This window comes from Trachypithecus francoisi, unplaced genomic scaffold (assembly GCF_009764315.1).
Source record: "Trachypithecus francoisi isolate TF-2019V2 unplaced genomic scaffold, Tfra_2.0 Lachesis_group21, whole genome shotgun sequence".
NCBI lineage: Eukaryota > Metazoa > Chordata > Mammalia > Primates > Cercopithecidae > Trachypithecus > Trachypithecus francoisi.
In genome coordinates this window covers 4,872,595-4,994,490 of record NW_022681467.1, presented here as the reverse complement: position 1 = coordinate 4,994,490, position 121,896 = coordinate 4,872,595, and the positions used below count along the sequence as shown (strand labels likewise).

Below are 121,896 nucleotides of genomic sequence, written 5' to 3'. Positions count from 1 at the left end.
ACCAATGTCTTGTTCATTTGTACCTGTGAATTACACTTGGTGATAATCACTGCAGACTGTTTTAGGTAACAAGGAACATTTGAGACAAGATCTGAATATAACAAAATCCTGGAAATGTGAAAAATTAGCTTTGGATGGGTTCTAGGAGGAGAAACTGGTACATTCCACTTCCAGTTTTACATTCTAAGACAGAGGTTCTCAAATTTTTGGTCTCAGGACTCGTTTACACTCAAAATCCCAAGGAGCTTTTGTTTAAGTGGATTATATCTATTAACTTTTATTGTGTTAGAAATCAAACCTGAGAAAATTTAAAAATACAAATTTATTCCCTTAAAAATAAGAAACCCATAAGATCTTACCATAAGCAACATTTTTGTGAAAATAGCTATATTTTCGCAAAAAGATCAGTGAGAATATCGGCATTGTTCTACATTTTTGGAAATCTTTTCAATGTCTGGTTTGATAGAATAAAACTGGATTGTCACATCTGCTCCTGATTCAATTTGCTGATATTGTATGTCACAGAGTCTCTGAAAAATTTCACTGTTACACTTAAGAATGGGAACAAAGAGGGTAAATAACATCCTAATATTATTATGAAAATAGTTTCGACCTCACAGACCCTCTGAGAGAGTCTCTGAGGCCCTTGGGGTCTCTGAAACACACTTTGAGAACTACTGCTCTAATAATTCCATTCAATAAAAGTATTATATTTATTGAGAACCTACTGGATGCCTACCACAAGATAAATACAAAGACACGTCCTCGCCTCCAAGGAACCTGCAGTGTCCCCTTCCACACCTCCTTATTTCCAACCAAATCTTAATATTCCAAGACTCAGTGTCATTCCATAATACTCCCTCCTTGTCATTTTTTTTATCCCATTAGATGACAAGAGCTCTACTTTTTTCCTAAGTGTCTGTAGCAATTATTATCTGTGCAATTCATTTGGGATTTTAATCATACACCACAGAGGGAGACTTGTTTATTATTGATCAAACTACGCTTATTAATAGTTCATATTTCGTGGTTATATTTTGTCCTTGCTACTGATGGTAGACTCTTTCAGAGCAATAACTTATTTTACTTATGGTGCTCAAGGTAAGTAGTGAAGACTGTGGATCTTATACCGGTTATTTAGTAGTTTCATTTGCAACTACTGAGTGTGGCAGAGACAAAGCTATGTGCTCACCAATCCTATTTCCTTTTCCTGTTTTTGAGCACTCAGACTCTTTCCCAGTCTCTCCTGCAATTGGGTTAGGGCCATGTGACTGGGTTTGGGCCAGCAGAATATAAGTCACCACGAAGCCTGGCCCTTAAAAACACCCAGTGTGGCCCTCCTGCCCTGTCTTCCCTTTCGGTAGTGACTGTGGTGGCCATGTTGAGGTGGCACAATCCCAGGAGGAAAGCAGCAGGATGCCTGAGTCACCACACGGAGGACAGCTCTGGAGAGTAGCCTGATATCACATAAACTAAGCTAATGAGGTTTCAGGCATTACTTGTTACGACAGCAAAGCCTACCTTATCCTGGAATATTAGTGGAAAAAGAATGTTCATAAATGAAATAGGAAATAATGTAAGACACAACACTATGTATGAAAAGAGTCAGGAGTGATGTGGAAGATGAGAGTAGGCAAGAGCCAGTTTGGGCTCATGTGCTGGGACAGACTTTCTGGAGAAGAGGGGAAGAGATAATTTGAATGAGTAGAATTTGAACTGCAAAAAAGGTGGTGGGAAGACTAGGAGTGTAAACTTAGCAAAGTGGGAATAAGCAGGAAATATAAGTGAGGGAAAATGAAGACAGTCAATATTAGAAAGTTAACACCATAGCAGTGTGGTGGCAAGCTGTAGTCCAAGCTACTTGGGAGGCTGAGGTGGGAGGATTGTTTGAGTCTGGGAGATAGAGGCTGTGTTGCACCACTACACTTTCACCTGAGTTACAGAGAAAGATCCTGTCTGAAAAAGAAGAAAGAATGAACGAACGAAAGAAAAAGAAAGAAAGAAGGAAATATAGAAAGAGGGAGAAAAAGAAGAGAGGAAGGAAGGAACGAAGGAAAGGAAGGAAGGAAAGAAGGAAGGAAGGAAAGTTAATACTAGCTGGGGAGTGGCAAAATGAGGCTCTGTTAGATTATTAAATTGTCCAAAATAAGTGAAACATGCTAATAAAATAGTGAGGCTTCTTCAAAGCAAACAGTGTGGAGCACAACAGATAGCCATACAATGGCTATCACTTCGTGGTTCTAGATCACAGCCCAGTTTGCGCTGTGCACTGGGCATGGTATCACTCAATTTCCACAGAAAACCTATGAGGTCTATGATCCTCATTTTACAGATGAAGAAACTGAAGCTTAGAGAGGTGAAGCATCTTGAAAATGCATTAGTCAGAATTCTCCTGAAAAACAGGACCAACAGGATGTGAGAAAGTTTTATTTGAAGAAATTGGCTCACACGATTGTGGGAGCTTGATGAGTCCAAAATCTGATGGGGTAGGCCAGCAGGCTGGAGACCCAGGGAAGAGGTGCTGCTGGCAGAATCCATTCTTGCTTAGGGAAGGTCAGTCTCAGGGGCTGTAATGCCGCAGTATCCACTTTCAGGTGGTGCCTGCACATCACGCAGAACTACCTGTAAACCAGCCCTGAGCTTTCTCTTCTCTACATTAAACCCAAGTAGGCCTGGCATTTCTCACTTACTTACTGTGGTCCACCTTTTCTCCATGTTTCAGTCAACCAACCCATCAGTTATAGTACTAACTCCCTGAGTTGCAACATTAAATGCAGAAATCCTGCTCAATTGGCCCCTATCAATAAATTCAGCCTGATTCCATTTTATGTTTCTTCTTTCTTTATCCCACACCTTTAATTTCCATTCTCATACATATTCCCTGAATTTCTGACTAAATTAGAAAACTCAAGTAGTTCTTTTGGCGTGTAGTATGCCTCGTGGATCACATTTTGTGCCTCACTTTTTGGGACTGCTAGGACTTGAGTCTAGCTGTAGTTCTAGAAGCCAAGCGGGGTAATGGGGGTGTGTCCTGAGGAGAATCAGCATTGTCTTGTGAGACAACTGCATCAGGGGAGGTCACGATAGATTCCTTAAGCAATGAAAGGTTAGTTCCCTCAGGTGGGGGTGGAGAGGATATATCTACTGGGATGGAGAAAATGCTTTTACGGGCAAAGATGACTCATTGGAATTTAGGAACTCAGTGTCCCCAGTGCCATCAAGGTCTTTCCATATGCCCCCATTCCAACTTTCAGGATCCTATTAGTTCCCAATCAATGCCCTCAATTTAGAAGTAGACAACCTGCAAAGTCGAGAATTCAATCTGCATTTTAACTCAGCCACTTACAGGATGTGATTTGGAGTTGATTTTTAACAATCTTGGCTCTGCAGCTACCGGAGATAAGGGTCTCTTTCAGGGCAGAAATAGAAAGTTTCAGGTCAGTTATGTTACACTTGAGCGGGAATTTGAATTCCTGAGCTCATCCTTTTCTTTTCCCACTTTGTCCAGCAACATTAGGGGCAACTAATCTCATTATACTTGTTATTTTGGCAAATATGTTATAAAGTATCATACGCATGGTCACCCAGATCCTGCTTCTTTTTAGTTTTGGTAATATTTTGTGCAATTCTATTACTTCATCATGCCATAGACTATCAGTGTTTTATTTACTATTAGAAAGTTATTCCTGTTTTTAATCTAATCAGACTAGAGAACCACTTCCAGAAACCTCAGAACCAATTGTGAAAATGCATTCCTAAGATTGTTTCATTTGAGCCACTTCTAGTACCAGAATCTGTAGCTGTCAGCATTCTCTAGAGACATGGAATCAACAGGTGGGTATATACAAAGACATTTATTATAAGGGATTTGGCTCACATAACTATACAGACTGGCAAATCCAAATCTGCAGTGTAGGCCAGCAGATTCAGGACTCAGGAGGCAGATAACATCTCAAGGCAGTTGGCTAGAGAATTCCCTCTTGCTTGGGAGCCAGACTTTTTGTTCTATTCAGGCCTTCAACTGATAAAATGAGGTCCACCCACATTATGGAGGGCAATCTGCTTTACTCTACAGATTAAAAATGTTTATCTCAACCCAAAACGGCCACAATTTCTGTTTTAAAAACATCAGGTTATTCACAATGAATTTTTCAAGGATAAAGAGGGAAAGGAAGCACTGGATAGAGGGACCAACAGTAAGCAAAAAAAACTGAGATTTTTTTTTCTACGATAATCACAATGTTAATGGGGCTTAAAAATGAATTGATGAATATTTAAAAAATCCTAGTTTCTATATACTATATATTTGTCATATTGCTTTTCACATTAATGTTATCCAGATACTAGCTGTGGCCTTCCTCTCTCCCTTGGAGATCTAGGCAAAAATGTTTCAAAACCTCTGGGTTCTCTGCCTGCATAAGTCCGAAGTCTGGTTCAGTATTTCTGCTAATTTCTTTTTTTTTTTTTGAGATGGGAGTCTCGCTTTGTCACCCAGGCTGGAGTGCAGTGGTGGGCAATCTCGGCTCACTGCAAGCTCTGCCTCTCGGGTTCATGCCATTCTCCCGCCTCAGCCTCCTGAGTAACTGGGACTACAGGCACCCGCCACAGCGCCCGGCTAATTTTTTGTATTTTTAGTAGAGATGCGGTTTCACCGTGATCTCGATCTCCTGACCTTGTGATCCGCCCGCCTCGGCCTCCCAAAGTGCTGGGATTACAGGCGTGAGCCACCATGCCCAGCCTTCTTTTTTCTAAGATAGCATCTCACTCTGTCACCCAGGCTGGAGTGCAGTGGTGCAATCATAGCTCACTGCAGCCTTAAACTCTTGGGCTCAAGTGATCCTCCTGTCTTAGTCTCCCAATTTGCTAGGATTATAGATGTGAACCACCACACCTGGCCTCCCTGCTAATTTCTAACACTAATAAATTCTCACCTCTCCTGTTTCTAGAGCTCTGTGTTGTCCAACCCGTGGTGGTTCCAGACCACAGTGGCCCCAACTGGAGACTTTTAATTTGACTTCTACAAGAAAAACCCATATCAAGCCTGAGTCTGACAGGCTTTACCGGACACATTGGGCCAGGGAAAGTGTTACAATACTTAGTCCATATCCTCCTGCCACCTTTCAAGTTTCTTCTCTCTTTTACCCACCCCTTCTCTGAGTGCCAAAACTCCAATTTTTGTACTTCTACGCAAACCAATTTCACCACCCAGGTGAATTAGCTTGCACTCTCTAAATTTTGTTACTAGACTCTTTCCTTTGCAAGGGATAAGAATTTAGTCTAAACCAGCTTAGGGCAAAAGGAAACTTTTGGCCGGGAGCGGTGGCTCAAACCTGGAATCCCAGCACTTTGGGAGGCCAAGGCGGGTGCATCACGAGGTCAAGAGATTGAGACCATACAGGCCAACATGGTAAAATCCTGTCTCTACTAAAAATACAAAAATTAGCCAGGTGTGGTGGCACACATTGGTCATCCCTGTTACTCGGGAGGCTGAGGCGCTACTCAAAGGCTGAGGTGTGAGAATCGCTTGAACCCGATAGGTGGAGGTTGCAGAGAACCGAGATGGCGCCACTGCACTCTAGCCTGGCAACAGAGAGAGACTCTGTCTAAAAAAAAAAAAAGAAAAGAAACTTTTTTGGCTCACAGAATCAAAGGACAGACTTAATCAAACTGCAGGAAGAGAGGGATTTAACTGGAACCAGGGAATTAACCCTGCTTCTCTCATTGTCTACTGGCAACAAGTCCCAATTCTTATCTTTTAGCGTTCACGCACTGGAAAGATGCAGTCTTAAATTTCTTACGGTTCAAAGCTCAAAAATGCTGGTAAGGCTGGGCGCAGTGACTCACACCTATAATCCCAGCACTTTGGAAGGCCGAAGTGGGCAGATCACCTGAGGTTAGGAGTTCGAGACCAGCCTGGCCAACATGGTGAATCCCCGTCTCTACTAAAAACACAAAAACCATCGGGCTGTCAGGGCAGGCGCCTGTAATCCCAGCTACTCGGGAAGCTGAGGCAAGAGAATCGCTTGAACCCGGTAGGTGGAGGTTGCCGTGAGCCAAGATCTTGCCACTGCACTCCAGCCTGGGTGACAGAGCGAGACTCCGTCTGAAAAAACAAAAACAAAACAATAACCACCCCCGCCACACACACACACGCCAACATGCTGGTTGAGGATTCTAAATAGCTCAACTTGGCCAGCTATCCCTGAACTGCCTATGGTGTACATGTTCCTATAACGCACCTCCCAGAAAAACCAGAGGGGCTGTTTCCAGGTAAAAGGAGGCATTTCACCACAGACATAATACTTTGGAATAGTTTTGACTATCCTTAAGGAAAACACGGGATGACAATTTCTCTAATTTCCACACTAGTAGTTTAAACAAAGTAGTCATCAGACCACAGAGGAGGGGCAATAAATACTGCCTGCGAGGTAACTCGGAGAAATACTTTCACAGAGGCCTCTTGAGGTGAGCATTTAGCACTGTGTGTGCTGTGTGTCAAACCAAGAGGGGATTCAGGGAGACTTCCAGGTTTGAGCAAACGGACAAATAAACCTCCTCTTCCAGACCTCTTCTTACATATGAAAAAAATTCGTTTGAGACCACCAGAAAACAAAAGATAAAAGTATCGTGTTAGAACAAGGACGGATTAAGAATGACCTTTGCTTGAACTGAAACAGAAGCTATGTGCATAAGTGACTTAACCCTTCTATAACTTGGCTTTCTTGTAATTTACACGAGGGTGCTAACAGTACCCTCACAAGGCTCAAGTGATGATTACATAGGGCAATCCCTTAGTCAATGTCTTGGTACACTGCAAACGCTCAGAAAATGCTGGAAAATCATATCAGCAATTAGTTTATACCCATAACTGTAGCTAGAAGGTTGTATTGGATGCTAAATGCCGGCTAGATTCCATTCGGTAACTATTATAATTATTTACTTGCATAAATAACAAGCAAATTGTTGGTGCAAACCAGCCATTATTACTGTAAAATACTTTAAAATGCTCCTTTCGATAGTCCAGGTACGTACTGTGGCACAAAACCAGGAGAAACCAGGAAATGGAAATAACGAGTGAGTTTTGATGCTTCGATTCTATCCTAGATAGAGATGCGTGAGAATGGAGGCAAAAGAAGACATGTTCTTCCAAACAAGAGGTAACCAAACGGGCAAGGGAGACCTCCCCCCGGGCAGGCAGAGTGCAGATTCTGTGCCCAGGGAGCCGGAGGGCTTGGGGCTGGGAGACCCCGGCGGAGCCGCGGCAGAGTAGTCGCCCATGAGCCCCCGCGACTCAGACGCGCTCAGCTTCGCGCTCCGTGGCTGGGACCACCGAGGGCGAGCTGCAGCCTTCGCCACCCAGTCCGCTGCCGGACACCGCCTCCGACAAGCAGCCCGGCCAGGCCCTTTTCCGCCGCTCCCTCGCCCAGCCGAGCCTCCTTCCCACAGCGGCGGCGCCGTGACGTCACCTCCGGTCTCAGGGGCGCACGTGGGAGGAAGTGCTGGTGCCCTCAGCCGCCGCTCCCGTCTCTTTGGTTACGCTCGTCAGCCCGCCGGCCGCCGCCTCCAGCCGTGTGCAGCTATGGGAGTCCCGGCGTTCTTCCGCTGGCTCAGCCGCAAGTACCCGTCCATCATAGTCAACTGCGTGGAAGAGAAGGTGAGGAGGCTCCAGGCGGCCGCCACACTCGAGCCGGGGGTCCTGGCACGTCTAGGCCGCGGCCCTCGGGCTCCGCCGCCTGCCCCCCGGGAGCCTTGCCGGAGCTCGCGCCCTGCTGCCAGCCTCGCGAGCAGTCGCAGCCCCACACGCGGTGGGACGCGGGCTGTGGGATTCAGGACCCCGGGGGCTAGGGATTCGGGACCCTCGGCTGGGCAAGGGCCTATCCGGTTCTGAACTCGCTGGAGGGCCGCTCCTCCCCTACCCGCTTTTTCCCGGCACCGGAAGACCCCGCCCACTGCTTTGTTTCCTCTCGAGACCGCGCATTTTGGGTCTAGGAAGAGCTCTTGTTCAGAGGCTGTTGAGCAATGCATGCCAGGTCGGCTGAGCTAGCGGGTTGTGGATGCACGAATTCGGAGGCCTGCTTTTTGACAGTCTTTTAAAGGAATCCCTGGCGGCGAGCTTTTCGTTATCAGTCGTGCCTGAAAGGTTTTCTCCTAGTGTTCAGGACCATTTGTTGTTCTGGTTAGATTGGACGCTGAAAGCAGTATGTCAGGTCCAGGACGAGCGCTATAGAATTCTGAGAAGTTACCCTTCTCTGTGTGCCCCGACTACTGGACAGGGTGGATGCTTGTTGAAAATTTCAAGATTACTGGATATACTTGAGCAGTACAATTTTTGTTCTTAATATGTAAGTAGATTTTTGGCCATTATTGAGTTTTGTTTTTATTGTTTTCGTCATTCCGTGCGAATTCGGTTTTGTACTCTTAATTAGAATTTCTGGATTGGAAATGTTCGGAGGCACATCATGCGTACCTCACTCATTGGTTTTTGAAGGCAGTGCTTGCCTGTCAGTGTGAACTTATTTCTGCTTTTTTTTTTTTTTAACTTTCTTGGCTTCTATCCAAGGAGGAACCAAAAGCCTTGTTTTAGTGACATTCCCACTATTTCTTGTGTCTTTTTTTCAAAAAGCAACTGCTGAATTGAATGCTTGCTTCCTTTGTAAAATTTTAATCGAACTTTATTGAACTTTCACGTGGGTTAAACAAAAAGCAACAGTTCTTGCTCTACCCCTTCTCATACCATTTCTCCACTTTTGAAAACTGTTTTGGTTCTAAGTATACTTATACTTTATCGCTTTTAGATCTGTTGAATTCTAGCTGGATAGGAGAGGATTTAGTCACTTATTCAGCCTCCCTCTATACTCTTAATGGAGTAAATCACTATATATATTTTATTGGTAAGCTTTGTAAAGAAGTAATTTGCCTTTTTCATTCCATCACCTGTGTAAAGTATCCCTTGACTTAATGCTTTCTAAGGTCGATCTTAGCTTTTCTTCCCTTTCACCTCAAGTTTGTCAGCTATACTTTGCGTTGTGAGCATCCAAAATTAAATGATCAGGGCTTTGACTATACAGATTTAAAAAGCTGAAAAATCAAATCGGATAGTTGAGTGTTGACACTGTGTGGATTCAAGTTATGTACTGCGATTTTGTTTTTTGTACTGCTTTTGTCTTTTTCCCTGGGGGTGCCTTTCTTTTTCCACTTTACATCTTTCTGCGCCCAAACTCTGTTTTACCAGGTAGTCTATCAAGAGTCATCTTTCTTCTTGAAGAGTCCTCCTTGGGGTCTTCTTTATTTTTGTTGCTGTCACACCTGGCTATTCTGTAGGCTTGCTGGAAAGCTGCATCTGGGATTTTGTTATTATTATTGCTGTCATATCTTTCTTCAGTGGGAGGTACTGTTTTCTGGATCAGCATCTTTCTTCATTTGTTTTAGAAACGGAGTCTTCCTCTGTCTCTTAGGCTGGAGTACAGTGGCGTGATAGTGGCTCACTGCAACCTCCGGCCTCCTGGGTTCAAGCCATTCTCCTGTCTCAGCCTCCGGAGCAGCTCGGACTACAGGTGTGCACCACCACGCCAGCTAATTTTTTTTTTTTTTTTTTAGTAGAGACAGGGTTTTGCCATGTTGGTCAGGCTGGTCTCGAACTCCTGACCTCAGGTGATCCACCTGCCTCAGCCTCCCACATTGCTGAGATTACAGGCATGAGCCAACACACCTGGCTTTTTTTTTTTTTTTTTTTTTTGTATTTTTAGTAGAGACGAGATTTGCCATGTTGGCTATGCTGTTCTCTGTCCTGACTTCATGTGATCCGCCTGCCTGGGCCCCCTTGTGCTGGGATTACAGGCGTGAGCTATGGCACCTGGCCCATCTTTCTTCCTTTAAATCTTTTCTTAGTTTTTATTCTTAATTCTTAAGAAATGCTGTGTGGGATGTGAGATTTCCGAGTCATTGTAGGCCTCAAAATAGCTCCATTCTACCCTTATACACGTGAATGATCACTAGCTAGGCATGGATTTCGAGGTTTTTTTTTTCTTTGAGACGGCATCTAGCTCTGTCACCCAGGCTGGAGTGCAGTGGTGTGATCTTGGCTCACTGCAACCTCCGCCTCCCAGGTTCAAGCCGTTCTCCTGCCTCAGCCTCCCAAGTAGCTGGGACTACAGGTGCGCCACAATGCCCAGCTAATTTTTGTATTTTTAGTAGAGACGGGGTTTCACCATGTTGGGCAAGCTGATGTTGAACTCCTGACCTCAGGTGATCCACCAGCCTCTGCCTCCCAAAGTGCTGGGATTACAGGCATGAACCACTGCACCTGGCCAGGAATTCGAGTTTTAGTATTAGGTTCCCTCAAAACTTTGAAAGAAATTGTTCTTTTGTACTCTCTCATCTAGTGGTGTTGATGACAAGTTCGGTGTTAATGTGATACATTTATTTAACCAGCAGTTATATAGCATTTACTGTTGTTTTAAGAACTTTATTAACTTGTTTGATCCTTATAACCACGACTCCTACTGTTGTAATTATTTTTATTATGTACAAATAATAGAAGCATGATATTTAGAGACAACCAATATTGTTATTATGTTATGGTGGCTCACACCTGTAATCCCAGCACTTTGGGAGGCTGAGGTGGGTGGATCACGAGGTCAAGAGATCCAGACCCTCCTGGCTAACATGGTGAAACCTGTCTCTACTAAAAATACAAAAATTAGCTGCGTGTGGTGGCGGGCCAGTAGTCTCAGCTACTTGGGAGGCTGAGGTAGGAGAATCCCTTGAACCCGGGAGGCAGAGGTTGCAGTGAGCTGTGATCGGGCCACTGCACTCCAGCCTGGTGACAGTGCGAGACTCCATCTCAGAAAAAGAATGATTATTATTGTTTATTATTATTACAGATGAGAAAATGGAAACACAGCAGGGTAGAGTATCATGACCAAGGTCACTCAGCTGATAAATGTCAGAGCTAGTGTGGAAACCAGAAGGACTTAATTTCTGTGCTTGTATGCTTTCATTCTTTTGTGATCAGTTTTCCTTTCTAGATTTTAAAAAGATCTTTTTCTTCATAGTGTAAACTTTCATTATTAGGTACCTAGGTATAGATGTTATTTTAAATTCAAATTCATTTTGATCAGTACGTGGCTCACTCTTTGAGTCTGGGGTCTTAGGTTCTTCGGTTTTAGGGAATGCTGTTTAATGATTTCTTGACATTTTTCTCTTCCCTTTCCAGACTCAGGATACTGGTCCTCCTAGGCTCATGTGTTCTTATTTTTATTTTCTCTGTCATTCTCTGGCTTCCCTTGAAACCTCCACTAGCCTTTGGCCTTTTTGCAGCTTTGTTGAGGTATACTTGACATAGAATCAACTGCAGGTAATTAAAGTGTACAATTTTTTTTTTTTTTTTACTTTCTTTAAAGATGAGATCTTGCTCTGTCACCAGGCTGGAATGTAGTATGCAATCACGGCTCACTGCAGCCTCAAACTCCTGGGCTTGAAGTGTATAATTTAGTACAGTGCATACATCTGTGAAACCAGCACAACCAAGACAGTGAACGTGACCTCCAAAACATTCCTTCTGCCCTTTTGTAGTTCCTCTCTACCATCCCTCCCTGCCACCTGTCTTGTCAACCACTGACTGATTTGCTTTCTGACCCTATCGATAAGTTTTCATTTTCTATAATTTTTTATAAATGAGATTATATAGTATATACTCATTTTTTGCCTCAGTTACTTTCATTCGTCTTATTTACTTTGAAGTTCATCCATTATTGTATGTGTAAGTAGTTTCTTTTTTTTTTTTTAACTTGTTTTTTGAGACGGAGTCTCACTCTGTTGCCCAGGCTGGACTGCAGTGGTGCGATCTGGGCTCACTGCAACCTCCACCTTCCGGGTTCAAGCAATTCTCCTGCCTCAGCCTCCCGAGCATCTGGGATTACAGGCGCATGCCACCACACCTGGCTAATTTTTGTATTTTTAGTTGAGACGGAGTTTCACCATGTTGGCCAGGCTGGTCTTGAACTCCTAACCTCAAGTGGTCTGCCTGCCTCATCTTTTAATTTTTGGATAGTATTCTGTGTGTAGATACACCACATTTTATTTATTCAGATGATTGATGAACATTGGGATTGTTTCCAGTTTTTGACTTTCAGAAAAAGAAACCTATGAACATCTGTGTACAAGTCTTTGTAGGGACATACACTTTCATTTATTTGGGGGAAAAAAGATTAGGAGTGAAATGGTTGGTTTGTATAGTAGGTGTGTGGTTACTTAAGTAGAAAAACCTGCCAGACTTTTTTTTTTTCATACTGGTTGTGCCATTTTGCATTGGCATCAGCAGCATATCAGGGTTCCAGTTGCTCAACTTCCTCACCAACACTTGATATGGTTAGCCCTTTTAGTTTTAGGTATTCCAGTGTACTGTTACCTTATTGTGGTTTTAAGTTGCATTTCCCTGAGATGCTTGTTTGCTTTCTGTATATTATCACGGGTGAGGTGAGGCATCTCTTCAGATCTTTTGCCCATTTTTACCTTCGGTTGTCTTACTTAAATGTAGAGTTTGTTACATATTCTGGATGGAAATCTTTAGTTTGATATATCTTTTGCTAATATTTTCTTTTAATCTGTAGCTTGTCTTTTTACTTCTTAACAATGTCTTGGGAGCAAACATTTAAAAATTTTAATGAAGTCTGATTAATTTTTTCCCTTTATATTTCTGCTTTTTGTATTTAAGAAATCCTTTGTCAAAGCCACGGTCTCTTGTGTTTTCTTAGAGAAGTTTTATAGTTTTAGTTCATTCTGTGGTTTCCATTTTTTGGTCTAATTATATGGTGAATTATCGGTCTTTAAATCCTAAAGCCACCTTGCATTCCTTGGATAAACCCCACTTGATCATGTTGTATTATTTTTATATACTGTTGAATTCAGTTTGCTAAAGTTTTCTTGAGAATTTTTATGTCTCTGGTCACAAAAGATATTTGTAGCACTCTTAATGTCTATTTATAGATGTCAGAATAATGTTGACCTTAAATTGAGTTCCTTCAGTTTTTTGGAAGAGTTTGTATAGAGTTAATGTTGTTTCTTCCTAAAATATTTGATAGAATTTACCAGCGAAGCCATCTGGACTTGGAGTTTTGTGGGAAGGCTTTAAGCTGCAAATTAAGTTTCTTTAGTAGATCTAGAACTATTGAGATTACCTATTTATTTATTTTTGGATGAGCTTTTTTAGTTTGTATCTTTCACAGATTTTGCCCATTTCACCTAAGTCAAGCTTGTCCAACCTGTGGCCTGCGAGCTGCATGTGGCCCAGGATGCTTTGAATCCTGCCCAGCACAAATTCTTAAACTTTCTTAAAACATCATGAGATTTATGCACAGACCTTTTCTCTTTTTTCAGCTCATCAGCTATCGTTAGTATTAGTGGCCCAAGACAGTTCTTCTTCCAAAGTGGCCCAGGGAGGCCAAAAGATTGGACACCCCTAATCTAAGTAGTTGAATTGGCTGACATAAAGTTGTTCATAGTATTTTCTTACTATCCTTTTTTTTGTTATTAAAATGTTTTCACTCCGTTTGTTTTTGCTTCTCTTTTGTTTTTTCTTCCTATTAACTTATTATTATCCTTTTAATATTGTTAGAATCTGTAGTGATGTTACCTCTTTCATTCCTGATACTTTTAATTCTACTTTCTTTGTTTTGTCCCATTATCAGTCTGGCTATACTGTTCTCAGATAACTAGCTTTTGGTTTCATTGATTTTCTTTATCGTTTTTCTGTTTTCTGTTTCTTTGATTCTGCTCTTATATTTATTTCTTTGTTAGTTTACTTTGGGTTTAACTTGTTTTTTCTCCTCCTTGTTTATTAAGGTAGAAGCTGAGGTCATTGTTTTGAGACATTTCTTCTTTGATACAGATCTTGAGTGCCATAAGTTGCCTTCTAGATATTGTTTAAACAGTGTGCCACAAATATTGACATGTTGTATTTTCATTTTCATCCACTTAGAAATATATTCTAGAACTCCCTTTGGCCCATTGGTTATTTAAGAGTGTTACTTAATTTTCACACACGGGAGATTTTCCAGGTATTTTTTCCTGATAGTGATTTTTAATTTAATTCACTTATCAGAGATCATACTTAATTTGAGTTCTGCTGAAGTTTATCAGACTGGTTCAGAATATGGTCTCTATAAACGTTTTATGTGCATTTGAAAAGGATACATTTTCTGCTGCTGTGAAATTTTGACTATAACTTTTGGATTTTCCTGTTTCTCCTTTCAGTTCTATTGGTTTTTGCTCCGTGTATTTTGAAGCTCTTTTATTAGGTACATAAGTGCTTAACATTGTTCTAGTTTTTTGATGAATAATACGCTTATGAAATGACCTTCACTATTTTTGGTTAATATTTGCTCAGAAATCTATTTTATTCATCATTAATACAGCCAGTTATTCTGATTAGTGTTAGCATAGTGTATTTTTTTCCATCCTTTTATTTTAGTCTGTTTGCATCTTTATGTTTACAGTGGACATTTTTGTAGGTAACATAACAGTTGGGTCTGGCTTTTTAATACAATTTGAGAATCTCTGCCCCCTCTTTTTATTGGGATAAAACATACATAACATAAAATTACCTTTTTGACTGTTTTTAAGTGTATAATTCAATGGAACAAAGTATGTTCACGTTGTTGTGCAATTGTCACCAATGTCTATTTCCAGAACAATTTTATCATCCCAAACAGAAATTCTACCCGTTAAACAGTAACTCTTTGTCCCCCTCCCCACTTTCTGTCTTTATAAATTTGCCTATTCTAGCTACCTTATGTAAATGTAATCATAATATTTTTCCTTTTGTGTCTGGCTTATATCTCTTAGCATAGTGTTTTCAAGGTTTGTCCATGTTGTTGCATGTCTCAGAATTTTATTCCTTTTTAAAGCTGAATGATACTCCCGTTGTATGTGGGAGTATATGGGAGTATATGTCACACTCTGGACACTTTTGACTGGTTCTACCTTTAGGCTATTATGAATAACACTGCTGTGCACATTGGTGTACAAGTATCTTTTTTAGTCCCTGCTTTCAATTCTTTTGAGTATGTACCTATGAGTGGAATCATTGGATCATGTAATTCTGTGTTTAGCATTTTGAGGAACCACCAAATTGTTTTTCTTTTTTTTTTTTGAGACGGAGTCTTGCTCTGTCGCCCAGGCTGGAGTGCAGTGGCCGGATCTCAGCTCACTGCAAGCTCCGCCTCCCAGGTTTACGCCATTCTCCTGCCTCAGCCTCCCGAGTAGCTGGGACCACAGATGCCCGTCACCTCGCCCGGCTAGTTTTTTTGTATTTTTTTTTTTTTAGTAGAGACGGGGTTTCACCGTGTTAGCCAGGATGGTCTCGATCTCCTGACCTCGTGATCCGCCCGTCTCGGCCTCCCAAAGTGCTGGGATTACAGGCTTGAGCCACCGCGCCCGGCCTGTTTTTGTAGTCTGCTTTGTAATTGGGCCATTTAGAACATTTATATTTAAAATGATTATTGATGGCCAGGCACGTTGGCTCACGCCTGCAATCCCAGCACTTTGAGAAGCCAAGGAAGATGGATCATTTGAGGCCAGGAGTTTGAGAGCAGCCTGGACAACATAGTGAAACCCTGTCTCTGCTAAAAAAGTGACAAAAAAAAAATTAGCCGGGCATAGTGGTACGACACCTGTAAACCCAGCTACTCAGGAGGCTGAGGCACAAGAATCACCTGAACCCGGGAGACTGAGGTTGTAGTGAGCTGAGATCGGGCCACTGTACTCCAGCCTGGGTGACAGAGCGAGACTCCGCTTCCTGGGTTCACGCCATTCTCCTGCCTCAGTAGCTGGTACTACAGGCGCCCGCCACCACACCCAGCTAATTTTTTGTATTTTTTTTTTTTTTTTTAGTAGAGACAGGGTTTCACCGCGTTAGCCAGGATGGTCTTGATCTCCTGACTTCCTGGGATTACAGGTGTGAGCCACTGCGCCCGACTTTAGGTTGTGTTTTTATGATTTCATTTTATTCTCTTTGCTCACTTACTAAGTACTCATTACTGATTCAGTCATCAGCTTCTTCACTTCATGTACTTTAACTGCTTGGTTCATGCAGTCTTCCATTTATCAGCTTTCTGACCATCGGAAAATGACTTTTTAAATGCCTAAACTCTGGAGAGCTGGAGCTTCTTGTTAAAACCAAAGCCCAAGATAATTTTTTTTTTTTTTGAAGATGGAGTCTTGCTCTGTTGCCCAGGCTGGAGTGCAGTGGTGCAATCTCTGCTCACTGCAACCTCCGCCTCCTGGGTTCAAGATATTCTCCTTCCTCAGCCTCCCAAGTAGCTGGGACTACCAGTGTGCACCATGGCGCCCGGCTAATTTTTGTGTTTTTAGTAGAGGTTTCACCACGTTGGCTAAGCTGATCTTGAACTCCTGACCTCAGGCGATCTGCCTGCCTCAGCCTCCCAAAGTGCTGGGATTACAGGCGTGAGCCACCATGCCTGGGCCCTAGGTAAATTAAATAACACAGTTTAATTGAGCAGTGAACAGTTTGCTAATTGAGTGGCCCTCAGAACCAGAAGAGGTTTAGGGAGCTCTCGAAAACAGAAGTGAGATACAGAAACAGTTTGATCTTTGGCTTATTTGAATATGGCCAGGTAAGTGGGCAACCTGTGATTGACTGAAGCTCAACTGCTGTGATTGGCCGAGACTCTGCTTTCTGTTACAAAAGCATACTCCTAAGTTAGGCTTTTCCTTAATGGACTTTATATAAGTAATGTTGCAGTTCTTCAAGTGAAGAATCAGGAAGGAGCCATTCTCAGGCCAAAGTTGGTGTAAGTTATCACACTACGCTACACTGTGCTGCTCCCTACAGTTTTCCCCTCTGGTGATCTCTGTGCAAGGGCTGAAACCAGAAGGCTGTGTGTCCTCATTTTTATCAGCTGGGAATGTGTGTGTTGGGTGACTCAATTTTTTGCTGCTCTGTGCATGTCCACAAATGACTGCGAAAGTACGATGATTATTAATTTTGGGGTTAAAAATAAATTTCAGTGAGTAGACATATTTGCAAATATGGGATTCATGAATGGTGAAAGTTGGCTATGTGTGCATCACAGAGGGTGGTTGTGTGGATTAGATGTATTAATACCAGCTATACATTCCTAGTACAGAAGCATTTGCTAAATGGCAACTATTTGGGAAATCTGATTTCAGAATTTTATTTGGTGAATTAATTTTTAGTACTTTATGTATCCAAGTAAAGGCAGAGATGTTTTTGAGTCAAACTCTTGGTGATACTGCGTTGTAGTGTACAGTGTGGTCTTACTGTGTTCATGTAATAAAATCCAGGTTTCCTCCCCTGCCTCTTTTCTCTCTTCCATTTCATTGAGTACTACTTTTGTGATAGGCATCACTCTGAGGGAAGGGAGAAAAATAATAAGACGGACATTTATCCTTACCCTACGTTCTATTTTCTCCAATATGATTTTTTTTTGGAGCTGGTTACCACATTCTTTAAACAGCTTTGTTGAGATAGGATTTGTATACAATAAAATTCACCCATTTAAAGTGTACAACTCAATGATTTTTAGTATTTTCACAAAGGTGCACATCCATCGCCACAGTCAATTTTAGAACATCTTAATCACCTTGAAAAGAAACTTGTACTCTTTAGCTATTGTCCCTCTATCTGCTGTCACCTTTTCTCCCAACCTTAAGCAACCACTAATCTACTTTATGTCTGTATAGATTTTTCCTAGTCTGGACTTTCACATGAGAGGAATCTATAGAATATGGTCGTTTCTGGCTGGCTTCTTTCACTTAACATTATGTTTTCAAAGTTCACCCATGTTGTAGCAAGTTTCAGTACTTTATTATTTGCTTATGGCCAAATACTGTGCCATTGTATGGATATACCACATTTTGTTCATCCATTTATCTGTTGATAAACATTTGAACAGTTTCTATCTTTTGGCTATTATGAATAATGCTGTTTTAAACATTCATGTTACGTTTCTATGTATATATGTTTTCATTTTTCTTGGGTGTATACCTAGGGATAGAGTTGCTGGATTACATAGTTTAATCATTTGAAGAACTGCCAGCCGCTTTCCCAGGTTCTCGCTCTGTTGCCCAGGCTGGAGTACAATGGCATGATCATAGCTCACTGTAGCCTTGAACTCCTGGGCTCAAGCGATTCTCCTGCCTCAGTCTCCCAAATATCTTGGACTAGAGGCGTGTGTCACTATGCTTGGCTCTTTTTTTTTTTTTTTTTAAAAAGATGGAGTTTGCCTGTGTTGACTGGTCTTGAACTCCTAGCCTCAAGTGATTGCACTATTTTATATTCCCACCAGTAATGTATGAGGGTTCCAGTTTTTCCACATTTTTGATGTGAAGCATGTTTACTGTGTGCTGCTTACCAGCTTGTCTGAGTCTGATGAGATAAGGACATCCATGTACAATGTTACAACAAGAGGGTTTATTATTTACAAATAGACACTAAAGGACAACAGAAGCCTAGGATTCATTCTGTTTTTTTTTTTTTTTTTTTTTTGAGACGGAGTCTCGCTCTGTTGCCCGGGCTGGAGTGCAGTGGCCGGATATCAGCTCACTGCAAGCTCCGCCTCCCGGGTTTACGCCATTCTCCTGCCTCAGCCTCCTGAGTAGCTGGGACTACAGGCGCCCGCCACCTCGCCCGGCTAGTTTTTCGTGTTTTTTAGTAGAGACGGGGTTTCACAGTGTTAGCCAGGATGGTCTCGATCTCCTGACCTCAGGATCCGCCCGTCTTGGCCTCCCAAAGTGCTGGGATTACAGGCTTGAGCCACCGTGCCCGGCTAGGATTCATTCTGAGTGGGTCCCCCATGGCTCAGGAAATGGGCCCAGGGCAGATAGAATCTTGACTGCAGGGGCCACACTTGCATGGCGGCAGAGGAACCACGAAAGGCTGCCCACTCTGGGTTATACACCTCAGGGTTCATGTGACACACTGAGCTAATGCTTTGGAAAACGTCCTGCTTCCAGGGGTGAAAGGTACAAAGCCCACCTTGTGCCAGGCAGTAGTGCCATCACTCAAGATGTTACATTCCTGGGAGGGACAGGAGCAAGGCTGGACATTTTCAGGCAGTTCTTCCCTTTTTCAGGATATTGCATTCCCATCACATTCTACAGTCACTTTTGAGAACTATGAGCAAGAAAAGGAACTGAGTTGGTCCAAGGCCAGCCAAAGAAGTATCCCACACTTGCCAACACTTGTTACCTGACTTGGCTTTAGCCATTCTAGTGGGTGTGTGACGTGGTATCTCCTGTGGTTTTGATTTGCATTTTCCTGATGACTAGTGGTATTGAGCATCTTTTCATGTGCTTACTGGCCGTCTGTGTATCTTTTGGAGAAATGTCTATTTAGGTTCTTTGTCTCCTGTTCCCCCTTTTTCTTTGAGACAGGGTCTCACTCTTGTTACCCAGGCTGGAGGGTAGTGGCACAATCTCAGCACACTGTAACCTCCATCTCCTAGGGTCAAGTCATCCTCCCACCTCAGCCTCCTGAGTAGCTGGGACTACAGACAGGCACTACCACGCCCGGCTAACTTTTTGTATTTTGGGTTGAGACAGAGTTTTGCCATATTGCCCAGGCTGGTCTGAACTCCTGAGCTCAGATGATCCACCTGCCTCAGCCTCCCAAAGTGTTGGGATTACAGGCGTGAGCCACCATACCCGGACTCTTTGCCCTTTTGAAATTGGGTTGTCCTGTTATTGAATTGTAAGAGTTTTAAAGAATATATTCCGAATATAAACCCCTTATGAGATAAATGATTTGCAAATATTTTCCCACATTCTGTGGATTGTCTTTCCACTTTCTTGATGGTGTCCTTTGAAGAATAAAAGTTTAAAATTTTGTCCGGGTGTAATCCCAGCACTTTGGGAGGCTGTAATCCCAGCACTTTGGGAGGCTGAGGTGGGCGGATCACTAGAGGACAGGAGTTTGAGACTAGCCTGGCCAACATGGTGAAACCCTGTCTCTACTGAAAATACAGAAAAATAGCTGGGCGTGGTGGCGGGCGCCCGTAATCCCAGTTACTCGGGAGATTGAGGCAGCAGAATGGCTTGAACCCAGGAGGCAGAGGTTGCAGTGAGCCAAGATTGCGCCATTGCACTCCAGCCTGGGCAACAAGAGCACAACTCAGTCTCGAAAAATAAACAAAAAAGTTTAAAATTTTGATGATGAAGTGCAGTTCATCTGCTTTTTTCTTTTATCGTTTGTGCTTTTGGTGGCATATCTAAGAATTCCGCTGCCGAATTCAAGGTCACAAAGATTTACACCTGTTTTTTGGAAGAGTTTTATAGTTTTAGCTCTTAAATGTAGGTTCATGATCCATTTTGAGTTGTTTGAGTTGAGTTGAGTTAAGGTGTGAAGTAATAGTCCAGCTTCACTTTCTTGCATTGGCTCTCCAGTTGTCCTATGCCATTTGTTGAAGACTGTTCTTTTCTCCATTAAATGATCTTGACACCATGTAAAAATCAGCTAATAATAGCTATGTGCATTTATTTCTGGACTCAGTTCCATTCCGTTGATCTAAATGTTTATCCTTGTCCCAGGACCACACTGTCTTGATTACTGTTGCTTTGTAGTAAGCTTTGAAATCAGGAAATAGAGTATGATTCCTACTTTATTCTTTTCCAGGATTATTTTGGCTATTATGGCTGCCTTGCAATTTTATATGAAATTTTATAGGCAACTTGTCAGGTTCTACAAATAAATCAGCTAGGATTCTGGTATAGATCACATTGAATTTGTCAATCAGTTTGAGGAGTATTGTCATCTTAATGTTGAGTCTTCTGTTCCATAAATATGGGATGTTTTCTATTTATTTAGAACTATTTTGATTTCTGTCAACAATGTTTTGTAGTTTTCAAAATATAAATTTTGCATTTCTTTGTTAGATTTAGCCCTAGTTTTTTGATACTATTGTGAGAATGTTTTAATTTTATTTTTGGAATACTCATTGAAGGTGTATAGAAATGTAATTTATTTTTATATATTGATTTTGTATCCTATAACCTTGCCGAAGTCGTATATCCTAATAATTTTCTAGTAGATTCCTTAGGATTTTCTATATAGAAAATCATGTCATGTGCAAATGAAGTTTAATTTCTTTTTTTCTAATACTAATACGTTTTCTTTTTCCTGCCTAATTGCCCTGGCTGGAACCTCCAGAATAGAAGTGGCAAGAGCAGGCATCTTTTGTCTTGTTCCTGATTTTAGAGGGAAAGCATTTAGGCTTTGACCACCAAGTGTGATGTTAACTGTTGGATTTTTTGTTTTGTTTTGTTTTGTTTTGCAGATGCCCTTTATGTTAAGAATTTCCATTCTATTTCTAGTTGAGTATTTTTTTAATCATGAAAGTGTTAGATTTTTCTAATGCTTTTTCTGTATAAAGATGATCATGTGATTTTGCTTTGCAATCTGTTCATATGATGTGTTTCATTGATTGGTTTTTGGATGTTCAACCAACTTTGCATTTATAGGATAAATCCTACTTGGTTGTGGTGTATAATATTTTAATATATTGCTGACTTCTGTTTGCTAGTCCAGTCATCTTGCAGTATCTGTGAGGGATTGGTTCCAGGACCTCCTTGGATGCCAAAATCAATAGAGGCCCAAATTTCTGATATATAATGGTTTAGTATTTGCATATAATCTATGCACATCTTCTCGTATATTCTAAATAATCTCTAGGTTACTTAAATACCTGGTACAATGTAAATGCTGTAGTTGTTGTATCGTTTAGGGAATAATGACAAGAAAAGGTCTGCACATGTTTAGTACCAACACAACTGTCCATTTTTTTTCCTGAATATTTTCGATCCGTGATTGGCCTATTCCACAGAGTAGAATCAGCAGATATGGAGGGCTGACTGTATTCTGTTGAGGATTTTTGCATCCATGCTCATAAGAGACGCTGGTCTGCAGTTTTTTCTTTCATGTTTTTGTGTGGTCTTGGTATTGGTCATATTGGCCCAATAAAATGTGTTTAGAATTGTTCGGAAGAATTCATGAAGAATTCGTACTAATTCTTCTTTTGAATGTCTAATGTAATTCAGCCGTGAAGCCATTTAGGCTTGGTCTTTTCTTTGTGAATAGTTTGTGGATTACTGATTTAATCTCTTTAACTTGTTATGGGTTTGTTCGGATTATCTCTTTTTTGAATCATTTTTGGTAGTTTGTATCTTTCTAGTAATTTGTCCATTTCATCTAAGTTATCTAATTTGTTGATGTATGACTATTTATAGTGTTTTTTTATTATCCTTTTTTTGTTTTTATAAGGTTAACTGTAATGTCCTCTCTCGTCTCTGATTCTAGTAATTTGAGTCTTCCTCCTTTTTTCCTTAATCAAACTAGCAGAAGGTTTGTCATTTTTGGTTGATCTTTTTAAAGAACTAGCTTTGTTGGTTTCACTGATTTTTCTCTATTTTAAAATTTTCTTTTCATTAATTTCTGCTCTAATCTTTTATTCTTTCTGCTTGCTTTAGGTTTAGTTTACTCTCTTTTGGTATCTTAGGTGGAAAGTTAGGTAATTGATTTGAGATTTTTTTTTTAATTAACTTTTTCAGAGCCAAATACTTCTGAAGAAATATTTCTTAATCTAAGCATTTACAACTATAAATTTCCATCTGAACACTGCTTTATATGTATTCTGTAACATTTTGTATATTGTGTCTTCATTTGTATTGATCCCAAAGTATTTCCTGTTTGATTTCTTCCTAGACCCCTTGGTTATTTAGGACTGTGTTGTTTAATTTCCACATATTTGTGAATTTGCCATTTTTTTTTCTCTTAATGGTTTCTAATTTCATTGTGGTCAGAGGATATACTTTGTATTATTTCTATGCTTTTAATTTTTTCAAGAGCGTATTTCATGTACACCTGCGAATATGTATTCTGTTGTTAGGTGTAATGTGCTATAAACATCTGTTAGGTCTCTGTTGATAGTGTTGTTAAAGTTATCTGTTTTTATGTTGATCTTCTGTTTTGTTCTATTATTGAAGGTGGAGTATTGAAGTCTCCAACTATCATTGTTGAATTGCCGTATGTCTTGTTTTGTATATTTTGGTGCTGTTATTAGGTGCACCTGTATTTTTAATTGTTACATCTTTTTCTTGATGGATTTACTTTTTATCATTATAAAATGACCTTCTACCTCCAGTAACATTTTTTTATTTGTTTTAGTCTATTTTGTCTGATATCAGTATAGCCACTCTAGTTTTCTTGTGGTTGCTGTCTGCATGATTATCTTTTCTCATCGATTTACTTTTACTCTTTTGGGTCTTTGAATCTCAAGTATATCTCCTGTAAATAACACATAGTTGGATCATGTTTTAAAATCCGCTTTGACAAGCTACTTTTTCTTTGGATTGTTTGATCCATTCACATTTTAATGTAATTATTGATAGAGCTACGTTTTACTTTTTGTTTTTTGTATGTCTCATGTCTTTTTTCTCTATTTCTCCTTCGTGCTTTCTTTTGCAATGAGAGGCTATTTTCTAATATAGCATTCTAAGTTTTTTCTTTTCTTATTCAGCGGCCTGTTATTAGAAGGATTCTAATTTCATTAGTAATTTTTTCCCACTATATGTATTTTTCAAAGTCATTGTTCTAGAGATTACCCTATGTTTCTTATCAGAATCAGATTCAGATTTATACTAGCTTAATTTCAGTAATATATGCTAAAATTTATTGAACTTTACTGCTATATAGTTCAATTCCCATCCCCCCTTTGTATATTATTGTTATTTGACATAACCCAACAATACTTTTATTTTTTTTTAATTTTTTTTTTTTTAGGCGGAGTCTCGCTCTGTCGCCCGGACTGGAGTGCAGTGGCCGGATCTCAGCTCACTGCAAGCTCCGCCTCCCGGGTTTACGCCGTTCTCCTGCCTCAGCCTCCCGAGTAGCTGGGACTACAGGCGCCCGCCACCTCGCCCGGCTAGTTTTTGTATTTTTAGTAGAGACGGGGTTTCACCATGTTAGCCAGGGTGGTCTCGATCTCCTGACCTCGTGATCCGCCCGTCTCGGCCTCCCAAAGTGCTGGGATTACAGGCTTGAGCCACCGCGCCTGGCCCCAACAATACTTTTTTTAAGTGTTACTTTACCATCTGCAGCCATTTCCTTAGCCCACTGCAACTTTGTTTCCATCCACCCCTTTTGTGCTATTAGGGCAAATATGTTACACATATATTACATTCTACCTTATAAGCTCAACATTATACTATATAATATTTACACATTTGCTTTTTAGTTCAGTTAATAAAGGAGGGGAAAATATACTTGTGCTTATTGTTTGCATGGACTTGCATTACCATCTGGAGTCACTTGCCTTAGTAACTTTAGTAAACTTTTTGTAACTTTATAGCTGGAATAACTTGGTTTAGTAGTTTTTGAAAGTGTGGTCTGTTAGCAACAATTCTGTCAGCTTTTTATTCATCTGAGTCTTTATGTCACCCCGGTTTTGAACCATAGCTTTCTTGGACTGAGAATTCTTGGTTGACAGGGTTCTTTTATTGTTGTTTGTTTGTTTCCACTTCTTCACTGCTTTTTATGTTATCCCACTACCTATTGGCCTTCGTTTGTTTGTTTGTTTGTTTGTTTGTTTATTTATTTATTTATTTTGAGATGGAGTCTCACTCTGTCATCCAGGCTGGAGTGCAGTGGCGCGATCTTGGCTCACTGCAACCTCCATCTCCTGGGTTCAAGTGATTCTCCTGCCTCAGCCTCCCTAGTAGCTGGGGCTACAGGCATGCACCACCACACTTGGCTAATTTTTTATATTTTTAGTAGAGATGGGGTTCCACCATGTTGGCCAGGCTGAACTCGAACTCCTAAGTTGTAGATCTTTCCGGGGATTAGTTTCTGAGGTCAGTGTTTGGTATTTGTGCCAACCCCAGGAGGGCTCCTCCCAGCCATTTTAATGCCTAGTTTTCTTCTGCAAACTAGCTTGTAGTCCAGGCCTGTATCTTCATTAGATCCATTAGTCTCCTCCCAATTGCTTTTCACCTGATAGCTTGCACTGTTTTGGTTTGTTTGTTTGTATTTGAGACAGGGTCTCACTCTGTTGCCCAGCCTGGAGTGCAGTGGTAGTGGTGTGATCTTGGCCTACTGCATCCTCGACTTCCTGGACTCAGGTGATTTTCCCACTTCAGTCTCCTGAGTAGCTGGGATTACAGATGTGCCACCACACCTGGCTAATTTTTTGTAGAGATGAGGTTTCACCATATTGCCTAGGCTGGTCTCAAACTCCTGGGCTCAAGTGCGCTGTCTGTCTTGGTTTCCCAAAGTGCTCCGAGTATAGTTGTGAGCAACTGTGCCCGGCTTTGTGTGTGTGTGTGTGTGTGTGTGTGTGTGTGTGTGTGTGTGGAGGGTCTCACTTTGTCACCTAGGCTATGGTTCTGTAGTGGCGCAGTCAGCTCACTGTATCTGCCAACTCCTGGGCTCATGCAGCCTTCTGCCTTAATCTCCTAGGTAGCTGGGACTACAGGTACATGCCACTGCACCTGCCTGATTCTTGGTGGGGCTCTGGGACTCTCTATATTCCCCAGGCTGGCCTTAAACTCCTGGTTGCAAGTGATTCCCCCACTTTAGCCTCCCAAAATGCTGATGACCGACCTGAGCCACTGGGCCTCACTCTACTTTCACTGTTTTTGAGAACAGCTGTTTTTTTTTTTTCCAAACTTTACTGTGCACTTTTGCAAATGAATTTCGTTCTAAAATTTTTACAGGTTTTCTTGAGTTGCTTGCTGTTTGCCCTCAGGATCATTTCCAAAGGCTTTGAATGTTTTTGTTTTAAAAGTAATATTTACCAGTTTCACTGGGGAGCAGGTCATTGAAGCTCTTCATGCTGTCATGTTGGAATAAAATCTTCTGATAAGACTTTATGTAGGGAATGATGATCAATGTCACACACCTTGCCTATTTTGTATCCTGTGTAGTACTTGATATAGACCTCGGCCCACATCACTTTGAATCTAGTGAAATTACAATTAATTAGTCTAACATACTGGTTAAGGTACCATCTCTTAGTCATGGTTTTAAATCCTAGTTCCTGAACCTGGCAGTAGTGTGACTTTGGAAAAGCCACTTAACCTCTCTAAGCATTTGTGTTCTTAATTGTAAGTGGAATACTCCACACCTCACAAGGTTGTTGTGAGTATAGAATGGAATAATCCATGAGTAAAAGCCCTTGTAACAGTGCTTATCACATGTTAAGTGCTCCATAAATGCTAGTGGTAATTATTAGTCCTCATTCACTAACATCGTATAAAAATGAAGATCTAACACACGTACAACTTGAAAAAATACTAATCATGCACAAGTGTCAAAATGTCTTATTATAGGTTGAATTTTTAAGCCAAAATACTGTAATTTAAAGTTTTCATTAGCCCTTTGGCCATTTCTCTCTAAAGTGTCACCCATGTTTTGAATTTCTTTTCCTAGTTCAAGCTTCTTTAAGGGAAATCTAAATCTGAATTGTATGGTTTGGCATGACTTCCCTCAGTGGGATACTCCTATGGCCCTGGAATCTCAGACATGATTCGTGGTTTTTCTAATGTTGCTTTTAAATCCTTTGTAGGTTTAAACAAAAATAGTGCATCTACTGAGCTATTGGTGGTGGTTTATCTTCATAAGGTTGACTGGGACTGTAGGTTGGCATGAAATTCATTTTAGGACTTCAAAACCTATGTAATGTATTTTATACAAACATCATTATTTGTATATTTACTTCTTTAAATACCTTCTTTATCTTGCTTTCTTGGCATTTTCATGCACAATAGAATGATATCCCAGCTGCCTATTTGGAATAAATATATCCCCTGCTTTATTATCTATGAAGTCACGAAGGAGCAGGCTTCCTACTAGGCAGAGCTATCTTGACTGCCAGCCTTCTGGTAGGGGTGCTCTCTGTTCCTTCCTGGGAATTACTACTCAGCCAGGGCATTGCACTGCCTTTCTAACCTAAGCCTTCACGTTCTCTGGGAGCTCCTTTCTCAAGTTGCCTGGCTCACATGGGACCTGGCTGGGTGAAGGGAGAGGAGAGGGCAGGAGTTGACCCACCTGGCTGTTCCTGTGACTGGCGCTGATGAACCATCCAGAAGCTGTTCCTTGAGTCTCCTCTCTGGGCCTGGAGCCCACTTGTGTTAGCCCACCTTTGGCAGCATATCTCTTCTCACATGTTGGAGGTACTGCGCTCCATCTTCAGTTAGGGCTATTGGTTCCCCATATTTTAGGTATCCCTCATCATTTCTCAGCCACAGAAATTCTGGTTTTCTGCTGTAGTTATACAATAGATTTGTTTTTTTGGTCTTTCATGCGTTCTTGGGGTAGAAAGGGAAGACTGCAGTGTGTGCTCAGTCCGTCATCTGGGGAATCCAAAAAATAATTAAAAGTCATTACTTGAAATACATTGGTTTTAGGGTTCAGAGTGGCTCTCCTTTTAGCTGCCCTTTGATTAAGGATCTCTCTTTAACTGAACAGGAAATGTGTTGGTATAGCATTGGACAAGGTTCATTTTTTTTTTTTTTTTTGAGGTGGAGTCTTGCTCTGTCGCCCAGGCTGGAGTGCAGTGGCGCGATCTCAGCTCACTGCAAGCTCTGCCTCCCGGGTTTACGCCATTCTCCTGCCTCAGTCTCCCGAGTAGCTGGGACTACAGGCGCCCGCCGCCTCGCCCGGCTAGTTTTTTGTATTTTTTTAGTAGGGACGGGGTTTCAGTGTGTTAGCCAGGATGGTCTTGATCTTCTGACCTCATGATCCGCCCGTCTCGGCCTCCCAAAGTGCTGGGATTACAGGCTTGAGCCACCGCGCCCGGCCGGACAAGGTTCTTGAGGAGTCAGTTCTTTGTTGAGCATCAAAGTCTTCTCTTGATGAAAGGAATTATAAAGTTACATAGTAAGTGTGTTGGACATGTCTACAGTACTCTTGAGGGGAAAACATACTCAGTTTTCTTATTGGGAATAGCCGGAGCTCTTTTCTCAAAATTAGGACCCACCTACTCCATACTTTATTTTTTTCCTAGATAGTAGAAGTAGAAATTCTCATGTAGCTCCACTCCATATGAAGAGCTGTGCCTTTTCTTGTGCTAGGCACTAGGGCAGGGATTAGCCAGCTAGTGACTTCCTGTTTTTGTGAGTCAGGTTTTATTGGAATACAGCCATACCCGTTCATGTTGTGTTGTTTATGGTTGCTTTCACTCTTCAAAGGCAGATATTCGTTGTTGCAGCTGAGATCGTATGGCCAGCAGGTCTGAAATATTTACCGATTGCTCTCCTGGGGGACACAAAGAATGAGTTTTGATTTTCCTGAGTGTGGTGGGCCCTTGGACAGGATGAAGGTAGATGTGGACTTTGCAGTATGGAAGTTAGCCTCTTGCCATCATAGAGTTTGTTTTAATTTTGGGGTCATCAAATTATCTTTTTCTACAGACTCCACCCCCGCCCCAAGAATTGACCTGCTTTTTTCTTTACCACTTATTCCACTCACTGTTCCTGATCAAGCCTTTTTTTCTTGATTCACAGCATGGGTGTACAGAAGATTATCTAATGGCTTCTTCTCTGTTCTGCCTTAAATCCCTTTTATTATTCTTTCCCTTCAGTTCTGAATGCAACTTGAAGTTCCATTCCTGTGATTCCTTCTCAGAGATAGTCAATATCCTGAAGTTGGTGTTTTATCATTCCTTTGCTTTTCACCATGCTTTTATTGCGTATGTATTCGTCCCTGAGCAATATTGAATGCTGTTTTATTTATTCATAACTTTCTGTAAATGGTATACTGTATATGTTCTTTTTTTTTTTTTTTTTTGGTCTTGGCAGTATATTTGTGACCATCTAGCTCTAGCTTTTCCAATCTCACTTGCATCTCACAGGTATATGGATGTTATATGAGTGGTGTGATCATAGCTCACGGCAGCCTTGAACTCCTGGCCTCAAGCAGTCCTCCCACCTCAGCCTCCGAAGTAGCTGAGACTACAGGCACATACCACCATACCTGATTTTAAATTTCTGTTTCTTTTTCTAATAGCTTTATTGAAATATAATTTGTATATCATGAAATTGACCTGCTGAAAGTATATGATTTAGTGGTTTTTAGTATATTTACAGAGCTGTGCAGTCATCACTATTATCTGATTTTAGAGGGTCTTCATTCTCAAAAGTAATTATCAGTTGCTACCCATCTCCCTCCCCTGTCTCCACCCTCACATGAAGCAACCATTAATCTACTTTTTATATTTGCAAACATGTCTATTTTAGTCTTTTCATATAAATGGGATTGTATAGTACTTGGTACTTTATGACTGGCTTCTTTCACCTAACATAATGTTTTTGAGCTTCATCCATGATGTAGTATGTACATGATGGGCTTTTAAATTGCTTATAGTTTTTGCTGTTACAAGTGATGCTTTATATGTGTTTGAGGAACTGTTATTTTAAGTGACTTTTATTGTTAATAGTAAAAATGAGATCTCATAGTCTTAATCTTTCGCTGAGGCTCTGGGAGAGAAAAACAAAGGTAATAACATTTACAAAAACATAATTGAGTATCTCTGGCAATGAGTAAGCCCTTGCCTTTTGAAGAACTCTGTAGCTGGGGTAGATTGACTAATTGTAAAACAGTGTAAGTGCCACAAGTGAATAAGCAAAATTATGAGGAAATTCAGAAGGAACAATTAATTTCTTGGGAGATACGTACAAGATGTTATAAAGTGAGTGACATTTGATTTGAGTCTAGACCCTGGAAATTAGTAACATTTCAGGAAGTGGGTATTGGCAAGGGAGGAAGAAGGTGTTCTGAAAGAAGCATCATGTGACCACGTTGAGCGATTAAAAGGCATTTTCCGGGAACTTACAAGAGAGTGAGTGGGCCTCAACAATAGTATGGCAGGATAGGAGACTAGGAAGGGTCCAGGCTCATTGGTAAATGCCTGCTGTGAGAATCATTAGAAAAATTAGGTAAGATTAAGACGTACACTTTTATGTTTTAGAAAGAGAACTCTGACAATGCAGAGAGTGAGCTGGAGACCAGAGAGTCTAGAGGTTGGGCAGACTAGATGAAGGTTGTGCTCTTTTAGGTTAGAGATGGTAACTTCTTGTTGTTCATAGTGGTGGGAATGAAAGGAGATGAAGTAGGTAAGCATTTTTTACGTTACTTTGACAGGACTTACTGATGTGAGTGGTGAGGGGAATGAATTTTAAGATGACTCCCATGATCTCTCACTTGAACAACCTGAATGATTTGGGAATTTTCTATACATCTCCTACATTGTCAAAAATAGCTGTGTTAGAAGCCATCCACTTCCTACAGATAAAATACCTGCTTTAGTTTGCTTTAAGGAATAAAATAACTTCTTATAATTTAAAGGTTACTTGAAGTGTTTTATTTCCAGTTCAGAAATGAAACACAAGTTCATACTGAGCCTAGGATCTGTCATTTTTAGACTTGAACAATCAAACTACTATTAATTATCACTTCCTCATAGCCAAAAGAATGCAATGGTGTAAAGATTCCAGTTGATGCCAGTAAACCTAATCCAAATGATGTGGAGTTTGATAATCTGTATTTGGATATGAATGGAATCATCCATCCCTGTACTCATCCTGAAGACAAGTACGTAACCCGTTTTTGTCACTGATATAGCAAATCACAGAGGAAACACTATATTATATTACATTGTTTGGTTGTCATTATAGACCAGCACCAAAAAATGAAGATGAAATGATGGTTGCAATTTTTGAGTACATTGACAGACTTTTCAGTATTGTAAGACCAAGACGACTTCTCTACATGGCAATAGATGGAGTGGTAAGTGCTAAAATAATTAACTTAGAAGCCTCCATTTTGGTTTTTGCTGTGTTACCAGTGTCTAGAATGAAAGTCCACTAAATAATGAAAAATGTTGACAGTGATGAACTTGAGAAAGAAAGCCTCATCCTTCAGTCATTCGTTCAGATTTTTTATGTGTGTTTTGTGCTTATTTTGTGCTCAGTACTGTGAAATACTGGGGATGTTGGTGACTGTCCTTGCTTTTGAACTTTTGGCTTACCGTCAAAGGGAAGGAGGCATAGATAAATGAGTGAGCTTAGTTATTTATAGCCATTATAAGCACAATACATGCAGGGTATTGAGGGAAGAGGAAGTCAGTGCTGCTAGGGAAGTTAGGATATAGAGAAGAGGTGACTTTTTTTCCATTTCTTTAACAATGAAGAATAATTGGAAGATTGGTGGGTAGTGGTGGGAGATGGATGGGACAGGATTTGGGGAGGGAGGACCTTCCAGATTTCTCAAATGTGGCAGGTAAACACAGTTTCCATGCCTTTGACCACACTGACATGTTTTGGCAATTACCGGTGGTTTGAATTGAGAAGCGAAGTATAGCAAAAGCTTGAGAAAGCCTTACCATCTGGAGTTTGGATTGTATCCTCTAGGCAGTGAGTAGTGATGAAAATGATTTGAGAGGAGTAAGTTACTGACCTATGATAATAATACCAAGTAGTTCATTTTATAAATGACCAGCAAACTGTATCGAGGTGTAAGGTAAGATATAACTCTAAATTTATTTAGCTATGTGCAAGTAGATTCTTTCTTTTAATTTTAGCGCATCCTAGCGGCTAATGTAATGATTTTGGAAATCCAGAGAACTTTGAATCCAAGAAGATTAACTTTTCTGTGAGATTCATCTTACTCAGTGAAAAATCTTAGCTATCTGATAACTTGCTAAGTTGCAGTTAGAATTGAGTAAAGAGCAAAAAGAAAAGGAATATGTCTTGTTTAGAGCACATTTCAGTTTATATTCAGCTAATTTTTTTTGAATAAATCTTTAGCTTTACTCCAGTGTGTTTTTTCTGCTGCATCAAGTATGTACACGTTTATATGCATATGTGTGTGTACATGTTTATACATACTTTTTTTGTTAATATATAAATGTAGATAAAGAACTTTGTACTTGAGAGGGGTACATTAGATGGTCTTGTTCTACAGAAAAGGAAATTGTTTAAAGAGAATATTAAATAACTTATATTTAGGTGTAAACAGGATGTTTCACAGTTTCTTCCCACCCCAAAACTCAGTTCAGTAACTTCCAAAATCTTACAATCTCGTTCACTTTATTTGGACTTTTCCAGTGAAATTGCATTTGGTTAGAGTGATTTAAAAGTACTTTTGGTTAAAACATTATTTCTTTTCTAACTGCTATGCTGTATTGAAAAGACAGACTAATAATTATAAACCTTATTATGGGAAAAAGAAGTGCACCGAGATTCTGCAGATAAAGAAATAGTTTTCTGTTGCTTTTTTATGAGACATTGTGGATTCCATCTGGAGACCATTCTTCCTTTTAGATGTGGACATAGAGAAGGTCTTCCTGATCTTAGTTCAGTAGTAACTACTCATCAAATGCTGGCTGGGCCTTTTGAGTAAAGTGAGCTTTCTTTCTTGGGTGCCTTGAATCAAGCACCCTAACTGAGGGGAGCTGGTGTTAGACTGGGAGGACTTGCAGTATAAGTGCTAGGGCTTCATAGGATGTTTGTCCATTTGACATGGCACTCATTCACCTGATTGAGCTCAGCTTTTAGGTTCTTGGTCCAAATTTGAGTTCTCACGATCTGGTATCTGTCATGAAAGGATTATTCGACACACTACTTACCTTTCTTCCATTTTAGTATACTACTTTTAAAAGAACACCTGATTCAAAATAATGTACAGATTTATTTGTGAATATTTTGATTAGTATTATGGAATATGAAATTTTCAGGCACCACGTGCCAAAATGAACCAGCAGCGTTCAAGGAGGTTCAGAGCATCAAAAGAAGGAATGGAAGCAGCAGTCGAGAAGCAGCGAGTCAGGGAAGAAATATTGGCAAAAGGTAAAGAATATGTATCTTGAAGTTGGATTTTTTATAAGGTGTATGCACAATGAGGGTGTGGTGGCAACTTTTTCTTACAAATAGGCAAGCTTTTAATTTAATAAGGATCCCAGAATATCCAGTGTTCACTGTTGAGGAAAAGTAGTTCATGAAATCCTACCAGTAGGCTTGATAGGCTTGTTTTTATTTTCAAACTCTCCTGTAAAAGGAAGCCTTGGGAATAGGGAATTCTGGTGGAGAGTGCAGATTGTCAACCCCTCTCAGGGCCAGTGCAGCTCTTTAACAAACTTTTATGTCTCTGTAAAATAGAAATACAGTACTTTTTACTACTTTTCTCTGTGGCAGCTGTCAGAAAGCTATAGTTCTGTAAACATTTTCTTCAAATCAGCTTTGGTTTGCTTGCTTTTTGAAACTCAGGTCTATCTGAGGAAGCCAGAGGTGATTCGATCCACATTTACAGGTTGTTGCCAAGTCATTGCATACTTTCAGCATAGGTTGATGGAGCAGGCACAGCACTTATGGTTCCTTCAAGTTTGGAGGGGTTGGGGTGGGATGTCTTCATTTTTGCAGTTCCCCAAAGCCTTACAATTCCTGGTGGCAGTTGGGCGCGGTGGCTCACGCCTATAATCCCAGCACTTTGGGAGACCGAGGCGGGCGGATCACGAGATCAGGAGATCGAGACCATCCTGGCTAACACGGTGAAACCCCGTCTCTACTAAAAAAAGCACAAAAAATTAGCCGGGCATGGTGGCACACGCCTGTAGTCCCAGCTACTTGGGAGGCTGAGGCAGAAGAATTGCTTGAACTCAGGAGGCGGAGGTTGCAGTGAGCTGAGATCGCGCCACTGCACTCCAGCCTGGGTGACAGAGCGAGACCCCATCTCAAAAAAAAAAAAAAAAAAAAAAAAATCCTGGTGGCTACACGAGTAGGAACTGACTAAGCCTCAGAGAAAAGGAAGATCAGGGAGTGTTGATGCCAATTGGGACAATTCTTTCCTACCACACCTGTGTGTGAGGTAGGGTATGGTTGTAGCAGAGTAGTTTGTTTGGTGTTCTGCTACTTACCGGGTTATAATAGACCAGAAAAGCCACAATGTCTTGGCTCCAGATAATTGCACTCTGCAGTTGAGAAAGGATGCCATAGTATAGTCATCTCAGGGCTCTAATTACAATACATTTTATATTACTTTAATTTTGCTGGAAGTGTACAAGTATATAGCTCCTTTAGCTGCAACTTGTAATTAAGACTCTAAAACCAGTTTGTATTTATAACAGTGTTTCTGATTTTAAGAATGTCTTTTTTTTGAAGATGTGATGAAATATATTTGTTTCTTGAGAAGCAGCTAATAGTGATATAGAGGAAAAAATAGGATTTTTATATTCCTCTGTCTGATAATTGTATTTCTTATCCTGTAAAGCTGTGATGAACTTGGCCTTTAAAATTTCATTTCTCTTAGGCACCTTTATTTTAGGAACTGTTAACAACAATATGGCCCCTAACTGGTATATATGTATATATGTGTGTATGTGTGTGTGTGTATATATTCTCTTGCAGAGTGAATAACTTCATAATTTTTATGTAACAGTATAATATATTTTGTGTACCATATATTGTTTTACAATTTTGTTAAAACATAATTTAGAAGGCTGAGCACGATGGCTCACCCCTGTAATCCCGGCATTTTGGGAGGCTGAGGAGGGCGGATGACTGGAGGTCAGGAGTTCAAGACCAGCCTGGCCAACACAATGAAAGCCCGTCTCTACTAAAAATACAAAAATTAGCCAGGCGTGGTGGCAGGCGCCTGTAATCCCAGCTTCTCAGGAGGCTGAGACAGACAAAGGAGAATAGCTTGAACCCTGGAAGGCGGAGGTTGCAGTGAGCCGAAATTGCACCACTGCACTCCATCCTGGGTGACAGAATGATACTCTGTCTCAAAAAAAAAAAAAAAAAAATAATAATAATAATAATTTAAATTTGAGGGATGGAAATCTTATTTTCTTCCCAGTGAGGGAACATTGTTCCTCAGATGACAAGACTTCACTTCCTTTTGTATTTGAACTTTTTGTTTTTGTTGTTCTGGCTTAATATTGAGTAATGTATCTCACTTTTTATGGGGAGAACAAAATGTTGCCTCTTTTCTCTAGGTGGCTTTCTTCCTCCAGAAGAAATAAAAGAAAGATTCGACAGCAACTGTATTACACCAGTAAGTAGTCTCATACTTTGCTAGCTATTGCTAACTCATAAATGATAGGTTAATTTGTTTCTTTCTATCGTTTTAGGGAACTGAATTCATGGACAATCTTGCTAAATGCCTTCGCTATTACATAGCTGATCGTTTAAATAATGACCCTGGGTGGAAAAATTTGACAGTAAGTTTCACATTTTGATACTTCAGAAAGATTAGGGTGATCATTCAAGGCTGTACTTTGATATGACTGACATTATTTATCCTTCTGTCCTGCCCCATAAAATGCTAGTTGATCTCTTAAAGCCATTTTTGTCATCTTGCCATCACTATGAAGCCATAAAATGGGATTCATGATTTAAAAAATATATATAGGAAAGTAATTTTTTAAATGGAAATTTCCATCATTACATATCAAAATACAGCAAGATTAGTAAGTTGTGGGGCTGCCTTAAATGGCTGTGTTCCCAAATATTTAAATAATATTTAAATGAACTTGTTTGTAATTTTAGGTTCATAAGCTGGCTTCCCTAATAATGAAAAGTGATAAATTATATTTAATAGATATCTGTTATTGATTATTCTTGGGGCATATATGGTCCAGCACTATATCCTTGCATGGCAGTGAAAATAGGAACTTGTGAATGATGAATTTTTCTGATGGCTAGGTCTGACCCAGACATTTCATTCCTTTCCATTCCATGTAGTAAGTTAATCAGTGAAATAGTTTTGGTGTCTCACACACACACACACACACAGACACACACACCCCTACTTTACTCAGAAAATTTTCAGTGAAGTAGTTTTGGTGTTACACACACACACACACACACACACACACACACATACTACTTTATTCAGAAAATTTTCAATGAAGTAGTTTTGGTGTTTCACACACACCCCCACCTACCCAGCCACCTTATTCAGAAAATTTTCCTGTAACACTTTTCTCAGTTTTTCTTGAGACATATAATTCATTTGATATTTGTGCCTGTAGAAAATTGGGGATAAGCTGAAAGTGTTAATTTTTTTATAGGTTATTTTATCTGATGCTAGTGCTCCTGGTGAAGGAGAACATAAAATCATGGATTACATTAGAAGGCAAAGAGGTAAAGCTTACTTAATATTTGATTGTATGTTCTATTTTTAAAAAGCCATTGAATAGAAAATATTTGGTATGAAGTGATATTCTTGTGGAATATAATATATTAATATAAATATTTGTTTCTCTCTTGTTTAGCCCAGCCTAACCATGACCCAAATACTCATCATTGTTTATGTGGAGCAGATGGTAGGTTTCTTCTTTGGGATTTGCTTCTCTTGGATTAAACCATAGCAAGTCTATGGGTTGGTGTGCAGTAATGGATTATTCATGGTTACCTGGAAGTTCCAAAATGCCTTGGTTATTTTATGTTCGACAAGGAACTAGTATTGAGTTGCTGTTTAATCTGTGATCAATGATCTTTAATTTCTTTTCTTCTTTTTTACGTTTTTCGACCTTTTAACTCCCCATACCTTTAACATGGAAAATTTCCCAAGTGTTTAATCCTTAGTGGCAGTCTATGTTGTAGGTCCACATATCTGGAGGACTTCCTGTTAACTGGGAACTGCCAGGAAGTGTCAGGCTTTGGGGCTTTGCTGCTCATTTGGGTGTTCATTTGGACTTTTCTTTGTGTTGGCATCTCATAGTAGTTTATGGTAAGAATCCTCTCAGAATACTCACTGTTCAGTGTTTTTCTCATTGTCGATTGATAGCTGATCTCATTATGCTTGGCCTTGCCACACATGAACCCAACTTTACCATTATTAGAGAAGAATTCAAACCAAACAAGCCCAAACCGTGTGGTCTTTGTAATCAGTTTGGACATGAGGTCAAAGATTGTGAAGGTTTGCCAAGAGAAAAGAAGGGAAAGGTAAGAACTTTGAGATGGTAGTTGCCTCATTAAAAAAAAAAAAAAATCTATTGTAGTAAAGTGTACATGACATAAAATATTTCAAGCATTTTAAAATATACAATTAAATAGCATTAAATATTTGAGTTACCTTGTTTTTAAAATGAAGAGAAGATTGTGGTTGATTAGTTTTTTATGTGCTTGTTCTGTTACCCTTCACAGAGATGTTTTTTCTTTTCTTTTTTTTCCTTTTGAGTCTGAGTCTCGATAGAGATGTATCTTTTAAAGTACTTTAAAATATACCTGCATTCAAAAACATGCACACATTCATCCTTTCTACTTAGCACTTTTTCTGACATCACCTATATCTACACGGGCTTAATTCTCATAGATAGTAATGCCCATAGCTTGTATTTTGTTTGTGGAAGTTACTTGTTTGAAATACTCTTAAAAGGAACTACAACTTCTTGAGACTTTTAAGTTACTCCCACTTTTTATGTATTTTAGGTTCACTTGGTTATATGCAGTCCCCTTTAAAGGGGCTTCTGTTTCAATAATACGGTGCCTCTTGAGTCATATACTTTATGGGGGGGAAAAGACGACGGTGCCTCTTTCAAAGACATTGTTAAGTCAAAAAAGAGATAAATAAAATATAGTGTATTATTTCAGATATGTAATACAATAAAGACAGTATACATGTGTCTGTGTACGTATTTCAGATAAGTAATACAATAAAGACAGTATACATGTTATCTATGCACGTTTGTTCACAAGGAAGGGGTAATGGTTGGTTGGGTATAGCTCATCAGTTGGCAAACTTCAGTCCTCCAGGTTTGGCCTGTGAGCTATGTTTTTTACATTTTTAAAGTCTTGTTAAAAACAAAATAAAACATGAAAGACTGTTCAACAGAGATCATATATGTCTCCCAATAGCCAAAATAATTTACTGTCTGGCCTTTTGCAAAAAATGTTTGCTGACCCCTGGTCTAGATGTGGTTAATTTTATGGGTAATTTTTGTTTTAAAATGGATTGGTGAGCTTTTGAAAATTTAATACTTGTGATGTTAAAATGGATCTTGTGTTAGAAAAAGCCTTAAAATTTGCTTGGTTGGAAAAAATTACTGAACGTAGAGTAGACTTGTTTCATCTTCATTCCTGTTCTTGCAGCATGATGAACTTGCCGATAGTCTTCCTTGTGCAGAAGGAGAGTTTATCTTCCTTCGGCTTAATGTTCTTCGTGAGGTATGTAGCAATAATCATTGAAATCAGCACTCAAAGCAGGGTGCCTTTGATAGCTGTAATGGTAGCATTCCTTTTTGGTTGCAGTATTTGGAAAGAGAACTCACCATGGCCAGCCTACCGTTCACATTTGATGTTGAGAGGAGCATTGATGACTGGGTTTTCATGTGCTTCTTTGTGGGAAATGACTTCCTCCCTCATTTGCCGTCGTTAGAGATTAGGTATGTGCATTTGTGTAGCTTTTCAAACTACTGTTTTAGGCTTCTTGACTTTACTGTGCTTAAAGCATAATGGTCCTAATGTATAATGTTTATCTCTTGCTGACAGGGAAAATGCAATTGACCGTTTGGTTAACATATACAAAAATGTGGTACACAAAACTGGGGTAAGTTCATTCTTGAATGATTTCAAAACAGAAGTATTTGCTTTTATAAGAAGATCATTTTACATATATTTTATCACTTACAGGGTTACCTTACAGAAAGTGGTTATGTCAATCTGCAAAGAGTACAGATGATCATGTTAGCAGTTGGTGAAGTTGAGGATAGCATTTTTAAAAAGAGAAAGGATGATGAGGTAAAGTGTTTCTATTGCAGTAGCTAAAATTGCTCCTGTCTCTAATAGGCTATGATGATCCTGTGATTACTTTTAATCTCTTTGAGTGTGTTTTTATATCATTATGGTGTGTCAAGACTAATGTAATCGTCAGTGGTCAGTGCTTTGATTATTTTATAAAGGTTGTGCTGCTTCCTCTGTAAAACTGTGTATTGTATCCTGTTTGAGTTGCATTGTAATGTTTTTTTCTGTCTTCATAATCTGAATATAAATCCAAACACATTTCTAATCAATAGGATTTGAAATGCCGGTACCAAGGCTGGAAGACTACTGGGATCAAACTAGTGACTGTCATGTTTTGAAGGCAGGAAGACAGGTCAAGAAGAATTGATAGTGTAGGGAGTGTGGGTTGGATTATATCAGCCAGGGCAGAGGGTTGGGAGAATGTAGAATCTGTGGAGAGCTGCATCTCTGAAGTAAGAAATTGAAACACAAGAAGGAAATAAAGTAACAAAGCATTTGAAAATTGATTGCTTATTATGGATGAGTGCTTACATGAAAAGTCCAGGTTCTGGCTTGGGCAGTTAGGATTTTGCTGGTGCCATTTACTAAGATAGCAAGCACTAGGGGTGGAATGGGTTGGGGTGGGGACAAAGTAGAAATTGAGTTTCATTTTGGAGATGTTTAATGAGACGGGCTATAGGACACCTGAGAGGAGAAAAGTCCATTAAGCAGTTGTTAAATGTGTGTAAAACTCAGGGCAGAAGTCTTGAAAAGAGATTTGAGAACCATTAACTAATGGAAGGTACTTGAAACTATGAGTGTGACCCTGGGAGCTTGTGTGGAGTAAAAGTACCCTTAACAGCAGTCTAGGGAACCATGGACATTTAAGGAGAAAGAGGAGCCAGTTCTAGAGAGGTAGAAGGAAATTCCTGAAGAGATGAGAAGTCATGCTCAAGGGGTCACAGTGAGATGGACAGGCACTTTGTCTGTGGACAGGGTTTGGGAGCCCCTGGTGAGCTGATAGGATTGGAGGGGCAGCAACCTGGAGGCAAAGTGGTTGGAGGGTGATTGCAGGGTGTAGCAAGGGAGACCAGCAGTGGTCAAAATAAGCAGATAATAGCTTCTTAGAAACAGTAAGGAAATCCTTTCAGAAACTGGTTTTATAAAAGTCACATGGCTATTTTAAGCAGATAACGACATACATTACTGCTACATTGCTTCACGATCTCCCAACACATTAAAATGTGTCATTGAATCATATTTTCTGTTTTCATCAACTTTGTATACTGTAGCTAGTGATCTCTTATTTTTAGAACTTTGGCCATCATTTTATGTAACATAGTGAGTTGACTGTAAGCATTCTTTCCAAAAGCCTTCAGTACTTGGTAATGTTTTTATGTGATGTCAAGAGTTTTTTTGCATATAGAATTCAAATTACAGAACTAGCTTTGTCGGGATGATCAGATGACAGCTGCAACAGACATTTTTAACTACTTTTTCAACAATTAGAGTGGCATCCCTTGATCTGCTGCTACATGCTTTGTACCACTTGGTTTGAAAACCTCAAGTTACATTAGCCTTCTACTTTCTCGTTAGCAGACTCTGCACCATAAGTTGGCATTAGAGGAGGAAGTATGGGATTTGGTAGATACTGTAGTGTTACAGATTTAATTAATACTATTTTTCAGCTGACCTGGCAGGAGAGGGCATTTTAAAGCTTTGGATCTTTGTTGGTGTCCCTGAAGTCATGAAATGTCCTTCAGCATGATTGGACACCAGGGGAAACCCTCAAAAATGCAGTAGGAAAGTTTCCAGATGTATGTATTTTTCCGGGAAGTGTGTCCCTGGCATTTGACAGATTTCCAAAGGAGTTCATAGCACAAAAAAGGGAGAGATCCATGAGGTCCACCCAGGTGGTCTTCTGTTTGTGTGTGACTACCACCCTTAGAGATAGGCATTTAACAGACCAGCAGAACAAATGGTAGAAAAGGAATAAATTAATATTAGTTATTGGCTAAGCATGGTGGCTCATGCCTCTAATCCTAGCACTTTGGGAGGCTGAGGAGGGCAGATCACCTGGAGTTAGGTGTTTGAGACCAGCCTGGCCAACTTGGTGAAACCCCATCTCTACTAAAAATACAAAAATTTAAAATGGGCTTGGTGGTAGGCACCTGTAATCCCAGCTGCTTGGGAGGCTGAGGCAGGAGAATTGCTTGAACCCAGGAGATGGAGGCTGCAGTGAGCTGGTATCATGCCACTGCACTCCAGCCAGGGCGACAGAGCGATACTCTTGTCTCCAAAGGAAAAATAAATTGCTTATTAAAGTTGAGCATTTAGGCAAGAAATGTGTTGCTTTTTATTATATGAGCTTTGATGTTTGCCTTTTATCTTGGGAATGTTGTTCATTTATTAAGCAAATACTTAAGTATTTACCATGTGCCAGACAGTGTTCTGAGTGCTAGTGATACAGCAAAAAACAAAAAAGCAGACAGAAATCCCTGCCCTCATGGAGTTTACATTCTCTTGGGTAAGCTGAAAGATAAACACAATAACTAAGTAAACCTCATTAAATGTTAGAGAATAAGTGCCACAAAGAAAACTAAAGCAGGCGAGGAAGCATCTGGGAAGGGAGAGGTTGGGCATTACAATTCTAGAAAAAGTGGCGAGAGAAGGCCTCACTGACAGCTGACCTTGATTAAAGATGTAAAGGATGTGAGGGAGCACACCGTGCAGATGTTTGCAGGAAGCACTTTACAGACAGAGGGAATCACCAGTGCCAAGGCCCTGGGGCGGGAGCATACTCAGGATTTCACGGAACACCAAGCAGCCACTGTGGAAGGAGCAGAGGAGGCAAAGGAAGAGCAGTAGGAGATGAAGTCAGAAGGGAGATGGAGAGCCCAGTCTGGTAGGACCCAACAGGTCATCATAGGACTTTTAACTTCATTGTGCATCAGTGTAAGGTTTTGAGTAGAAAAGTGACAAGATTTGACACATACTATAAAAGGATCACTTTAGCTGCCATGTTGGAAGTACTGTGTGGAGGGAAAGGTCAAAGCGGTGAGCCCAGCCCAGTGAGGAACCTTTTTTACAGTAATCTAAGGGAGCCTGGATGGTAGCAGTGGAGATGATCAGAGGCAGTTGGATTATGAACATATTTTGAAGGTAGAACCAGTGGGATTGGCAAATGGATTCAATATAGAGTGTAAGAGAAGGAAAGGTGACAAGACTGAAAGATGTTTTGAGCAACCCTCATGAAAAGACTGGGAGGTGCAAAGGTGGGGTGGGGATTCTATTTCAGACATGTGAAGTTTGAGATAGCCAAATGGAGATGCTAAGTATGAAGAGGCCCTGGTTGGGGAGCCATCAGCATGTAGATGGTGTTTAAAGCCATGAGACCAGGTGATGACTCCCATGGGAGGAGAGAAGTGGAGGTACTTGGCCCAGGGGAGCACCAACATTAACCCATTTGTGCCCAGTATTACATTATTGGAATGATAAGCTTGTGGGAGTTATTTATATCCTACTGCTCAAGGTCATCCCCAAGGTCTGATTTTTCACACAAAAAACTTGCAGCCTCCAGCATAAATGGGTTAAGAAGTTGGGGAGTTGAGGAGGTAAGACATAGCAAGAGGGAAGGAGATCAGGTGAGTGTAGCTTCCTGGAAGCCAAGTGAAGACTGTGATCCAAGGAGGAAAGAATCCTGGTCAGATAAGGACTGAAGTTTTACTAATGGATTTCATAGTCTGCGGATCATTGGTGACCTACACATGAGAAGTTTCATTGAAGATGGGACAGAAGCTTGATTAAATAAATCAGTGGTTTCTACATCAGAGGAGATTTTAGGGTAGTTGATCTCCTGGGCTCCACTTCAGAGCAGGAGACTTAAGTATCCAGCATTCAGCTTTTTGCCTGGCAGAAAGCACCAATTTCCAATTTCCTTAAGGCCTTATATTGCAGTTGGTAGGACTGACTTGGAAGTGTACCTACTAGGATGACCGTCAGTATAGGATCCACTGACCCGTTTCAGGCTACAACAGCAGCTGTGGCCACCCTAGCTGTCATTTCAGTTCCTTGATACTCAGGGAAACTTGGGCATGGGCATGGGAGGCCCACAAATGACCCAGGGTTAGTAGGGAACAAGGTGAACACAAAATTCTGTCCAGTTGAAACCATGGCTGCAATTTGGAAATGAGTAGGGGGAAAGAATCAACGTGGGCTAGACCCTCGCCTGTGAATTAAATTGGCCCAGAGTAGTAAGCTGTGCATACATCTGAATTTCTTTCCTTTTTTTCATTGGATTGATGGAATCTGGCCGGGGTGGGGGATAATATTTGCATAGAGTCCCACTTCTCTCTTTTCTCTATTGTGCCATGCATGCTAACAGAGTAAGAGCCCTTTTTAGGTAACAGAGTCTAATTAAATTTCTTGCTGATTTTTTAAAAAATGGATACCTTAGTTATTAACTACATTCAACTAAACCTTAAGAATTGTTGAGTTTTTTTTTTTTTTTTAAACTTACTTGTGTCTTCTCCATATTGACAGCCTGTTTGCTCCAGGATAAAACCAAGGGTCTTTGTAATGGCTTTGCATTTTCCTGAAATGATTCAAAAGCTTTCTGAACAGAATTACCAAGAACAATTAAATTGTATCTAAATTCAGTCTTCTATTGTTAAGTTCTGATAAGCAGCGTTTTGAACATATAGTCTTGTTGCCTGGTTTAATCATATACCTAGATTTCTGGTGTCGTCCTTTAAAACTTAAGTTGTCTCCCAAATCATTCCTGGTAATGCTTAACTCTGACATTTTTGTGTAATTATTTGACAGAATATGTGGATTTTATACTTTTAGGACAGTTTTAGAAGACGACAGAAAGAAAAAAGAAAGAGAATGAAGGTGAGTTTTAATTATTTCATGAGATTGGCAATAGCGTAATTTTACAATTTATGAGGAAGATGTTCATTACAGTAGCTTTATTCTTTGTCCAGTAGGACTTGGTCAGGGACGTAAGTGTCCACCCAATTGCCTTTTTACCTGTAGAAAGAACACTGGTGTCAATTTTAAAGAAGGTCCTCTAGGCTCTGGTGTCTGAAGGGATACACTTGGGAGGTGAGAGGTGGGTGGCATTTAGCTATTTGAATGGTTTACAGCAATCAAGTATTGTTTTTTAAGTAAAAATGGTCAATCTTTTGTATCCCCTTGAAAGTTACTATACTCTTGTTTCTACATCTTTGTCAGGTTAATCTTTCTAGAACATAACACTCTAAACTTGTTTCTCTGCTCTAAAAGCACCACTGACTCCTTAATCCCCTCAGAATCCAATTCTATCTTAGTTTGGTGTTCAGAGCACACTGTCATCTCGTTGAATTCCAGCTGTCCAGCATATCCCCTGTTGTCTGCTAAATACACTATGTCCCTGCTAAGAGTGTTGTGTTCATTTGTAACATCTGAATGGATTTCTGACTTCGCAGCTCACTGACATCTTACCTTTTCTACAAGGCCTCCCTTCTTGGTTATGCTCATAGTACAGATTGAGCAATCCTTTCTTTTAACTCTGGTGCTTCCTACCTCTTGATACATGATTTCTTACCTAATTGCATAATGCTTTATAGACATTTAACTTCTTTAGTTCTTGTTTTCTTATCTTCCCTACTAGATTTTCAAGCTTGTGGAGTTTAAGGGCTGATTTTTACTACGTTTTGTTAGAATTAAGCAGTTTCAGGAAACAAGAAGGGAGAAAAGTAGAGTTATTTATTGTTGCAGTGGGTTCAAAATCATTTAGATTGGGAGGGGCTTGTTTGGTTTCTACTTATATATTACTATTTTAGTCAGTATCTTTTATCAGTCAGCCAAGATTATCACCTATGTTAGCTATAATTATATCTAATTAATTGGAAATAAAGAGTTAAATTCTAGCAAGGTGAAGGGTAAATAAAAGTTGTATTTCCACAAAAATTAGCCGGGTGTGGTGATGTGCACCTGTAATCCCAGCTACTCGGGAGGCTGAGGTGAGAGGATCGCTTGAATTTGGGAGGCAGAGGTTACAGTGAGCTGAGATCGCATCACTGCACTCCCGGCTGCGCAACAGAGTGAGACTCCGCCTCAAAAATAAATAAATAAATTTAAAAAGTTGTATTTCCTAAGTATAACCCAAACTCAACTTTTTTTTTAACCTAAATTATATTGTTTTTATTTGCCTGAAATTGTGTCTTGAATGTTTTCTGTAATTGTAAAAAGCAGTGGATTAGCATAATGAGACTTGAAAGATTTTCTCTATGTTTCAGGACAATGTATTATATGTACTTTAGGGCAGAGTTATTAAGTATTATACGCTATCGTTTGGAAGGTATAAGTTACCATCAAATCAAAGTGTAGACAACCTTGTAATTAAAACGAAGATCATTTGGTCTTTTAGTGGGTTTTGTAAAGTGCTTACAGTTTGGACTTTATTCCATTGCCTTCTTTGTGTCATCTGTGTTGTGATTTAATTTTAATTTCTGCATTCATTTCCATTTATGTTAGAGAGATCAACCAGCTTTCACTCCTAGTGGAATATTAACTCCTCATGCCTTGGGTTCAAGAAATTCACCAGGTTCTCAAGTAGCCAGTAATCCGAGACAAGCAGCCTATGAAATGAGGATGCAGAATAACTCTGTAAGTGGCTTACTTTTATGTGGTATTTAAGAGGGGTGAATATCACATGCCTCTTGCAGGGGGATGTGTGTGTGAAATTTATCACAGCCTGGAGTTTTGTTTTATAATTTTTCTTAATTGCTTTGCCTTGAGATATTTTTAGTTCTGTTAAGTCCATCTTTATCAATATGAAAATATCCAAATGATGTGAAAGAAAAGCATGTAGGATTGTTGATAACATGCGAATATAAAGAGATAGCTAATTCCAGTTTGGGTGACAGAGTGAGACCCTGTCTCAAAAATAAGCCAAGTGGCTGCAGTGTTTTTGTGATGCAGATGAACCACACGCTACTTCCCCCTTCTCCAAAGAATAGGGTGGTGAATGGTACTAGAAGCTTGTCAAGGGACATCCATATGTCTCAAAGCTGGGGCAAGAGGAGGAGGATGGGTTTTATTCCCTTATTTCCCCTTTCGTTCAGTGGGCAGTTGTGAGCATTTTGCAAAATAGTATTCCTTAGGTGTAAGCTCTGGCTCTCCAATTCAGCATGAAATAGATCTGAATAAATATCTTAAGGTAGCCCTTACTATTCAAACTCTGGTTGCTCCCTGTTTGTGAACTCAGCAACTGCATGCATTTATTTGCCTTGTATTCTTACATATTTGAACTTGGTAATCCAAACTCCGGAAGCAAATCAACCTATCCTGCAAGGCTGTACTTTGTCCACCACCTTCCTATTGTAGTGGAAATAAACCATGAGCTCTCAGAATACCCAGTGGGACAGCAGCAGGGCTGAGGGAACAGACCCTGATCTAACAGTAGAGGAAGGAACATACTATGTTGCTATGATATCTCCAAGGAAATTGAATAAGCTTGGATATTTAATTTTTGTTATTCTGTTAGTTATCCTATTGATGATCATATGGAACGGAAATAGCCGATGCCCATCATTCAAGATTTTAGTGACTACCATACCTGCAGAGCAGAACTGAGAGTGACTGGTGGTGTCATATGCCCTGTTGGGGGTAGAGTACTTTTCTTTTTGACCTTGGGAGGCAGGCAGGTTTAAAATTTGCCAGCTGTGGTTGCTTCAAGAAGGATTCCAGTGTTATCTTCAGGCTCGTAGGATTACGCTGCAGGACCAGACTGTAGATCGATAACATCTGCCACAGGAGTAGTAATGGGGAGATTGGTGATGAGGTTGCTTCTTTGATTCTGTCTTAATTAACGCCCCTTGCCACAATTATTTCTATATAGAGGAGGTATGGAATTCGAATCTTTGCAGAGTGGGATTTTCACCTAGAATGTAATGTTCTAAATTTAAGGAAATTTTGAAGCCAAATTACCAGTTTATTTAAAGGGAGCCATTTAAGTCACAGATTTCTGTTGTTTTATTTTTCTGAGCTGTTGGGTTGTAGTCTCTAGTACTTGTCTACTGATGATTAACATTCTTAGTGTTTTATTAAATAGCTTCCATTTCCTTATACATGTGGTTTTATATTTAGCATTCTTCAGTGTGGTTTCATTATATCTAATTTGATTAAAAAACAGCTTAAGAAGAAATCTGAATTTATATGAATCTGCTTATGTTGAGAAAGGAATATTTTTGTTGGTAGAGGCAGAGCAGTGGAGATTTAGCATTAAATGGTGAACAGCATTTTTTTCTAGAAAGTATATTATTATTTTTGTTTTCTAAAGGTAGAGTTTACATCTTGTTAGTCAATAATTAATTTTGTTAAAGTTTGCGTTTTACACAACTTCTCTGTAGACAATTAATGGGAATGTCGCTCTCATAATTTAATCGAAATGGATTAGTGTAGTGTTGAAAAAACAATGGTGATTACTTACTGAATGATTAACCACCATGTACCAGGTAGGCAGCATGCCAGTTATCTTTCACATGTATTGATGCCTTTAATCCTTGCAATAACTTGTAAGGAAACAGAACATTATCATCCCCATTTTAAGATGAGGCCCACAGAGGTTAAGTAATAAATTGTTCAAGGCCACACAGCCAGTAAAGGTTGAATTTGGTATTTCAGACTCAGATCTGTATAACTAAAATACAGTAATACCTGCCTTGTTTTCCAAGTACAACAGTGCCTTCCTGTATTTATTTTTATTGGGGTTTTTTTTTTTGACAGTATTGTCTGTACCTTTTCATTAATAACATTGACATTATATGTTTTTAAAAGAGAAGTGCTCTAAGTTCTATGTGAAATATGATTTCGTATTTTGTTAACTTTTCTTGACCCGTGGTATGAACTGTGTTTATGCTGTGGATACTGTAATTGTTATATCATTTAAATGGCCTTCTGTGCTCTCAGTTTAAAAAAAATTCAATTTACTTGAAATAGCTAATACACTGTGAGTAACAGAAGAAAAATTTGACTGGAAATGTTTCTGCCCCTTATGTTTTTGGTGATGTGGTCCTTTAGCCTGAGTAACTAAAGTTGCAGAAGAGTATCTTTTAATTTTTAGATTAAATATTAAAATATGTTAGGGTTATATTAAAATATGTTAATTAAAATTAAACTATTATGTTAATTGAGTTAGGTACAATGGGAAGATAATACTGAATTTAAAGTGACAGCTAAGTCTTTGAGATACTAATAAAATCTGCATTTTTCTAGGATGACTAATAGGTTTGTATTTATAGATTGACTTTTAAAACAGAACATATAAAGTAATTTAAGTTTTCTTTTTTTTTTTTTTTTTGAGACGGAGTCTCACTCTTGTCACCCAGGCTGGAGTGCAGTGGCCGGATCTCAGCTCACTGCGAGCTCCGCCTCCCGGGTTCACGCCATTCTCCTGCCTCAGCCTCCCGAGTAGCTGGGACTACAGGCGCCTGCCACCTCGTCCGGCTAGTTTTTTGTATTTTTAGTAGAGATGGGGTTTCACCGTGTTAGCCAGGATGGTCTCGAACTCCTGACCTCGCGATCCACCCGTCTCGGCCTCCCAAAGTGCTGGGATTACAGGCTTGAGCCACTGCGCCCGGCCAGTAATTTAAGTTTTCTAACACAGTCTCGTTAAACTTGCTTTTCAGAGTGGTTGTACTAGGTTGAAGACTTAAGTAAACATTTAACTGCATTCTCACCAGCATTGACTATTTGATATATTATTACATCTATTTTATTGTATATTATATGCTATATATGTAATACATCTTATATATAACATAGAACTATACATATATATAAAATATATGTATGTTTTTTCCCCTCATAGCTTTGCCATTTGGTAGGTGGCAAATGATTGTGAATTCCTAGCAGGAATTGTTACAATGGATTGTCACAAATGAGTGTGAACCATCAAGGGAAAATAAAATTCGAGTACTATAATTTTTAAAAATCTATAAAATTAAAACTTTTTTTTTTTTGCTTCAGAAACATTTTTTTTTTTTGGCCCTAATAGTGTTAATTCATTTCAGTTTAAGCATGGGAAGTTTTGGTATTACATTACTTCTTTTGAGGGGAAGTGAAATGGAGCAAGATCAGTCTCTGTACTTTCTAAATATATTTACCATCTCTACATAGTAGCTTTAAAAATGTTACTTGAAACACGGTAAGTAGTGATGGTTGGATGTACCTTCTTATGTAAAATGAATAATGAAATCCTTCTTCTGTAATGTCATCATTATCTGCAGAGTCCTTCAATATCTCCTAATACAAGTTTCACATCTGATGGCTCCCCGTCTCCAATAGGAGGAATTAAGCGAAAAGCAGAAGACAGTGACAGTGAACCTGAGCCAGAGGATAACGTCAGGTGAAGCCATTTTTTGGTAGCACTTTGTTAGCAAATTGCTGAAATAGATGCAGTCTAATTAATGCTATTTAGCTTAGAGCAGCAGTGCCTTCAGATGCTTGCCTGTGATCTTTTTATCCATCAGTAATTAATGTGGAGAGTTAGAATAGTCAGTAAATTCCAGTGAGATGTGTAAGCTATAGCTGTTAAACCTAAGTGTCTAGATTAGTATGCGTGCAGGCTTTCGTCCTCCAATCCACTTTTCCCTCTGAGACCAGGCACAAGATCGGCTAGACATGAGGTGTTTAGCTCTGACTATGTGATCTGAATGTTGCTGTTTGGAGACTGATTAAATTTTCAAGCTGCTTAACCTAGAAAGTTCAGTTATACTTAGACACTTAATATAGGTTGCCTTAGTCTTCTCAATTGAAAGAGTTCTTCCTCAAAATGAAATATGCAGAAATCATTCTGTTAAGAGATCAATATGTATGTTTTTTAAAAACTACAAACTTGCATATGCACAATTATATTTCATGAGAGGAGTTTCCCTTTAACTGTATACTTCAAATTTAAAATAGGAAGCTGATTCTTTAATTCATCCTGAAGTTTGAGATCATTATATAATAAGATTAACAACCTCTCATGTAATTAAATCCAGATTTGAACCGTGGGCTCCAAGTGCAAAAGGCCAACAATCTCAATAATTGTAGCTCATTAAGAATTTAGGAAAACGATCTATTTCAAAGGTAAACAAGACAGTAGTCACCTACAGCTCATGCTTCTTTTGCAGGACATGGAAAGTGTGTGATTTGTGTTTATGATTAGAAACTTTGCAAGGGTCATGTGTGGTTCTGCATTTTTCTAACATCCTTTGATTTCAAATCCATGTCTACTTGTGATTGAACATTTACTTACTCTGTATATCTTTAGTTTCTATCCTCTACTTTCTGTACTTTGGATTTTCCTCTCACAGCATGTCTTTGGTTTTGTTTACTATGTAGCCATCATGATCAATACTAGTTTAATAGGTAACTTGATTTGTTTAGTATTTTATTGTTTAATCCTAGATGATAATTAAGGGTGAAAATGCCTCTACCAAGAAATGCTTGGGGCTTTTAGCATTTTTTCATTAATATTTTCTGTAAAATAGTGATAATCCACCTTATGGATAGGGTATTTCTAATTGTTATTCTATGAATCGTTTGTGTTGTGGGAGGGGTAGTTAAAACTGATATGGTATATTCTGAAACATGACTGCAATTAATATGTGAAATCTGGCACGTGGAAAAGAGGCCTAAATGGAGAATCATCTTGATGTTCTTGATCTGTTCTGATGTTTTTAAAAGTGTTCTTTGGCTTCTTCATTGTCCTTAAATGTTAAATCTTAGAGAATAAGAAATGGATTCTTAAAAAAAAAAAAATACATTGGGTGAAAATGTGGTTGGTCACATTGTATTCTCAGTGATGAATGATAATTTAGTGGATTCATTGACCTGCTTCTAGATTTTACCATAACATACATGTTTGTGTGTGTGTATGTATACATAGATATATAGAGATATAGAATGTGTATGTCTCTCTATATATATCTCTATCTCCTTTCCTTAAGCCATCAACAGCTCTTAGCTGAAAGAGGGATAAGGCCCAAGCAAGGATAGAGAGAGTAGGTATACACATAATTTCTGCCTAATGTCTAGATTATTCTTTTATAAATTTATTTTTTACATTTAAAAAAGTTACCTGTGTGAGTCTTAAGTAATTTAGTTGACTTTCTTTGTATGGTTTAAATATATTTTAACAAACTAAGGAACTTGAACTATATAAAATATCTTCAATGTTTGAATCTTAACATGTAGCTTTAGAATTGTACAAAGAAACATGTAAAGTAGTAGTAAAATTTGAGCAAACGTGTTCTATATCTTTTTCAATAACATTTTTAAAATGTGGTTTTATAATGGTCTTACCAGAATCAGTGATTGGGGTGTGTTTAACTGTCTTTAAGTTGATAATAAATCCTATGAAATTAGACTTTTTAGAAGTAATTAAATGAATCTGTGTTAGCATGACTGTTTAACTCTTTCACATTTCCCCTGGATATTAAATATAAATTGATTTGGGGTATAAATTGGTAGACAGCCTGTTACTGAAGGTGTGTTAATTCAGCATACATGAGCTGTGCCTGGTTTTAGGTTATGGGAAGCTGGCTGGAAGCAGCGGTACTACAAGAACAAATTTGATGTGGATGCAGCTGATGAGAAATTCCGTCGGAAAGTTGTGCAGTCGTACGTTGAAGGACTTTGCTGGGTTCTTAGATATTATTACCAGGTACAAAAAGAATATTTTCCTCTGAATTTGTAGTTAATCATTTAAGAAAAATAGTGATTTTTTTTTTTTTTTTTTTTTGAGACGGAGTCTTGCTCTGTCGCCCAGGCTGGAGTGCAATGGCGTGATCTCGGCTCACTGCAACCTCCGCCTCCCGGGTTCAAGCGATTCTCCTGCCTCAGCCTCATGAGTAGCTGGGATTACAAAGCGCACCACCACGCCCGGCTAATTTTTGTATATTTAGTAGAGATGGGGTTTCACCATGTTGGTCAGGCTGGTCTCAAACTCCTGACCTCGTGATCCGCCTGCCTCGGCCTTCTAAAGTACTGGGGTTACAGGCATGAGCCACTACGCCCAGCCAGGTAATTTCTGTACTAATAGTATTATTGAGCTGGATCCTGAAAACAAACCCAGGCTCATTTTTTAAAGCTCACTATTCAGAAGTCCATAATTGTAAATACTTATTTGTGAAGACTTGGAAGCTTCTTAGGTATTAATATAGAAACAAAGCTAGTTTTTGTTAAAAGTATTTTCAGCATCAAGAATGTGGTTGACTGCACTTTGTCTTTAAGATGGTGAAAGGTTAGTGCTTTTTAAATTGGAGTAAAAAATAACTGAGTAATGAATTGATAGTCACTAAATGACTGAGCAGAGGACAAAGCCTGGAAAATACCAGTAAGAATTCTAAAGGAATTTGAATGCTACCCTTTTCATAATATAGTGATGATACATGAAGCATATTCTAATTGGAATAACCTGTATCCTACGTTTTGATAATTGGTGAGAGATTAGGTAGACATATTGAGGATTGTAACACTGATAGTTAATATCTGGTTTTGTGCTTAGAGAGCAAACCAAGTTAAATTTGGTGTGACCTGGGAATAGATGAAGTTTGTTGACAAGTAGACAGTAACACAGTGCACTGAGTATTGACTATTAAGTATTCTGTTTGCATGTTTTACTCCTATTGTCAAGATTTAAATTCACTAGACACTGTCAGAACACATCTTAGATATCTTTCCTATGAGTATAACTTGCTTTTGTTTTCTTGTTGGTGTGTTTACTCACGTGTTTTTATAGTCAAAAGAAACTTGTCAGGTGAAAATATAATGGTGAATTTTAAAATGAAACTCATGGCTATTTTACTGTCAACCGCTGTTCCAATAATGTCTCGTACCACCTTACATGCTCAGTAAATGTCAGCTGTGACTGCTTTTGGTTTTACTTGATGATGACAGCTCTAGAGATGGAAAGAAATGTCACCAAATGTATTTTAAGGATAGAAATTTTCACCAAATTGTGTTTGTGAATATGAAGTTTGGCAGTAACTATTGATTTTTCAAAGATGCTTTGTAGTATTTTTAAAGTCAAAGAGCCATTGATATGAATTAGAAACTTCAAACTTAAACAATTTTTAGGAGTCATGGAAAAGATCAGTATTTGGAATATATACCAAAAGTCATGTGTTTTATGAATAGAGTATTATAGGTTAACAGTCTAATTTTTGTTTTTTTAATTGTGTTCATCATTAACATAGGTTTTTTATTTTGTTGTTACTTTTTAATGATTCTAGGGCTGTGCTTCCTGGAAGTGGTATTATCCATTTCATTATGCACCATTTGCTTCAGACTTTGAAGGCATTGCAGACATGCCATCTGATTTTGAGAAGGGTACAAAACCGGTAAGCTTAATTACTTAAAGTCATAAAATTTATAGAATTTTGGATTAGGTAATAATCTTGGGTCTTTTAACATTTTTTTTTTTTTTCAGTTTAAACCACTGGAACAACTTATGGGAGTTTTTCCAGCTGCAAGTGGTAATTTTCTACCTCCATCATGGCGGAAGCTCATGAGTGATCCTGTGAGTCTCAGTATTTTGAATGTGTGGGTGACAGGATTTTTGTCATACATTTTATTACTATTAGTTACAATTGCTTTTGCAGCTGATAGTTAAAACAGTAAAGTACAGAAAGAAAGTATTTTTTTTACTCCAAACACACATATATTTCCTGCTTTCTTTGGCCCTACACAGTAGATCGGTTTGTTTTGGGGAGAAATTTTTTGTTTGTTTGTTTGTTTTGTTTTTCCAGATGGAGTCTCGCTGTGTCGCCCAGGCTGGAGTGCAGTGGCACTATCTTGGTTCACTGCAAAGCTCCGCCTCCTGGATTCACACTATTTTCCTGCCTCAGCCTCCTGAGTAGCTGGGACTACAGGCGCATATCACCATGCCTGACTAATTTTTTATATTTTTAGTAGAGATGGGGTTTCACTGTGTTAGCCAGGATGGTCTCGATCTCCTGACTTCATGATCTGCTCACCTCGGCCTCCCAAAGTGCTGGAATTACAGGCGTGAGCCACTGTGCCTGGCTGGGGAGAAATTTTTATAACAGTCATTTTGTTCTCTAGCTACCTGTAAGTCTTTAATTTTATTTGTTCCAGACATATATGGTAGCCACCAGAGATGAGGAGACTGTCTACCCAAAATCACCTGTGAACTTGTTTTGTATGCTAGCTAGAAAGAGTGAGACCCAGCCAGGAAGTAGGAAGTGTTAGAGTACGTAAACCCTTTACTTTCTGCCTGCCTGAGGCCCATAGTTGTCAATTCTAAAATTCTTCTACAATAATGCTTTTTCTTTTCATCTTTTAAAATAACATTGTTCATTTTGTTTTACTCTACTTGGGATTAATGACCTAATATCTCCTAACATTTTTTTAAAAGGAATGCACTTTATTTTCTCATCAGACCTTATACTTGAATGAAAGTCATATCAAATTCTTTATAACAGAGATGTGTGACTTCTGTTTTGATTCTTTACTTTTCTCCCTGATACAGGATTCTAGTATAATTGACTTCTATCCTGAAGATTTTGCTATTGATTTGAATGGGAAGAAATATGCATGGCAAGGTAAAATTTAGATGTTCTTTTCTGGTAAAACTATGAGCAAACATAATTTTTGAAATGAAAGAATTCTGTAAAAGATAAATATTTTAGCCTGGGCAACGTGGTGAAATCTCATCTCTACAAAAAATACAAAAATTAGCCTGGCGTGGTGGCTTGCACCTGTAGTCCCATCTACTTGGGAGGCTGAGGTGGGAGGATTGCTTGAGTCTAGGAGGTCTGGGTTACAGGCAGCCATGATTGCGCCACCACATTGCAGCCTGGGGGACAGAGTGAGGCCCTGTCTCATAAATAAATAAATAAATAAATAAATACTTTAAAAGGTAAATATTTTAAGAGTTATATGTGAAATATTGATATTTCTCCATCCAACTTGGGATTAGCAATGATTAATAGTAAATTTAATTATAACATTCTTAGAAGCAGTAAATTGGGTTGAAATAGGTTGATAATTACATCTTTTGTTTCCTTTGTGATTAATTAATGGAGCTTGTTACATTCAGTGGTCAGTAGCTCATTATCATCTTTTGAGGTTGCTGAGAAATACAGAAACACAGGAGTGTCCATATGTAGATTTACGTATACTCCATGGAACCTTTTGAAAAATATGCCAGAAACTTTTATTTAGTTTAAATACTTGATGTTGATCATTACTTTTCCTGCTACTTTTTCATTCCATTAACAGATTTTGTAGGAATGGCTATATAAAATTAGTACTAACTTTAAGGTGCTGTTTACCACTCAACCAATATGTGATGATTGAATGTAAAATACAATAAAGAAATATCTCTTACACTGTAAACCAGCTGTTGTTTCACACTAAAGCCATCCTGCAGCAAATTATTTAACCCTTTCTTCCACCAAACATTTTCCTAGGGTAATAAACACATTTGGTAAAATCATATTTTCGTTTTTTTCTTATTGTTCCCTGTGGTTGGAATGGCCAATGAAATGGCTTACAGAGAGTCTTGAGACAAAGGGGAATAAATAATATAATTTACGAATTGAAAAATCATGAGGCTTTGGAGTTGGCTTAATTTATGTAGTAGCGGAAGTCTCATATCACTTCAGTGGAATGATCATGGAAATGCACCCATTGGGGTTATATAAGTGTTGTGTGCTTCATGATCATGTATTATTCCATGTTAAATGGATTGGAGATTCGGGTGTTTCAAGATGCTTTGTGGAGAATGTCTTGATTAAAGCAGAGACAGAAGATGCATAGGACAGTGAGAGATATAAAAGTACTAAGTAAATTAATTAAGCAAATATATATTTGTGTGTGTTAAATAAGTAAATTATTAAATCATTGGGTTTATTAAGTAGATAATTAAGTATATAAACATGCAGGTGACTTGTCAACTCTGTCATTGTGGTATGTATTATTTCTTTCACTGACGGGATATTTTCAATATAACTTAACTCTAGGGGAAAAGTAAGATAATGTACAAGAGTTTAGATTTCTTCACATCCTGTCCAACATTTGTTATTTTGTTTTCATTAGTAATAACCATGGTAATGGGTGTGAATGGTATTTCACTGTGGTGGTGATATGCATTCCCTAATGATGAGTGATACTGAACATCATTTCATTTGCTTTTTGGCCATTTCTAAATCTTTGGAGAAATGTCTTTTCAGGTCCTTTGCCCAATTTTGAATTGGGATTGATTTTGTTTTTTGCATTATAGAAGTTTTTTTATATATTCTAGACATTAATCTTTTATTGAATATATGATTTGCATATATTTTCTCTCATTCTGTGGATTATCTTTTCACCCTGCGATGATGTCCTTTGATGCACACAAGTTTTAAATTTTGATGAAATCAAATTTATCTTTTTTGTTGCTTCCTGTGCTTTTGGTGTCATATCCAAGAAATCTTTACCAAATCCAACATCATGAATCTTTCTTCCTATGTGTACTTCTAAAAGTTATACAGTTTTAGCTCTTACATTTAAGTCTGTGATCCATTTTGAGTTAATTTTTGTATATGGTGTAAGGTAATGGTCCAGCTTCATTCTTTTGCGTGTGCATATCCAGTTTTCCTGGCACCACTTACTGAAAAGACCATTCTTTCCCCCATTGAATAAGTTGGCACTCTTGTTGAAAATTAATTGACCATATATGTAAAGGTTTATTTCTGGGCTTTCTATTCTAGTCCATTGAGCTATGTGTTCTTATGCCAATGCTATACTGTTATAATTACTGTAGCTTTGTAGTGAGTTTTAAAGTCAGAAATTGTGTTTTCCAACTTTAATCTTTTTTTTTTTTTCTTTGAGACGGAGTCTCGCTCTGTCCCCCAGGCTGGAGTGCAGTGGCCGGATCTCAGCTCACTGCAAGCTCCGCCTCCCAAGTTTACGCCATTCTCCTACCTCAGCCTCCCGAGTAGCTGGGACTACAGGCGCCCACCACCACACCCGGCTAGCTTTTTTTGTATTTTTTAGTAGAGACAGGGTTTCACGGGGTTAGCCAGGATGGTCTCGATCTGACCACGTGATCCGCCCGTCTCGGCCTCCCAAAGTGCTGGGATTACAGGCTTGAGCCACCGCGCCCGGCCTCCAACTTTATTCTTATTCAAGGTCCCTTGAGATTTCACATGAATTTTTAGGATGGGTTTAAATTTTGACCTCAAATATTTTTGTATTTTATACAATGTTTTATATAAATATTTTTACTTAGCTCAGTAGTGAGAACACACTTTTCTTGAGGTAAAATTTAGTACTGTTGGGAAATATAGTTTCTTCCTCATACATGTTTTTAAAACTTAGTGAAAGTAATGATAATACTTAAACTCTTACCTGGATAAGTACATCTTAATAGAAGATAAAATATATCTGGATACTTCAACATTTTTAAACTTGTGCTTATCAACATTATATGTAATTTTTTTTTTTTTTTAAAGACAGAGTCTCACTTTGTCGCCCAGACTGGAGTGCAGTGACGTGATGTTGGCTCACTGTAACCTCTCTCTTGCAGGTCCAAGCAATTCTCCTGCCTCAGCCTCCTGAGTAGCTGGGATTACAGGTGTGTGCCATCACACCCGGCTCATTTTTTTGTATTTTTTGTAGAGGTGGGGTTTTGCCATGTTGACCAGGCTGGTCCTGAACTCCTGACCTCAGGTAATCCGCCTGCCCTGGCCTCCCAAAGTGTTGGGATTACAAGTGTGAGCCACTGCACTGGGCCCAACATACGTTATTTAAAGGCAAGATCGTTTTGGTCCATTTGCCTAGTACTGTATATATAGCATAGTAGTTTTGATTGCTGTATATTTTATATATGAATAGAAAACTTAAGTAAGTCCATCAAGTCACACAGTGGCAGAGTTAAGACCTGAACTCAGAAAGTCTGATACTGAGCTCATGTTTGAAGTGACTGTGTAATACCTAAGTTATTACCACTACTTGGGCTCCCTCTGGGTATTGAAAGAATTCAGTGAGATAATGCATGTCATATAAGAAGTGTTCAAAAACAATAGCTGCTATTCTCATGTTTACTATCAGCTCACTCCAGCTCTGTCATATCTGGATGTAAGGCATTCCTTTCTATGCTGGTCAGTAGGGCTAATTTATTGCTTAGTAACTTCCTTGCTGTTGAGTAGCACTTCACATTGTTAACTGATTGGATTTAGCTTCTGGAATTGATACTGTAGAAAAGTCTTATTATATATATGTATAATATATATATATAAATATATAGCATGGTTTTATATATATATGTACTGGGTAGGACATATATATATCTTAAATGTAGTGGGTAGAAAACAAGCTACATGATGCTGTAGTTTCCCCTTGAAATATTTCTCTTAAGTGTATGACTAAATAATATTTTAGCAATTTCCTAGGTTTTCTTCATGTGTTTACCAGTAATTGAAATAACCTGACTCACATGTTAAATATTAAGATCCTTAAAATCACTCTTTTAGGCCATTCAAAATTCATACTAGAACTTAGTTTCTTTTTAACTTAAAAAAAAAAAAAAAAGATCAGGTGCAGTGGCTCACGCCTGTAATCTGAGGACTTTGGGAGGCCAAGTTGGAAGGATTGCTTGAAACGAGGAATTTGAGACCAGCCTGGGTAACACAAGGAGACCTCATCTCTACAAAAATTTTAAAAATTAGCTGGGTGTGGTGGTGGCATGTGCCTGTAGTCCCAGCTACTCAGGAGGCTGAAGTGGGAGGATTGCTTGAGGCTGCGAGTCTGAGACTGAGGCTGCGAGTTTGAGACTGCAATGAGAAATGATCATGCCACTGCACTCCAGCCTGGGTGACAGAGTGAGACCTTATCTTAAAAATTAAAAAAATATATCTTACTAGGTAGTAAAATTGAACACGTTTCCTAACTTTGAAAATGCAGTAGCTGAATAATTAAGACTTGGAAACCTTTTCATTTCTCATAATTTTAAAGGGAATAGTCACAAATAACAGTGGTTTTGAGTAGCAGTAGTTTCAGAATTATTTAACACTAGCATTTGTCTTTGCTATGTATCTTAAAATTTTTATTTAGCCAAAATACTACTTATACTGTGTATAGCAGAAAATACATATGCTTCAATAACTTTGTATATTTTTCTTATAGCATTGTATTAGTGATGTGCTTCTTCAAAAATTATGCATCTGGGTCCAAATAAGTGCCCTTAATTTCAGCATACTCCAGAGGATCATTTTAAGCCCCAAATGAATAGCCTCTGTTCTATCCCCTGCCCCCAAGTTATTTAAGCAAGTCTTGAAAAATTTTTTGTATATAATTAGTAGGCTTTAAAATGTAAAAAGAATACTATGGAATTTTAGAGCAGGAGGAGATCCTTGAATTCTGGTTGAACAGAATTGAGTATTTTAGTTGAAATGCTCTCATTTTACAAAAGATGAAACCAAGTACTAGAAAGATGAAAGGACATGCTTAAGCCCTAGGGAGAGTAACTGGCTTGCTTGGGGGCATCTTAGTAACTAAAGTGAGAACATATACTGGTATCTAGGTAGCCATTTGTTCATTTATTTAAAATTTTTATCACCATGGAGTTAAGATTCAGAAAACATGATTTTCCATATAAGCCATTAAAGAATAGAAAATACGTAGAATTTTTTCTTCTGCCACTACATGGAAAATATTAGCATCTGAGTTTTGGCTTAATGAGACAATAAGAGTTCAATTCCAAAATGTTTTTGTATCAGCAAGGAAACTCTACTAGAAAGGTTGATTTCGACCAATGATAAATTGGAATTTGGGTGATCCTGGTAGCAGGGGTGGTTCATTTGCACTTGTTTTCCCAGGTGTTGCTCTCCTGCCATTCGTGGATGAGCGAAGGTTACGAGCTGCCCTAGAAGAGGTATACCCAGACCTCACTCCAGAAGAGAGTAAGAATTATACTTCTTAGTTAACATTGATCTGTGTAATATACACTTTATATTTCTGTATAAAATTAGACCTTCCATTTGTCAAATTTCCCATAAAGGGGGGCATAAATCATTGATTTTATTTTCTTATTACAGACGTTGACTTTGCTTCTTAATTCATTATCTGTAAGTTGAGTAGTAGTTAAATAAAATGTTTTAACTTACAAGTATTTGTTAAATTTTTAGAAAAGCAATACTTCAACAATATCCTTTGGCATTTTGATTCTTATATGATATGCACGCACGAAAGTATCTTTTGCCTGTTGGGAAGATATTATTCATTTTCTTCATCTGCCTTCTCCCCTACTCCTCCTTCCCCCCCAATAATAACTACTTTGTTTAAAAGGTTAGGGTGAAACAAAAGCATATACTCTTAGAGTGCTAACTTGAAATATGACATAAAAGGAGGTATTTTGTAAGGAATACTGACAATAAAATGTATTCATATTCAGAAATTGCAAAGCTGGGCTCTATTGAAAAATTTAATACCATTATAATAAGCCTCTAGAAACAATTTCTGTATCAAAAAGATTGTCTTTTAGAACAATCTTTTCATCAGATGACACTGTTTATGTTTCCTCAGGGAATGATTATGTATTATACTAAGAAATTGAGTTTATTATAAATAAAACATTGTCCTTTATCTTGCAGTATATTTATATATATTTCAGTGGGTTTTTTAATGATAATTATTGATCTTTTTGAAACTTTTTTGTTAAAATATTTTTTTTCCCATAGAGGCACATCACACATTTAGATTATCACTATAATTAAAAAATTGGTTTTTAATTGATATGTAATAAGTTACATATTTTTGGGGTCCGTGTGGTATTTTGATAACTATATACAATATGTGCTGATCAAAATAGGGTAATTGGGATATCCATAACCTCACATTTATCTTTTCTTTGTGTTGGGAACATTACAGTTTTTTTCTTCTATTTTGAAATATGTAATAAATTACTAACTTCCTCACAGTACTATCAAATACTAGAACTTACTGTTGTCTAACTTATCACTTTAAAATTATTTTTCATAAATTTTATAATTAAGTTCTTAACATTTAGATGCTTTCCCTTGTTTTATGCTCATAAAAATTGGTCTTGCAGTTTTTAAGGGGAAGGTCTTATTCTTTTCTTTTCCCCTAGCCAGAAGAAACAGCCTTGGAGGTGATGTCTTATTTGTGGGGAAACATCACCCACTCCATGACTTCATTTTAGAGCTGTACCAGACAGGTTCCACAGAGGTATGTTATGCAATTTAGTTAATTAGAAATGCACTTTTTAAAATTGTGGTAAAATATGCATAACATAAAATTTACCATTGTAACAATTTTTAAGTGGTTATAATTCTGTGGCATTAAGTATATTTACAGTGTTGTATAACCATCAACACTTTTTCAGAACTTTTTCATCTTCCCAAATATGATTTCTGTACCTTTTAAATAATATTAAATAATATCTCCTCATTCTGCCCTTCTCATTCTCTAGTAACTTCTACTTTCTACCTCTGTGAATTTGATACCTGTGTTCTTGATACTTCATATAAGTGAAATGATACAGTATTTTGTATTGGCTTTGTGTCTGGCTTATTTCATTTAGCATAATGTTTTCAAGGTTCATTGATATTGTAGCATGTATCAGAATTTCATACCTTCTTATGGCTGAATAATACTCTATTTGTATGTGTACTTTTTAATCCACTTATCTATTGGTAAATATTTGGGTTTGTTTCTGCCTTTCGGCTCTTACGAATGATGCTGCTATGAACACTCAAGAATCTGCTTGAGTCCCAGTTTTCCATTCTTTGCATATGAGATCAGAAATGCATTTTTCCACAGCCAGTGGATGTACCCCCTGAACTATGTCATGGGATTCAAGGAAAGTTTTCTTTGGATGAAGAAGCCATTCTTCCAGATCAGTAAGTTTCATTTTGTATATAATTGAGGTGATTGGAAGGAAGTTTAGTTAGGATTTTTTTCCTTGTTGTCTAAATGTTTATTTTCTAATAATAGTGAGAAAATTGTGTTTAAAATAAGACAAAACCTTGCTGACTGAAAAAGGCTTGCGTCCAAAGCCCAGCTTTTCATAGTAGCTGTGTCACCTTGTGCAGGGAGATCTGGGAGTCCCTTGCAGGATATCCTGAGAGTCAAAGCTCTTTTCATAATGATACTAAGATGTTATGGTGTTACTTGCTTTTCTTATACTTCCTCTCTTGAGTGCACAGTGGAGTTTTTCAGAGGCCTCTCAAGAGATAGGAGCAGAGGAAAGTAGCTATTAAACAGATACTAACCAGATATTAATGAGATTTTTGAAAGTGTACAACAGTGACATTGTTTTGCTTTGTAAAAAATAGCTTTTCATAAGAATTATTTATGTTAACATGTAGGGTTATCTTTAATTATTTTAAAATTTCTTAGTCATAATTTTTAATGGGTAAATGTTCATAAATATAACCACTATAAACAAAAGCCCTTTGAGATTTAAGAATGTAAAAGGGTTCTGAGACCAGAGTTTGTGAACCACGTCTCAAGGGTACATTTCCAGGAATGGAACTGCTGGCCTTAGAGTATGTGTATCTTCATTTTTTTTCTAGGTAATATTTCTAGATGGGTTTTCAAAGTGGTTGCACTGTGTTGTAATCCCAGTGGCAGTTGTGAGAGATCTTGTTTCTCTACATTTTGGCAAACCCTTGTCACAACTTTAATTTCTGTCAGTCTGGTGGATGCTTATTGACATCTTGTGGTTTATAGTTGCAGTTCTCTGAGTGTTAATGAGATTGAATGCCTTATAGTTAATAGTTAGCCATTTCATTTATGTGGTACTGTTTTTTTAAAGATATAAATGGTTTTATTGTTTGTGTTAGTGCATTCTAATGATTTATCTTTTCTGAAGACTAACAAACGTAGCAACATCTTATTTTCACTTACCTAAAAGGTTATAGTTTACAGATAGATGTTTCTTCTCTTGTTTCCTTCTAGAATAGTATGTTCTCCTGTTCCTATGTTAAGGGATCTGACACAGAACACTGTAGTCAGGTAAGTTTTCCAAAATTCATGGCATTCACTGAGAACACAGCTCTGAACTTGCAAATCCATTTTAAAAGACCTCTGATTCACAAGGAAATGGCAGCTGTTAATCCACCAGTGCTTTGAGATTGGAGAGTCCCTGTGTTGCAGACCTTAGAGCAGAGCCTCTTGACTCTAAATTATGTATATTGTTAAGGTTACTGATTTAACATGCTTGCTTATCTGTTTTCTGGTTTCCCATGACAACCTGTAATTCTTCCTGGATTAGGCAAGTGGGAAGTAAAGAGTAGGAGTATCTAGCAGTTTGTTATATAGGAACAAACAGAACTCTACACCCCAGAGGTTCACACAGCTTCCCTGCATTACAACAGACTATTTTACTTATGTTTATAATCGAGGCCCTGCAGGGTTTGAAAACAAAAATATTCTGTAGTATATTTTAGTTAAGATGACATAGAACAGAATATATTTGTGAAAATTTTTATTAGCAATTATAAACTTAAAGGGCTAATTTCTTCTCTCTGGAAAACTCATTTATATCTCAGTTCTTTGGTGCCGACAGCATATTCTATTGAGTAAAAATAATTTAAAATGTAATATGACCGTTTGGACTAAAATCCAACAAATTGACTACTCTTTTGTATTACATAATGACAAATTTTGATGGCAGAATTTAGTTGTCATTTTCACCAATCTTTAGGTACGACTAAAGCAAACACATCTCAGGTATTCAAGAATTTGATAAAAGCCTGCTAATCCTGAATCCTCCTTTTCCATCCATTTTTGTTTATCTCCCCCTCAGGAAATATTTTAGATTTTTTTTTTAGATTTGCCTTTGTGAAGTATAAACATGTTTATTTCCTATCTTTAATGGATTCAGGTAGTAAATGATTGCCATTCTGGAAAGGCTTTTATTTAAAGAAAACTATTGTGAATTCGGAAAATCTTTCTGGATGAGTTGCTTACGTATATCTTTAGGTATAAGTTTTTGTTTATCTTTACACCTAATTTGTCCTGGCTCTTTGTCTTTGTGCTCTTTTGTTAAGGGTGGGGTACAGAATTGAAAGCCATGCTCCTAAACCCATCACAAACAATCTGGCTCTGACAAATTCATTGTGAACACTGTATTAACCCTTGAGGTCTCTGGCTTGCATTAAAGCATTGGCGCTTCAGGCAAATTAATTCCACAGTTCTCTCTTTGGATTGTCACGTTTGCTTGTGCTTCTCAATTTTTCTGCATATATTCAAGGGCCTTCCTGCCTAACCCTCTAGAAATAGTTAATTCTACTTAACTATCTAATTAGGATAGAGAGGCTTGCCTAGAGGAGAGTTACAGAATTAATGGACACATTTTGGAATTTTGTTTGGACGATGATGTTGTTGGTTGTTTCTGAGCCTAAAGGGGCCTTTGGTATTTAGTATACACTGTGTTCACAAGATTATTAAATTTATAAAACAGGCCAGGCACTGTGGCTCACACCTGTAATCCCAGCACTTTGGGAGGCCAGAATGGGTGGATCATCTGAGATCAGGAGTTCAAGACTAGCCTGGCCAACATGGTGAAACCCTATCTCTACTAAAACTACAGAAAATTAGCTGGGCGTGGTGGTGGTACACACCTGTAGTCCCAGCTACTCGGGAGGCTGAGGTGAGAGAACTGCTTGAACCTGGGAGGCCAAGGCCTCAGTGAGCCAAGATCACGCCACTTGGGCAACAGAGCAAGACTCCATCTCAAAAAAAAAAAAAAAAAGTATAAAACAAATCCCAGATCTAAATGCATATTCAGGTATATGTTGAAAATAACTTTATAATAAAATCAATTAAATTAGGTTAATTTGCTGAAGATTTGTGGGAGACTGAAGTTAACTTCCCTTAAGTAAAAGTAATTTTCAGTGCTGTCTTTGAAGGGTGGCAACATTAGGCTGAGATCCAGTTTTTAGAGCAGATTTTTGTGTGTTTGTTTTAGGGCTCATTGTAGATTCCAGTGTTAAATTTGCTGTATAACTTTAAATTATAATTTTCAGATTTAAAAAAATCTCAAAATATACTCACCAGTCATTTGCCAGTTATTTCTCTTTTGACTCCTGGCATTTTTTCCTCTTCCTTATTTAAAAACATCTAGTATCCCATTTGATATTTGAGAAATTGTTTCCTCAAGTTGAGTTTAGGTAAGTTCTTCCCATTGTATTCATTCTTATCTGTAGTGCTCAGAAAGTATGTTATACAGGCTGTTGAAGTCCCTTAAATTCGTAGACAGACCCTTAGAGAATATGGTCAACTCTAACCTAGGAGATTATATTTTTTTCCCATTTCTAATTCCATAAATTACTCAACATATTAGCTTCTGCATGTGACTTTAAAATCATAGAAGAGTTTTCCTCCCAATCTGTCATCTGAAGGGTAAGTGCATATGTGTGCTTTTACTTTTTCAAGGCCTGACGTAGCTTGGCAGGGCCCTGGCTCTGTGCCTGAACCCCCAAGTCCTCAGGATGCTTCCTTCCTGCCCAGGCTGATCCCTTCAGTACCCTTTGACCTCTGCCCCTCTCTCCTGTTGTTTGAAGTGCTCTTCCTTTCTTTTCTCCACCTGCCCCATAGCCTGCCGTTTATTGGTTTTCTTTTCTTCTAAAGCATAATTTATACAGTTTTTATGTATGTTGTTTCCAGCAGTAGTGTCGTTAGGTTTTTTTTTCCTCATAGCACCCAGCAGCATAGTTCTAAACCCATATTTAAAAAGCTCAGTTGTTCATAATGTTGCAACAAGTGTTTTCCAAAGTCTTTGAAGAGCCTAAACTTTTTTCTTCAGAGGAGTGTTTCTCAGACTTTTTGTATTCATTTTTGGATGAATCAGACAAGGTATAGAATGTTTTGTCTCTTCAAGGAGATTTTTTGTTTTAATGTGGATGTGTATGAAGATGGATTTTTAAAGTAACTATTTCTGTAGCATTTGCAAGGCTTGTGCTTGGCAAGCAGATAATTCGAAATCCAAAGCCTGAAGGAAGTGGAGTACATGTAGTCAGCAGTGGATTTGATGGTGGAAAACAGTTGGGAAAGTTTCACTTTCACTGCCTGCAGTACTTTATAGGATGCTGAACTGGTTAACCTCTTCTGATAGAATGTCACAATTCTATAAACTCTTTAAGTGTTTTAAAATGTCAAGTATATGAATCATGAAATTTCCCTGCAAGAACAGTTTGCCTTTGTATGCCAATTTAGCATTAATTATGGAATGTATCAGGGAAAGGTTGTGCAAAAATGAAACTTGATATTTGGAGTTTTCTGCTTTCTTTGTGAAGTGTGCTAACACTCTCTAACAGTAATACTTAAAATAGCATTTCTAAGGATAATTCTTAAAGCGAATCAGAAAAAGGCGTTCTATATTCCATTCCTTTTCTGCTGAGACTTTGCTACAATATTTTCTTAACAGCAGTGCTGAAAGTGCTACTTGTGATATAAACAAAAGCAGTGTTCAGTTTTCTTATTTTCAACCATGCTTAGGTTTTAAATTTTTATTTACTTTTCCCTTGGTGTGTTTATGAAGACAATCAAGCGATTAAAATAGGTTACCTGTCAAGGAAAGGATCTGTTATGCTGCTTGGGGAAAAGCTGGTCTGGTACATAAAAGCTTGATGCATCAACAGTGTTTCACCTGCATTTGGAAAAAGTGGATAAAAATACTATTGTTTAAAAATACTTCAGTTTACAGAATTAGATGAAGTAATACAAATCTAAACACAAGTCTCTTACCTCAGCTGGGCAGACTGTTGAGTCTATAGGCTGTGTTAACTCATTTCCTTCCTCTGCTTTTCAGAGCTTGTGTGAGGGTGCTTCTCACTTTACCTCAGTGTTACTTACTACTTCCCTAGATAAGCTCTCCACAAGTAAACCCTTTTGCGTCTGATGATGGAATTTAAATGACATAGACATGAAAAAAATAAAAGACCTTCAAAAGTTTGGATCCATATAAAAAGTTACCTTTTGAGTGTGTGCCTAATGGGTTCCTGCTTAGTCTGTGTGACTTTTAGGAAGTTTGTTTGAGTCTGAGTCATGGCTGTTATCACATTGGAAAAATACATTTCTAAAAACATAATAGATCTTAGCATACATTTTTGGGAACAAATTAAAATACTAAAAATTGTTCAACCCTTGGAAGCTTAATCCATTTTGGGAGAGAGTGTGTCTTCAAATTGTTCTCAGAGATCCAAGGAAAAATGGTATTAATACTTTGTTGTCATTAGTGTCCTTGTCTTTGAATGGAAACTTCCAAACTTATTTTTAGATACTCCTTTTCTATCTCCTAATGGTTTGTATTGTATTAAGTGTGTAGATCTTTTTGTTGAGTGTGGTTCTGAGGGGAAGTAGGGATGATCTTGGAGACTGTCCTATTGACTTGGAAAGTTTTTCCCTTTCAGAGCAGGAGCATGAATAATGGAATTTTAAAAACAATTTTGTTAAGGAACAATTGGGAAATAAGTGGATCTGTTTTCTCAAACTTGAGTTTCAGCTATCTTATTAAATCTCTTGTTATAAACATTCTCCTGCAGAAGTGATTATCTCTGTGACCCTGGGATTTTCCCTTCTCCCTGGGAGCTTACTACCTTGGCTATTTCCTTCATTTTCTTAGTTTCGGGTCTTTCTGTGCATGACTTGGAGATCTTCTTCTGAGCTCCATCTCCATCCTAGTTCCAGCCTTACTATTTTATTTACTTTCCCAACATTCCCATCCCAGATGTGTGTCGAAGACTGTTGCTTAGGCTCTGTTGGTGACCACTTTGTGGGTGTCCCTCTGCTCTCGCACACTGCTGTTGAGTTGTTCTTTCTGAAATGATCTTTGATGATTTTTACGTCCTTATTGACTACTTGCAAAGGCATCACATTATACTCACACAAACCCTCCATGACCATAACCCGCTTCAGTTACCTTTCTTCCTGCCCCACTTCTGCCCAAAGGCGTTTTTACTCTAATCTAGCCCTTCTCAACTGGAGTTCCATGGGAGAATTCTGCCTTGCGATCTTAAAGCATCTGTTGTACGTATCAGATTGTAGGTAGCAGTTTGTGTCCTGTATCTCTAGAATGATACTAGCTATGTTTTTTCCTTGGGAGAATTGAGAATGTACTCACTCATCATTTTTTGTAGGGCTTAATTCCCTCCCACGTCCCCACTGAGAAGGGCTGCTCCAGTAAAACTGTGCTGTTCCTTGGTCCTGGGACCCCTTTCCATATCTTTATTCCATTTGTTTCCCTTGCCACCCTGTAACCAATCCTGTCTCATCTTTTTTTTTTTTTTTGAGGCAGAGTCTCGCTCTGTCGCGGGGGCTGGAGTGCAGTGGCCGGATCTCAGCTCACTGCAAGCTCCGCCTCCCGGGTTTACGCCATTCTCCTGCCTCAGCCTCCCAAGTAGCTGGGACTACAGGCGCCCGCCACTTCGCCCGGCTAGTTTTTTTTTTGTATTTTTAGTAGAGACGGGGTTTCACCGTGTTAGCCAGGATGGTCTCGATCTCCTGACCTCGTGATCCGCCCGTCTCGGCCTCCCAAAGTGCTGGGATTACAGGCTTGAGCCACCGCGCCCGGCCCCTGTCTCATCTTAAACTGCAGCCTCTTGGATGATGTTTTCCTTGGTCCTCGGGTGAAATAATTCCCATCCTCCCCCTTCCCTCCCCCCAGTACACACATACCTTTAGCCTACACTGACAAAGATGTTTGTATGGAAGGTGTATACACACACATGCTTTGACTCAGCATATTTTCTGTGCCTGTTGTTGCATTTTTCCACTTTCTTCCTTATTTCTCTTATTAGAAGGGAAGGCAGGCTTGATGCCTGGCGGTGTGCATAACCCCCCTCCCACCATGAACCATACAATGCAATAGATATTCTAACAGTTTGGCAAACTGCTAAAAAAAAGCCCTGCTGAAACACAGATACCTGCTTCAAAACACTATTTGCAAGTCTTGCTTTGTTACTTGACTTTTTATCTGCAAAGCCCTAACCAGCCCAAATACTTAAGTACCATTTTCTGTTATCCTCTCAGTTTATCGCTGTCTGTCCTACCTTGCCCTGCCCCATGCCATCTTGCCAGTAGAAAAAAATCTGAGCTAAAGACAGTTGCCAGTGAAGAGTGAGTTGTAAGAAGAACTAGTTGAGTAATAAGTATTGTTCAGCTGTTCTTGAACTCATGGTACATTTATTGTAAGTGAATCCATTTTTGTGTACTTAAATTTAAAATGAAAATTTCTGTAAAGCGGGTGGACTCTAGTTAAAGTGGCAGTATTCAAAAAGAAAATAGCTAACTAAAAATGTCAACCAGGTTAATAAAACTTTTTTTAAAAACCTTTTTAACTGACTGTAAGTGTAAGTGTAATCATTGGAGGAATTTTGAAAAATATAAAAAAAAGGAAACAAGTTACTAACTTATAGAGAAAAATCACTGATCGATTGATGAATATGTCTAGTCTGTTGTATATATGTTTCCCATGTCATTAAGGTTATTCAGTATTCTGTTACAAAATTTTTGGGGTTTTTTTGTTTTTGTTTTTGAGACAGAGTCTCTTTCTGTTGCCCAGGCTGGAGTGCAGTGGCATGGTCTTGGCTCACTGCAGCCTGCACCTCCTGGGTTCACGCCATTCACCTGCCTCGGCCTCCCGAGTAGCTGGGACTACAGGTGCCCGCCACCACACCTGGCCAACTTTTTGTATTTTTAGTAGAGACGGGGTTTCACTGTGTTAGCCAGGATGGTCTCAATCTCCTGACCTTGTGAGCCACCGCGCCCGGCCTTCTGTTATTAAATTATAAAACATTATCTGAGTTCTTCCTTTTTAGGAAGTTTTTTAACCAGTCCACTATTATTCATACCCTTGGGTTTTACAGTCTTTGAAACATTATGAATAATAGTGTTATAAGCATCCTTAAGTATAAATCTGGTGTATAACCAGAGTCCTGGAAGAAGCATTGCTGTGTCAGAAGACAGACTTAGGTACTTACCAACCTTTGGGATAGGTACACACACACATATACCGCTACCACTGCCATCACCACCAGAAAAGAAGTTCAGGCCATCTTATACTCAAAGCCTGAGTGTATATCTTTTAAAAATTGTCATATTGGCTGGGCGCAGTGGCTCGTGTCTGTAATTCCATTGCTTTGGGAAGCTGAGGTGGGTGGGTCTTATGAGTCCAGGAGTTCAAGACCAGCCTGGGCAATGTGGGGAAACCCTGTCTCTACAAAAATTTTAAAAATTAGCTGGGCGTGGTGTTGCGTACTTGTAGTCTCACCAGTGACGGGGGCTGAGGTGAGAGGATCTCTGAGGTTGAGACTGCAGTGAGCTGTGAGTTGCCACTGCACTCCAGCCTAGGCAAGAGAGTGAGACCTTTCTCAAAAAAAAAAAAAAAAAAGCATATTTGTGTAGTCGTCAAATGGTGAAAATTATTAAAATCACACATTAGGAGAGAAGGATACAAGGGTCCAACTGTGAAGTTCAATTTTTTTTTTGGAATTCCGCTCCCCGCCCCCCATAGATTTCTTAGCTATTTGTGTGCATTTTTTGATTTTGCAAATATTTCTATTGGTATATCAATTATTAAAATAGGGGCTAATCTGCCTCAAGATGCTTAGGGGTTTTTGCCATGGACTGAACAAAATTAAAGGTTATTTTATTTTTATTTTTTGTTGTTATAAACCTCTTCGATCTGTCTACAATATCATATTGAAATTTGAGTTGGGGCAATGTCTGTTACTTCTCTGTCATCACCAATAGTTAGCTAGAGCATGACTTTTCCCACAGAGAAAGTTACATGAAGGTTATATGTACCAGGAATTAGAGACAGTTTGGTGAGGAAGATATTTAGCCATTTGGCAAACCCATTTATTAACTAAGATAATTTTTGGAGAGGACTTAAACATGAAAAATACCTCAGTCGACATGATAATTAAGACAGGCTAATATAATCAGATCATTGAATTGTTTCTTGTTCTTTTCCAGTATTAATTTTAAAGACCCACAGTTTGCTGAAGATTACATTTTTAAAGCTGTAATGCTTCCAGGAGCAAGGTAACAACAGTAAATTACCTAGGTTTATTTTGTACAAATGGTTTTCATCCCTATTACTAAGGGTTGTCTTTTTAAATGGTCAGAAAACCAGCAGCAGTACTGAAACCTAGTGACTGGGAAAAATCCAGCAATGGACGGCAGTGGAAGCCTCAGCTTGGCTTTAACCGTGACCGGAGGCCTGTGCACCTGGATCAGGCAGCCTTCAGGACTTTGGGGTGAGTTGTCAGTTTCTAGCCCTTGTATATTTTGCGTTTTCTGAATCATCTCTCAAGACAAGTCAGTATTTATGCCATAATTTTTTTTTTTTAAACTTTATGGAAATACGGGGTTTGGGCCGGGTGCGGTGGCTCGCTCCTGTAATCCCAGCACTTTGGGAGGCCGAGGCAGGCAGATCATGAACTCAGGAGATCGAGACCATCCTGGCTAACATGGTGAAACCCCATCTCTACTAAACAAAATACAAAAAATTAGCCGGGTGTGGTGGCGGGCACCAGTAGTCCCAGCTACTCGGGAGGCTGAGGCAAGGGAATGACGTGAACCCAGGAGGTGGAGCCTGCAGTGAGCCGAGATTGCGCCACTGCACTCCAGCCTGGGCAACAGAGCGAGACTCCTCTCAACAGAAAAGGAAAAAAAAGAAATACTCAGTTTGTTTCACACATACATTTTTGTCTCACCACCATGGCTGACCACCACTACTATTATGTCCTCTCGTAACATTGCTTATATACTTAAAACCAAGCAAAGAGTGGAGCTCCATCTTTAAAACTTAAACAGGCATTTTGGACAATACATTATTGTATGCCACAAATATATAACAGACCATAAAATACAACTGTTTTGTAGATATTTTAATAACTTTGATACTGCTTTGCTTTTCTTCATTTTTAAAAATTCAATTCTCCATTTATGTATTGCTATATGTGTTGCATGAGAATTCTATTGCTTTGTCTAAGATGTTTTACTATTTTTCTGACTGTTACTTCAAGGGAATAAAACCTCCTCTTTACCCGCAAGAAAGTTTTAGCTGAATTAATTAATGTATGATAGAGACTCTTTTTCAAGTATTGACCAATACAGTGGTATGGAAGCCTCCAGTGTCTTAAATTTTTGTTTGCCCAGTGCTTGAACAGTGGTATCTCATAGTTGCTTGAATTGGCATTTCCCTGCCTACTGAAATTATCTTTTAATATGTTTATTAGTCATTTGTATTTCCTCTTCTATGAATTTTTGATTTTTATCCTTTGCCCTTATTAGTTACTGAATTGTCTTTTTCCTAGCTGTAGAAGATACTATAGAGAGGGAGGACTTGTAAACAATAGTAGATAAAGCTGGTATAGAAAGAGCAACAGGCTTGCCATAATATTAATGAGTTAGGATTCATGCATTAATAATGATAACTTATAAATAGGTATTTCCAATTAGTGGGGAAACCTTAAGATTCAAAAAATTATTTATGCAGAAGGTCACCATCAGCATGTAATTTATACAACAAATATTAAGAGGGATAGTGTGGCAGAGTGATTAAGAGCGTGGGCTTTAGATCTTTTTTTTTTTTGAGACGGAGTCTCGCTGTGTCGCCCAGGCTGGAGTGCAGTGGCCGGATCTCAGCTCACTGCAAGCTCCACCTCCCGGGTTTATGCCATTCTCCTGTCTCAGCCTCCCGAGTAGCTGGGACTACAGGCGCCCGCCACCTCGCCCGGGTAGTTTTTTGTATTTTTTAGTAGAGACGGGGTTTCACCGTGTTAGCCAGGATGGTCTCGATCTCCTGACCTCGTGATCTGCCCGTCTCGGCCTCCCAAAGTGCTGGGATTACAGGCTTGAGCCACCGCACCCGGCCTAGGCTTTAGATCTTAAATGTCTGGATTCAGATACCTTTTTTTTTTTTTTTAAACCACTTAATATATTTGTGAACTTTACTGAACCACTCTATGCCTCCATTTCTTTATGCCTGAAGTGGAGACGGTAATTATACCTACATATTCTTAAAATTATGAAGTTGTAAGAATTAAGTGAGTCTAATGTCTGTCACGCACTTAGGGTAGTTCCTAAACACTATGTAAATATTAGCTGTTATTGTCATTGTTTTGGAAAGTCTTCATTCTTAGTAGTAAAAGAAATGCAGATTTAAAATAGTCCTAAGATAACTTTTTGCGTTATTTCAGCTATTTTGGAAAGCAACATAGCATTTCCTCTGCATAGAGCGGCGAGTTCAGAAGATAGTCTTAACCTTTGGTCCAAATTCCTACCTCTTGGATTTGTAAGGAGGAAGTAATTTTAGATGAGCATAATTATATGCCCAAATATTTCTATTGTATTGTAATCTATACTACTAGTACAAAATGAGAGAAATGGTTTAGTAAAGTGTAAGACATCAACATAGTATTCTATAGGTTTATGTGTTAGAATTACAAAGATGAGCTGGGCGCAGTGGCTCATGCCTGTAATCCCAGCACTTTGGGAGGCCAAGGCGGGCGGATCACAGGGTCAGGAGATCGAGACCATCCTGGCAAACACGGTGAAACCCCGTCTCTACTAAAAAATACCAAAAAAAAAATTAGCCGGGCATGGTGGCGGGCATCTGTAGTCCCAGCTTCTCGGGAGGCTGAGGCAGGAGAATGGCGTGAACCCGGAAGGCGGCGGAGCTTGCAGTGAGCGGAGATCCGTGCCACTGCACTCCAGCCTGGGTGACAGAGCGAGACTCCGTCTCAAAAAAAAAAAAAAAAAAAAAAGAATTACAAAGATGAAGAAAAGATATAGGCAAGTATTTGATATAGTAAATTAAAAATAGCAAGATGTAGAGTAGTCATGTATACAGTGATAGCAAGAACATGGATCCTGAAACATAATGCAAAAAAAGAAAAAACATTCAAATTATTTTTTGTATGATGTAAGTTGTAAATATTTAAGTGGTTATCAATTAAGAGTCTTGGTGTGGCAGATGAACATTTGCTCTCACTATTACCATTATGTAGTTTTGAGCTTTAATTATAAACCACCTTTTTGTTTGTATTATCTTAATCAGATCTGTTAGTGAAGACATGGCTGTGAGCATTTGTTTTATTTGTGTCAGCTGTGTTATGATGGGTATATCACTATACAATTTTTTTTTTCTTGTGTTGGGTCCTTTTATAGCCATGTTATGCCAAGAGGCTCAGGAACTGGCATTTACAGCAATGCTGCACCACCACCTGCGACTTACCAGGGAAACGTATACAGGCCGCTTTTGAGAGGACAAGCCCAGATTCCAAAACTTATGTCAAGTAAGCTTTTACAAATCGGTTATTTTACATTTTGAATTAAATATCATAGCAAAGGTTGGTTTCTAATCTTTGTTGCTGAAAAAGATTTGTTGTATCAGTGCAGACAGTGAAGTTTAAAAACATGTTAGTTAGAAGAGTCGTAAGAGAATACCTTATGCAAAATCTTTCATATATTTTTTATCTTTATTTTTGTGGGTACATTGTAGCTGTATATATTTATGGCATATATGAGATATTTTGACACAGGCATACAATGAGTAATAATCACGTCAGGGTAGATGGGGTATCCATCACCTCTAGCATTTATCCTTTGTGTTAGAAACAGTCCAATTATACTTTTAGTTATTTTGAAATGTACAATTAAATTATTGACTATAGTCATCCTGCTATGCTATCAAATACTAGATCTTATTCATTATTTCTAACTATTTTTTGATAGCCATTAACCATCCTCCCCTCCCTAACCATTCCCCTACTACCCTTCTCAGCCTCTGGTAGCCATCTTTCTACTCTCTGTCTCTGTGAGTTCAATTGTTTTAATTTATAGCTCCCACAAATAGTGGGAACATGCGAAGTTTGTCTTTCTGTGCCTGACTTGTTTCACTTAACGACCTCCATTTCCATCCACGTTGTTACAGGTGACAAGATCTCATTCTTCTTTGTGACTGAACGGTACTCCATTGTGTATATGTGCCACATTTTCTTTATCCAATCATCTGTTGATGCACACTTAGGTTGCTTCCAAATCTTGGCTACTGTGAATAGTGCTGCAGTGAATGTGGGAGTGCAGATGTCTCCTTAATGTACTGATTTCCCTTTTTTGGGGTGTATACCTAGCATTAGGGATTGCTGGATCATATGGTAGCTCTATACTAATTTACATTCCCACCAGTGGTCTGTGAGGGTTCCCTTTTCTCCACATCCTTACTGGCATTTGTTATTGCCTGTCTTTTGGATAAAAGCCATTTTAACTGGGGCAAGATGATACCTCATTGTAGTTTTGATTTTCATTTCTCTGGTGATCAATGATGTTGAGCAACTTTTTATGTACCTGTTTGCCATTTGTATGTCTTCTTTTGTGAAATTCTGTTCAGATCTTTTGCCCACTTTAAAATTAGGTTACGTTTTTTTCCTATCAAGTTGTTTGAACTCCTTACATATTCTGGTTATTAAACTCTTGTCAAATGGATAGTTTGCAGATATTTTCTCCCATTCCATGGGTTGTCTCTTCACTTTGCTGATTGTTTCCTTTGCTGTGCAGAAGCTTTTTAACTTGATATGATCACATTGGTTCATTTTTGCTTTGGTTGCCTGTGCTTGTGGGGTATTGCTCAAGAAATGTTTGCCCAAACCAATATCCTAGAGATTTTCCCCAAAGTTTTGTTGTAGTAGTTTTGTAGATTTAAGTCTTTAAACTATTTTTATTTGATTTTTGTATATGATAAGAGATAAAGTTATAGTTTTATTCTTCTGCATATGGATATCCAGTTTTCCCAGCACCATTTATTGAAGAGACTGTCCTTTCCTCAGTGTATGTGCTTGGTTCCTTTATTGAAAATGAGTTCACTGTAGATATATGGATTTATTTCTGGGTTCTCTATTGTGTTCCATTGATGTGGGTTATCTGTTTTTATGCCAGTACCATACTGTTGTGGTTACTATTGCTCTGTAGTATAATTTGAAGTCAGGTAATGTGATTATTCCAGCTTTTTTCTTTTTGCTCAGAATAACTGATTATTCTTGGTCTGTTTTTTATCTTGACTATATATGGTTAAATGAATAAGATAATTTGGATTTCTTCCTTAATCTTCACTTACAAATCTGTTTCTCAGTTAACAGGCAAAAAAAAATGTGGAAATGATTGCAATTTATTTCATTAATACAAGTGTGATAGATATGGGTTGTCATCACTTAGTTGCCTGAAAGACAAAGGTGTCCCTTTCTTGATTCAAATTGTATCTCAGTATTACCTACAGTATAGCCAGGCATTGCTCTAGGTGGACTATACCTTTAACCCTATAGTTCTGGAAGACCTTAGTCTTTCCTTAACCCCTCATAATCTGTTCTGTGGACAGGTCAGAAATGTTGACCACAAAAATAATTAACATGGCATTTGGATTGCAGTGGGAAAGAGAAAAGATAGTTGAATGTTAGACTTTGTAGATTTTACATTAGTTTTAAATTGTATCCCCATTTAATGTTATTTTTGAGCTCCATTGTCATGCCCATTTATCAAAAAAGTATAAGTCATGTGCCAGTGTCTCAAAACAAATGTCTTCATGAAGGCTTTGTTTCTCCATTCCTGGTTGTCTGGTTGCTACAAGGGCAGCATAGGGGAGAAGGAACAGTGTGGCAGGATGCTCAAGTTTGTTAAATCTGAGTGTCATATCATTAAAACATTTTTTTCTGATTGTTTGAAATATTTCATAAAAATTTGATTTCCGAAAAACAGAGTGATACTTTGTTATAGACACCCCTCAGAGCTGTTTTTAAACCGAAGCTGTACTTATTAAAGAATGTGCCAGGTTAAAAACGGATAATTGATGGGAAATATTTGTACTATGCACCTAGCACTGTTGTAATGCCAGTTAATTTACACACCAGAAGTCCAGATTTCCTGGATGTAGTACCCAAGAAGAAATTGGTTCTATAGATCTTACTCTTTCAGGGCCCTCTGTTTTTAAGGGCCCTCTGTTTTTAGTGTATTCACTCTCTATCTCTGTCCCTCTCTCTGGCGGTATAGCTTTGCTATATGGCTTAATGACATTGAGTGGAGCTTTGTGAGACTCTATCATGAAAACTATGGGCTTCTATTCAGTGAAGCACAGAAGGGGTACAGAAGTACAGAGTCAGTGGTCCTGTGCGAATCTGCTTGGTGCAGTGGTTAACAGCTGCTTCCCATAAGATTTAGCAAATAACATTTCTAGGTATTTCCGTATATGCAGTATCAAGTCATACCATGTACAACAGGAGAGTCTAATCATTTTGAATGAACTATCTTTGCCGTAAGATTTTACCAGTAAATGGTGAAAGCATATCCAACATATTTTTAAAGCCAGCTGTTATTGACACATTCCTATCCGTTTCTTTTTTCTTGTTACTCTTTACTATTTACATGGATACCGTAGCCTTCTGCTTCTGGCAGAAGGATCCTGTTCCAATAATAGGGAAAGAAAGAAGCCAGGTTCTTTTATTTATTAGCTTTACACCAAAGGAGAGAATTTCATGCCCTTAGGGGCCTACAGTCCTATAGTTCTTGGTCTGCCTTCTTTGGAAACAGACAACTCTTGTTTGCATCTGTGCATTTTATTTCAAATAGTGGAGTCCCCTCTCTACTTTTATTAATATTACTTTGGTTAAGTAACTCCTTATTTGCCATTGTTGTGGCTGTTATTAGATTTAATGTGTACTTACAAAGTACAAAATACTTACAAACAGCCTTTAATTAGAATCTATTCCAGTTAGAATATCTTTATTTCAGTTATGTCATGAAAAAATTGGGAGATATGTTTTGTAAAGTAGGGATTGATTTAGAGCAAGAAACAAGTACCCTCTGCCTGGTGACTTGTAAACACTGACTCAGCTGAGGATTAGTGCTGGGACTCTAATGACATTTAACATCTTTTCAAAGGGCGTAGGAATGGGAGGAGTGAAAAAGTTTATGGACAAAAAATTGGCAATTATGTGGTATTTAAATTGAGCCCAAAAGTAGGGAATTTGGGCTACTCTAGGCTGAGAGAAAACAATGAGCTTTGAAGTACATGGCAAGTAGTTGGGTGGTATTAAGCATAGCATAACTGATACAAAATTAGACTGGGAGCATACTTGGAACAGATTACGAGGGGAAGAAAACTAATTTTAAAAATGTTTTTAAAATGCATTTTTAACTACAGTACATGTTAATTGAATAAAATGTGGCAGGTAGCAGTAAAACATATAAAACACCAATAATTCCATAGCCCTGAAATAAGCAGTGTTTCTTTTTATTATTTCATGTGTCCAGGTTTTGAAAATTAGATTATTGTATATGTATTTTTACATATACTTTTTTATTGAAATGTAACATATATAAAGTGCCAAATTGAACTGTACAGTTTGGTTTTTATGAAATGGATATATTCATGTATCCACCATTCAGATTCAGTAGAAATGCATCAGTCCTTAGAAGCCCCCCATTGTGTCCTTTCCTGGCACTACCCCCATTAAAGGGAACCGCTATCCTGACTGCAGTATCATAGTATCATACATTACCTTTTTGTTTTTCTAACTTTACCTAATAGTTTAAAAAGCTACTACATGACTACCCTTTTAAAAGCTTGCCTTTTTTTCAATCTTTGTCTCTGAGATTTATATTGCTTGTAGCAGTAGTTCATCCATTTTCTTTTTCTTTTTTCTTTTTTTTTTTTTTGTCTCTCTGAGATGGGAGTCTTGCTCGGTCGCCCAGGCTGGAGTGCAGTGGCACGATCTTGGCTCGCTACAGCCTCCACCTTCTAGGTTCAAGCAGTTCTGCCTCGGCCTCCCGAGTAGCTGGGATTACAGGCTTATGCCACCATACCCGGCTAAGTTTTGTATTTTTAGTAGAGATGGGGTTTCATCGTGTTGGTCAGGCTGGTCTCCAACTCCTGACCTCGTGATCCACGTGCCTCGTCCTCTCAAAGTGTTGAGATTACAGGCATGAGTTCATCCATTTTCATTGCTTATAGTGTTGAATCACAGGACTATATCACCATGTATTTACCTATCCAGTAGGAATAACATTTGGGTTGGTTTCTGGTTTAAGGTTGCTGGATTGGACTGCTGTGAAACCTGTGCGTCCTTCGATGCACATATGTAAACACTCATGATAGGTATGTACTCCATAGGAGTGGAATTGCAAGATTGTAGGATTGTGTGTATGTTCAGCTTTAGTGAATGAAAGTGTCAGGCACATTTCCCAAATGACATTCAGTTTGTATGAATTTACACTCCTCCAGCAGTGGAGGAGAGTTCTGGTTGCTTCATATTGTTGCCAACCCTTGATGTCATCAGTCTTTGCACTTTTAGCCATTTGACTAAGCAGGGAGTGGGTATCTCACCGAACTTTTAGTTAGCATCTTCCTGGTGACTAATTAGAGCAGTTTAAAAAATGTTTATTAACCATTTGGATATTTTTGGTTGTGTGATGTAGTGTTCAAGGTTTGTGTGGTTTTTTACATTGGGTTGTCTGTCTTTTTGTTTTGTAGACGTTCTTATATTCTGGTTATGAGAGTAGTTTTATATTGGAAATATCTTTTTCCACTTGGCAATTTGCTTTTTCGCTTTTTTATTGGTGTCATATGATGAATAGAGGTTTATGCCAGCATTTATGGAATGTGGGTGAAGGGGATGTGGGAATTCTTTATACTCATCTTGTAACTTTTAAGTCTGAAATCATCACAGTAAAAAATTCAGGACAAAAATAATCAATACTATATAATTGATGTGTTTTGATGTTTTAAGTAACAGTATCTTAAATATCATTTTGTAATTGCTTGTTTGTATATAGAGATAAAGTTGATTTTTTTCAACTTTGTTGAAAATTTGTTTTCAGTATTTGTTTCTGACATCCTTACTAGATTCATTTCTTCCAATAGTTTGTATGTTCTTTTTTTTTTTTTTTTTGTTCAGACAGTCTCGCTCTGTCGCCCAGGCTGGAGTGCAGTGGCCAGATCTCAGCTCACTGCAAGCTCCGCCTCCCGGGTTTACGCCATTCTCCTGCCTCAGCCTCCCGAGTAGCTGGGACTACAGGCCCCCGCCACCTCGCCCGGCTAGTTTTTTGTATTTTTTAGTAGAGACGGGGTTTCACCATGTTCGCCAGGATGGTCTCGATCTCCTGACCTCGTGATCCACCCGTCTCGGCCTCCCAAAGTGCTGGGATTACAGGCTTTAGTTTGTATGTTCTTTTGAATTTTTTTGTGTACACAATTACATCATCTCCAAGTAGTGACCATTTTATTTATTTATTTTCTAATCTTAATGCCTTTTTTGTTTGGTTTGTTTTGCTTTATTGCACGAGCTAGGACCTCTCATAATTAATAGAAGTGATGATGGTAGATATACTCATTTCATTCCCAGTTTCAAGGGGGAAACTTTTACTATTTCATCATTAAATATGATGTTTGCTGCAGTTTTTTTCTTTGTAGATAACCTTTATCAGATTGAGGAAGTTCTTCTATTCTTTGTTTCTAGTGGGTATTGAATTTTATCAGATGCTTTTTTTTTTCTCTAAAACCTGGGGGTTTTGTTTGTTGTTGTTTCTTTGTTGTGTTAATATGGTAAATTACACTGATTGATTTTCAAGTAGTAAACCAACATGGCATTTCTGGAGTAAACCTAATTTCTGGAATATATCATCATTTTTTATATGTCACTGCATTCTGTATGTCACTGTATGGTGGGATTTTTAAAATCTGTGTGTTATGAGAGAGATTAGTTTTATTACTTTCCCTTTTTTGGATGTTCTGGGGTAGAGTTTTTTTTGGCGTTATAAAACAAGTTAGAAAATATTTTCTACATTTTTGTTCTCTGGGTTATCGTAAGAATGTTATCATTTCTTAATTTTTAGAAGAATTCAGTGGTCAAGCCAGTTGGGCTTAGAGATTCCTTTATGAAAAGGTTTTCAATTATAGATTCAAATTTTTTAGTACTGGCTTTTCAGATTTTTCAGTAATTCTTATGTTGGTTTTGGTAAGTTCTTTGTTGTTGTTGGGAGTGTGCCCATTCTAAAATTTCAAATTTATTGCCAGAAATTGTTCGTAATATTTTAAAATATATTTTTATAGCAGCATGATTTATAATCCTTTGGGTATATACCCAGTAATGGGATGGCTGGGTCAAATGGTATTTCTAGTTCTAGATCCTTAAGGAATCGCCACACTGTTTTCCACAATGGTTGAACTAGTTTACAGTCCCACCAACAGTGTAAAAGTGTTTCTATTTCTCCACATCCTCTCCAGCACCTGTTGTTTCCTGATTTTTTAATGATTGCCATTCTAACTGCTGGTATGAGATGGTATCTCATTGTGGTTTTGATTTGCATTTCTCTAATGGCGAGTGATGATGAGCATTTTTTCATGTGTCTGTTGGCTATATGAATGTCTTCTTTTGAGAAGTGTCTGTTCATATCCTTTGCCCACTTTTTGATGGGGTTGTTTGTTTTTTTCTTGTAAATTTGTTTAAGTTCTTTGTAGATTCTGGATATTAGCCCTTTGTCAGATGAGTAGATTGCAAAAATTTTCTCCCATTCTGTAGGTTGCCTGTTCACTGATGGTAGTTTCTTTTGCTGTGCAGAAGCTCTTTAGTTTAATTAGATCCCATTTGTTAATTTTGGCTTTTGTTGCCGTTGCTTTTGGTGTGTTTATTGCAGCAGTATTCGCAATAACAGACTTGGAATCAACCCAAATGTCCATCAGTGACAGACTGGATTAAGAAAATGTGGCACATATACACCATGGAATATTATGCAGCCATAAAAAAGGATGAGTTCGTGTCCTTTGTAGGGACGTGGATGCAGCTGGAAACCATCATTCTCAGCCAACTATCGCAAGACCAGAAAACCAAACACCACATGTTCTCACTCATAGGTGGGAATTGAACAATGAGATCACTTGGACACAGGAAGGGGAACATCACACACCGGGGCTTATTGTGGGGAGGGGGGAAAGGGGAGGATAGCATTAGGAGATATACCTAATGTAAATGACGAGTTAATGGGTGCAACAAACCAACATGGCACATGTGTACATATGTAACAAACCTGCACATTGTGCACATGTACCCTAGAACTTAAAGTATAATAAAAAATAAAATAAAATATATTTTTAATGACTGTAAGACTTCAAAATTAAGTGCTGATACTGATAATATACAGTCACTCTTCTTGATTAGCGTTGCTAGAAACTATTTTTTTTTTGAGAACCTATTTAATTGTATTGTTTTTTTCCCCCATTGAACTAACCTTTGGCTTTCTTGACACACACACACACACACACATATATATATATATATATATATTTTTTTTTTTTTTCCTTTTGCCTCCTCCATGTGCATTTGTTTTCTATTGATTTTACTTTTGTCTTCATTATTCTCTTCTACTTTGTGGGGGGATTAAATTGGTATTCTTTTCTAAGTTTTTGAGATGGAGAATTAGGTAATTTATTTTTGGTCTTTTCCAATATATGCACTTCAGTGTTACAGATTTCTCTCTAATCACTTTGACTTGTCCCACAAAGTTTTGTCTCGCATATTTATTATCATTTAGTTCATGGTATTTTCGGATTTTTATTTTTCATTATGTACTCATGGATTATTTAGAAGTATATTGCTTAATTTTTTTTAATATCTAGGGCTTTTCTAATAATCTTTTAAAAATATATTTATTTCTTAACTGCAGGCTAAATTTCTAGAAATGGTATTGCTGGGTCAGAAGGTATGGTGAATTTCCAGACTTTTGGTCAATATCACCACATTAACCTCTAAATAAGAGTATACCAATTTATACTTCCTACAAAAGCATATGAGAATGTCTAATATCCCACTCCCACCAATACCAGGTGTTATTTTTTAAAAGTTCTTGGCCGGGTGCAGTGGCTCACACCTGTAATCCAAGCACAAGTTTAACCAGGCTTGGTGGTATGTGCCTGTAGTCTCAGCTACTCAGGAGGCTGTGGTGGGAGGATTGGTTGAGCTGGGGAGTTTGAGGCTGCAGTGAGCTATGATAGCGCCAGCCTGGGTAACAGCAAGACCCTGTCTCTTTAACATAAAGTTCTTGCTAATCTGATAAGGAATAATGTGTCTTTGTTTTAAGATAAGATTTTTCAATTGCTACTTTGGTCATATTTTTACTGACCAGTTTTTCTTTCGTAAGTTGGTTGTTCTTATCCCTTGCTGATTTAATTTGGGCACTAGTCTGTTTGTTTATAAGGTTTTAAAAACTTTAGCAGAAGAATGAACCAGATAACATTTCCATTCTAGAACCACAACTCTGTGGGTTAAGGAGAGATGATGAGGGTCTGAACTACACTGTGGCAGAGTGGATCCAAAGTCTGGAAGGTGGGAGGAAGGGAAGGCTGAAAGTCTGGATAATTGAATATGAAGAGTGAGGAGGAGAGGGAGAAGGGAATGAAGAGTCCTATGTGTCCACTGTGGATGCCTGGGTGCTTCCTGAGGCTTTTCACAGACTTTGGAAACCCAAGACGGTGAAGGAATATGAAAGAATGTGATGAGTGATTTGTGAGGGTCGGCGTGCCTGAAAGACATTAGAGGCATCTGTGCTAGGTGGTCATAGGAGTCGGGTTCTTGCTCAAGAGAGAGAGGACGTAATTGGGGAGAAATTTGGGGATTGTCTGCATATAAACTAGAAATGTAAAAGCTCAAAAAAGATTTGAATAGATTAATGGATTTTGATTGCTCTTGGTTATAAGAAAACCTTGGAAAGCTTGAGTTAAGAGTTTGGACTTCCTAGAAGGCAACCATGTCATTTCACAAATCATTCCCTGATACTTTTGTAAGAAATGTATTGGATAAATAATTAGCTTGATCTAGAATGGTCATTAAAGTATGATAAGCTCAGGCAAATGCTGCAGACAATGTAAAAAGGAAATCTGATGTTTTCCTAATATTCTTTACACATAATCCAACATATGATTTGTTGTTTTTTTTTTTTTTTTAGTCAGAGCCTTGCTCTGCCACCCAGGCTGGAGTGCAGTGGCACAATCTCAGCTCGCTGCACCTCTGCCTTCCAGGTTCAAGCGATTCTCCTGCCTTAGCCTCCCAAGTAGCTGGGATTACAAGTATGCACCACCACGCTCAGCTAATTTTTGTATTTTTAGTAGAGTCAGCGTTTTGCCATGTTGTCCAGGCTGGTCTCAAACTCCTGGCCTCAAGTGATCCACCCGCTTCAGCCTCCCAAAATGTTGGGATTACAGGTGTGAGCCACCACGTCTGGCCTGTGGTTTTTATTTTCTTTTAGTTTACTGTCATTAAGACTTCTGACATATTTGTCTTGTGATCTCATTACTTCTAGATTCAATATTTATATAGAACCAGTCCTCACCTGTTTATCAATCTTTCATCCGTTCTTCCGTATCTAGATATAAGAGGAAGAAAAACACAAAAGGGAGGAGATAGAGGGCAAGGAAAAGCATCTTTAAGATGATTTGGACTTGGATGGACGGGATTGTAAAGTGAATCTAAGCGCCACATCTCTCCATTGCTTCCTCTGACTATGAGGGCAGAGAGGTATCCTTTTGTCCCTAGGGAGGTAGGCTTGACCAGGAAGGCCACCTGGTTCATTTCGCCCAGGCTGTCACAGCTTCGAGAGCGCCTCTCCGCTCTTTCTGTCCCTCGACAGACCAGCTGAGCTCTTTGGAGTGATACTGGGTTTTGGTTTGCGCTTCAGGAACCTCTGATACTGATTTTTACCTGATCCCTTCTCTTTATATTTTAAGTGCCAGATTTTGAGGGGCAGTATTATCCTTTTAAAAAGAGCAGAGATTCCAGTGTTTTAGCCAAGGTGTTTTATTTTCTCCCTATAAATCCTGTATTTGCCTAGATGTTTACAACTAAAATGTGTGTTATTTTTCTTTCCTATCCTAATTGGATATGAGTAGTAATGTCAGTTGTAAACTTTTAAGATGTTGAGAGTAGTTGTTAAACCCCCCATCCAACCTTGTTGAAACCCTAAGTTTCTGAACCTCCTGATTAAGAAGCACAAAATCATGGGTGATTCTCCTCTGCTTCTTTTTTTTTTTTTTTTTTTTTTTTTTTTTTGAGACGGAGTCTGGCTCTGTCTCCCAGACTGGAGTGCAGTGGCCTGATCTCAGCTCACTGCAAGCTCCGCCTCCCGGGTTTACGCCATTCTCCTGCCTCAGCCTCCGGAGTAGCTGGGACTACAGGCGCCCGCCACCTCGCCCGGCTAGCTTTCTTTTGTATTTTTAGTAGAGACGGGGTTTCACTGTGTTAGCCAGGATGATCTCGATCTCCTGACCTCGTGATCCACCCGTCTCGGCCTCCCAAAGTGCTGGGATTACAGGCTTGAGCCACCGCGCCCGGCCTCCTCTGCTTCTTCTGAAATACATTAATATGAAGTGCCATCTCAACCGACAGCATAAATGCACGTGAAACTTTGAGATTGCACAGCGTAGTAGAGAGTGGTTACCAGAACATAGCCCCTGGCCTCACTCTGACCCTTAATAGCTGTGTGACCTCTGACAGGTTTGTTCATTGCCCCAGTGTCCTCATTTCAAAACTAGTACAGAGGATAAGAATATTTATCTGACAAAATAACCAGACTAAATGAATTTAAGAAGCTAAGCACTTAAAATAGTACCTTGTATATAGTAAATACTGTGAAAGTATTAAGTGATAAAAGATCATCTTTTATAGAATTTTGAACTTTAAAATTTAGTCAAATAGCTCGTTTTAGTAAGATTGAGTTCTAAGGCATTTATTCAGTCTAAAGTATTTTTAGTATAATCATTTTCGTGTACTATGAAATTGCACTCAAGAAGGGCCATTTGGTCAAACTGACAACTCTCTGTCAAATGTCTGCTGTAGGTATTTCTTATTGTTGGTGTTTGATTTGTCTTTGATGTGTCAGTTTTGACTGATGAGTAATTGTCAGAGTACTGATAACTTGTTGGAGTCGAGTGTAGCCCTGAGTACTCAGTCTGAATAAAGCATTTGGTTTTTGTAACCCAGAGAACCTTAAATGTGACTTCTCTTCATTTTAGTCTGTAAACTTGTCAATTAGTCACATTGAAAAGTGATTTTTGCCTAGTGCAATCAGTAAACATGGAATCTTTTCTGTGATTGCCACGCTGATTAGGTAAATTGTCACTTGAGAAGCTATTGGCGAAGCTTGGTTTACATGACCTTAAAGCTCTAGAAAAGGGATAAGTTTTTAAAGACCAAAGGAAAAAATTAACTGTCATTTTTCTACTCTCGCCTGTACCTTCTGAAGTGCAATTCACTATCTTAGGATTTTTTTTCTTCCTCTCAAATGGATCTTCTGTTAGAGCCATACAAATGAATAATAATAAGTTTGTTTTACCATCTACTTCATTACAGATCAGCCAGGAAATATTTCTACTTTATGAATACTTCCAGGTTATATATGTTACTAAGAGCCATATAAAGAAATTTGGTTAAAAATAACCTTGAAATATTTCTTTGAGCCTTTTTATTTTTCTTTTTGGATTGAAAACAAGGAATGTTTTAAAAATTGCATCAGAGTTTATTGAAAGTTTTGGAAAATTTGCTTAGGTTTTAACAAAAAACTGTTAATATTCGTATGTGCTGAATTTATATGAAAAAAATAATTGTCCTGGCGGTGAGAGATAGAAAATGGAAAACTGAGAGGCACCTGGCACACTAGAAGTGATATATTAGGAACATTTGCTGTTTTTTAAGACATTTCTAGGTGTATAGGTTAGACAATTATTTCCTCCTCCAAAAAAAGCATTTATATTAGTAAACTTTACATTCCAGTTCTACTAAGAAATACTGCTGTGCTTAATCTAAGAATAGCATGTTTGAGTCTAATGAATATATATTATGGGTGTTGATGGCTTCATCTGCATTAGCACAGTTTCTAGGAGAAAATATACAGGTTTTTTTCCCGTCTTTATTTTTCTTAAAACATTAGATTGTTTCTGAAGGTTTCTCTTAATGTAGCTGTATCTTTGTATTGTCGTCATTCGATTTTAATGTTATTAGGGAGCCACCGTGGAAGCTTTCATAAGTACCATGGAGAATGTGTATCCTGCGATTATACCATACATAAAGAGACACCAGGCAACCACAATATGGAATTAAGTCCTAATGGTAAAAAAGGGTGTGTTTCCAGGGTAACCACAGTGATTCCAGGGGATGTGAAGTACAGAGGTAGACAGGGGTCCGGATGAATATTTGCTGTACTACTTTTGACTTCTGTTACATTTGTAAATTTTGTATATATAAGGGCACTAAAATGAAATTCTTCTGGGAACATTTTAACTGATTCTCACTAAACTAATTTTGTATATGAGCTGAAAAAGTGGCTCAAACATTGATTTTACTTTCAGTAGATTACTTTCTCACAAATGGTAACTCATTGAAAGTCATATGTAACTGTATCTTAAGTTTTCGCATAGAAATAAACCATACAAATGATTGCCATTATTGTAAGAATTTTTTACTTTTACCTCTTCAGAAGATTGATTTTTTGATAGTGTATAGTCTGTAGTAATGACTCAGAACTTACTCTGGGCCTAGGGTGGGGAACTGTCTTCCTCTGTTTTCTGTGGAGTGTGTGGTAATCAGCATCCTCCACATTGTTACTCAGTTTGACTGCTAGTAGTTTGGTTTTTAAGAGATGAAAAAGGAACTTAATTCCAATTGACTAAAGATACTACCTTTTAATTCACAATGGGAATCTGCCGGGAAGTGACAGCTGGTAAAGGGCTTCCTGCACCTTTCTGAGAGGTATGTTTGGCACCCATGGGTATGGCTGCAGAAACTTTTCCAGCTGGCCATGGACTGAGGTGGGAGTGGCTGTGGCAGCTGCAGATTGCCCGCCTTCAGGTAGTTTGTCCACATAAAGAAAACTTTCTTCAGTCTGGCCTTCTCAGCATGTCAAGATGGGAAGGAAGCCCAGAGCTGAGGCCGCCAGTTGTGAGCTAGAATCATTGTGAGCTAGAATCATTGTGAGCAGCTAGATATTTTATTGATTCCATGTTCTTTGTCATGGGGCTTTTAAAGCGTGATTCTACTTTTTTCTTTCTCTCTCTCTCTTAAGTAAAAAACCATATATATTCTTGGTTTCTAACCAGAGATAAGCTGTCAACTCTTCTATTCTTTAGGAAAGTAATTTTGAAAAGCATTTTTTAGTTTGTGTTTCTATTAAAATGTGAGCCTGAATACATTATGGTAAGCCTTGTTGTCCTTGGTCTCAGGAGTCTAGAGGAGGTTACTGTCCTCGCAGGGTGATCTCATTAGACAACTTCTGGAACCAGCAGTTTTAATTAGGTCACAGCAGACCCCGCTGAAGGTGAAGTGACTGCAAGCTGTGGTTCGTTGATACAGACAGGCCCAGATGTTTCTTTCATCCCATATCCGTCAGTTTACGTAGAAGAGCAGGAGCCATTTAATTGTTTCTTCTAGTTAGATGATGTTATCAGAAAAGATGGAGAAATGGGCGGTCTCTTCATTAACCTGTTTTCTTGGTTTGTGTTGGAGGGATTGTGTGTGCTTTGTTTAATGTTAATGATAGCAATTTGTGCCTTCAGAAGGAAAATTTCAGGATTTCTGTTGTAGATACTATTCATTCAGTTTGTATTCTATTTATGGAAAAGAACTAAACCTTTCCTTTTGCACAGCATTTAAAATATAAATGTAAAAACTGTGTAAAATATATGTATCTTTACTTACACACACACACACACACACACACACACACACACGATTATGTGAGTTTAGTGGCCAGGGATTACTAAACCTATTTTGTTATCAAAGGAAAAATAATAAAACAAAAAATTTGCTGACCCTGTTAGTTACTTATCTTTATACGTTTGTGGCGTGTGTTATTATGATACTAGTTTATTTAGTTTACAGTCTTTCTCAGATTCTTTTCAAGAACTTTTAATTATAAAATATTGGGTAGTTGAATATTGGTTACTTTAAAAAATCTTCTTAACCCTTTCTGTTTCTTTTTCAGATATGAGGCCCCAGGATTCCTGGCGAGGTCCTCCTCCCCTTTTCCAGCAGCAAAGGTTTGACAGGTAATATTAAAGTAGACATGACTTTTAAATACTTTCTGACACCAACATTTGGGGCTTACGGGTTTTATGGAAGCTAAAACCTCCGTGGTTTGAAATGTACTTTTTCCCACCAAAAACAATTTCCCTTGTGCCTATCCTTTAAAAGGAAAGTATATAGCTAATACTTTGAATTAAAAGACTCATGTTTAATATACCTTCTTACTTTTCTTGGTTCTTCGCCTTTATTTTATTGATGCTTTTGAGATGCCCTGAAAAATGCAACACAGCTTAAAACGGTATTAGGTTTTGGTCAGGCTAAACAAATTTCTTTTTAGAAGGGTTGTGCAGCTTAATGAGGCATAACTAATGGTGTTCCACTTTTATCATTTCTGTGCGGGCAATGCAGCGTTAGTACAGACCAACCATTGATTCTTGCTGCAAACCTCTTGAAGTCCTAATCAGCTTCTTTGGTACAACTTTTTCAGGGCTGACAAGCCTATTGTAGGGCAGTGTCACTGTAGGTCAGTAGTTATTAGTTGCCACTGAAAACAGTTTCTTTAACTACTTAAGACTGAACTGAATTAAAGGCAGAAGGGACTCAGAAGAGGATTATGGGATCTGCAGTCTAATAAGTACCATGGACTAGGAAGAATGTGACATGGTTTAATAACAAGGGATGTTTAACATGTATTCCTTCATTGATAAGTTGTGTGCTCCTAAGTCAGATGGACTCTGTACAACAAGATAACTAGGCACATTATGAATAATTAACTTCTGTAGAATAATTTTTAAAGGCCAGCTTTAAAATGCATCATTTCACGATGGTTTTGCCAACATCAGTAAATGCAAAAACAAATTAAGCCACATCATAATAAGGCTTTCTTTTTTGCCTTCCCAGTTTTAATCTGTTCTATTATCTTCTCCTCTGCCATGTTAACAATCTCTAATCTGTTCACATCTGAAATGAATAAAGTGTTTTTATAAATGGGGTTCTAAATGCAGCTCCCCTTTTAAGAAAACTTTATAACTCTTTAGAGACTCCAAAACTTCATTTCACTGTTATCTTCAAGAGGATAAAAGGAATCATGTTATTCGATGTTTACTGACAGTATCAACTTAGTGCAAGTCTCATTAAATGTAGTATGACTAGCAATGTGTGTATTAATGTTTTGATTTTAGTATATTTTCTGAAAGCACACAGTAAGTGCTGTTTCATTTTCCTCGGTACCACCAATTTTAAGCAGAAATTAAATGAGTAAGGGGTAAATTTTTCCTAAATTATATACTTGGCTTCCCTATCTTATTGCTCACTTTCCATACTGATAATAATGGCAAATGTTTGTCTGCTTACGAAGTGTTAACACTGTTGACATCCTTTAATAAGAATGATTTCATTTATTCCTCCCAGCAATGCATTGAAATAGATGCTATTATTTTATATTTTTGCAAATGAAGAAAGTGAGGCACAGAGAAGTTCAGCAGCTTACCTAAGGTCACTCTTTTGTGCCATTCTTTACCAAGAAACTTTTCACTGGAACAAAACTTACCAGAATATTTACTCTGAGCATAATATAAAGACACAGGGACTTCAAAGGAAGTAAAGGATCTGTTTCCACTTCTAAGGCCCCAACAGCTTTCCTCCCCTCTGTTGACATTAAAAGTTTTCCTAAGATCATCATCATTGTCCCTTCCCTTGCCCTGCTGTCCATCAGGTTTTGTTCTTATTCTACCCTAGCCAAGTACTAGTATTATTCTGACTTTGAGAACCCAGCTGGTTAGTGACAAGTTTTGTGGGGATGTTTTTTGGTTTAGTTTTAGTCAAATACTTAAAATTATACCTGAAAGCAAAAGGTAAATGTGAGCATAATAGAGTTCTATCATAAAAGTCCTACAGACATTTAAGAAATACACCATTTTGTTCCAGAACCAGGTTTTACCAATCCTTAGTTCAGTATGTTTCCATGGCACTATTCTGAGTGTTCGTTGAGAATCCTATTAAGAGACTTTTGAGTGTTTTTTTTTTTTATTACATTGCATTTCTTGAATAATTTCCTACTTTAAGATGGTATGTATAATCCATATATCCAGTAGATTTAAAAATACAACAGGAACATCCTCCCAACACAGACACAGCCTAGAGTTAATAGATACCCAGCGTTATCTTTGTCACTTGAGTTCTGCCACATTGTTTGGATTCTTCTTGTCGATGGAGGCCTCTTTTTCAGTCATTTGCAAGGCAGCCATTTAATTTGTTTCCTATGGGTGTTAAGCTCAATCATGAAAAATCCTTTAAAACTCCGATTTTACCATATGTATACATTTAAAATATCCAAATTCATAGTAGTTCACATCTCCAGTAACTTTCCAAAACAATTTGGAAACTTAAGAATATTGTCGTCATCTGTGATGCCAAATGGCTCAAATAAGTTGCCTTATTTATTAACTTTATTTATTTATTTATTTATTGAGACAAGGTCTCACTCCATCACCCAGGCTAGAGTGTAATGTCATGATCTTGGCTCACTGCAGCTTCTGCCATCCAGGTTAAAGTGATTCTTACGCCTCAGCCTCCCAAGTAGCTGGGACTACAGGCCCCTACACTACCATGCCTGGCTGATTTTTGTATTTTTATTAGAGACGGGGTTTCGCCATGTTGCCCAGGCTGGTTTCAAACTCCTGGGCTGAAGTGATCTGCCTGTCTCGGCCTCCTGGAGTGCTGGATGACAGGCTGAGCTACTGTGTCTGGCCTCATTGCTAATTTTTAGAAGTTAGGATATGTCAGTCTCTGTGCTTCCATCCCAGATTTTAAAACATAATTTCCTAGGCAAATTTTTAGTTTTGTAAGTATTTGCAAATTATATAATTAGTCTAGACATATAGATAAACTTGTTGAAAATAAAGGCCTTTCTGTCATAAAAGTCAGAAGAGGGTAGTACATGACATCCTTGCTTTGTTCTTCTGTTTAATTTTAATTATTGATGATTTTTTCCATAAAAATTATCTTTGTCAAAAAACATTATAAGTAATCAAACAAAAAGAACTTGTGTTTTTAAACTGTGGCTTTGTTCTTAATCTGTTTTTGGAACATAAAATAGTTTTGAATTGCATTTATAATGTATATTATTTATGCCAGCAGATCTTCCTAAAACTCAGTTGAATTTTATTATTGTAAGACTCAAAAACTGATCACAGTTAAGATATGAATTGTATTTTTAGCCTATGGGTTTTGCATTAATTGGCCCAGTTTTGAGGAGACTTTGGTTATAGCACAAACCTTAGTTTAGCTCTTCACTTCTGCAGAGACTGAAAGAGACCATTCCCATCTTTGCACATGGAGCTGTTCTTGCTAAAATAGATGGAGGCATTCTTGCTAAAATACATTTGTGCTAGTAATTATCCTGAAAAATAATTAAAAGCCCTAGCCATATGATTTTCTTTCTGAGATAAAAACTTATTTTTAATTGTATTCTGAATTACTTACAACATATGGTTATTAGAGCTCTGGTTTCAGCTACCAACTGTACAGAAAAGCTTTAGTCTTTCTAGAGTTCTTTAGAGAGCAGTTCATCTCTTCAAGCCATCACACAAAAATAATTATCTCTGGTGTTGTTTTAATAAAAAGAAGGCAAGCTCCAAGTGAAGGGAGGAGAGTGGGGGTAGAGAGGATGGATTCAGGCTTGAATAGATGTGAGAAGAATGCTTTACCCAGTTAGCCCAGCACCGGGCTTTTTTCCCCTAAGACCTCAGAATTGAAATTCTTATGCTGCTATGGTTATAACTGATTACCAGCTAGTCAGCACTTCAGTGAATTTAAAGTTTTACTGAATTTCTCCTAACATGGTCAGTGGCCCCAAAGCTTTTAATGTTCAAATATACTGGCGCATTTGCCTCTGTTTATTCTTTATAGTGCCTTCCATAAAATGGAAGTTATGGAAAGTGCCTTAAGGGGAAAGTAAAGTCTTAAATGGTGATTGCCTTTAGAAGGTATATATCCTTGCTACATTGTTTATGTGACAGTTTTTAATTAAGTTATGATTTAGTACATTACACCTTTTGCTTTGCATCTGCAAAGTTAAAATAGGCACTTGAAGACAATTAAAACATTTCTTTCGACTAGTAATCTGGGACAGCAAACTGGGTTATAATAGCCGTTGAATCTGTGTTCCCATGTAAACTGTACACCAAATGCCAGTCAGCCCATGCCAATTAGTGCTCATGTTGCTAGGTCACCGTGGTCAATTGAAAGCTGCATCAATAGAACTTGAAAAGGTTTCCTCCCAATCAGACCTTCTGACATATTGAACAGAATAATGGATGGGAAAAAACAGCCAAGTCTCCTACCCTGGATTCAAAATACTCAGCAGTAAGAATTCATTTGCAACCTACAATTAAGTAGAGAGAATGGATCCAAGAATGAGTCTGGACATTTTTGAAAATAAAGCCTCATTCTCCTGTCGTGTACATGTTTACTGTTTGGATAGCATCTTAAATGTAGCCAACTTGGTGATCTTGGGTCTACATCTTTAAGTGACTAAAAAGGAAATTTCCCAATTGAAAATGAACAAAATAATTTGTAAAAGTCAGAACTTCTCAGTTGAGTTTAAACATCCATTGTAATAAATGCTCGTGCTTCATGAAACATGTTAGATTATACTGGATATAAGGGACACAAAGGCCATTCTGATACTCTGTATCCCATATGATAAATCCAGGTAAATTGGATTGTACTAAAATTTGGAGATGATACCTGCCAATTTTAGGCTTTGTACTGTATAGTAGGCGTGGCTTCTGATATAAACCTGGTACTTTTCTACAGAGGCGTTGGGGCTGAACCCCTGCTCCCATGGAACCGGATGCTGCAAACCCAGAATGCAGCCTTCCAGCCAAACCAGTACCAGATGCTCGCTGGGCCTGGTGGGTATCCACCCAGACGAGATGATCGTGGAGGGAGACAGGTAAATGGGTTGTGGGATGAAAAGCATACTGCTCACTTTATATTTCAACAAGCCTCACAGGACTCCATATTTTCTTACCAACATTTCTGGAGAAGATACTGATAGAGTAGCTTGGCTGAACTTTGGTCTGCCATTAAAAATGTATATGGGTTGAGTACCTACCTGTCTCACTAAATAGGTTATATACCTTGAAGATGCCAAAGAATAATTTCTAACCCAAAAGCCCTTTAAATCGTAGCAGTCAGTGATAATTAGTCCAAATATAGTCAGTCACCAAAACATTGTTTTTTCTTTAAGGGTATTGTTCTTTAGTAGAACCTAGATCCCTCGTAATGGGTGATTTTCTGGAAGTTGGAAAGTAAGTCTACTTTTTCAGCTGTTGTCTTTTAGAAGTCATTTTAAAATGTTATTTTAGAAGTCTCCTGTCTTGATTCATCTGATATCCCTCCTCATAAAATAAATCTCTGCTTGATAATCTTCTACATATTTTTCTTCTCAATGTAAGCAGCTGTATCACTGAATGTCATAATTCCTAGACAAATTTAGTATATGTAAGCTTCATTTCCTTCTCTTTACAGCATCCAGTTTTAGCATTTAAGACAGAGGTCTATTTGACATAATTTCCTCTAGCAATTTGACACCCTGGCCAGTATTTACATGTTGTTTACAGAAAACACTTAACTCTAGTGCATTCGTGATTGCTAAGGTTTTTTTTATTTTTCAGTAATAGCATTTGTGCTAGCCTCCAACTTTGCAACAACTTTGTGTTAAAGCTCTGGATCAAAGCACCTGTTTATGGGACCTTTCCGTGTGCTGTACCTTTAACACATACTCAGTTTCCTTATGATGTATTTTTCCATAGAAGTGTAAAATTAACTGACTTGCAGGAGTATCCATTAACATGCTGTTAATGGAATCCTTACTAGAGAACAAGATTGGAATGCTATGATTCAAAGTGTAATGTTTATGGAGTTTGGCCCCTGCAGTGATGTGAAGTGGTTTTTAAATTGCTTACCTGGTGTTGCCTCCAGGCCTTCTGCAGTGCTTCACATATTAATTAGTAAGACCTCTCTTCTCACAGCTAAGGAACATATTTTGTATACTTTTTTGATGTATTCTTACAAGTATCTCCACCTTACAAGAAGATAATCACCTTAACTGCAAATAGTTAATGTCTTCTGAGAGGATTTTTTTACAGTTTATTTAAATCAGTTTATAGAATTTTGCTTTGAATTCTTTCAAACCAGGACCTCTAAAAATCCCATCAGTGAATTAAGGCTCTTTATGTTACTGTGGTTAGATGGCATTAGGCAGTTTCAGTGATGAGCATTTTTGAAGTGAGGACATATTTGTAACTGAAAGAAACTTGGAGAATGTGTAGTCTAGTCACTTCATTTTCCAAGTCAGGAACTGAAACCCTAAAAACCCCACACAGTTGTGCAGGAGAGGTGGGGGCTGGCTGCCTAGACTGCTGACCCCAGTTCATCCATTTTCCTCCCTCCTTTGGAGATCTTCCTTTTAAAGGAACTCTCTGCTGTTGTAGGAGGTAAAATTCTTATTTACTTAAAAGATATAAACTAATTGGTAAATTTATTATTCTTTTAGGACTTTTTGAAAATAACATTTCTTCTTTCTCAGTCTCTTTTCCACGGAAATACTTTTTATTAAATCACAATTTTTGAAGTACTATTGAATTGCAGAAGTCTGTTGTTAAAAACATAAAATCATTACTTCATTGTATGTTTAGTAAAGTTTTATATGACCAAACAAGGCCTTAGCCTACATTCTGGCCTTGAGTCTGCACATGTTCATATTTAAAGTACTGAAGTGCTGTCTGGGTGGCAAAATGAGGTGGGAGGGGGTTCCATTTCAAAACCCTAGAGGCCTAGAAAAGGACTTACAATGAGGAGGTGTCAGGTTTATCTTTTGTTATACAGAAATGTTATTTGCAAGCATTCTAGGATATGTTTGTTATAAAGGTCATTGCTAATGGATTGTGTAATAACCTTAATATATCATTTAATGTCCTACTTTTTGTTGCTAAATAAAAAAATCCCTAAAATCAATTTGGCCTTAACTGACTTAGCAAGCTCTTGCCTTGGTTAAAGCACAGTTACTTTCCTTGTGTAATAAGTCTAAATTGATGTGTGTATCTTACAACAAAGTGACTTGAATTACTACTGCTAGGAGGGTGGGAAAATTGAGAACCACTGTCTGTACATGTTGTTTACAGAAAACACTTAACTCTAGTGCATTCGTGATTGCTAAGGTTTTTTTTATTTTTCAGTAATAGCATTTGTGCTAGCCTCCAACTTTGCAACAACTTTGTGTTAAAGCTCTGGATCAAAGCACCTGTTTATGGGACCTTTCCGTGTGCTGTACCTTTAACACATACTCAGTTTCCTTATGATGTATTTTTCCATAGAAGTGTAAAATTAACTGACTTGCAGGAGTATCAGTCCAGAAAATAAACTCTTTTCTTTTGTTTATTTTCAGGGATATCCCAGAGAAGGAAGGAAATACCCTTTGCCACCACCCTCAGGAAGATACAATTGGAATTAAGCTTTTGTAAAGCTTCCCAAATCCTTTCATCATTCTACAGTTTTATGCTATTTGTGGAAAGATTTCTTTCTCAAGTAGTAGTTTTTAATAAAACTACAGTACTTTGTGTATTTCTTTTAACTGTGTATATTTCTACTGATCTGATCTCACTGTTTATGTTGCTTTCCAAAGATGTATGTTGCATAATACAGTGGATCTGAATTTATTATTGCTTATAAAACACAATTTGATGGAATAGGAGTACTGGTTTTTCATTATGGTTAAAAACGAAACCAGCTGTGGATTTCAAAACACAGTGTATTCTAGATCATCTAAGATCCATGCTGATTTTTATTGCACAAGAATTAGGTTTGAACTCCTGAGCTGGAACCCTCAGCAAACTAGAGTATATATTGTTCAGTATTTCTTTGGAAACATTTCATTAATGTACTTGTCTTACAGAAATTTCTGGACTTTAGTAAAAAAAAAAATAAAGTTAAACTTTTGAAACTCTGTTTTGTGTTCTTGTTATTTTGCAGTATTTCTACTTTGAAAATCTTGACCAAGCATGGTTTTTTAAAACTAACTTTTGCAGAAAACTATTTATTTCTATAATCAGATATCTAAAACCAAAGGACAAATAAGTCAATTTGAAGAAGCAGATTTTAAAAGATAGGGTCAGCAAGACATAACAAAAGCTTTAACTTTGTTGTTAATACAACAGTGACTGATCTGGCTAACTCAAAAATCTCTGTGAGATAAATAACATTTTTACAAATTTAATGTAGACTTGTGCTCCAGTTTTAAGGACTTGTTTTAAATCTTCAAGTTGACAATTAATGGCCAAATAGTCTATGCTCCTTAGCATATTTTTTGTATTTCATTAGATTGCAATTTGTACTCATGTTTTTCCTTGCTATTAAGCACACTATAAATTGCTTAAATGTGTGTTTGGAGTTCACATACAGCACTTACATATGCATTTTCATTTGATTACCAAAACATATTTAGACACACATACAAAGACTATTGCTTTGTTTCAGTTTTTCCCTCCTAGCCCAAAATTATGAGGTAAAGTTTCTCTTTGACCTCCTGACTTAGGGCATTTTTGCTTTAATATTCAACTGAAGCATACTTGTTAAACTTAGTCCGTGGGGGAAAAAAAAATCTCACCTCAACCTTGAATAGGAAGGTATTTTGTAGCTATTGAGTTCATTGCTAATGATGGGTGACCAGAGCAGGATCCTTTATTGTTGAGACAAAGAGTCTCTCCATCAGGAATTACCAATCCAACCCTTACATAATTGCCTTCGCTCAACATTCAAGGGATAATGTCTTCTATTAAATTTCTCTGTAAGTTTATCTCCCAAATATTAAAACTATAGATAGCCATCTCAGTAAAGCATTGCATATTCCAAAGGAGTAACTGTTCATAGTTCACAGTCAAAACCGACAATTCCACTCTTTATATTCTCAGACCTTTAGTTTTGACTTAGTTTTATTTTAAGCTGTCCTGAGAATTCAGTTTTTGACTGAATGTTTAAAGCGCTGTTTGGAAGACATCTGAGCAAAAGGCCTGATGGAGAAACTGATGACAGCAGATTTCCTCTGCAGAACGGGCAGGTGTTCCCTTGCTGAGCCAGCTTCAGGCCCTGCTCCTGACCTCACCCTTGCTGCTTCCTCTCCATCCTTAGTCTTCATCTCTTTCCAACTTGTCTCCGCGTTTGAATCTTCCAGGAAAGTGCCCTGCCCATTTCAATAAGCAAAATGCTTTTTTAGAGCTTTAATGTTTAAAGCTGTAAATATCTCCTCCAAATTCTGATGTAAGAATAAATTCGTTGGGCCAATTTTAAGTAGTTATTTGTACGCAATTATATTCTCTTTAAACGGCACATTTTTTCAGGGTCTTCTATTAAAGTTAAACAAAAAAAATCTTAGAACCTGGAAACAGCTTGACTACTCTGGGGCTAAGGGCCCGTAATGAGCAGTTAGTTGTCTTCCCTTTAAAGATCAAATGGGGTAATGTATGTTAATGTACAAAGCCGTCTACAAACTGGTATTAGATTGCCATTTAGCGTTACAAAGGCAAATTGGATGTAATGAACGATAGGTTAATTTTCGTACGATGACGTGGGATGCCAGGAACAGGCCGGGTGAGGCTGGGGTCCCAGCACTCCCTTGCTGGGCGCGCCTGGACCGAAATGAAGGGCCCGGGCGCGGCGACCTCGCAGCCGGGGGCGGGATGGTGGCGGCTCCCGGGACCCTCGGGCTACTCAGAGCTCAGGTCCTAGGTGCTTGGCTCAACTTTCTCCTAGCGGGGTTGGGAAGTGCCGGGCCCTCGATGCACATGGGGCACGCGCCCGGCGCCTGGGTCTCCCCAGCGGCTCATTAGCCGCCCGGCCCAGCCCGCAGACCCCGCGACTGGCCCTCCCGGGAGCCCCGCGAGCCGGCCGCACGCACAGGATGGGCACGGAAAGCTCCTTCCTCCACCCTTGGGCGCACTCTCCTTCCTCGTCCGCGTCCCCCCACGCGGCGCCGCAGCTTCTCAACCTGCCGCTGCATCTCAACTCCCTGTACAGATGCAAGCAGCAGAGCTATAGAATACCAGAAATAGTCTTCCTTCTGAGGCTGCTGTTTTAAGTTCCAAGTGTGAAAGTAACCGAATTTAGTGCTTTGAAATCTAAAATCCGGACATTCCCTGAAGAGTCAAATTAGAGCTCCCAATTCCTCGATCTGGCTCCGTCCCACTGACTGACGCCTCCTGCCCACTCCGAAAGGGTCCTGGAGCTGCGATCTCTCCAGACTCTATTCCTGGTGATCCACTGCTCTGCTATTTCCCATCAGGAAAAAGTCACCAAACGAATGAACTAGCAAACGGCCCATTCTCGATGGATTTCTCCTCCACCCAGTAAAGCAGAATCCTCCTATGGCTTGTTTCTCCATGCCTTATTTATGCAATGAGGGCCAAAAGAGAACAGGCTTTAATTGATGTGTATGAAATAGGAATACAGCTGTTCACTACTGCAAAATAGTTTGCACAACTTAAATTTAGGCAATGTTCCTAGTGAAACTTTTTTTTAGAAGCCAACTAAACAATTACTGAAGGTTACATGGAATTTCAAAAAACGAAAGGCATTTCATTCAATTGCAGGTAAACATTCTAAAGCAAAAACAAAACCAAACCCACCTCTCCCAGAAACTTCCATTACCTCTAAAGTTAAAAATAATAAAAACAAAAGCGATACTGAAATCACAAAGTTATCTCAATACTTACTGGAGAGCGCAAATTCCTGATGGGATGCGAATGCAGTTCCCCCGTCTAGGCATCTTCTTTGAAACTTCCCCAGATGTTCACCAAATCTCACTAGTAGTAGTGAAAGGGTATTTATATGTTTAAAAATGTATCATTGTTCTCTCACTGGGTTGCAGGGTAACAAGTAATAGTGTTTCAAAAAACTGTACTGAAATAATTAACATACAGGGTTTCATCCACACATTAGGGTTATGGTAAGCAGTGAGGGAGTATTATCCATGCTTTGAACTCTGTCTGAAATTTGTCTTGCCACCACATAATGCAGTATGTTCTCTTCGACACAAATTCACATCTAAAAATCCAATTGATAGGTCTTTATGTAATTATGGCTCACAAATTTATTCTAAAAAGTCTTTTAAAATAATCAGTATTCAATGCAGTTAACAAAGCAAGTCTATGGAAGATACTTGCATTCAGTGAACAGGATTGAGTCTCTGATTTGCTTTAAATTGAAAGTAAACAGTCGCTAGCCGAATGGAGTATGAACACAACATCTGTGTTGATAGAAGTCTGACTGACTACTTGTTCTGACCATTAAGTTTTAGCTCTAGGCAAAGACTTAAATAAGAAGACAACTGGGTTACACCCCCATCCTTCCATATACAAAACACCCTCCTTGTGTCCTTCTAAACTGCACACACTCTCGCACACACAGCACTTCAATATACATCCCAACACATATTACAGAAAAGTACCTGCAATCCCTATGTTCCTCTCTGCAACTTTGATTCTGGCTTTTGGTTTCCGTGCCTCAATTGGAAAAGGTAAGTCAAACTGTTGTAAAACCCAAAAACATTTAGGAAAAGGTCACATCTGCTGAGTAAGCATTTTTGAAACAGGTTTGCTGTGGCCTCTGCCAAACTTTGAGGGGCCTTTGTTTCACTCAGACCCTGCGCCAGTCCTCCCTCTTAGTTGTGGAGACACTTATCCTCCTCTTCAGTTAATGAGTTTCACCTAGTCCGGCCGTTTGTATTTTTATAAAAGATCTGCGAAGCACTAATTGCAGAAAGAAGAAAACAGCTCTTGTTTTGCATGAATCAGAAGGTGGGATTCTATGGTAAAAACATTTCTATTTTAAGCTGCAAGAATCAAACTTTTCCCTAATTTCAGGAAATGCACACATACACTCAGTAAGTCTCTGGGTATAGAATGTTAAGCCCTTTGCAGCAATTATTTCTGGCTTGGGGTTTTTTTACTGCTTAAAGGAATGCTGAAAGGAAAAAGATGCCCACACAAAATACACTTTCAGAAAATACTATATATAAAAGTTGTTTCTTCTTAATGTGACATATTTTTAAAAGAAAGTGCACGCCTTCAGTCTAAAGGATTTTTTTGTTCCAGAAATAAACTGTCCATGAAGACTTATTTTCTTTAAATATGTTACCCCGAGCCCTCGGACTATAAGCTATTACTGTTTTTGTAGGTATTGGACTGTAACAAAAAACACTGCCAACCATGTGGACTTTTAGAACGTTTTCTACAAGTAAAATTTCAGAATTATGGTACTATTGTGAGGAAATCAAACTAATATAAACAAACATTCTGAAATTTGGCACATCAATAATAGTCTTACTAGCTTGGTTAACATTTCTAAAGTCATTTCCATTAATATGCCAAAAAACCCCTAAGTTGAGAGAATTTTCTGTGGGTGTATTGTAACATTTTCATACAAATTTGTCTGCTCAAATTATTTGTTCTTACATAAAATGTTTCAAAAATTAGATCTCATTTTCTAAAAATTCTTTTACAACCCTATTTGATAAAGGGTGATTTCCTTGCTTCCTTTAATGTTTTTCTACCTCTGTGAAAGAAACTAGAGTTTTAAAAAATTACTATACAAAAGAATCTAGAAAAAGTGCAAGTTTAACTTCTAAAACACCTTCTTATGAATTCAGGTTGCATATTCAGAAAAACGTTCTAACAATGAAGTGAAACACAATGTTTCAGCCCCAAGCTGTAATTCTAAAATCTCAAATGTAGAAGAGGTTTGGGGTCTCCGGTAACTATTTGTTTTGATCATTTGCAAATCATGCTTTATCCATGTTATTTTAATTTTCATTAATTTTATAAACGCACATTCTTCAGCTTTTAGTATTTTTACTTCAATACCAGTCATTTATGAGTTAACTGTGTTGTCACATCATGACAACTAGTATTTTAAAAACGCATCAAGTCCTGTATAAACTTAATGAAAAAGAAATGACCACTTGACTTTTAGAAAAAAGAACTTGTTTCTTTTAAGTTATATTTAAATATCCATTTGAAACATAGGAAATATAAATCGGCATAGTAAAGAGTAAATACATTATTTGTACAATAAAACACCAACAAAACCAGGGCAACTCCTAGGTTCTAAATATGCTGGGAAAATTATAAATATTTTAGTTACTTATTCCTTATATCTTGATTACAATTCAATAAATCACCTTTCTTTTTCTCATGCTTTGAATATAGATTAATTGATGTAAATTCTAGAAATTTTAATTGTTTGTTCTAGTACTTTATCAAGGTATTCAAATTCAGACAAGAAAATACCTCCAAAAGAGTAAATACCATGTTTACAGAAGGATAGGGTTATTTATTTTCTCAGTTGATTTTGGGAGACCCGATTGCATATACAAATAGTATACAACCTTTCTTTCTTATGGTGAGCTGCATCTTAGGGGGGAAAATCCTCTTTTAGGGTAACATACAAACACTCATTTGCCAAATAACCATCAAAACACTTTGAAATCAGCATTAAATTTAAAAAGCTCCATCAATCCATATAATCAGTATTCTATTTTGATTCCAATGCTCTATTACCTAAATGGCAATAATTCCTCTGCAATAATGTTGCTATGTGTATGATCCACCTTGAGCTACAATTCAATTTACTTTCAATCAAACATTAATGAAATTGCACTTAGGGGGCCCTTCGAAAATTAATCTCCCAAGATAAATTCCACTTCAGAAAGGACTCATTGTTAAAGCTGGGTTGATTTTTAGAGTTACAAACGCCAACAAAGTTTCCAACTTTGAGAGCTGTGGTTAAGAACGCCGTGTGAACTTCTCCATCTTTTCGCGTCATTTAAGAACTTTTAGGAGGAGAAAATCACCTCAAAGCCTCGTGGCATAATGTTACACTACTCGGTTTCCGGGCTGTCGCTGTCCCCCGCCCCCAGCAAAGAGGTTCACAGCCTGCCCCTCTCAGAGACCGGTTCGTTTTGAATCGCCGTTTACACGCGCGAGTCAGTTTTCGCATGCCTCCCCCATCCGTTCTAGCAGTTTCTTGCAGACCCTTCGGCTGCACCAGTTCCTAGCCCCGGGGCGCCCTCGCTGTCACCACGTCCTGCCATAGAGCAGGTTGGCGCCCAGGACACCACCGCCGTACTCCCCGGCGGCCGGGTCCAGGGCCGCCAGGCCGCCCCCCGGGCCGTGCAGCGCGGGTGGGCTGGGCGACAGCTCCTCCAGCTCAGGCGCGGGCGTCGGGGCCGGCGGCTGCGCACCGGCCTGGCCAGGGGTGGGCGTGCTGGCACCGTTCTGGCACGGCTTGCCGTCCTTGACCAGCACGGGCACAGCCACGCGGCGCGGGGACGGCGGCGGAGGCGGCGGCGGGCCCAGGCCACCCTCCTGCTGCAGCTGCTGCGCCGCCTTGTCCTTGGCCTGCCGTTTCATCTTGTAGCGGTGGTTCTGGAACCAGATCTTGACCTGCGTGGGCGTCAGGTGGATCATGCTGGCCAGGTGCTCGCGCTCCGGCGCCGACAGGTACTTCTGCTGCTTGAAGCGCCGCTCCAGCTCGTAGACCTGCGCCTGCGAGAAGAGCACGCGGCGCTTCCTTCGCGGAGCGGCTGCCGCCGCCGCCGCGTGCAGCGGCGCCAGCGACTTGGCGGCGTCCGCGATGCCCGTCAGCGACCCCATGCCGGCCACATTCACGCCCGCCGACGGCCCCATGAACCTGGAGACTGGGGAAGAGGCCCAAGGGGGAAGGCGGGTGAGCTCCAGGCCCGCCGGGAGCTGCTCCAGCCGCCGCTCTCTTCACGCCGCGGCGGCCGCGACGCTGCCAGGCCCTCGCTGAATCCCAGGACCCCCTGAGCGCCGCGGCCCCGGGCCCCAGCACGCCCCGCGCTCCCTCGGCAGGTCCCAGGGCACTGCGCGCCTCAACGGGTACCAGGACCCCACGCGCGTTCCCAGTCGTGTCCCAGGACCCCCCGCGCGCCCGGAGTCCGCGGAAACCCCGCGCGTCCGGGGCCGCGTCCCAGAACGCCCAGCGCGCCCGCTCGGCCCCAGGACAGCCTAAGCCGCGCGCACCCCGTCCCGCGCCCCCGCGCCCCTCGGCTGTGGCGGGAAATGCCTGAGCCGCCCGCAGTCCCGCGCTCCTGGCCCCTCTCACTTGACGAGTAGCGTGGGTCCGGGTTGGCGCCGTACCAGCCGGTGGCCGCGCCGCCCCGCATGCCGTCCGTGTAGGCGGGCAGCTCGCCCATGTTGCCCAGGCCGCCGTTGCAGTAGCCGCCCATGGCGCCGTGCGGGAACTGCGAGACGCCAGGCGGCATGTGGTAGGTGGCGGCCGCCGCCGCCGCCGCTGCTGCCGCCGCCGCCGCGGCCGCCGCGTTGTGACCCGCCATGGCGTGAGGGGGCTGCATGCCTGCCACGGTTGCCGCCTGCGAGGAGGGCCCGGGTGGCGGCGCGCGGTAGGCGGCGGCGGCCGCGGCCCCCAGGGGCGCCCCCAGGCCGGGTGGCGCGCCGTCCATGGCGCCGCCGAACTTCTTGTAGGTCTCCTCGATGGGGCTCAGGATGTCGGACACGGAGAAGGGCGTCGTGTGCTTTGGGCTCAACGACATGGCTCGGCGGGCGACCAGGTAGGGGGCCCGGGGCGCGCGCCGGCAGGACGCGGCGGCCGCTCGTCGCCGCCACTTCGGCCGCGGCAGCAGAGCCTGTGACGAGGAGTCGGCGGCTCGGCGAGCCCCCTGGGCTGCGGGATCTGGGGTTTATTTTAGTCCGGCGCCAGGTTTACGACAGACTCGGGGGGCGGAGCAACATCCCAAACGAGCAAACAATGGTCATTGACATCTTTTTCTCTCGCTCCCCCCAGCCCCCGCCCCATAATGGAGGCAAAAAAGGTAAAAGCGGCTGTTGGGTGTTTCTTGGAAAGATCACCCCCCGTTGCTTTTCCCATCCTTCGCTCCTTCATCTGCGGCCGTTACCCCACCCCTCGAGCTCCAGAAATAGAAACTCGGAGGTTGGCGTCGAGGCTAGACATGAAGGACTCCTCGCCTGGTCCCGTCCAGACCCCAGTTTTCTAAAGCGACTTCGATGCAAAGTCTGGTATAATTGCGGATTGGGGAACATGCTGCTAAGTTTGGGGGGAGGGTGTTGCGGGGGCTCGCTTCGTCCTCTCCAGTTACCAGTCCCTCATTCGCTCCATCACCTAAAGTGTTAAAAAAAAAAAAAAAAAAAAAAGGCTCTTGGGTCCCACCGTAAGAGCGCATAAAGAGAGGAGGTACAATGACCGTCCTTTGCCATTGTAGGGCTCCCTAATTTATGCGTCTTTAGACCCTTAAGCATCATTTTGTGGGCAACCAAACGGGCACTTCCAAATTAGCTCAAAGTATCCAAGCCTAAAGAAGAGAGAAAATACACATATGCTGATAAATACGCAGATACTAACTTGTAAGTATTCTGTTTTTCCTCTGTGGGGATGGAGATTGAACAAGGGAAAGAGGGGGAACATTTTTATTTCCTAAAATATTTCATACTGAGTTTACACTTGAAAAGTTGTTTTTACTGCTTTCTTTCCCTTTGTGTGTGTTCTTTCTCTCTTTCTCTCAATAAATATCTCTAACTTAAGTTTATTCTTCCATCACTATCATGATCAAAAAGAAGAGAAAGACAAAACATCAAAACTTCCAAATATTTCTAGTTGTTTGCAATGGGTCTTTTTGTTGTTATTGGAAAAATATAACCTGTTCAAGCGGTATGAAAATGGATGCAGAAATCAGGTGAAAATTGTAGTTTCTTTGGAAAAATACAAAACCATAGATAAACAGATTTTTAAAACTTTGTCATCCTTTGACTTGCAGTTTTATCCGAATACTTAGACATTACGAACTCTCTACTAAATACTGAACAAGACAAAGCGTAAGACAAAAGAAGTACAAAGCATTTGATTAAATTTTGAAAACAATCTTGCAGCAATAATAATGATAACGGGGAAATGAAGATAAAATTTGTAAGTTTTCTTGGAAACTGGAGCAGGAGAAAGAAAAACACGGAGAGTGCTTTCTTAAGCAATATTTTACGTGTTTCCCCCTCACCCCCAGAAAAGGGTGTGTGGAAACGATTTAAGTTTAACCTGACAGTACATGTTTTGAAGGCAAGAACAGTATTACATATTCCTTTTTCTGTTTGGTTTTAGCTCTTTGGTGGCAATGTGCTCCATGGTTTTGTTCTTATGATTTAAATTATTGTTTTGTTAATCTCAGTATAGTTTTGCAAAGAATCTGCCCTTTCTAGGGGGGAAAAAGTCATAGGTCACCTATGGGAACGAAGTGACAGACGAATGTTAAGAGTAATGTTTTAATATACTGTAAAAATAAAATGCAAGGTTACAAGAATTGTTTACAGACATCAGTATTGACTTAGCAAGATTCATATTGCTACAGTTTTAACACGATGCTACTTTTACAGGCCTTTTATGAACTTGAAACACTTGGGCTAGGTCTTCATCCTCACCTGCACTGGAATTACCTACTTAAAAAAACAAACAAACTAATGATACACAAAGAAGCATTTATGTATGTATTTAAACACTTGCTGGGATCCTTCTGAAAACTACAGTTTGGATTTTACGTTTCCAGTTTAAATTGTATTGTTTACTTGTATGTATTAGCTTAAATAAAATAGTCATTTCAAACGTTTCTCAGAGACAACAGGGTGAGTAAAAAATAATTGTGTTATGACATCTGTGAATATAAAAGTTATTTGTAGACCATTATATTTAATTTTCAAGTTCAAATGTATTTCAAAAATGAAATCCAGTATCATAATCTCCATATTGATTAGTTGTCCAAATTGAAAGGTGTTTACAATTCTAATTTCTTCCAGATGATTATTAGTTACTCTGTTTTCAGGCTATACATTTCATCTCATGTAATTTTCTTTGTAGAACTTTGACATAGCAGTTAACATTAAGTGGTTGTACTACAATTTTTGCTTATTTTGTTTTTCAACTGCGTTGGGTCCTGTTATAAGTGCATATACATCTGGAATGCTTCCATCTTTAAATTAAAAGCACTTTATCACATCTGAAGGTTCTCTGCAGAGAGTCACTTTCTGACTGCGTAGGAATTTGATAAGTCAAATAGTATTCCATCACTATAGGTGAACAGTTCTGGGGAAGAAAAATCTACAATTTTTGACATTTCTCCCTGTCAGTTGTTTGTATCTCATTCTAGAAATTACGTATCTTCATGCCGGAAACACTATTTGGATGTGTGTGGATGATTCTGAAAATTAATATAGTCTGAAGGATGTGTATGTACATTTATATATAGATACAGTATAACCTAATTGATATTCCATTGAAGCTTTGTATTCATTTCATCAGATTATCGTGTACCTAAATTATACTTAGTAGATTTTTATATCTTAGTAGAAATTTATACTTAGTAGATTCTCAAATATTATTGACTAAACTGCATTTCACAGGAAATGTATTTCTCAGGAGTGTTTTCTTATTGTTTTCCTTAAAAAACAATGCTGGCACCCAGCAAAGTAATACAATTAAAAAATAAAATAAAGTGCAAATACTACCTAAGGGAATACAGTGAAAAGAAATGGTTCTCACTCTCCTATCCTTCAAGCCTCCCAGTTCTTCCCCTCAGAGTATTTGGTGTTACCTGTTTCTTTTGGAATAGCCTGTCCATCTAGAAGGATACTACCATTTTACACACAAAGGATAGCATGCTCTATGTGATTTGGTACCTGCCTTTTTCATAGTTTAGGTTTTTATAGTTTCACACATTATAACATTGAAAGCAGACTAAGATAGGCTGTGGCAGATACAGAAATTTTTTCTAGACAAAAAGACAATATTTTTCTAGATAAAACACTCTCCTGGCTTTCTAGCAAAAATGTGGAATTTATTGAAAATCTCTGATGTGTTGGATAGCCTTAGGGCCAAAAATATTTAGCAAAAAAATTCTGAAGAAAGAGTCTTCTGCAGTTTGGATTTGCTGTTGGCGGACAGAAGCTCAGCAAAAGGGACTTGGGAGGAGTTGAGAAACTTCTGACATACCCACTTTAAAGTGGGGGTCCAGCCAGTACTTAGAGGGAAATACTGTTTTTCTAGGTGGTGAATAGGTTTCCAGTGGGTCTTGTATTTCCTCATCAAGACTAACTGAAAATATAACTTTCTGCTTGATACCCAAAAACGTAAGTAAGTGCCTTTTAGAACTGAGACACTTGCTACATTTGCAGTTAAACTAGTTGTGAAATAATTTGATTAATAAAAGTTTTATGTTGTAGAAGTAGCCTTAAAACACTGTCTTTGCAGTTGGGAAGGTAATAAAGAAACATCTTAAGGAAACTAGTGTTTTGCAGCAAAATTTGAGGTTATAAAGAGGAAAATAAAACTGCCATAGAGATGAAACACAAAGTTTATTTGAATTATTTTACATTTTTTTTTGCTAAATTCATCAGTTTCTGAGATCTGGTTCTCATTTCTTTTTAGTCCCTCTATAAGCCTTTTTCCAATAGTGTTCATTTCAATTATTTTAAATGTCTTATGGTAATTTTACACTTGTGTTTATAAAGCTTTGTTATTTCTATGTAACACAGTAATCCTTTCATATTTTCTTCACAAAATAGAAACTCCTGGAAGTTTACTCAAAAAAATCTTGTGATCCTTTTCCTGAGATTCAGATATTTTAGATTGAAAATTGTTTTCTGACCAATGATAATTGGTACCAATGAACATATTTTAAGCTAACACAATTATTAGTACAGTGTGAGAATGAATAGTAGGTGATGAAGACATTTTGTTGTCAAAATTATTATAATATGGTCCAATGAAATGATTCCTCCTCCCATCCTCCTAACGATAAAAACAAAACAAAACAAGAAACCTCCCCTTCTAGGATCAAACTGTAACACCAGTTTTTACAGTCAGAGTAGAGAATAGCATTGGGCTATAACAGGGGAGTAAAAATAGGGAAATTATCCAGTATGTCCCAATTATTTCACCCTAGACTTAGGAGCCTGAGCCACAAATTCAAATTTTTCTATGTTAAAAATTATTTTTTAGAGTAATAATACATGTATGGGAAAAACAATGGCAATATTGAAATACAATTTTTTATTTCTGAATTACAAGTTTATTGTATATTTTGTGCATATAGAAAGTTTAAAATATTTTAGAACATAGTGGTATTTCCATTGAACAACATTTTTTAGATGTTTTGGAATGTCATTAAATGACTCTTTTATAGGAAAAAAGAGTCCTTTGAATTTTAAGCAAAATTATATTTCTGTTGGTTATTTCGTGTGAGGGATTAGTTTTTCTAACTGTTCTACCATGTTTCCAACACAACCTAATTAGAGTAAATACACACAGCTTTTAAAAATACATTATTTTATAACTTCTTACGCACTGTCACATTTTTCAAATCTGAGATTTAGTGACTAATGTAAACTCTCTTTCTCCTACAAGTCTCATTAAAGGTGTGTCATCTTACATTTACAAATTACTTTGTAATTATCAAGGAAGGTGTCAGTTTTTAACATCTGGGCTAAGTAATTGGGTTATTTATTGCCCCCATCACTTACTTGAAGGAGAACTGCAATATTTGATGTTTTGGTAAATTATTAGGTTGTTGGATTTGTTAATAAAAAGTTTTCCTGTGTACATTTTAGAAGGAACAGCTATGACAATATAGTAATTAGAGAATAATTTGCCCAATTTTGTCCCCTTTTCTTCTGTGTACTATTAATGTTGGAATAGTTGACAGATACTTGTATTCATATGTGTCTGTCTGAATTGTAGGTTGAGAATTGTTCTTAAAAGGAAGCAATAGGCTAATGTTTACCTCATAAATCAATGCAAATTTTGATAGATTTTAAGCAATTTAATTATTGCTTAATAATTTGCATTAAAAAGCTTAATGTGAAACAATTCATTAAGCTACTTTATTCAGACAGTGAGTGCCACAAGGAAAACCTGACTTTTAATAAAGTTGCCTTATAAGATTTTCTCAAGAAAACCAAAACCCAAAAAAATCTAATAAAATGAGAGTCTTAAACCACAAGAGATGTGTCAGATGGACTTGAAAATTACTGATTATTGCCCCAGAATATCCAGTTTGTGAAATAAATTGTGGGATCTGACTCTAGTAAATCTAGGGTTTATTATAAAGTTTTTAAAAGTGAAGTACTAAATGTAAAAGGCAATTTGATCTTGTCACTGTATAGGGAATTATGTAGGGGTAATACTGAAAAGGTGATTCAAACTGGTGTTTTTACTTTTAGAGATCATGGAAATTACACAAAAATGTCACAAACCACAGCCATTGGAATTTGGCTCAAAATACCAAGCCAGAGAAATAAGAATTGCTTGAGAAAATCAGAACCAGCTTAAATGAAACCAGCTTATCATTGGCATGTAGTATGTCTTTAAAAATGTATAATTATCTAACAGAAGGAAAATAGAACATTTGGAGTAGGTTACCTCTTCAAAAACAAAAGCATATGCTATGTATCCAATATAAATTTTTTAAAAAACTAAACCATAAAAAATGGCAAACTTCAATGAGTGAAAGATTTTTTAATAACATATTCAAAAAATTTTAAATCAAATTTATATATTTTAAAGTTCACTTTTTAATGAAGAACTAAATCTTGAACTGTAAAGGGTATATTAAGGTTAAATGTTTTACATAAGTTATTGTTCTAGGATTTGGATAATAGAATAATTTACAAGGCCGTTGTTTCAATACATTCTTTATATGTTTACCATTACAAATATATAAACAAAATACTCTGAAAGACCTGAATGGAAAGTTATATGAAATTTTATTTTTTTATAAATATTGAGGTATATATAATTAGTTTTTATTTTTATTTCTTAGCTACACCTGCTGGAATGAGATGTATGATGATTTAGCGTTGGTTCTCTTAAGTGCAGTATTTCTTTAGGATAATCAGTGATAGTGCATATATGATTGAGCTACCATTGTGAAATAATTGATGGCAGAATGCCTTGATGCAGCTCTTACTAACAATTTATGGAGATTAAAAGAGTGGTAGAACTGGTGGGTTAGAAATTGCTTTCTAAAGAACTGAAGGATCGAAGAGAAACCTGGGGTTTCCAGTGCCCTCTGAAATAATCTTTACATAAAACCCAGGTTTAGTAGGTACAATTGTTGTTTAAGTGCTCTGCTCATGAAAAAAAATTTATGTGGCAGAAAGAGATTATTTGATCATGGATATTGTATGAACAAATCAGGGCTTCTGTACCCATGTTAAAGGAAAATGGAGAATGTTCTGTATATTTAATATGCACATGTGACTGTATTTAACTTTATAGGTAATAAATGATATAGGTAAACACACTTATGAAGATCAAACATGTTTCATGCCCAAGAAAGTCTAATCACGAATTGTCCTTATCTTCCTGTATATGGATTGTCCCATTTCCACATGTTCAAGCAAAATGTATCTCTCTCACATAGATATTTTGACTTAGAGACTCAAGAGGATATATGTAAGGCCACAAAAGAAAAACAAACATTTATTCTTCCTCTGCCTTGATTCATAAAAAATCTGAGGCAGTTTATAAATAAATATATTTGTGTGCTTTAAACATTTAGTAAGACTCAAGACCTCATAAATAAGGATCTTATAAAAGAGTAGGAAGTTAAGATATAAGTTGAAAAAACATCAACTAAATGGGCTATAAAGCCTACTGAATTCCTACAGTTGAGCCTCACATTTGGCTGTAAGCTTCCTCGTGGTCAGTTGAAAAAGTCAGTTATATTTTCCTTGCATTTAGGAAGAACACCCTCCCAATAAACACACACATACACTCAACATTTCTCAAGGAAAGAGGCATTTCCTAACACTCAGCTCTAAAAAAAAAAATGTCATGGGGGCTTCATGGAGGGAGCACTAATGTAAACATCTTAATAGTTCTATAGCAGATGGAATTATTTTTAAATATTGACTTGTTGTAGTGGCCATTCCTAAAAAGTCTGAGACTTCAACATCAAATCATCTCAATTAAGGGCTCTAAGGTTTAGGAACAAAATAAGGTTCAGGTTTGTAGCCTTCTGATTCAGGAATGCTTCATACTTTTAAAAAATGACTTCATAGAAATAACATCATTTGATATCCTAGTTATTAGAAAGTTCTGATACTGAGGCTAAATATGTCACCATAATTTGCAGGTAACAGTCCTAGATCAGTTGTTTGATGCCAAACTATAACTCTAGTTCCTTTCCACAAAGCACTCTTAATATAAGAGAATATTATATTGTTCTACCTATGTTTTCTCCTTTTCATACTAAAAAAATCCTCCAGAGCAAAAAGATCTAGAATGAACACATACAATTTTATGTGTATATATATATATATATATATATATATTTTTTTTTTTTTTTTTTTTTTTTTTTTTTTTGAGACGGAGTCTCACTCTGTGGCCCGGACTGGAGTGCAGTGGCCAGATCTCAGCTCACTGCAAGCTCCGCCTCCCGGGTTCATGCCATTCTCCTGCCTCAGCCTCCCTGGTAGCTGGGACTACAGGCGCTCGCCACCTCGCCCGGCTAGATTTTTGTATTTTTTAGTAGAGACGGGGTTTCACCATGTTAGCCAGGATGGTATCGCTCTCCTGATCTCGAGATCCGCCCGTCTCGGCCTCCCAAAGTGCTGGGATTACAGGCTTGAGCCAGCGAGCCCGGCCTGAACATATACAATTATATTAACTAAGAATTTATTTAGTGATTACTATGCTTAAGATTGTCTTAGTGCTTTAGAAAATTGGGGAAGTAGCCCCTCTGATATTAGAGAGAATAAACTTATACCTGGCATTCATATCCTGACATTGAGCAGTATTTTAAAATTATATATTGATGTAGTTTGGATGCTTGACCCCTCCAAATTTCATGTAGAAATTTGATCCCCAGTGTTGGAGGTGGGGCCTGGTGGGAGATACTCGGATCATAGGGAGGCATCCTTCGTGAAGGGTGTGGTGCCCTCCTGGTAGTGCTTCCTTTAGTTCTTGCAAGATCTGATTGTTTAAAAGAATCTGGCACCACCCTCTTCTCTATCTTGCTTCCTCTTGCTCTGAGATGCCTGCCCTCCTTCACCTTCTATCGTAAATTGAAGCACTCTGAAGCCCTCACCAGAAGCAGATGCTTCTTGTACAGTCTACAGAACTGTGAGCTAAATAAACCTCTTTTCTTTATAAATTGCCCAGCCTCAGTTATTCCTTTATAGCAACAGACTAAGGCATTCCTGTATAGCAAATGGACTAAGACGTGTATACATAATATGTATTACTTTATGTACTTTTATGTACTATTTGAAACTATATGTTTATATCCATGTGAGTATATATATGTCTAAAAGAAAATGCATTTCAAATTCTAAACAGTTGACTTACTAATGAACTTTTCAGAACACATCCCATTTGTAAGGTGGAAATAAGTCAAAAATTGTAAACATTACTAATATTTATTAATTTTTTACTAACATACTAGTTACTTTCATGAGCTTTATGTGTTTATCTCATTTAATAGGTACAATAGAAGAGAACTTAAGTGTCATCAACATTGACAGTTCAAATGTAAAAATCTTCTAAATAGGGTTGAAAAAGAAATCTTAAACTTATTTATGGCTGCTTTCCTGCATCTCTATAAGGTTAATAGATGATGATTTATGCTATTTTTGTTTTTTAGATGGAGTCTCGCTGTGTTGTCCAGGCTGAAGTGCAGTGGTGTGATCTTGGCTCACTTGCAACCCCCACCTCCTGGGTTCAAGCGATTCTCCTGCCTCAGCCTCCCAGGTAACTGGGATTACAGGCACCACCACGTCCTGCTAATTTTTTAATGTTTAATAGATATGGGGTTTCACCATGTTGGCCAGGCCAGTCTAAACTCCTGACCTGAAGTGATCCGCCCACCTCAGCCTCCCAGAGTGGGATTACAGGCATAAGCCACAGTGCCTGGCCTGATTTGTGGTATTTTTGAGTAGCTGTTGTTAATGAGACTATTCTTACATTGCCAGATGATTTTGATAACTATTTTAATTGGGTATTTGTCTTGTATACATTTTCTTTATAAGGGCAGCTGAAGGTTTGCATGTTTCAAGTAGTTAGAGTAGAGTTAATGGAGCAGTAATAGAAGGTGTTTCTTTCCTCTAGGTACTACAGGAATGAAATAATTTTCATTTTTGCTTTTTTCTTTTCTTTGAGACAGGCTCTCACTGTGTCGTCCAGGCTGGAATACAGCGGCATGATCATGGCTTACTGAACCTGTGCCTCCCAGGCTCAAGCAGTCTTCCCATCTCAGCCTTTGAGTAGCTGGAACTACTGGCAGGCACTACCACGCCCTGCTAATTTTTGTATATTTTGTAGAGACAGGGTTTTGCCATGTTGCCCAGGCTGGTCATACTCCTGAGCTCAAGCAATTCATCACCTTGGCCTCCCAAAGTGTTGGGATTATAGGCATAAGCCACCATGCCTGGCTTGAAATAATTTTCTTAGAAAATTGAATAATATAGTTTCTCAGGTATAGTGACAAATATTTGTAGAACACTGGCATTGATTATTGTTCACTCAATATTATTAAAATTACTGAGGTGATAAATAAAAGCTTGTTGTAAAACAAATCAGATAATGTGGAAATATATAGAGCAATGCTATCCAGTAGAAATAGAATGTGAGCCACAAATATAGTTTAAAATTTTCTAGTAGCTATGTTAAACATAATAAAAAGAAATAGGTGGTATTAAATAGAATATATTTAGGCTGGGTACAGTGGCTCATGCCTGTAAGCCCAGCTCTTTGGGAGGCTGATATGGGAGGATTGTTTGAGGCTAGGAGTTTAAGAACAGCTTGGTCAACATAGTGAGACCCCCCATCTCTACTTTAAAAATAAAAATAAAAATTTTATTTAAGCCAGTATTTCCAAAATATTATTTTCACATACTATATACTCAACATAAAATCATTAAGGAGGTTTTTTTTTGTACTAAGCCTTTGTAATTTTACACTTACTGCACGAGTTCAATTTGAACTCGTCACAATTCAAGTGCTCAGTAGCGGTGTGCTGCTCATGGCTTCTGTATTGAGCAGCATTGTTCTAGAGTAGGGATCAGGAAACTGTGACCTGTAGGCCAAATATGGCCCAGCACCTGTTTTTGTATGGCCCAGGAGTTAAGAGTGGTCTTTACATTTTTTAATGGTTGAAAAAAATTAGATTAATAATATTTCATGATGTGTGAAAATCCTATGAAATTCAAATATCAGTGTTCATAAAGTTTTATTGAACACACTTGCACTCCTTTGTCTATGACTGCTTTCTTGCTACACAGCAGCATAGTTGAGTAATTGCAAGAGACTGTATAGCCCACAAGCCTAAAATATTTAATTACTGGCCCTTTACAGAAAATGTGGGTCAACCTCTGTAAGAGTAAAAGAGAAAGTTACTTAGGCATATATCCAATCCCACACCTGTTTCTAGAAGCAGTCACTATTAGGGTATTTTTTTGTTTTTCTAGATCTTTCTTTCTATATATGTCTGTGTATGTTTGTATACACACCCACATATATCCTATGGCTAGTTTTATTTATGTATCTATAACATATTTACCCTTTTTAATATAATGTTATATATATATTCTGTGATTTCCTTTCTTTAACTGTATTTTGTTTCAGTTTCCACATCAGAACCTATACATATATTTGTCAGTACAAATACATGTTTTCACAGCAGTGCACATCTTCACAATTTTTGTTTTTTTGTGAGATAGTGTCTCTTGTTCTGTTGCCTAGGTCTACTCACTCTGAGTGCATTAGTGTGATCTCAACTCACTGCAGCCTCAACCTCCTGGGTTCAAGTGATCCTCCCACCTTAGCTTCCCAAGTAGCTGGGACTACAGGTGTGCACCACTATACCTGGCTAATACAGAAATTTTTTTTTGTTGTAGAGACACTGTCTCCCTACGTTGCCCAGGCTAGTCTCGAACTCCTAGACTCAAGTGATCCTCCCACCTTGGCCTCCCAAAGTGCTGGGATTACAAGTGTGAGCCACTGTGCCCAGCTGATCTTCATCATTCTTTCTAATGATTATTTATATTCCATAATATTGTTTTACGGTAAATTATTTAACCAGTTCCCCATTAAGGAATTGAGGTTTGTTCTTTCTTTGTCTTTCTCTCTCCATTCTTTTGTTCTTTAGTTCTTTTCTTCCTTTCTGTTATAAGCAGTGTTGCAGTGAACATACAGATCTTTGTGTACTGATACAGAAATGTCTGCAGGATAGATTTCTAGAACTAACATTGGATCAGAAGATAAGTTTTTAGTTTGTTTATTTAGAGACAGGATCTTCCTCCATTGCCCAGGCTGGACGGCAGTGGCTCAATCATAGCTCACTGTAACCTTGAACCCTTGGGTTACAGGAATCCTCCTCACTCAGCCTCCAGAGTAGCCAATACTGCAGGTGCATGCCACCGTGCTCTGCTAATATTTTTAGTTTTTGTAGAGATAGGGGTCTTGCTGTGTTGACCAGGCTGGTCTTGAGCTCCTGATCTCAAGCCGTCTTCCCACCTCAGCTTCCCAAAGTGCTGGGATTACAGGTGTGAGCCACTTGGTTCAGCCAGTCAGAGGATAAATTTATTACACAGTAGAGGTTGCCAAAGTGCCCTCCAAAAAGACTATTAGTTTACACATTAGTTTACAAGTTAGCAGTGTTACGATTTTTCTCCCTACATCTCTCACCGACACTTGATAATAATTTAAAAGGTTTTTACCAGTCTAAATTCAGTTTTACTAAGTACTTTAATATTTCTTTAATACTCTTCTACTTAAAAAATACTATTGCTCATTTAAACGACCAAAAAGAAAATTAATCAAGAAATACATAAACTGTAAGGGGAAAGTCCCCTGAAAATAACACCCGGAAATACCACTATTATAGAAGTATTCAAGCTGAAAATTTTAGCCTACACTCTAACATATTTCTATTTTCAACCTTGTTACTTTTCCTTGAGAGGATCATGGTGTAGTAAAAAGCAATTATGCTTTAGAATTAGATGGACTTCAGGCTGGGCGTGGTGGCTCATGCTTTTGATCCCAGCACTTGGGGAGGCTGAGGTGGGCAGATCATGTAAGGTCAGGAGTTTGAGACCAGCCTGGCCAACATGGTGAAACCCCATCTCCACTAAAAATACAAAAATTAGCCAGGGTGTGATGGCACTTGCCTGTAGTCCCAGCTACTTGGGAGGTTGAGGCAGGAGAATTGGTTGAACCTGGGAGATGGAGGTTGCACTCCAGCCTGGGTGATGGAGTGAGATTCTATCTCAAAAAAAAAAAAAAAGGTAGATGAACTTCAGCTGAATCACATTCTACCAAACTGTAAAATTTGGTGGCAGATTTTAACCCTTCTGAATCTAAGTTTTCTCATCTGTAAAAATGTGAGGTTAGATTAAATAGGTTTAAGTAATAGATGAAATCACCTATCATAGCAATTTTAGAAAATCCCTTTCTCCTTTTTTGTATGTCCCAAAAGTATATATTTTCTTCTTTTTCTTTTTAGGTAATACTTCATAATTGGACCTGTTTATGACATAAAGTTATATTTCAATACATGTGCAATGATCAAATACAATGTACAATGACCAAATCAGGATAATTAACATATTTGTTAATCACTTCAAACATTATCATTGCTTTGTGTAGAGAACATTCAAAATCTTCTAGCTTTTTGAAAATGTACCATAAATTATTGTTGTTCGCATTCATCCTACATTGCTGCGGAGCACTAGGACTTATTCCTCCTATCTAGCTATAATTTTGTATCTGTTAACCATTATCTTTCTACTCCTGCCTTTCTCAGTCTCTAATAACAACAATTCTCTCTACTTCTATGAGCAGAACTTTTTAGCTCCTATATGAGTGAGGACATGTGGTATTTACCTTTCTGTTTTTCCAACTTTTTATTTGGATTATTAGGTTTTTTGCTGTTGAGTTCCTTATATATTCTGGATATTAGTCCTGTTTCATATGTATAGTTTGCAAATGTTTTCTCCCATTCTACAGATTGTCTCTTCACTTTGTTGTTTCCTTTGCTGTGCAGAAGCTTTTTAGTTTGAGGTGGTACCATTTGCCTATTTGTTTTTTGTTGCCTGTGCTTCCCCATAACAGCCTTACCCATAAAATCTTTGCCTAGACCAGTATCCTGAGGATTTTCCCTGTGTTTTCTTCTAGTAGTTTTATACTTTTGGGTCTTACATTTAAGTTCTTAATTCATTTTGGGTTGATTTTTGTATATGGTAAGAGATAAAAATCCAGTTTTATTCCTCTACATATGGATATCCAGTTTTCCCAGCACCATTTAGTGAAGAGAGTGTCCTTTCCTCAATTTATATTCTTGATGCCTTTGTTGAAAATCAGTTGGCTGTAAATATGTTGATTTATTTCTGGTTTCTCTTTTATGTCCCATTGGTCTATATGTCTGTTTTTATACCAATACCATGCTGTTTTGGTTACTACAGCTTTGTAGTATATTTTAAAGTTAGATAGTGTAATGCCTCTAGCTTTGTACTTTTTGCTCAGAAGTGATTTGGCTACTTGTCTTTTGTGGTTTCACACATATTTTAGGATTAAAAAATTTATGGGAAGAATGTCATTGATATTTTGATAGAGATTGCATTGGATCTGTAGATTGCTTGGGATAGTATGATCATTTTAACAATATTAATTTTTCCAGTCTGTGGGCATGGGAGGTCTTTCCATGTTGTGTGTCCTCTTTAAATTCTTTCATTAGTATTTTGTAGTTTTCATTGTGGAGATCTTTCACCTCCTTGATTAAATTTCTTTCCAAGTATTTTTTGGTAGCAATTTTTTTTTTTTTTTTTTGATACGGAGTCTCGCTCTGTCGCCCAGGCTGGAGTGCAGTGGCTGGATCTCAGCTCACTGCAAGCTCTGCCTCCAGGGTTTACACCATTCTCCTGCCTCAACCTCCTGAGTAGCTGGGACTACAGTCGCCTGCTACCTCGCCCGTCTAGTTTTTTGTATTTTTTAGTAGACACGGGGTTTCACCGTGTTAGCCAGGATGGTCTCGATCTCCTGACCTCATGATCCACCTGTCTTGGCCTCCCAAAGTGCTGGGATTACAGACTTGAGCCACCGAGCCCGGCCTTTTGGTAGCAATTTTAAATGGGATTGCTTTCTTGATTTTTTTTTCCAGATAATTCATTATTGGTGTGTAGAAACTCTACTGATTTTTATAAGTTGATTTTGTATCTTGCAACTTTACTGAATTCATTTACTAGTTCTAAGAGTTTTTTGATGGAGTCTTTAGGTTTCTCTATCTATAAGGTCATGTTCTCTGCAAAGGGCCAATTTGACTTCCTCTTTTCCAATTTGGATGCCCTTTATATCTTTCTCTTGCCTAATTGCTTTGTCTAGGATGTTCAGTACTGTGTTGAATAAGAGCAGTGAAAGTGGGCATCCTTGTCTTGTTCCAGTTCTTACAGGAAGAGTTTTCAGCTTTTCCATGTTCAGTCTGATGTTAGCTGTGGGTTTGTCATATATGATTTTTATTGTGTAGGTATGTTCCTTCTATACATAATTTGTTGAGAGTTTTGTTTTATCATGAAGGAATGTTAAAATTTATCAAATATTTTTTGTGCATCTATTGATCATAAGGTTTTGTCCTCCACTCTATTGGTGACGGGTATCACATTTATTGATTTGCATATATTGAGCCATCCTTGCATCCCTGAGATAAATCCTACTTGACTGTAGTGTATTATCTTTTTGATGTGCTTTTGGATTTGGTTTGCTAGTATTTTGTTGAGGACTTTTACATCTATGTTCATTAGGGATATTGGCCTGTAGTTTTCTTTTTTGGTTGTACCCTTGTCTCACTTTGGTATCAGGGTAATGCTGGCATTATAGAAGGAATTAGGAAGAATTCACTGCTCTTCGTTTTTTGGAATACTTTCAGAAGAATTGGTTTTAGTTCTTTGCACATTTGGTAGAATTCAATAGTAAAGCCATCTGGCAGTGGGTTTGTCTTTGTTGGTCTGTTTAGGCTTTCTATTTCTTCTTGGTAGGTTATATGTATACATGAATTTATCTGTTTCCTCTAGGTTTTACAGTTTTTGGAGTATAGTTGCTTATTAATAGTCTTTAATGGTCTTTCTATTTCTGTGGTATCAGTTGTAATATATCTTTTTTCGTTTCTGATTTTCTTTATTTGGGTTGCATCTCTTTTTTTCATAGTCTAGCTAATGATTTATAGATTTTGTTTATCTTTTTGTTTCATTGATCTTTTTTGTCCTCCCTCCTTTGTTTTAAACCGGGTCTTGTTCTGTCACCTGGGCTGCAGTGCAGAGGCACAATCATGACTCATTGTAGACTTGACCTCCTAGATTCAAGTGATCCTCCCACCTTAGCCGCCTGAGTAGCTTGGGATCATGGGACCACAGATATATGCCACTATGCCTGGTTAATTTATTTTTATTTTGATATTTTGTAGAGATGAGTTCTTACTATATTGCCCAGGCTGCTGCTTGATCTTTATTATGTTTTTATTTTTATTAATTTTGGCTTTGGTTTTCCCTTGCTTTTCTACTTTCTTTTTTATTTTTATTTTATTATATATATATATTTTGAGACGGAGTCTCGCTCTGTTGCCCAGGCTGGAGTACAATGGTGTGATCTCTGCTCACTGCAAGCTCTGCCTCCTGGGTTCATGCCATTCTCCTGCTTCAGCCTCTGGAGTAGCTGGGACTACAAGCGCCTGCCACAACGCCCGGCTAATTTTTTGTACTTTTAGTAGAGACGGAGTTTTACCATGTTAGCCAGGATGGTCTCGATCTCCTGACCTCGTGATCCGCCCCCCTTGGCCTCCCAAAGTGCTGGGATTACAGGCATGAGCCGCTGCACCCGGCCTGCTTTTCTGCTTTCTTAAGGTACATCATTAGGTTATTTGAAATATTTCTAATTTTTTGATGTAGATGTTTATTGCAATAAACTTCTTTCTTAGCACTGCTTTTGCTGTATTCCATAGGTTTTGGTATGTTGTGTTTCTGTTTTCATTTGTTTCAAGAAATTTTTTGATTTCCTTCTTAGTTTCTTCACAGACTCATTGGTCATTCAAGAGCATATTAATTTCTATGTAGTTGTAAAGTTTCTAAAGTTCTCCTTGCTATTGATTTCTTGTTTTATTCTATTGTGATCTGAGAAGATATTCGATATGATTTCAGTTTCTGAAAATTTGTTGAGACTTGTTTTTTTGTGGCCTAATATGTGGTCTATCCTGGCGAATGTTCCATGTCCTGATAAGAAGAACATGTATTCTGCAGCTGGCAAGATGGCAAAATAGGAAAAGCTCTGGTCTGCAGCCCCAGCAAGACCAATGCAGAAGGCAGGTGATTTCTACATTTCCAATGGAGGTACCCGCTCATCTCATTGGGACTGGTTAAGACAGCCCCAGAGGGCGAGCAGAAGCAGGGTAGGGTGTCACCTCACCTAGGAAGCACGAGGGGTCAGGGAACTCCCTCCCCTAGCCAAGGGAAGCCATGAGGGACTGTGCTGTGAGGGACAGTGCTATCCGGCCCAGATACTACACTTTTCCCCTGGTGTCTTCACAACCCGCAGACCAGGAGATTCCCTCAGGTTCTTATACCTCCAGGGCCCTGGGTTTCAAGCACAAAACTGGGCACCATTTGGGCAGATACCAAGCTAGCTACAGGAGTTTTTTTTTTTTTTTTTTTTTCCATACCACAGTGGCACCTGGAATGCCAGTGAGACAGAACTGTTTACTCCCCTGGAAAAGGGGGCTGAAGCCAGGGAGCCAAGTGGTCTTGCTCAGCAGATCCCACCCACATGGAGCCCAGCAAGCTATGATCCACTGGCTTGAAATTCTCGCTGCCAGCACAGCAGTCTGAAGTCGACCTGGGACACTCGAGCTTGTTGAGGGGGGGAAGGGCGTCTGCCACTACGGAGGCTTGAGTAGGTGGTTTTTCCCTCACAATGTAAACAAAGCCACCAGGAAGTTTGAACTGGG

General features: G+C 38.5%; 2 protein-coding genes and 1 long non-coding RNA gene across 3 annotated transcripts; 1 reads left to right on the top strand and 2 right to left on the bottom strand.

The window, feature by feature from the left end:
* Window positions 1-4,805: 4,805 nt before the first annotated feature.
* Window positions 4,806-7,560, bottom strand: LOC117068381. The gene is made up of 3 exons (XR_004431096.1): window positions 7,467-7,560; window positions 7,033-7,100; window positions 4,806-5,017 (listed from the first exon to the last, which is right to left on the bottom strand). It is a non-coding gene; the product is annotated as an uncharacterized LOC117068381 (long non-coding RNA).
* Window positions 6,919-96,830, top strand: XRN2 (5'-3' exoribonuclease 2). Its single transcript, XM_033185450.1, has 30 exons — window positions 6,919-7,654; window positions 30,495-30,622; window positions 30,706-30,817; window positions 32,766-32,877; window positions 35,022-35,080; window positions 35,157-35,246; window positions 36,099-36,171; window positions 36,303-36,353; window positions 36,818-36,975; window positions 38,122-38,196; window positions 38,281-38,414; window positions 38,521-38,578; window positions 38,662-38,769; window positions 43,600-43,644; window positions 45,271-45,402; window positions 49,026-49,144; window positions 51,313-51,448; window positions 53,019-53,126; window positions 53,216-53,305; window positions 54,278-54,350; window positions 59,610-59,693; window positions 60,881-60,978; window positions 61,573-61,652; window positions 62,713-62,769; window positions 70,735-70,803; window positions 70,887-71,018; window positions 73,936-74,063; window positions 88,777-88,840; window positions 93,636-93,774; window positions 96,271-96,830. The coding sequence occupies exons 1-30, from the start codon at window positions 7,277-7,279 to the stop codon at window positions 96,334-96,336; spliced, it is 3,156 nt and encodes a 1,051-aa protein (XP_033041341.1). The 5' UTR covers window positions 6,919-7,276; the 3' UTR covers window positions 96,337-96,830.
* Window positions 96,831-101,979: 5,149 nt separating this feature from the next.
* NKX2-4 (NK2 homeobox 4) lies at window positions 101,980-104,568 on the bottom strand. Its single transcript, XM_033185329.1, has 2 exons — window positions 104,001-104,568; window positions 101,980-103,572 (listed from the first exon to the last, which is right to left on the bottom strand). Exons 1-2 carry the CDS (start codon window positions 104,446-104,448, stop codon window positions 102,950-102,952), a joined length of 1,071 nt encoding a protein of 356 aa, XP_033041220.1. The 5' UTR covers window positions 104,449-104,568; the 3' UTR covers window positions 101,980-102,949.
* Between the last annotated feature and the right edge of the window lie 17,328 nt (window positions 104,569-121,896).

Bases quoted from the DNA above. Each gene is read 5' to 3' on its own strand.
- NKX2-4 (XM_033185329.1), bottom strand. From the start codon at position 104,448: ATGTCGTTGAGCCCAAAGCACACGACGCCCTTCTCCGTGTCCGACATC. The intron at 103,573-104,000 runs GTGAGAGGGGCC...CCTCTTCCCCAG, and splicing joins GGACCCACGCTACTCGTCAA to TCTCCAGGTTCATGGGGCCG.
- XRN2 (XM_033185450.1), top strand. From the start codon at position 7,277: ATGAGCCCCCGCGACTCAGACGCGCTCAGCTTCGCGCTCCGTGGCTGG. The intron at 38,770-43,599 runs GTAAAGTGTTTC...TTATACTTTTAG, and splicing joins AAAAGAGAAAGGATGATGAG to GACAGTTTTAGAAGACGACA. The intron at 93,775-96,270 runs GTAAATGGGTTG...GTTTATTTTCAG, and splicing joins ATGATCGTGGAGGGAGACAG to GGATATCCCAGAGAAGGAAG.